Source organism: Crinia signifera, chromosome 4, assembly GCF_055691185.1.
Source record: "Crinia signifera chromosome 4, ASM5569118v1, whole genome shotgun sequence".
In the NCBI taxonomy this organism is placed as follows: domain Eukaryota; kingdom Metazoa; phylum Chordata; class Amphibia; order Anura; family Myobatrachidae; genus Crinia; species Crinia signifera.
Window position 1 is genome coordinate 145,245,552 of NC_139220.1, and position 144,179 is coordinate 145,389,730.

Sequence of the window (144,179 nt, forward strand, 5' to 3'; positions counted from 1 at the left end):
AGCCCCTGACTCGTTGAATACCGGAGCCGGCGAGGCTCCGGAACGCAGCGAGCAGTGGCGAATGTGCAGCGAATTGTTAGGAGCTGCACGGGCAGCGCCTCCGCTCGCCCGGCAGTCTCCTCCCTTGTCGTCCCGGCGGTTGCCGGGTTACTACGACGCCGTCGCGTCACCGGCCGGGAGCTTCCGGCGGACGCTGACAGGCGTCAGGCAGCCTGGGGGCAACCTCTTCCTCCCCTGCCGCAGCGGTTGCCAAGGCGACGGGGGACGCCTGGCGGCCGCAGGGAGGAAGGGGTGTGCATGACGCCGCACGCAGCGTCAGAGTAGCGCTTGGCGCGCTATTTAAACTGCCTGGCCGGGACACTCAGACGCCGGCTATAGTTCTTGCTTTGGTGTCTTGAGTGTTCCCGGTCCCAGGCTCCTACCCAGCGTTGGTTCCTGTACCCAGTGGCCTGTTCCTAGCTGCTTCCTAGGATCCTTGTCTGCTCCTGCTACAGATTCCTTCGTGGTTCAGATAAGTTGGGAGATTCTCTCTCTCCCTGTCCCCTTACTTGTTATTTCTTTATTGTGTCAGCATATTGTGTATTGTTACACCTGTCAGCATTTTGTATTGGGTCCATCTTGTGTATTGTTACACCCGTCAGCATTTTCTCATTGTGTCAACATTCTGTGTATTGTTACACCCGTCAGCATTTTCTCATTGTGTCAACATACTGTGTATTGTTACACCTGTCAGCATTTTGTATTGGGTCCATCTTGTGTATTGTTACACCCGTTTGGTAACAGCATTTGCCTAGGGGGTTCCAATTTAGAGTGCTATCCACTGGCACCCTCCTCCGTAGGGCAGGGAAGTTCTCGCCTCTTGTTTGTAGTCAGCTTTCCCCTTGTTTACCTCTGGCCTTGGCGGCTGCGTTGTCACTAGTAAGACCAGGTGGCATCGGGGTGGGAGCCTGACTAACGGGCTCCCACGAACGCGGCTATTATTGGTGAAGGTTAGCTTAGCACGCAGCCGCCAACTCCAATAGGTGACAACGGAGTTAGGGGTGGCGAGATCTCCCGTGTTCCTAACATTATAGCCGGCCCATACTTCACCTAACTTTCAGTCTGCTGTCATGGATCCGGCCCAGCAGGCAGCTAGTCACGCTTTGGCGGGACAGATGCATACCCTGACACAAGAGCTCCAGAAATTGACCCTCCGGGTGAACTCACAAGAGGAACGGGTACAGGGGGTCTTATCCTCATCCAGAAACCCTGAACCCAAGTTGAGTCTCCCAGACCGGTTTTCCGGGGAGCGTTCCCAGTTTTTTAATTTTAGGGAGTCATGTAAGCTTTACTTCAAACTCCGCCCGGCCTCCTCCGGCTTGGAATCCCAGCGGGTGGGAATGGTTATCTCCCTGTTACAGGGGGACCCACAGACCTGGGCTTTCGGCCTTCCCGCAGGGTCCGAGGCCCTTACCTCTGTGAATGCCTTTTTCTCTGCCATGGGGTTGCTGTACGACGACCCGGACCGTGCTGCCTCAGCCGAAGCCAACCTGAGGGCACTACGGCAGGGTCAGGGTAATGCAGAGGCTTATTGTACCCAATTTAGGAGGTGGGCCATTGATTCAGGTTGGAATGACCCAGCACTCCGCAGCCAGTTTAGGATTGGTCTATCCGAAACCTTAAAGGATGCATTGGTTCACTATCCTACCCCGACCTCCCTTGATGAAATTATGGAATTAGCCATCAAGGTAGATCGGAGGTTCCGGGAACGCCAGAGGGAGAGGGAGTCCGGGATATTCCCCTCATCTTCACTGGGGGAAACCCATGAGGTTGCTTGCGACGAACCCATGCAGATTGGGGCTACGCGTCTGTCAGCCGCAGAAAAGAATCGCAGGAGACTGAAGGGTCTCTGTTTGTATTGTGGAGGTCAGGGTCACCGTGCGGTTGTCTGCCCGTTGAAGGCGGGAAAAGACAGGGCCTAAGTTTGTTTAGGGAGACTCACTTGGGCCTATCTTGTTTTACTCCCCTAGACTCGATAATTATTCAGGTTTCTGTCTCCTGTAATAACTGCACTGTCGATACCACTGCCTTTGTCGATTGCGGCGCGGCCGGCAATTTTATTGACAAGGGTCTGGCTCATTCGTTGGGGCTCGAGCCCATTCCCTTGGTCAATTCCTTGTCGGTTTGTGGCCTTGATGGTCAGTCACTCTCCAACGGCAGTGTTACCGCATGCACTCCTTCTCTTCAGCTTTCGGTGGGGGCTCTTCATTCGGAAGAGATTTCCTTCCTTTTGTTTCACTGTCCTCTCACGCCACTCGTCTTGGGGTTACCATGGCTTAGGAAGCACAATCCCAGTATTGATTGGACCACAGGAGAAATCACACGTTGGGGCTCCTCCTGTTCTGACCGTTGTCTCTCTCTTCCTCTTCGTCTTGTTCTTCCCGTTTTTTCTTCCATACCCGTACCCTACAGAGACTTTGCCGACGTGTTTTCCAAGAAGGAAGCAGATACGTTGCCCCCTCACCGTCCCTTTGATTGTGCCATAGACCTAGTTCCCCATGCCAGATTGCCCAAAGGTCGCCTATATGCCCTCTCAGCACCTGAATCCCAGGCCATGGATTCATACATAAGTGAGAGTCTTGAAAAAGGATTCATTCGTCCCTCTAAGTCTCCTGTAGGCGCAGGTTTTTTTTTTGTAGAAAAAAAAGATGGATCTTTACGTCCCTGTATAGACTATCGGGCCTTGAACAAGATTACCATAAAAAATTCCTACCCGTTACCACTCATCTCTGTTTTATTCGACCAAATCCGGGAGGCGACAGTCTTTTCCAAGATCGACCTCAGAGGAGCTTATAACCTCATCAGGATTAGAAAAGGAGACGAGTGGAAGACTGCCTTTAATACGCACTCAGGCCACTACGAGTATCTTGTAATGCCGTTTGGCTTAGCCAATGCTCCTGCAGTCTTTCAGGACTTTATCAATGAGGTTCTCCGACCTTACCTGGGGGTATTTGCTGTGGTTTACTTAGACGACATTTTGATTTTTTCCAAGTCACTTTCGGAACATCGGCAACACGTCCGCCTGATCCTTCAGAAGTTGCGTGAGAATCAACTATACGCCAAACTCGAAAAGTGCGAATTCGAAATTTCTCAAGTCTCATTTCTGGGCTATGTCATCTCTCCCAAGGGTTTTTCTATGGACCCCAGTAAGGTTCAGGCCATCATGTCTTGGGCTCGCCCTACCAACCTTAAAGCAATTCAAAGATTTTTAGGATTCTCTAATTATTATCGGAGATTCATCCGGTCTTTCTCGGACATTGTTGCCCCCATTGTAGAGTTGACTCGCAAAGGAGCTAATCCGGAAGTTTGGTCCCCACAGGCCATCGAATCCTTTTATAATCTAAAGAAAGCCTTTTGTTCAGCTCCCGTCTTACATCACCCGGACCCCAGAATTCCTTTTCTTGTGGAGGTTGACGCCTCAGATGTAGGGGCTGGAGCTGTCCTTTCCCAGAAGAACACTCAGGATCAGAAGATTCATCCTTGCGCCTTCTTCTCCCGTAAGTTCTCCACAGCCGAAAGGAACTATGATGTCGGGAATCGCGAATTGTTGGCCATTAAATGGGCTTTCGAGGAGTGGCGTCACTGGCTTGAGGGGGCCAAACACGTCATCACCGTGATCACTGACCATAAAAACTTAGCCTACATCGAGTCGGCCAAACGGCTAAACCCACGACAAGCCCGGTGGGCATTGTTCTTTACCAGGTTCCAGTTTATTATTACATTCAGACCCGGCCCTAAAAATGTCAAAGCTGATGCGTTATCTCGCAGTTTTCAGACTTGTCAGAGCGCTGAACTGGAGGATGCACCCATTGTCCCGTCTTCTGTCATTTTTTCGGGTCTGACTCAGGACTTGGCCTCCCGTGTTCTGGCTTCTCAGCCTTCAGCCCCTCAGGGGACTCCACATAATCGCCTGTTTATCCCTAAACATCTTAGAGAATTGGTCCTCAAGGACTTCCATGCCAGTAAGGTCACGGGACATCCTGGCGTTACCAAGACCCTTGAGCACTTGTCTAGAGCGGTTTGGTGGCCCACCATGAAACAAGATGTTACTCATTTTATCTCGTCTTGTCCTGTTTGTGCCCGACATAAGTCTTCCAGATTATCACCAGTGGGAACGCTACTGCCATTGTCCATTCCTGAAAGGCCATGGTCCCATATTTCTATGGACTTTATTGTCGACCTTCCTCCATCTACTCGTTTTACCACCATTTGGGTCACGGTCGACCGCTTTAGCAAGATGGCTCATTTTACACCCTTGCGTAAACTTCCTACTGCCAAAGAATTGGCACAGCTCTTCATCTCTCATATTTTCAGACTCCATGGCCTTCCCTTGGATATAGTTTCAGACAGAGGATCTCAGTTTGTGGCCAGGTTCTGGAGAAGTTTTTGTTCTGGGTTAGGAATACAGGTCAGTCTTTCTTCCGGGTATCACCCACAGTCCAACGGACAGACCGAAAGGGTCAATCAGGCCCTGGAACAATATTTACGCTGCTTTGTCTCCAAATGTCAGAGCAATTGGGCTGAGCTGGTACCTCTGGCCGAGTTTGCTTATAACAACTCCTATCATGTGGCTTCCAAGAGCTCGCCTTTTCTGTGTAATTTCGGGTTCCATCCCAAATGCAACTCCTTTTCTGTTCCCAGGGATTCCTCTCAGCCACCTGTCTCCACGGTCTCCCTCCTTAGGAAGTCATGGCAGAAGGTTCATTTAGCTCTGAGACAGTCTTCTGCACGTTCTAAGATTTTTTTCGACAAGCATAGGAGACCATGTTTATTCCGAGTGGGGCAAAAGGTGTGGTTGTCTACTCGCCACATCAAGCTTCGCCAGAGATGCCAAAAATTAGGACCCAGGTTCATCGGTCCATATCTGATCACGGCTCAGGTCAACCCGGTGGCGTTCAGGTTGCAGCTTCCCAGAGCACTGCGTATTAATAATGTCTTTCATTGTTCTCTTCTCAAGCCAGCCTCGATGGCTCCCCAATCAGGGCGTGCTCCGAACCGTAGACCAGTCCTCGTTCAAGGGCACAAAGAATTCGTAGTAGAGCAGATATTAGATTCCAAGGTCGTTCGGGGGAAACTTAAATTTTTGGTCCATTGGAAGGGGTTCGGAGAGGAGGAGAGGTCTTGGGTACCTGAGCGATTTTTACACGCACCCAGACTCAAAGCAGAGTTCTTTAAGACCTTCCCGTTTAAACCTGGGTCTAAGGGTTCGGTGACCCCTCCTCAAGGGGGGGGTACTGTTAGGAGCTGCACGGGCAGCGCCTCCGCTCGCCCGGCAGTCTCCTCCCTTGTCGTCCCGGCGGTTGCCGGGTTACTACGACGCCGTCGCGTCACCGGCCGGGAGCTTCCGGCGGACGCTGACAGGCGTCAGGCAGCCTGGGGGCAACCTCTTCCTCCCCTGCCGCAGCGGTTGCCAAGGCGACGGGGGACGCCTGGCGGCCGCAGGGAGGAAGGGGTGTGCATGACGCCGCACGCAGCGTCAGAGTAGCGCTTGGCGCGCTATTTAAACTGCCTGGCCGGGACACTCAGACGCCGGCTATAGTTCTTGCTTTGGTGTCTTGAGTGTTCCCGGTCCCAGGCTCCTACCCAGCGTTGGTTCCTGTACCCAGTGGCCTGTTCCTAGCTGCTTCCTAGGATCCTTGTCTGCTCCTGCTACAGATTCCTTCGTGGTTCAGATAAGTTGGGAGATTCTCTCTCTCCCTGTCCCCTTACTTGTTATTTCTTTATTGTGTCAGCATATTGTGTATTGTTACACCTGTCAGCATTTTGTATTGGGTCCATCTTGTGTATTGTTACACCCGTCAGCATTTTCTCATTGTGTCAACATTCTGTGTATTGTTACACCCGTCAGCATTTTCTCATTGTGTCAACATACTGTGTATTGTTACACCTGTCAGCATTTTGTATTGGGTCCATCTTGTGTATTGTTACACCCGTTTGGTAACAGCATTTGCCTAGGGGGTTCCAATTTAGAGTGCTATCCACTGGCACCCTCCTCCGTAGGGCAGGGAAGTTCTCGCCTCTTGTTTGTAGTCAGCTTTCCCCTTGTTTACCTCTGGCCTTGGCGGCTGCGTTGTCACTAGTAAGACCAGGTGGCATCGGGGTGGGAGCCTGACTAACGGGCTCCCACGAACGCGGCTATTATTGGTGAAGGTTAGCTTAGCACGCAGCCGCCAACTCCAATAGGTGACAACGGAGTTAGGGGTGGCGAGATCTCCCGTGTTCCTAACACGAATCCTAAACAGGATTCGCTGCACGTCGCCAGTATTCACATTGAATACTGCCCATTGTCTTTTTACTTTTGTGAGCTTAACTACATTAAAGTAAGGTTAAAATTAGCAGGCTATTTTATATGGGGTAAAATCGGATGTAAAAATAAGGCGAGGTAGGACTTGTGGTAAAATAGGTAGTTCAGTACAATTCCATTTTTTCTGTTCCAGATGATGATACACATAAAGTTATCCTGGCACTGTATCCTGTATAACAATAAAGCAGCACAAGAAGTATCACGCAATACAGATTTGCTACACATTTATTATTGTTAGTTCATGATGTTTACTTGTGTATCCTAGTTGATGTTTTGTACAATAATATCTCCTTCTGTATTAGATGGTTAGAGGCGTAGCTGTACCTTCATCAATCATAGATTTAACTGAATAAAAACCATGAACCATACAACAAAGCATGATCATTAAAAAAGGGCAGGGCCATTAACTCCTGTTGTTACTCACCACAGGATAAACCCTGCCAACATAAGTAAACAGGTGTCTAACATTCAGTGTACTCAGCTGTAGTCCACCGACATGAACATCATGTATAGTTACACACATGGAAAAACTACATTAAAGTATAAAGCCCAGGGAAGTAAACCTGAAATCAATCTTCATTTACCAATCAGCACATTCAATACACATGATTATAAGTGCTAACGGGTGTAACTAAATAATACACCAGGCAAACAATGACAATAGCACTATAAGCTGATTTCCTCTGCGCGACTTAAAAAAGAATGGAAATACAGACGACGGTAAAGTTACAAACTGTACTTTTCAGATTACTTCTTTATTTGCCTAATAGTCCACCAAGTACATTTCAAGGTGGAGCTGCGTTTTCCAATTCTAGCTGCCCCTGGTCTGAGCTTAGGTGTGTGATAGTTGCTATGTCTGAAATTAACCACAGATTATACTGTACATAACCAATCAGCAATTAAAGATTACCCCACTGGATGCAAAGCTCCCTGTTCCCCACAGTGACAACCTACATTTATTCTCTCTTGATAAAGTATGTTATTATTGAACTGGGAAGGTAATTAGGACTCAGAGATCTTGTCATAATTTTGGTTTTGTGAACTATGTTTAGATGCATGTATTTAACACTACTCTTCTTGTGCATAGAAAAACACATTAGAGTTCTTAACATGCCAGTCGCCCACTGAGCTTTGGTGCTTTGCATACAGTATATCAGACAAATAGTTATGTCTGGTTTGCATGTGGTTGTAGGTATATACAAAGTAGGTGCATGTTCTACACTTTCCATTCAATATGTCTGTCCAATTGGTACTTGGAGGTGAAATGTGACTAAAGGTGCCCATACATGGTGCGATTGCACTGTGCGATGCGATGCGATGCGTGCTCCGATGTGCGATCCGGTGCGATGTGATCAAGTACAAAATGCATGGGGAAAATCTCACCTTAAGCATGCTGCACCTTAAAGTATTGGCAGACGGAATTAACTTGCATCCTTTCTGATCTGTGCAGGTGCAAGTTTGTAAATTATTCAGGGTAATCCTTATGACAATCCCATGACAATGGGAGTTCTTACACCTTCAGTGGATGCCAATGAAGGTGGATGGAGAAACTCAGCACAAACAGAATACACAATCTCACTGTTAACAGATATGGAAAACAAAACAAGGCATTCTCATCCCACAAGGTGGGAATGCCAATAGCCCCTGGTAGACTTGCTGTACATAGAAAGCTTGAAGGAGTACAAGAAGGAATAAAAAAAGGTTGACAATGCACGACAACATAAAGGGTCAATTTGTCAGCAAAAGGCAAGTCTCCTGACAGTCATTGAGGACATGTAACAGAAGTTAGCAGGCATCATTAAGGGAAGAGAGCTCACGACAGGGCTTTCAGCAACATGGAGACTCTTGTCAGGTTTGTACACCCCATCCAACTGGTACTGCTGGAACTTTAACATGACATGTTGAGTCCTTGCTGAGGCAGTATGCAAACGTTTACAGAGGATTTCTAGTCTGTTTGAAATAGCACAGGCTAAACACCCTACAAGCAAAGTACAAGCCAGCAGTTCCTTTTCAAGCTGGGAATATCATTATTCTGTCTTAAGGTGGCCATACATCCGAAAGATATTGTACCCAATCATACAATCTCAATTGATTATAAAATGGATTGTATGCAGATTGTGTGCACATTGTGTGTCCAAAAACCACCAAGGACTGCCAGGGAGTTTAAGAGAAAATTGGACACAATCATGAGCGCAATCGATCTTAAGATCGATCTTTCTGATGTATGGCCACCTTTACATTTCAGATAGAGAGAATTAACATTTGTGTGAGTTATTTTGTTTCTGTGCAGGGTAAATATTGGCTGCATTATTTTTACACTGCAATTCAGATTTCAGTTTCAACATACCCCACCCAAATTTAACTCTCTCTGCATATGTTATATCTGCCGCACTTACAGTGCACATGGTTTTGTCCATCTTGAGAACAAATTTGTACTGCGATCAGATCTGAATAAGGGCTCATGTTGGGAGGCATCTGTAGAAATCATAACATGAATGTGAAAGTACCAGTGTATAGGGATACAGGCAAGCATATACTTTAATGACAGACAGCAGCATTGTGGCAATCAACTCAACACCATTCAGTGATATAGTGCAGGAGTGGCAAAAAGTTTAAAGAGGATTCCATTGCACTTTACAATTGAAGACAGTGTTAAAACAGATTGGGTAGCAACAGACAGACTTGGTTATTGATCATAATAGGAAATGCAAAAGTACCAGCTCGTCTCTATGGGTAAGAATATGTTGGATGGCAGAATTTTATCAGAAGCTGGTTTAACACCTTAAGAGGTCAAGCGATTACCAAAATAAAGAACCTGAGTCACACTAAAGTCTGCAAAGTCTTTATATGACATGTACTTCAGCATTTAAGGTGATCTACTCTAATAATTCATTGTGCCAGATGTATCCCAGGTTCAAAAGGTGATAAAGTGGAGAGTGATATACTATCAGCCAATCAGCGCCTAGCTTCCATGTTACAGAGTGGGTTTGAATGACAGTTAGGAGCTGACTGGATGGTTGTTTATCACTCTCCACTTTGTCACTTTTTGAAGTTTGATACATCTGGCCCATTGTCTGTCCGAACCAAAAAGCAGTTCGACATCAGTGCCCATGGTGTGAAACTGCATCAGGAAGTTTGTGGACTGTAGTGTGGCCACACCCATCGCCTTGCTTACATGGCTGCCATTATCTATTAAAATCAAGGTGTGAGAGCAGTGTGTCAGTGTTTTGGATTAGGTGCGACACAGAAGTTCCTGTGATATGTTAGACTTGGCGCTTGTGTACATTTATTTTGATGGCATCATTGATCTCCCTGTCTGTAATGGTGCTAAAGAAGAATAAATTGAATTCCCCTCTATAACATACAGTGTCCCCGGTTCACATTACAGATCTGCCTGGACATACTGTTCCACATTAGAGTGCACTCCAGTTCAAATTATACCACATTATAGTTCCCTTATTTATGCCACATAATAGTGACCCCACTTTATATTGTGGCACATTAAGGAGTCACATTTCATATTATGTAACATTATAGTTACCTTCTCATTACAATGATCAGATCATGACACATGACAGTGGACTACAGTTCAAATTATGATACACTACAGTGCCCTCTTACCATTATAGCATTCACCCCTCACTGAAAGTGTAAGTCAAATATTTCAGGCTGGGCAATGGATCAGACCCAATTTCTTAGCAGGCATAGCTGGGGAATTGGTATGCAAATGTATAACCTGGGTCCAGGTCCCCCTAAGCCTCTGGACCCCATAGCAATGAGCCCTTGTATCTCTCTCATTCACTTACTCACTCTCTCTCTCTCTCTCTCTATAGAGATCTAGAGGAGTAGTAAAGGTCTACAGAAAATGGCTGCCCCCGATAGCAAGCTACTAAAAGATGGTACCATCGACCAATGGGTAGCTAGGTTCCCTTTTGCTGCGAGAGTGAATGTCAGATCCATCTGCCAGAAGTATCTGCTGTCACTAGCTCTAATCTGCAAATGTAACACTGACAGCAAATAAGATTCAGCAATGGGCACATCAGAGTATGGACAACACTGGGCACACCACAATACCATACCCTCAACATGACCCATTCCATTAGGTGCAAAATGCTCTGTTCCTGGACTTCCCTGTCAGTGGCAGTTACAGATGTGAGCCTGCAGCACAGTCCAGTATTCAAAAAGGGGAGCCACACCTACTGCCACCTCAAACATCACTGCCAGCTGTGCTGGAGTCCCACCTCTGTAACTGCCACTGGAAGGGAAGTCCAGGAACAGAGCATTTTTTTCCTAATAAAATGGGTCATGTTGGAGGGTATGCAATACTGTGAAGATACTCTGTAGTAGGGGAGAGTGGGGTAAGATGAGCCAGTCAGTATGTTGACCCACTCCTGTACCTTAGCAACTGTACACATTTGTTGCCATGTGACCATATATTCAGGAAGAACCCACAATTTATACGTTGTTGTGAGCGAAGAACATATACAATTTATAATGTGAAATGCAATCTGCAAATACACTAAAAATAAAATGTGAAGAAAAATTGAATTGGACCCTGTGATAATAATGCTAGCTTCAGCTGCAAAATCACAGGGCTCAGATGCAAATTGACAGCTCTCAAATTGGTAGATCTCTGGGGCTTCCTGTTGCGACCCCGATGCAGTAAAGTTATGCAGGTAACTAACTTTAAAGTCTCTGCCACCAATCACCGCTGCTTCCAGTCCCCAATTGGACTGCCTTAATATGGGTGACTGGCTCACAGACTGCATCTGGCTTCATTAAGGCTGAGCACAGTGGCAGATATCATATATCATATATGTTGGAGATTTGCCTTATAAAGCCTTATAAAGCCATGTGAATTATTTAGCTAAAGCTCAAATTACTAAATAAAAAATATAGGTACTTATGTATTATCTGGGCTCCCATGTTAAATGCACCCCATTTTTTCATACCCCTACTATCCAACTACGCATGGAGTTGATTTTTTATAGTGTGGCGAGCGCAGCGAGCCACCGTGCCCGAAGCGTGGCGAGCGGACGCGGTCTCATAAGAAAAACGGGAGCCCAGATATTACATAAGTACCAAAATATATATTAAACTTAACCAGCACTGTATTTCAAGTTCATATCAATATTTGTTCTTTGCATATCTATTTGGTGAAGGGAGAGGGACCTTCACAGGTTTATATACTGATGTAGCAGCTGTTAGTGAGCAATTATGTTTTCTTTTTCCAATACAAAATACTAAAGTGGGCAGGTTTTTTATCACAGCCTGTAAAATGAAAGCTGGAAGCTGATTGGTTAGTACTTTCTCTTTCTCCACTTTATCTCTTACCAAAGTGATTTGGTGAAGAAGCTGCCTCAACCACTAAAGGCTGGAGGAGTGGCAAGGAGGAAGTAACACTTCATATTCCCCTGTCACACCAATGAGTGGAATGTTGAATAGTCGCCTAAATACCGAATCAATGATGTACTGTATGAAAATAGTTTCATTGTTGAATGAAAATCTTTTTTGGCTGGTTTTATAATGTTAAAGTTACCTTTTAAGAACGGAAAAATCATAAATAAATATTTTTTTGTATTTATGCTCAGACTTGAAAAAGCTATTTGGTCCATTAACCCCCAGATGGCTAAATTTACCCATAGACTTGGATCAACTGTCCCTAATGTGGAAAAGCCATATTTTAATAGCCTATTTTCATAAATGCTTTCTTATCATTTAGATGGACAGGAAGGATACACCCTAAAATAAACTAAATAATACTTTTTTCTCATTTTTCTTTGTCTTGGGCTACAATTATAACTAAAATGATCCCAGTTTCCTCTACTGTGCAGCACTGGGCACACCACCAGGGCAGCTATCAGGGGGGGGGGGGGGTCTGGGGGTACTTGAGTCCCGGCCCAGGCAGAAATGGGGCTAGGATGGCACCACTGGAGTTAGTACTTGGCAGGTGAGTTTTAACCCAAGAAAAAACACATGTTCATTTTAGTTATGATGTGTAAGCAGTTGCCAGGTTACTAAGAAAACCAGTTGTTAGTGTAGGACTTGCAGTGAAATGGGGTCCCTTGGCGATGGGCTGCAAGCTTAAATGCATTGATCAATTGATTAACTAAAACCCCATTATTTCTTCAATTGATTATTTGAATAAGGTGAGTTATTTTGTTGTAGTGAGTGCTGGGCCCCCTGTATTTGTGTAAGATACTGTATATATTGTTTGTTTGATGCACTGTGATTAATCCTGATGATGGAAAAAACTGTCCCTGAAACGTTGATGTGACTGTTTGAAATACACCTACTTTTGTTTGCAAGTCTTCAAGTGCCGCCTGGTCATTTATTTCTATTATTGGGTCCCCTGCCCTGGAGGAGGGCACCGGAGCACTTCACCCCATGCATGGGTAGCGGGGTTGCCAGTTACCGTGTGTTACATATGCGCTGCTCTGCCAGTGTGACAGTCCAGGATTGCTCAAGGCACCCAGCACTTTATACTGTGGAGAGTATCTTTATCCATTCCAACTGTTCTCTTTCATAAGTGGACTGCACAGCACTTAGCACTTGCAATTTGCACTGCACCAATATGTCACTATCCACGGAGGACCAGGATCTCCCGGCATTTTCATTACAATGTGACAACTTGGATACCTTTAGCTATTCGGACCTGGAGGCTGAACATATCTTGCATAAAGACCCAGCGTTTGAATCCCACAACCTGGCTTCTGAGGAGGATATCTTTCGAGACCTTTTGAAGGTAAAAGAAGGGAGATCGATTTCCTTTACCACAGCCGGACCCTGTCGGACTATTACAGGGCAAAACAAATACCAAGAGGATACAGGGTCTCTAATATGCCCACCATAGGGATGACGCATTTTGTAAACGCTGGATCTCGATTTTAAATAAGTGTTCTATGGACCTTATTATGCTTGTGGTGGAAGAATCCACCAGGGAATACAATATGACCCTAGAAAAGATCCGTACATTTGAGGATGAACACAAACAACATGATGTGTGCCGCCTGCTTCAGAAACGTGTAAAAAACTCCAGGAGCAGATTGAGCATTATAGATCAGAGCTGCTTAAATTTAAGAGAAACAAACTACTGAGGGTACAACAAGACTATGCTCAGCATATGGTCTATAATTGGCTGAATGCACCTTCTACGAACTTTAGAAGAGAGAGAGAGACCCTCATTTTCGCAAGAGACGACCAATGGGCCAATTTTCCAGCACATCAGCCAGTGAGTCCGAAGAGTCGACTCAGTCTCGAGCCAAACCTCCCTCACAGGGGGTCAGCACGTGGGCCGTGTTAGCAGGCCGCGGAAAAGGCAAACCAGGAAGGGGGGGACAATCGAGGCGACAAAAAGGGCCCCAAAACCTCCTGCAGCAAGAGGACCTGATCTATAACGTGTCGACTACTCCATTGACGCCCTTGGAACATAAGGTCCTGAGTCATGGTCTTTCGTTTATTGCATCTTATGGAGTCAACAAATTCCAACGTAAGGTTGACATCTACAAGCTCAACAGAAGCCTGAAATTAAAAGAACATTTTGGAAAACTTCCCCAAGCTATGCCCACTTCAGAACTTTCGCTTCCCTCAAAGAAAATGTGCAAAACTATCCGATTTGACCCAGTATCTACGAACTCGTTGATTAAAACTTTTTCCAGGCTTTTGGAAACCCCCTCAACATATGAAAGGGTTCACCCACATCACAATCTGCCCAAGGAGGAATTTGTTGCCCTAAATTTCTGGCAGCAAGAACTGATGTGATGATTCGAGGGGCAGACAAGGGGGGCGCCATTGTGGTGCAGGACACTGTGGATTATATTGCGTGTAACTGTTTATTGATTGACACTCAGACATATCGGTAGCTGGATAAAGATCCCACCACAGTGTTCCAAAAAGAGCTGAGGTCTCTGTTACAGCAGGGTGTTGATCTTGGTGTGATTTCTAAAGAGGTCTTCAGTAAACTTTTAGCAGAATACCCATTTGTACTGTACCTGTATTTTATACGATCCCTAAACTGCATTACCAGCCTTTATACCTGCATCCCCCATTCTGAGTTGGAGGCAGTGAGACACCTGATTGTGGGGAATGCAAAGTATACAGGACCAGATGTGGAATTTTTTCTGACTCTGTTGGAAATCACGTTGAAACACAACTATTTTTTATTTAATGGGTTGTTTTACATTCAATTGAATGGCTGTGCTATGGGTTCCCCAGTAGCTCCATCCCTGGACATGAATACCTTGTTAAAACAGTTTCCACACCCACCCTACCATCTCTGGGTTGCCTTACTCTCGATACCTTAGGGCATGTAGAGCATCCAGTTTAAAAGTGATAGGGATGCGCAGTTGGACATTATGACCAACAAATTCCTGGAAAGGGGATACCTATGCAGACATTTGGTCAAAGCTCAGCAACGGGCCTTATCTAGGTCACGAGAAGAGATTCTCAAAAGTAATCCAACAAAAAAAGATATGTCCAAAAACATCCCCTGGGTTAATGCATTTAACCCTGAGAGTAAACAGATGGCTAAAAAAGTTAAACAATTGTGGCCCATTGTAGCAATGGACCTGGACCTTAAACTGTTTCAGGGGTCCCACATACTGCCTAGCTACACTAGAGGCAAAAATATTTGGGACTTTGTGGTGAGGATGGATATAGTGATAGCCAAGGTGGAGGCAACACATTTTTTTGTCCAGAAAGAACGGGTGCTTTAAATGTTTAGGCTGTACTACATGCCATTATATGGCCATTGGGGATTCGATTGCCCACCCTCATTCCGGTAAAAAAATCACCATTAAATGGCCATTGTCATGCAGCTCGAAATTTGTGATATATGTAATAATCTGCCCATGTGGGCTTTATTACATTGGGAAAACGGAATGCCCATTTAAGATTAGAATGGCACAACACAGACTAGCCATTCGCTCTGCATTGGAGAAGGGCACAGGGGATCAACCTGTTGCCCGACACTTCGCAGAGACAAAGCACGGCATGGCCACTTTAAAACATAAAAATTTGGACCATGTTCCAGCATCTGTTCGTGGGGGCAATAGGCCCAGGAAATTATTACAGCTGGAATCCCGGTGGATACCCTACATCCTAAAGGATTAAATTAATCCTTGGGACTAATTAATTTTGTGTAAAATAACTGTCCTGTGGTCATTAATAGATCTTAGGGGGTAGTTCCGTATATATACCCAGGAGGAGGAGGCGTATGTCCTGTACAATGAGGGAAAACTTAGGGGTCGGATTGGTTTTCTCTTATTATTATGTATGAATGTCCCAGGCTTATCTGTTCACGATGTTAGACATGACTGACTTTTAACCATTGAAGTTACCTATTCCCATAGTTTTATTCTTATATGCTACAATCAAGTAAACATCATGTATTCTTTCAAATCCAATGTGCTCACTCTCATTTTTTCGCTTGCAAATGCAAAGGTTTAGTATATTCACAGTACACATATAGGAGTCGCCCAGCGCAAAGTGACACCACAAGGTGTAAACCCTCCCTCCATTCACTATCACAAAAGGTACTAGTAGTATACCGTACACTTTGCAGCTTAAAGACCCTCCCACTGTCCACAGAGCAACCTTCCCGTAACCCCATCCCTTAAACTACTAGAGGCTACATCCATAGTTACCAATAACGCAGTAGAAGTTAAGTTTGTCAAGGTACGAAGACTGGTCAATAGATCACCAGTATCCCTCAGATAACTTGATGTTTTCAAAACAAACGGTTGCAAATGGTGGTCCACATATTGTGCCAAAGGCTGCAGGACGGATCCCCTGGCCAAAATAATCGGTTGGCCAGGGGGATCCGTCATGCTTTTATGAATCTTGGGCACCGTATAGATGAGAGGGCAAATAGGAAAATCCACTTTAAGCTTGTGCTGCAGGGTGGATCGATGACAACGAACCCACATTAGTTTTCACCCTGCAGCACAAGCCAAATCCAGAGTGTTATCCACTTCTTTTTTAATACTGAGCCCAGGATCACCTGGGAGGCATTGATACACTGAGGTATCACTGGGTTGGCGTAAGATTTCTTTGTCGTAATTCACCCAGTCCTGGATGACCAACGCCCCACCCTTATCGGCCTGGTGAAAGACCAAGGTGTAGTTGGCCATAAAGGACTTTAGTGCCTTACGTTGTGCTGGTTGTTGATTGTGGTAGTGTGGATTAGATGGGGTGGGATCTCTTGAACAGTCCCGGGATTGGCCACCCTATTTGTGAGTGAACCTGAATCACCGGCTTAGTTTCTTTCAAAACTTAGCCATTAACCTTTTACTAGCCAACCAGAGCTGCTTCCTCTCTCGTATATGTGGACAGAACAACAAACCAACTCTTCAAGCTCGCTGGTGCTGCCTAGTTGTCATGTTATAGCTGTCCTTTTATTTCCCACTTCTAAATATGTATTTAAATAATTATTCGATTTGTCTTTATATATTTAAAGAATGGGGTTCATTACTATGAATAAATACTGAAAGAATCAATGAGTTCCCATTATTATCAGTGATACTGAGGGAGGAATTAAATTAGCTCACCCCCCACGCAAGCAGGCCCATCTGGAACAATATCAGTTAAGATGGCAGTAACTACAGGAGTGCATGTATGACAAGTGAGTATTGATGCTGCCTTGTCTTATAGGATAGTAACTACACACCAAAAGATAAGGAGAATAAGAGGAGAATAAGTGAACCTTGTTTTACAGTTCATTAGCAACATATATAGTTTTGCCTATTTTTAATAGGATATCACTGTCATAATAAATGACAAGATCGTCACTCACTAGACACCTCTAATTACAGCTGATACAGTAGAAATATTACAGCTGCACAATAAAAATGTTCAGGGCAATTATTGTAGTGCAGTTATAAAAACTATAGAGGGACATTGTTTTCCCCACACTGTATTATTGTCAAATCATTAGTTGTGAGATAATGCTAATCACAAAACCAGGACAAAGGAAAACACTAATTGCCACACATGAAACAATAATATTCAAGGGAGAATTTTCTACAAAGGACTACTCACAAATGAAGAATGGGAAAGTTTATGAAATCTAATAAATGGCCCCTGGATGAAGGGCATTTGTGACAAATCTGATAATAAATCTAGGGTATCTTACATACAAGCTGGAATCGGTACTGGTGGTAGACTGTGTATACTGTGCTATTCCTGTAATGTGTAATGTGTACCTCCACTGATTGCACATCCTGCCAGCGGTGACTACGCTGTGCACCCCATATGGTTGCCTCGAGTGGTTCCTCTGCAGACAGGATGTGCTGTTGGCATGGATCTTTCCATAAAGTGTATATTATACTAATACACAAGTGTCTGTATTCACATATATGCGTTGGTCCCTTGAATGGATCACCTCCCACAGTGTCACTTTCATAGTGTGCCCAACATGGCTGCCTCATCTGATCCCCTTGTGGATGAGATGAAAACAAAGTTTGACCTGACTGTTTTGTTGGGACCCAACAATCCCCCCTCTGCCCCCATCAGTCACCCCCATAATTCTGTTAGGTGAAAACTGGGCCATCTTTACTGTATAGCACATACTGTTGAAGACCCTATCCATAAAGACTTAAAATATAGAGAAAGGGATATTGGGATAATACAATGTAGTTGCAGTGACTTGGTAGGGATGTTAGGCAGGAAGGATGGGAAAGACGAGGACAGAGTGGTGTAACAAGAAATGGAGAGAAGAGGGTGGAGGACTAATGCTGCCCATACACTTGCAAGATATTGCATGCGATCATTCTATTTCGACCACATCTGGCCGATAAATTGAATGATTGTATGCCCAAAATGTGTACCATTCGACGCAATGCGCGGGTACGCCAGTCGAATGTCGGGGGCTCAAGATCTTATGTGCTGCACATAATATTTATCGAATTGTTTTTAACCACATTCAATGCTCAAATGCAATCCACTGGTGAGGGCGAAGGGAACGCTTTTTCAGTGGCGTTGGTATGGGGAGAGGGGGTCGCTGGCGGCGTGGGAGATGGCGGGTAGAGGGCGGCGTTGTAGCTGTAGCACTAGCGGGCAGCAGGGGTCAGTCAGCGGTGGCGGCAGAAGTGTTTAAAACACTGGGCAGCCCTCTGATTGGCTGAGATAGCTCAGCCAATCAAATGGCTGCACAGTGATAAAACAATTCTTCAGCCACCGCTGACCTCCATCGCCTGCTAGCGCTACTGTGGTGGCAAAATTGTTTAAACACTGGGAAACCCTCTGATTGGCTGAGCTATCAGAGGGCTGGCCAGTGTTTTAAACACTTCTGCCCCCACCGCTGACTGACCCCCGCTGCCCGCTAGCACTACTTCTTGCGCTACTTCTTGCGCTACTTAACCCTGCCCTCTGCCCGCCCTCTTCCAGCACCCGATGTGCCATCTCAAGATGGCATGCGACATTGGGTGCTGTAAAGTGGGCACTTTAGCACCCCAAGATGCAAACGGGTTGGATGGACAACGCACTTCGATGTCGCATCGAATCCGATTACACAAGTGTATGGGCAGCATAAGGTGCAATATCTTTAGCATATATGCAAACATGGAGCAAAACAAAGAAACATACAGATGTGTCCTGTTACAGATTTGCAGCCTATAGCAGCATTCTGTAACGGGATGGCGATGCACAGGCAGAGCGCCACAGCACATGCCACACTTGTTTACATAGCTGCCGGCTCACAGATGAATCAATGGGATGGCAGGAGCATGCACGCACTGGCCCCATTAAAGAGATTGCATATCCAGAGCTGCCCATGTAGCACACTAGGGTTCATTTTTTGGCTGGGAGCCAGTTAACCTACCAATGTATTTTTGTAATGTGGGAGGAAGATCACGAAAGTATGGAAAGAATATACAAGCTCCACACAATTGGAGCTGTGGGTGGGAATCAAACCCATGATCTCAGCGCTGTGAGGCAGTAATACTAACCACTACACCATCCATACGGCCAAAGAGAATGCAAGAGTGGTATGAGTTAGAGTGTAGAAAGGGGGACATGATCTGACCAGAGTAAAGAAACATCGGGGCATTACTTTGCAGCGTCCACCAGCTCTAAGCAACATGAAAGCAGTGCTGGGACAGCATATGTCTCTTCGTAAATTGCCCAGATGAAGCATCTCCAGTAGATGCTATAAGAAATGATTTTTAGCACGCCAAAATATTACTTCATAAAAATGACCTTCAGTTCTACATATATCCTCATTTCTATTAACACTACCTCCTCATCTTACCTGGCTTGTATACTGTGTGGCTCAGCAGTGATCTGATTATTGTTGCTCATGCATAATATTTAATTTAGTAATACACATGCTTTCTTTTATTTATGGCTTTTTTGCTTTTAAAGTTTTTTTAGGTTTGTTGTTCCAAGCAGGGGTCCTGTGTGCAGGCTCCAACTTTGGCTCCCTCCTCTCTCTCTAGCTGTCATCCAGGCAGCTTAATCAGTGTCTGGCTCTGGGAGCTAGCAGACTCTACAGTGGTGCTAGAGTCTACTGTATGTGCGTAGGACTTTGCATAAATGGCGCAGAGTGGACAATACACTCCTGAGAGGGGAGTGCTAAAGGAATGGGTGCAAGGTGTGTACTGATTATTAAAATGCCAATTGGTTGCAAACTGTAATCATAAAAAGATTTAGCTCGCTGTTCCATAGACAGAAGGGTGACCAATCCTGAGATCAGTAGAATCCTGGGATTTGGCCCCAAAATTGCTGGGATTTCAAACACAGGATTGGAGATTCCAAAACTGGGATTTTGGGATTAGACTGCACATATGCAGCCTAGTACTGGGCAGCAGGCAAAAAAAGAGGAAAAAAGCAGCGCTATACTTTTTAAAAAAAATTGAGAATTGGTTGATCTTTACAATGTATTTAATAATTAAATCAAATTAGCATAACACAATATAAAATACTAAATTAAAAACATGGTCTAGTGACAAAGAACCCCACTTCCACACTATAGCAGCAATATTTGGAGAGTCCTTTCCTAGTAAGCTCAACAGTTACATGTAGAAGGAACAATAGTTACCACTCCTGAGTATACGGAAGAGACTGATGTTAATGTCCATAGGTCCAAGTGGTCGGCCCAAAGTTTGGCGCAAATTACCGAAGTCCACTGGATAGATGTTAGGAGGACCGTCGTTGGATGAATCCTGATTGGCCAATTGGATTGGTGACTAATGAGCAGTCATTTTGAAGAGTAAGTGGTACCCCAATGTTGGAATGCGGGGTCACACTGAAAGCTGGATCCTGTTGGGCTGGTCCGGACTGCAATCTCAAAGATGTAGTGGTGGAGAGTGGGCAAGCACTGGCTGACGCGTTTCGCTGCGCTGGGCAGCTTTATCAAAGGTATGAGCACCAGCTCAGATGTTGCCCGGATTCTTCCATCCCCGGCTGTGTAACTCTGTGTAGTGTGACATGGTCAGAGGTCAGGCTGCGTAGGCCACACCACCACAACCCAGCTCCATGCTGCACATAAAGTAGATGGAACTGCAGGCTATGCAGATTGTGCATTCCCCTTTTTCTTGCACATAGGGCTGGTGATAATGATATATTTAAACAAATAACATAGATAAGGGTAGCGTGGTGGCATAGAAATCACATCTGACTTACATGCAATTTAACCCCATGGATACTTGGAGTTTTACCTATTGGGCCTGATTCAGATGTGAGTTGTGTGAGCATCGCTGTTGCTTACATGGAAGCAGCAGTGATGCACTGATACAGTAATACAGAAGGAGGTGTCTGGTATAAGTGACGCGTCCTGCATGCATTTAGGATCCAGTGCTGCATCTGGGGAGCCAACATCAGATTATGACAACATTGGCCCGTTGAAAGACCATAAGGTCATGCAAGCCATCTGCGGCAGCTCCTTCTAGGAGGCCAAGAAATTTACATCAGAAGATGGAGATCCTGATCTCGGCAGTCTCAAAAATCTGAGGCGACACCAAGGGCGTAACTACTGTACCATAGGTGCAAGGTGTGCAGCTGCTATGGGGCCCAGAGCTGTGGGGGGCCCATCTTTGCTGTTTAAGTAATATGTTTTACATATATTTATCACCATCAGTTGCTAAATAGGGGGCCCCTACAAACTTTTGCTATGGGGCCTATGAATATTGTAAAATGTCTGCTACCACCAACACCACCAAATGGCTGCAGACTGTCTTTGTCTTGATGTCTGCGGCCATAGTGTGCCCGACTCCGTCGATGCAGGACCTGTGCTGCACATGTGCATTAGTACTTGCGAGTTGCGACCAATGCGTGTCTAGTGTCAGAACCTGAATGAGGCCCATTGGAACTGTGTTTGTTGAAATCAAATGCATCATTATGTTATGAGAGAATCATATTACCTTGATATAGAAGCATTAACAGCACCATTACCCATGTCCTATTCTGCGTGATTAGTTGAACCTTTCCTGTCAGCCATACCTAGTTTCCCTGCAGACAAGAAATTTGACTCATCTCCCACAGGGCAGACATGGTACCAATAGTACAAAATCAGGACCAAATTTATTTTGTTCAATTTTAAAAGTTTCCACTTGGCAAATAATCATTCCTCTTCTTAGCAGGATGCTGCTTATGACTAAGTTTCTCAAATCGTGATTTTTTTTTCTCTATTCACTGGTAAGTTTAATTCTTGGAATGCACTATGCTCATTAAATAGCCTGTAAACTAAAGCCGTGGCGGGTGACAACCAAGTCTGCACCATCCCCGGCGGCGGCTCTGTCTGTCTGTGTGAATAAGCCCCCTGCCTGCAGGATCATTAGCTGGAGGGGAATCTGCAGAAGAGTGCTGATATCAGCCCGCCCGCCGATTGGCTGTGAGCTGAGAGCAGGAGCCAATGAGCAAGGAGGAAAGCTGGTGTCATGTATGTTAGCTGTCTGGTCTGGAGGCGAGCTTGTACTAGCAGCAGCAGCAGCACATTAGGAGCGCTAGTACTAGGCAGCAGCAGCTAGAGATGGGCAAAACGGATCTTTTCGCGGACCCGGCTCGACCCGGGTCGGTCACTGAAAAGATCTAGATCCTTTGGGCGGCTCTACGGATCAGTTTGTGTAAAAAAGACAGTTATTTATGGTTTGAGTTAGTGTACCATACCTCCCAACATGACCCTTTCCAGGAGGGACACAATGCTCTGTTTCTGGACTTCCCTCTTAATGTTTGATTGTTATTACCTGTGTGGAAACACCTTTCTTACCCATTTACCTGTTTAGAACAGGTAATAGCAATCATTCGTTAAGAGGGAATCCAGAAACAGAGCAAAGTCGTAGGTCCGAGATGGGGAACCTTTGGCCCTCCAGCTGTTGTTGGACTACACATCCCAGCATGCCCTGCTACAATTTGCTATTTGGCCATGATAACACTGTTGCAGGGAATGCTGGGATGTGTAGTCCAACAACAGCTGGGGCCAAAGGTTCTCTAACCCTGACCTAGGTGGTGCACTTAACATAGATAGTCGTTTGGTCGACTGATCTAGGTCGACATTAGGTCAACAACACTAGATCGACATGCTGAAAGGTCGACGTGGAACAAGATCGACATGGTTATAGGTCAACATGAGGAAGGTCGACAGGTCATAAGGTCGACATGGGGATTTTCACTGTTTTTTGAGCCGACATGTGCCGACAGGCGGTATTTCATGCCCTACCTTCCACTAGGGCATGGAGTGAGATTATAATAGTGTGGCGAGCGAAGTGAGACACTGTGCCCAAAGCATTGCGAGCGATGCGAGGGTCCGATTCTCACTTCCAACTGTGTCCATGTCAACTGTGTTGACATTCGGGTCAAAAAACAGCGAAAACCCCATGTCGACCTTATCACCTTCCTCATGTCATCCTAACGTCCATGTCTACCTTTTCCCATGTCAACCTTTTCCCATGTCGACCTTTCTGCATGTCGACCTAGTGACTGTCTGACCAACGCTTGTCTGACGAACAATCCAGTTCCCAGGACCTGGGTAGAAGTCCCGTATAAAGGGACACGGCGTGTCCCATTTACACTGCCGCTGACAGGGGTCTGACCCGCTGAAGACCCGGGGTTTTGCAGCGGTGTAAAAGGGGTATTAATTTGCTCGTTGCCAAGGGAGACTAAATTTGCTCATTGCCGAGCCCCCCCTCCCCCCCCCAAATGAAAGTTAAAAGAAGGCCCCCTCCCCCTCCAAATTAAAGTTAAATGTACTACACAGCCCAGCAAACACAGATCTAGTAAGAAAAAAAAAACACATGTGCACTGCCTAATTTATGTCTGTGTGTCTGTGTGTTCATACTTCTACTACACACCTTTCTGTGATACTACTGGTGAACTCAGGTGAAGCAATCTTGAAATGCCTGCCAGTGCCAATGCCTCTGCTCTGCTTAGTCTGCTGTTGATGTGTAGTCAGTCACCAGACCTCCCTCAGGGCTTCCAGATTCAGAAGAATCTAGATCTGCACGTGACACAGCAGCAGCAGCACAAGCAGCCAATTAGAAGAAAATATCTCAGCTGCCAAAGGGGGCAGTGCTGAGCTCAAGCAATGCAATGTGCATTGTATTGTATGTAATGCTAAGCGAAACCGATCCGGATCACCATTTTGGGATCGGCGGTTCGCTCGTTCTTTTGATGGATCCGTTCAAAAGAACCGGATCGTTCGCGAACGACACATCTCTAGCAGCAGCAGCAGCAGCAGCAGCAGCGGGACAGGCGCACATAGGCAGGCGGCCGGCTCCACTGTGTGAGACATGAGCTGCTTATCATCTCACTGACTGGGGACCCAGAACCGGAGCAGAGGCTGCCACAGTGGAGCATTCATTACTGTCACGTCAATGTGATTGTGCAACATAGCTGTACATAGAGACTGCAGGACTGCTCTGAGCCGGGCATTGAATGGTGAGTGTTTGTGGATACAGTGTGTAACATTGTACAGTGACTTCTTCCCAGTGCACTCTGTTCTGTTCTCATTAGCGCTAATGACCTATTTGCATGTGTTAGTTTCCTTCTGTAATGTCCTCATGTGTGTTCTAGTAAGACAGTGCCTGCGAGCAGAGCCTGCTGCCGCTGCCGCCTTCCCTGAGCTGTCTGGACGGCTGTAAAGGGGGATGTGCTGAGGAATGTCAGCCACCCTGGGCTTTCTGTCACCTAGAAATTCTTCAGAGACTTAATTAGTTTAAAGGGAGCAGCAGGCTGGGTGCGGAGAGGACATACAGCCCGTCTTAGTTTAGTTTGGGCACCAGTTGCTGCATTAACCCTTCACTCCGAGGAGTCCCGCAGCTCGCTGCTCTGAGACGCCCCCTGCCGGCTAATACAGGTTACTCCTCTCCTTGTAGCCTGACTTTCTATGCTCTTGTGGTTCTCCCCATGCATCATTATCAGTTGGGACTTGCAGTAGTGCTCCTGAGAGACGAAGGCATAATGGTATAACTAACAGACACCCCAATCCGTTCCAGAACGGAATGTGGGCGATTACAGTCAGTGGGGAACAATGTGAGCATCGGTGCAGTGAGTGTCTGTCTCAGCTGGCGCCGGGGAGTTCTAACCATATAATGAAGTTGTTGATCTTATTGTAAATGGCATTCCCCTGGGGAATTGGGGGATTGTTGTGTCAACGTCTTTTATATACACATCGCATGTTCAAGGCCATGATTATTATTACTTTTTTTTTTAAATAATTATTGCATATTCTTTTCATTGTGTCTCCGTTATTGTTAAACACCACTGTCTGCCCCTTGTAACAGTGTATGTGGAAACAGTCAGGAAAACTTTAATCCCATGTATTGGAAATGTGTCAAACTGAATGAGCTGGAAAATCCTCTCTAGTTGGTAACTCTTCCCTAAAGGGATGTGTGTCTGTAGAACCCTTTTTTATTTTTTCTCCTTTCCCATTGCCAAAGACTATCCTATCTATCCTAATAGACTGAATGACTAGTGGTGTTTTGCTGAGTGTTGTCGTTTTATCTATGTCCTTTTTAAATATTGCTTGTGAGTTTGTAGTCCAAGGATTTCAGTTCTGCACGGATCTTCAGTCATCCAGCCTTGGCACCAAATAGAGTTAATGCTTTGTGTGTGTGTGTGTGTGTGTGTGTGTGTGTGTGTGTGTGCAATAAAACCACTATTGTGTTATGTTGAGCAATTCCTGTCTCCACCAATTAATGATCACTATCTATCTAAACATTATACACTGTTTATTTAGTCAGATCACAGTACTGGTATGTGGTTTTAGTAAGTGGAGATAATGTATTTTAATTAATTTATTGATCGTCACTTAGTTGCTATTAAGGGTTGGACAACATGATTGATTTAGAAGACAGGAAATTTAGGAAGGGTTATAAAAGGGTGGCTCTGAGTGCCCCCCCCCCCAATATGATCTAATTGACCTTTGATCGTATTTTATATTGTGGCATTGCATGAGCCCCTGTCTGACTCAATTCTATGGATATTTCAAAAGTCGGTACTTGTGTAGTTTCCCGGCGCCAGCATGGCACCATGCGTCTGAGTCCCCTTGCGGGGCTCGCTTCGCTCGCCCACGCTGCGGGCTCGGTTGCTCACCACGCTATCTAAAATCAACTCCATGCCAACATGGATAGTGTGGGTATTAAGTATCCACGTTGGCATCTAGTTAAGTTACTTTATTTTAGATAGTTTGCCGAGCGTACAAACCGGAAGTAGCACGGCGCCAACACAAGTACCCAAAAGTCTATATATGTTGGGGGGGTGACTCAGCTCAAGTTTTTGCTAATTACTTTTTTTTTTTTTGTGTTTAGAAGTGTAAATACTGTGATTATCTACATACTGTGTTTTTTTTGTATTTTAATACATACAGATAGTATGTGACTTTGTGGTTGTAGTGTACTCAGACTGCATAGAGAGCTCCCATCTGTCTTTTTAGCAGGCCAAGATTATAAGAGGGTGTGAGTTTCGGAGTGTTTGCCCAAATGAGACTCCAGATGTGGGATTTCAGCTGTTCTCTGTCACTTTGGTGACAACTGGTGCTTTCCTAGTAAGCTTTTGCTTACACCATTTTACTTAAGTAGGTGTCAATGTTTCAGCCCCTTGCTATAGTAAAGAAAATATACTAGTCCACTGGGAGAAGCCAGCCATGTTTGACTATCTTTATTGGGTATAGTCAGATGCTTCTATGTTATATTACTAGTTTTAGCTTTTTGGTAGAGAAACTTTTTGTCTTGATCTGTTTTTAGCAGGATTTTCCATTGCATTAAGCACTGAGCTGTAGTTAGGCGTAGACGTCTGCCTGTAGTCCCACATTGCCTAGATCAACTCTGAAAGAATGATTCAGGTTTTCAAAGATCCTATCACAACCGTTATTTACTCACTAGAGAACTTAAGCAGTGACCATTTATCATTGTCAAACCAGATCTGGTCTGTCTTGGAGGTAGTTTTTATTTTATGAAGACTATCTTTTTGCCCTTGGCGAAAGATCTATCATTGTGCCTCTGCTGGGGGTCTCTTGGAATGAACAAAAAAGGATGTGGGTGATACTACAGTATTTCTTAATACAATCAGACTGAGAGACAGGAAACGCTACATGGGGCTCCTTAATCGGAGGGGGAAACAAGGTTACTGCTTAGCCTGGGACCTTTAAAATATCACCATATTTATTCTAAAAAATGTAGTTTACATTTTTTGAGACTTAATGTTTATAATGAAATCTTTTTTTAGAAAATATTTTCATTATGTGACATTTACCTTTTTTTTTTTTTTTTTTTTTTTTTGCTTTTATTTGGAAAATAGAATAACTGTCTTGGCCAAACTAGTAACATTTTATTTTAGATATATTCTCTTTACTGGTTCCAAAGCATTGCAAAGTCTTGTCAGTATTTGTGTGTCCAGGCCTATATGCTTATGCCCTGGGTGGTCAGTCAAGCACACTTCATAGGCTTTAAGAATACATATTAAAAGCTTTAAAAGAATGCCATACTGTGGCTGCAGCAAGCGATGACTGTTATGAAGGAAAGCAATATGTCTACAGTGACAGATTCAGTGGGATAAAATTACTAAGATGGGATGTTACCTATAGCAACCAATTATATTCTACTTCTTTATTTAGCACCTTCTAGAAGATAATAAATATAATCTGGTAGGCTGCTATGGGAAACATCCCATCTTTGTAAATTTACCACAGAAAGCCTTGACAAGTAAAACCGTTGACCATGTAACTCTTTTAGTGCCTACTTTGCTGTGAGGGATCCTCCAAAAAATCCACTCAAAATGCCAACGTCGTTCAGAGCGACTATTCTGTTCTTCTTGGGTGCAATATTTAACTAAACTTCAATGACTTGACTTGGCTGTATTTGTATTTATAAAGAGGAATAGAATAGTCGCTGTGAGCAACGTTGGCGGTTTTAGCAGACATTTTGAGGATTTCTCACAGCAACATTGGCACTCAAAGGGTTACTAATCAGATGTGTAGGGAGCTGTTGTTTGTTTGGATTATAATAGGGATCGTAATGATTTAAGATGCAAGCATTCGCAGAAATGCACTATCCACTCAAGGAAAAAAGTTGTACGGGTTAATGGTTGAGCTATTAAGATTAGTGGCAGATGTCTGTGGAAAAAAAAGCAACAAGGGAGTCTGTTCTCAGCAATATCCCATAGGGAACAGGGGCAGAAAGGTAAACCTTCATTAGTTAGTCTGTCACTTCTGTACTCTTTGGGCCTGTTAGTAGCAAAGGTAATTATTTATGCCAAATTTTATAGCCGCCAGCCCAGTCTTTGCTAATGATCTGACACCCCCCCCCCCCCCCCAGTCCTATACAGTACATCTGATTAGTTTGCAGTTCAGTTCTTCTTTTCTTTGCAGCTCCCCTTCACAGTGAACAATTAATGTTTGAAATATAATGAAGCCATCATTTATAAAAGCCAGTATAGCTAATGATTTTTCATATTTGATCATTTCAGAAAGTGACTTGTAACTTTTTTTTTGTTGTTAAACAAAGCACTGTTGTATAACAATAACAATGGTTTATTCGTGCCGTTAGCACTTTGTTTAGATGGTTCTAGCTGCCAGCTGAAGGGCATTGTGTAAATAAATGTCATTGCTGAATGCTTTCCTACACTGTATCAAGCACTGAAATACATGGCATTGTCTGCACACAATAGGGTGCCTGTGAACAGTGATGACAACATGCACACATGTATTTTTTGAATTATATATAATATGAAGAGCAAAATACTTGTATCCCATTATTTATTGTATGTTGGTATTAGAATGCTGTACAATCACTCTACCATGTTGATATTGTGTATTAGTGCTTTTCACATTTTCTGTTTGGTTCTGATGTTACAGAATCCTGGGTACTTCTTGGCATTTACTTAATAGGTGGATTATAGCAGTTTTCTCAGACTTCACCATTAATAAACACTATGGGTGGTATTCGATGTCGGGTGCTATTTCCAACAGGGGAAATAGTGCCTGCCACCTATTCAATGCTGCCGTTTCCGACCGCATTGAAGGCGGATTTCGAGAAACTGCCGAGCTGGGAGGAGACAGGCCAGGATCCTGTTAGTCTGAATTCAAGATTGGATACACGCTACATATCATTTTAAATGCATTTGTCAATATTGACCATTCGTTATGGCAAAGTCCTTCAAATCATTCAGTATATATGCACTAGAAGTCCTGTCTTCTGTACATGCACTCAATCTGAGGATGTCATCAACAATGGCATACTACTGGATTGATTTCTAGCTGGGAAATTGTGAGCAACATTGTATCGTTTCTTTGTTGTCTAGTGTATACTCGGCAAAAGGGAGATATTCAATTACCCAGGGTCATGGTTAATTGGTTCGTCAGGGGCTGTCAAAGTAACCCTGCCTTTAAGCAAGCAAAGCAAAATCCCTGAAAGCAACTGCATTTCACTCTAAAATGGGGCTGCGGTGGCCCAAAAACAAACAAGTTTCACTGTATGGGGTAAATTTACTAAGATGAGAGTTCTATTGAAGAGGGAATGTTGCACATAGCAACCAATCAGAATATACTTATTTATATACGATATTATCATCTTGTAGAAGATAATATATAGAATCTGGTTGCCGTAGCAACATCTCATCTTTAATAGAACTCCCATCTTAGTAAAATCTTAGTAAATGTATCCCAATGTGTATGGTTGCTAGGATAAAATGTGTTTATCAGGTGATCTGATAGGAAAGTCCGATTTAAAAAAAATCCCCCCCCCCCACAGTAGTTTAGGTTTTCATGGTATCTATACTTAAACACAGGTGACTTAATTGGTATCATGCTCAAGCATAGATATCCTGGACTGTTCATTGAGGACAGAGCCTTGAGGCGGTGATTAATTTTATCAATCTCTGCAGCTTCCCCACACTTTATGGTTACCTGAACTTGCACAATACTGCTTGCTACCCCATATGACTAAACAGTTTTGTTTGAATTCTGGCTGATATCAGACCATGAAGGGTGTGAGATCGGGTACCAGTGCTGGTGTTGAAATGCAGAGGCACAACGTGCACTTTGCACCTAATTTGGTTGCCCACCTCCCAAAGTGGACAGAAAAAAAACAACAAACAACCAACTCCTAAATGTCATTCTTTTAAACACAGTCTATTACATGGCAGCTGGGAGCAGTTTGGCTGGTACTCTGTTTCCATCCACTTATCTCTCTACGACTCTTAGTACATAGACACCAGCATTTGAGAAGCATGGATTACAGCATTGCGGGAGTGCTGAGGTCACTTCTTGTTCACCCATGGTGAACTTTCGGTTCGCCGGGTGCACGCACCCTACAGCCGAGCAGGGGGTGGGGGGCGCCAGGCAGCCACATTAGCATACGGGAACGCCCAGCGTTCCATGGGCGTTCCCATGAGAACACTGGTCGTTCTCAGGCTAATGAGGCTGTGATGGACATGCAGGGGGTGGGCAGCTGACATCACCGGATGTGAGCTGCCCGCCTTGTCCTTGCACAGAGAAACCCGCAGTTTAGAGTGACTATATAGGTTTCTCTGAACTGCGTGCGTGGGAGAAATCATTCGCTGACTGGGTGGCCAATCAGCGACTGCCCAGTCTTTTCAATAGGATTTTCAATTCTGCTGCACCTTCCTGAACTTACATGTGATTTATTACATTGTAAAAAAAACTGGCACATCAAGTGCCAAATCTATTGAGCTCTCATGGGGAGCTCAGGGGAAACCGGGGCTGACTTGTTCTTAGGACAAGTCGGCCTAATTTATGGAGGCCTTTAGTTTAAGTCGTCCTAACAAGAGATGTCTTGTTTGTTTTCCCTGTTTAAGAACTGGTGAGATAATTACTAGTGTTCCCTCTAGGATTTTGTGCGGACCGGGCCCGCAGATGTCACAGCTGTGGGCGGTCCCGTGCCGCCGACGTCACAAAAGGGGCATGCCTGGGCCGAGACGTCACCAAAGGGGACGGGCCCGACCACCGCCGTCACCAAAGGGGGCAGGCCAGGCCCCGCCGGAGTCGCTGTGCTGCCGGGAAAGCGTCGGGCATAGCCGTCCACGGCAGTGCTGGGCTTTCCCGTGCAGTGTGTCGGGCAGACACCAGGCTGTTTTAGCAGGGCGCTGCTAGAGGGGCAGGGCGCATTTTACCCCTTAAAAATCGGGCAGGGCGCAGCGGCCCGCTAAATCAGCCCAGTGGGAACACTAATTACTGTAATGCTGCTTTAATAATTCACCTGAATGAAGGAGTTCAGAGTGATCTCATATCCCACCCCCCCACCCCAAGTCACAGTTCTAGATTTAGATTACCTGCAAAGCGAGCGAACAGTGCAGTATAAAGGCATTTGTTATCTTAATATACACATTAGCATTAATAAAATCTCAAAATACATGTTTAACTTACTCAAACTTTTTTGTCCCAAGCTGTAAAAGCAACAAAAAAAAGCAGGATGTGTAAATACTGCTAAAATTGTACAGTATTTCTTTTTTATTAAAGGCACATGAAAAGTACTTTGTTTATCATGTTGTTGTAATCATAGAGCCAGTTCCTTTGATTATAATCCCTGATGTGTCTGTGACATAATTAATGTTTGTATAAATCTAATGCAAATCATTGTTTTGGTTACAATTGTTTAAAATGTATTATCTGATTAAAATCAACAATTAGCCTGTTGGCACGATAATTATGGTTAACAGGATATGGCTTGAGGTACAAGGCCAGAGCTCCAGTCCCATATTATCTTCTATGTCCATTGTAGATAAATGTCAGATAAACACAAAAACACACAAATCTTAATTGCAGTGTAAAAGTAAAGCTGCACACTATTTGTAATCTATCATTGTAACAGTCAGTATTTTCCCTGTATACAAATGTGTACTTTAATGTAAACTTTAACATACGCTGTGGTCCTTTTCAAAAATTCACTAAGGTTATGTGTATGTATGTGTTCCCGCTAGGCTGTTTTTGCGGGGTGCTGCGCCCGGCCTGATTTTTAAAGGACAAAATGTGCCCTGCCTCATTGGCAGCACCCCGCTAAAACCGTCTGCCTTCCTCCCTGCAGGTGAGACCGGGGATGCCCTGCGCTTCCCCAGCAGTGCAACGCCTTCGGGGCGGCCAGGCCCGGTCCGCCCCTTTCACACTGCCCTCTTTGAAGCGGCGCCCTGCCCGCCGAAGTTCCTAGAAGGAATATATATATATATATATATATTATATTTCTTCTTCATAAGTCATGGCAGCTGTTTACAATCGGTTCATCCCTTCTTCCCCTTTAATTAGACAGGTAGTTTTTTTCCTCCTAGGATCCAGCTCTTCCTCTATATAGCTCCACTCCTCCCCATGATCTCTAGTCTTTTTCCTGTCTCCTTTGAGTTTGGTAACAGGTAGTAGTAGTAGTAGTTTTTCATGCATTGACAGTAGGCTGGTATTCTACTGGTTTGGGCAGCATCAGGGGATGGTGGCGCTTTACCCCTTATCATGGTCAGGGCCAGCAGCACAGGACACTAACCTGCAGCGGCAGACCAAGGAGCTTCTTTCCTGGTGGGTTGAAGCATGTGGTCCCTCTGGCAGGGTTGGAAGCAGCATCCTCGGGATTTCTTAGCGCAGTGTCACGTCTCAGTTTCCGGCGACGGTAAGCACACGGCCTGCGTTTCATAGGCAGGCCGTGTGCGTATCTCTGAGTGCCGGGGGGGCAGTCTGAGAGCGCTGTCTGTGTTCCACAGCAGGCCGCGTGCATCCCATTGGGCGGTAGTACCTGTGTGTGTGTGTGTGTGTGTGTGTGTGTGTGTGTATATATGAAGCGCCTCTCTGAAAACTAATGTTGCGCTGCCCAGGTAAGTCCTCTTCTGAGGACTTTTTTTTATTTATTTTTACATTAGTTAGTTAGTAAAGGGTTCTATTCTTCTATTGTAGTTTGCCCTCTACATCTAAGAAGAAAACTTGTAAGAAAAAGAATGTTGCCAAAAGCTGCCCAGCTTGTGATAGGTCTTTTGTGGGAGATAAGGCACTGTGTCAGGATTGTGCAAAGAAATCTACTGTTCCTAGTGCGTCATCCCAGCAGTTGTCCTAGGGACAAGTCGGACCTGATTCCCCCCTGCAGCTCCCCGGGAGGTGGACACGCGATAAGGCACTTGATGATGTGCCAAGTTTTGCATATGCTAAATCACATGCGATTTGATCATATGCAACTCCCGGGGAGCTGCAGGGAAGAACCGGGCAGGGTGAGCTGACAACGATTTAGGTATCTAAATGACCGAATAAGAAATACATTTCCAGATGGAGACTACCAAGTCGATCCTAGCGCTAAGGAAAGGGGACTACTTAGTATAAATAGACCTCAGATATGCCTACTTTCACGTTCCCATTGTTGGACAGGGCAGAAAGTTTCTGAGGTTCTGCTTCGGAAAAGATCACTTCCAGTTTACCGGTCTGCCATTCAGCCTTACATCTTCACCGAGGGCTTTCACAAAGGTCCTCGTGGTTCTGATCAAATGTCTGAGAAAAAGAAAGATCATGGTCTGGGCTTACCTGGACAATTATACTAATCTCGGCTTGATCATAGGAATAAGCCTCGGAAGCAGCAGACTGTGTCCTTCAATTCCTCGAATACCATGGATGGCTAGTCAATTGAGAAAAGTCATCAAGTTCCTGCTAAAGAAATCCAATTCTTGGGAGTGCTCATAAACACATTTGGCAGGAAAGAGATGCGAGCGAATACAGCCGTTGATACTGTGATTCAAGAAAGTACCAGGGTATTGTTAAGGATGGCAATGAGCTTGCTAGGGATGATATCTTCACTGTAGATATTGTCCCTTGGGCAAGGTGGAGGATGAGACCGCTGCAGTGGGAGCTTCTGAAATATTCCGTGAGTCAAGTTTCTTTGAGCGTCAAACAAGGATCCCAGCTCCAGTCATACAATCTCTACATTGGTGGGAAGAAGATCGGTTGGCATAAAGAGCCTTGTCCCTAAGGAGTCCCCAGTACAAAGTAATAACCGCTGATGCCAGCGCAACAGGCTGAGGAAGATGTGTCAAGGTGTCTTGTCCCCTCAAGAGACAAAATGGTCCTCCAATCACAGAGAATTAAGAGCAGTATGGCTAGCGATTAATATTCTTTCAAGAAGACATTGGGGGGGTCACACCTCTGCATATTCTCAGACAAAATCACTACAGTAACAACAAAATGGAATAAACGTATCCAGCACTTGGAGAGATGAGTGACAGGATTCCTCCGATGTCATATACCATATAATAAAATGGAAAGAGTGTATAATGGTGAAGTACGTTTTAAAACATCACACATTTATTCACACTTCAATAAAATTTCAAATAAAATGTACATAAAACACACAACAATTAAGTGCATGAATAGCAATCCTTGAGTTAGGGAGGTTGGTAAATTACCGGATGTTTAAGGAACCAGCAATCAAGCAGTTCCGAAAGGGTATAAGTCTCAATCACCAATATGGATGCTGCTGGGCACTCTGTATGGCGATCTTCCTCCGGCCTGTCCTCCTTCCAAGGTCCTTATGTGCAGTTCACCCGTCTGTCTAGCAGCTGGATGCGCAGTTGACTTGTCCACTTATCTGTGTTTGTGAAAATCACTACAGTGTCTTACATAAACAGACAAGGAGGCACTAATCAAAGTCCGGCACTATTGGAAGTGGTGCAGAACATTATGGACTGGGCCGAAGATCATCTGCAGTCCATATCAGTTCTCCACGTGCCAGGAGAAGACAACCAGGTGGCGAATTCCCTGGACCGGCAGTGCGTTATGCCAGGGGTATGGGAATTGGAGGAGGCAATATTCAGTCAAGTAGTTCGGCTAGCCGGAAATAGATATAATGGCATCAGCAATCAACAAAAAGCTTCCTCGCTTCTTCTCCAGATACCTGACCCGGGGGTCATGCGGAGTAGACTCCTTGTCCCAGAAGTGGCATTTTTCCCTGGCGTATGTTTCCTCTGTTCTCTCTGATACATCATGTACTATGGAAGATCAGGATGGAGCAAGGGCAGGTGATCGTCATTTTGACTTACTGGCCCAGGAGGGAGTGGTTCCCAATGGTAGAAAGCATGGCAGTCGAGGATCCATGGTTTCTACCAGTCACCCAGTCTATTGAGTCAGGGTCCCATTCAATGTGAAGATCCACAGAAGTTACGATTAGCAGCCTGGAAATTGAGAGGCGGCAGCTAAGAGACAAAGGGCTTTCCCCTATGGTAATTGAGGTTCTTCTTCAAGCTCGAAAGAAGGTCTCATCTATCATTTACTATAGAATTTGGAAAATATTTGCTGAATGGTCCAAGGGCAAGTTTATTTTTCCTGATGCGCATATGTCACACATTCTGCAGTTTCTTTGTGAAGGTTTTAACAAAGGTCTGGCAGTGTCTACGCTGAAAGTGCGTTACTGGACAGAAGGCTGGCGGAGCATGGTCTGATTAAAAGATTTTGCCAAGCAATAAAAGGATTCGACCAAGAGTAAGGTCTATGGTTCCTCAATGGGACCTTAATTTAGTTTTGAACGGTCTGATGTCTTCTTCCTTCGAGCCCTTGGAGTTAGTCTGAAGTTGTTATTTGGAAAATGTTTTTTCTTGTGGCAATTACCTCAGCAAGAAGAGTGGGAGAGTTGCATGCATTATGGAGAGAGGACCCATATTTGAAGATATTTCCTGACAGGGTGGTTCTCAGAACCAAACAATCTTTTCTGCCTAAGGTAGTTTCATCCTTTCATCTTATTCAGGAAATTGTCTTACCTTGTTTCTATCCTAATCCTTCCAACCGGAAAGAAGATTTTACACACTCTGGATATTCTAAGCCTGCAATATTTATTTAAATAGGACAGTAAGTTTTAGAAAGACAAAGTCGTTATTTGTTATCCCTCAAGGAGCAAAGATAGGATTTGCTTCATCAAAGCAGACAATTGCAAGATGGCTGAAAGAGGTGATTTGTTCTACCTACAAGAAAATTGGACGTCAGGCTCCTGAAAGCATAAGGGTGCACTCAAGGGCTATGGCAACATCCTGGGCGTGAGGCGAGTGTTTTACCTAAAGAGATATGTCAAGCTGCCACATGGTCATCGTTGCATACCTTCTCCAAGCACTATAATCTGGATGAGTCAGAGAGGAGGTTTGGTAGTGAAGTCCTACTGCAAGCTATGGCCTGAGGTATTGTATTACCCACCCTATTGCTTTGGTACATCCCATTGTAAACAGCTGCCATGAAGTTTGAAGAAGAAAGCATCGGATTATACTCGGGATAATTGCTTTTCTTCTGAATACTTCATGGCAGCCCATAATTTGCCCTCCCTGTGTGTGTTTTTTCCTAGGATATATGACTGAGACACTCAAAGACTAGAGATCATGGGGAGGAGTTGAGCTATATAGAGGAAGAGGAGGGGCTGGATCCTAGGAGGGAGAAAACTACCTGTCTAATTAAAGTGGAAGAAGGGATGAACCCATTGTAAACGGCTGCCATGAAGTATTCCGAAAAATAAAAAGAAATTATCGTGAGTATAATCCGATGCTGTAGAGGCAGATTTTTTTTTTTTTTATTGAAACAGTTATATTATTGTTGATTACTATGTCCTATGCTGTTTTTAGGGGGGGAAAATGCGTAAAGGTTTAATGTAACTGTGTATCTAACTTTTCTTCCTATATCTGCTATACATATAACTGACCATTTGCTTGCAGTCTTGGCAATAAACCTAAAAGGCTCTTAGGAATAATGATCACTTCCAACAGATTGCAGATCAAAACCCGTGGCATGTTATTTCAGTTGTTTAAGTTTTTAAGTGTTGCCCTTTTCAAGATCTTGTCTGACTTCTGTCACTAAAGTCTGAGTTTCTTTCTTCCAGGATTTGCCTCTTCTGGTGAAGCTGGTAGTGATTTGTTGATATTTTTAGAAAGTTTGAGCTTGTTGGATCTAGGAATAAGGTTACAAGATGGTTTATTTTCCAAGTGTCTTTCTTCTGTGCCATAAGAATGTGTATGTTCTTCAGTATTTTAATTAAAGTAATACTATTAAGATGCAGTTGTTCTGTAAAAGTAGCTATAATTGAACTGTGCTATAAAATTGTTTGCTCAAAGTAGCTAACCTGTAGGTGGCACTGTTGTACCTGCGGTCTATGTAGGAGTGTAACCTTTTTACGGGTTGGGATCATTCGTCAGAATGATTCTAGGTCTACAGTCATTAGGTCGACCCCACTAGGTCGACTGGCAGGAAGGTCGACCTGACTTAAGGTCGACATGGGCCAAGGTCGACATGACTTAAGGTCGAATTTGCATAAAGGTCGACATGAGGAAGGTCGACTGGTCATAAGGTCGACATGGGTTTTTCACTGTTTTTTTGATCCGAATGTCGACACAGTCGACATGGACACAGTTGGCAATGAGAATCGGACCCTCGCATCGCTCGCTTCGCTCGCTATGCTTCGGGCACGGTGCCTCGCTGCGCTCGGCACACTATTTTATTCTCCCACCACGCCCTAGTGGATGGTAGGGCATGAAATACCGCCTGTCGGCACATGTCGGCTCAAAAAACAGTGAAAAACCCATGTCGACCTTATGACCAGTCGACCTTCCTCATGTCGACCTTTATGCAAATTCGACCTTAAGTCATGTCGACCTTGACCCATGTCGACCTTAAGTCAGGTCGACCTTCCTGCCAGTCGACCTAGTGGGGTCGACCTAATGACTGTAGACCTAAATGCATTCTGACGAATGACCGCATCCCCCTTTTTACTAAATGTTCTTCACAGAGAAGAATATAGACCGTGGTGTGCCATTATCAATATTCCAGCCTTCTCTTCATATACAAATGTAAATATTTTTCTGATTTTCAAAATTTTTCATACACTATAGTATATTTCTACATTCTTCAAACAAATTGTAAAATTTGTTTCAAGGGAAAAAAAAAGTACAATCTTAACTGGGCGTCTATATGGTTTGTCTTATAGCTCTAGCCAAAAACTGTTTAACAATGAGTCCAACCAGAGGACCAACCACCATTTTTAATGCTGGTTCTGGTTTAGTCCCTTGTATAATACCCTTTCTGCAGACCTTTAAAAAGTTTTTTTTTTTTTTTTTATTGGTTTTAAAGACCTACGAGCCACAGGAAAAATTGCTACATGGAGCATCCCCACTGCTCTGCAGCATTAAAGTAAAACTAGATTAGAAAGTGATCAAACTTTTTAGCTTTTAACCTCTCTATTAAGAGGCATTTTAGCATCCATAAGGAAGATGGAATACAGAACTACATAGTCTTTCATTGTAAGTTGTTTACTTGTTTTTCTCATTGTTTTATGTATTTTGGTAGGCGCTGCAAAACCCCTGTGGTGCCATGTAAATAAAGTTTAGATTGCGATAAAGTGTATATTACTTTTAACTACTGTATAAATACAAATTTGAAATACTTTTTTATTATATTCCATTTGTGGCAATATTTTTTTTTTCCAGATGCTTTCTTTTTCGCTATCTCTCTTTATGAAATATAGATTCTGTACATCATAATTATGTTAATTTAACTTTAGCAGAAATTCTGTTTGATGTGTTTCCAGTTGCATAACTTATTGGCAGTATTACACTGCTGCAAGCCAAAATGATCTCCAAGTGTTCCCTTTTAGACAGATTTGCTTATGAGATTTTAATAAAGGTGGCTGTACATTTCCCTCTGTATCTGTACACCCCCTCTTTTTTTTTAAGCAGGGGGCCTCTATTAAATGTTTTTGTTGCATATCGCAAGTTATTGCTAAATTGTGGGGGGTTCTTAAAGCTGGTCAATATTTCCGATTTGTCGGCAATTTCGTCCGTTTTCATCAAGAATAGGTTGACCTATATTCGACCTTTTCAATGACCTGGCCAGTAATTTAAAAATATTTAGCAGCCGAATCCCACCACCCGGCAAAATGCCGCTACAAGCTCCAGCTGCCACTATTCGGACGGACCCTGCTGCCCGTCACTACAAGCTGCCCGCCCCCCACCACCAGCTGGCAGGACCCCGCTGCCCACCCCCTGCCACTGCAGCAGCTCTCTGGGAGAACTACATGCAATAGATCGCATGGCACATTAATTGCCAGATCGCATGTGAGCCTCCCGGGGAGCTGCCAGGGGGCTCTGGGCAAATTGGTCTGACTTGTCCTTAGGACAAATCGGGGCCAATGTTTGGGGGCCCTTAGTCTTTCACTTGGGACAAAAAGCCTGCCATGCTACTTTTTTTTTATACACTTACGGGCAACCTAGAAGGAGAGATTTGTGCCCCTGATGAGATTTTTTAATTCCAATAGGATTGATTTTCAGTTGGATTCCAGTAACATCCCAATTGTACATATACCACTAAGAATGCTGGATCTGGATGGAATTAAACTCACTGAATGTCAACATTTACTGTGAATAATGAAACACTTTAGTTCCAAAAGACCCCAGGTGAATTGACTATATTGTAAAAATATTTGTGTTATTAAAATGGGGAAAAAGAGACCTTTCCAATTAAGTTGTCAACCATCAAATAATTCATGAATATTAAAGTTGTTTCTTCCTATGGAAATTATTGGAATCCTTTTAAACCCTTTGAGTGCCAAGTGACTTTGTCCAAATAGTTGTCAAAGTTGCTAAGCAAATGTACCTTTTTATATAAAAAAAATTGTTTTACACAATATATTTTAATTTTATATAACAAATGTGGGCAATGCTGGCATTTTTAGCATTTAGACAGTTTGAACATCTCACAGATGTTAGCACTCAAATGTTTAATATTAAAGAAAAAAATGACCCTTTTAAAATGTACAGTGGTTTGAGATTACAGTAGAAAGGGGGGGGGGGGGGGAGATTGTGCTCCGTCCACTAAATTTGTATTGTACAAATAAAATTAGATTATTATTTATTAATCATTCTGCATTACTTTATTTCCCCTAGTGGTTGGAAAAACAATGTATAATAGCACCTACATTGATTTACCACTGAAGCAAGACTTTTTCATAGCTGGATATTTCTTCTGCACAAGACAGGAAGATGACTCTGGCTTCAGTTTACTTTTATCATATGTTAAAATCTGACCTAATAAGTAGAGGTGAAGTGCTAGCCGTGTACACAAAGGTGATTCTTCTAAGCAATTTTGACTACATTGTGAAAATCTCTTAGAAGGTTTGTCTGAATTGCCCCCTGTGTACACAGCGGCAATAGTGCTGCTGCAGGGTCACGCATTGCTATCAACCAGCCAAATAGACATTGCAGGCAAGAATATTTTGACTGGACACTTCAGTGTCTATTCGGCTGTACACACGGGCTGCTGCGGGGATGGGTGGATTTGCTTAGTCAAAATCGCTCAGCTGCAGCCCATGTGTACACCCATTAAGCCTAGGCATATGCAAGGGTTTAGTTATAACTCAAGGCGGATGGTAGTTATGTTCTTGGGGTGGGGAGGGGGGAGCAAGGAGAACACTCTTTCCAGAGCAGATACCGGCAAATGATCTATAAAACACAAATATACTCCTCATTGGCAGCCTATGAAAAGAGCAACTGGAAACTAGTAATCTTTACTTACTTTACTTACAAAGATTGCATATTCAATGTATAATTATACAGACCCTGATCATTACATTACTGCCTGCCATAGACTTTCCATTTGTTGCAGGTTTATTACAATTTATATCATTTTGTTGAAAATTAGGTGTATAGTAATTTTCCTTATTTATTTTGTGAAAGTGGTACTGGCTATTCAATTGCAGCAGCAGCAAACCATCAATTGTTTGGAATGAATGTCCCAAGAGTTAAGGGCAATGATCTGCATATTTCAACCTGGTTTTTTTTTTTATTTACCAGGATGGATTCTTTGCATAGCACAGTGGTTCTCAACCTCGGTCTTCAGGACCCCCCAACAGTTAATGTTTTCTAGGTCACCCTACAGGTGCACTCATTATTCACTGACACGTTTTAAAAGATGCACAGGTGGGGCTAATTGCTAAAGAGTGGAGACCTGGAAACCGTGAATGTTGGGGGGGGGGGGGGGCTGAGGACCGAGGTGGAGAACCACTGGCCTAGCAAGTCATGTCCTCAGGCAAAGTGTTCTTATGTGATTTGCTGAGTGAAAGTTGGAAAGCCACTTGCAGATCCTGACCAATATAATGCAGTGTTTAGTCTTCCCACTCACATTGCTTCTGTTGCTAATTTGAAGTGAGATTAACTATAAAGCATTGAAAAAGATGGATGTATATTTTAGTGTCTGACCTCAAAATAGGTGGTTAAGGGGACCTACACTACATAAATTATACTAGCATAACTTTAATATATGCCTGCATGTCAGCCGAAGACTGTAACAGATTAGCAAATCGTAGTATCCATGTGTCCATTTAATGTTACCTTTCCTTAATACGTTGGCTTAAATGCCCATGGAAATTGTCCCATATGGGGTGGTACAAGAGAAATGGAAGCCAGATGGCTTATAAATTGAGCTATTCCATATTGCCCTTTGTTTTAGTTAAGTACGTGGAATAGCTGAATGAAATAAGGAGTTTCACACCAACGTTCCAGGTCTGACCCAGGTTTTGGAACACTTATAATATGCGTCAGACCACTTCTGGTCATATTGCTGCTCCTACCTAGTTTTTCCCAGGCCTTCAATGTGTTCACCACATACAGCTACAATGCTGACACTTGTAGATGACCTCTCCAAGAGCCTGGAATACTGTTCTAACCATTCTGTGAATGGGACCTGGGTTACCTGTTCACACTACACTGTAACCCTGATCCTTCCTGGGACCGAACTACCAAGTTTGAATCTAAACTGGGCTTGAAAGTTGAGGATTACTATCTTTTTATGAGTACCAGTGGTCTATGGGGGAGAGGAAAATGTTAATTTTTGGACATCCTCCCAAACATTCCACAAAAACAGGAGGTGAGAGTCTAAAAGAAAAGGATAGGTTAATGAAGTCCCATATCCCCACCAATTTTGTGGGCAAGACTAAATTCAGCCAAACACTGACCCTTGTTAAGTATACGGTTGGGCAAGACATTTTGCAGCGAATATATAACATGGGCATCTACTGTTCCATTTTATGTGGTTTCTTCATTAGCTGGCCAGACATATTTCGGTTACACTGATTGTGTGATTCAGTGTAACAGCTGCACAGCCTTTAGCCATTCTATAAAGGCCTAAAATTACCATCCCTCTACAGGAATGCTGTCTTCATAGTTACAATAACATGTAAAAAAGCAGTATAGAATGAGGGTATGCTCGGCTTTGGAACACTAATGCTGGGTACACACCAGGACGACTAGGGCACGATTCTGTCAATTTAGATCCAATTCCGACCGGTTGTATGCAGATTGTATGTACTATCGTGTGTTTTTGACATTTATTTGATCCGATTCCGATCAAATGCGCGTTCACGCCGCTCGTTTGGTCGCATCTTTGGTCCTACGTGCTGCAGGTAGGATCTGTCAATCCCAGGCCGACCGACCGTCAATCGTATGCAGATCGTGAGTGTTTTTTGCCGCCTCCGTCGTCCGTCCGTCGGTGCGTCCGTCGTTTGATCCAGCCTATTTGAGTGGCATTTCCTAAACACTCCCCCGGCGCCATGTTTTTCCACATAGCAAACAGCGCTGGCGCAGCAGTTGGACTCTCCTTCTTGTCTCATCTCCCAGAACAACAACCTGGTATGTTTGCACTCCCAATGCTCTTCTATGCATGCCCACTGTTGCCACCAATGTATATAGTGTGTATAAAGCACTGGTTTGGCAACCGTGCACCCGACCATGTCACTGTTTTTTTTGGGTGGGCCCCATGTCTGTGTGTATACATATAACCAATGTCCACCATTGCAGTATTCAAAGCACTCCTCTCTGCTAGGCCCCATTCACCTGTGTGTGTGTGTTTGTGTATATATAGATATATATACATAAACCATTGTCCACCATTGCAGTATTCCAAGCACTCCTCTCTGCTAGGCCCCATTCACCTGTGTGTGTGTGTTTGTGTATATATAGATATATATACATAAACCATTGTCCACCATTGCAGTATTCCAAGCACTCCTCTCTGCTAGGCCCCATTCACCTGTGTGTGTGTGTTTGTGTATATATAGATATATATACATAAACCATTGTCCACCATTGCAGTATTCCAAGCACTCCTCTCTGCTAGGCCCCATTCACCTGTGTGTGTGTGTTTGTGTATATATAGATATATATACATAAACCATTGTCCACCATTGCAGTATTCCAAGCACTCCTCTCTGCTAGGCCCCATTCACCTGTGTGTGTGTGTTTGTGTATATATAGATATATATACATAAACCATTGTCCACCATTGCAGTATTCCAAGCACTCCTCTCTGCTAGGCCCCATTCACCTGTGTGTGTGAATAGCAATCTGCACAATAAAATGTATAGTGGTTTTCATAAAAGTTTATTAACATTTTAAATACTTAAAACATAAGAACTAGGTAAACTGGTAACTATAACTATAAAAATTTAAATATGAAACAAAACATGGGTATAACTATAACAACTAAAATGGTTTTATCTTTTTACAGTCCCAATGTCCAACGCAAAGGAACAAGAGTTTTTGGAAGGGTTTATTGAAAAATATCGTACACACGAATGCCTGTGGAGAACCAAATCCAAGGAGTATTCAAACAAAATGAAAAGAAACCAAGCCTTGGAGGAGTTGGCACGCTACAGTCTTCCATTTCACCCAGAGGCCAATGTTGAATGGGTGAGGAAACGCATCCAGAATATGCGCACGGTGTTCTTAAAGGAACACAAGAAGATGGAGGCTGCAAAGAAGTCTGGTGCTGGAGTCGACGAGATGTATCAAACATCGCTCTGGTACTATGACCGGTTGACATTCACCCTCAGCCAGGAGTCGATGAGGACAGGAGTAGTCCTTATGGTCGAACAGGAAAACCAAGAAGTCGCGGCGCAGGAGGAGGAGGAGAATTCGCAGTCTGCATCGGTGAGTCTATTTTTTTGGCTATCTAATTGATTCCTCCTGCCAATCCACAGCGCCCTCCCCATTAAAGTAGGCCATGTACTCTTCCCTCACCTGTTTGGCTCGTGCACTCCCTGTGTAGCGTTGTGTTGGGGTTTGCAAGGAGGATATCTGCACTACCTCCTCTGGCAGTTCTTGGTCTTCTTGGAGTGCTGTGCCTGTAGCCCTTTGCTGTGTGGCTTTTCTGCGGAGCAAATTGTGCAGGACACAGCACGCCGTGACAACCCAGTCAATTTTGTCCACCCTCAGGTTAATGGCAGTGTGAAAAATGCGAAACCGGCTTGCCAGGATGCCAAAAGCATTTTCCACAACACGCCGTGCCCTGGATAGCCTGTAGTTAAAGATCCTTTTGTCATGGTTCAGGCCCCTTTGCGCATATGGCTTCATGACATGCTCGTGCAGGCCAAAAGCCTCGTCAGCCACAAAAACAAAGTTAAGCCCCTGTTTAGTTTCCTGGACAGACGGCAAGTGAAGGGTGTTCGCTATGAGCCTTTCGTAGAACTTTGTGTCCTTGAAAGTGCCACCATCCGATGCACGGCCATTCCTTCCTACATCCAGGAAGATAAACTCATAGTTGGCATTCACCACAGCCATTAGTACAATGCTAAAATAGCCCTTGTAATTAAAATAGTAGGAACCACTATTGATAGGCTGGGCTATGCGGACATGTTTGCCATCAATGGCTCCACCGCAATTTGGGAAGTTCCATCGCTGTTCAAACTCCTCTGCGATGACTTTCCATTCATTCACGCTGGTAGGGAACTGAAATTAGAAGTAAATAGAATTGATTAGTAAACATGTTCAATTTTTTTACAGCTTGGTGACTACCCACCTGCAACCCCAGACCTATCTGTCCTATCTGATAATGCATGCACATCTAACGAAGTTCCTACTCCGGCACGCACTCCGCCACCCACCCTGGAACCCACTCCACCACTCCCCCGTGCCAAAAAAATGCGTGGCAAAGGAAAAAAAGGAGAAGCAGCGGCACATGAAGAATTTATGATGCGGGCACATCAAGTCCTGCAAAGAAACCCGGACAAACATGACAACTACTTCACTTATGTGGCAGAGTGTGTTCGCAACATGGCTCCTGACCAGCAACTTACTTTTGAAAAGTTATGCATGGAGTTGGTGTATAATGGCAGTTTAGGGTATCTCAACAGTGGCACTAAAATAGTTGGCATTGGTAGTGCACCAGACACACCACTGTCATTAGAATCACCAGTGCCTACTCCGCCTGCCACCGTAGCAGGCCAGTCGAGCACAATTCCAACACATACCCAGTCAACACCTACACAGCCTTCTCAACCCCCCCAGTACCGTCAATTCTACAGTTCTTTACTGATAGAAGATCCAGAGTGTCCTGTTTTTGAGGATCTGTCTTAAAAAATAGGCTACTTTATCATTTACCATCGACATGGTCTCAGCTGCAGGTATGTGATGGCCACTGCTCACATGGCGTATGGCGCACATCAATGGGGCCGGGACCATTGCATCTGCGCCATGCGCCATGTGGGCCGCAGCCTTTACATATCTGCAGCAGACATCCTCTGCCACACAAGGGCCACAGTGTGTATTTTTGTTTATTTATATGCTGCTACCTGTACCTGCATTACCAGAGGGAGAACAGGATTCTCCTCAATCTGGATAGCAAACTCCATTTATTGCCCTTTTGTCTTTACCAATAGTATGGGGTACTGTGCGGCAGACATGGTCTCGGCTGCAGGTATGTGATGGCCACTGCTCACATGGCGTATGGCGCACATCAATGGGGCCGGGACCATTGCATCTGCGCCATGCGCCATGTGGGCCGCAGCCTTTACATATCTGCAGCAGACATCCTCTGCCACACAAGGGCCACAGTGTGTATTTTTGTTTATTTATATGCTGCTACCTGTACCTGCATTACCAGAGGGAGAACAGGATTCTCCTCAATCTGGATAGCAAACTCCATTTATTGCCCTTTTGTCTTTACCAATAGTATGGGGTACTGTGCGGCAGACATGGTCTCGGCTGCAGGTATGTGATGGCCACTGCTCACATGGCGTATGGCGCACATCAATGGGGCGGGGGCCATTGCATCTGCGCCATGCGCCATGTGGGCCGCAGCCTTTACATATCTGCAGCAGACATCCTCTGCCGCACAGTACCTTATCCCTACTGTTGTAAGGGCATGTTCCAGAAGTTACCAGAGTGTCTTTTGTCTTGGTTTTCTACATATATGCTGCTACCTGTACCTGCATTACCAGAGGGAGAACAGGATTCTCCTCAATCTGGATAGCAAACTCCATTTATTGCCCTTTTTTCTTTGCCAATAGTATGGGGTACTGTGCCGAAGACATGGTCTCAGCTGCAGGTATGTGATGGCCACTGCTCACATGGTGTATGGCGCACATCAATGGGGCGGGGGCCATTGCATCTGCGCCATGCGCCATGTGGGCCGCAGCCTTTACATATCTGCAGCAGACATCCTCTGCCACACAGTACCTTATCCCTACTGTTGTAAGTGCCTGTTCCAGAAGTTACCAGAGTGTGTTTTTTGTTTTTTTATATGCTGCTACCTGTACCTGCATTACCAGAGGGAGAACAGGATTCTCCTCAATCTGGATAGCAAACTCCATTTATTGCCCTTTTGTCTTTACCAATAGTATGGGGTACTGTGCGGCAGACATGGTCTCAGCTGCAGGTATGTGATGGCCACTGCTCACATGGCGTATGGCGCACATCAATGTGGCCGGGACCATTGCATCTGCGCCATGCGCCATGTGGGCCGCAGCCTTTACTTATCTGCGGCAGACATCCTCTGCCACACAGTAGCCCGTACTTATTGGGAAAGTTTAAACTGGGTCATACATACTTAAATCTTTATATATAGTGTGTGTTTTTGTACAATATCTTTTATATATGGTATTATAATATATTTTTGTTGACACAATCTATTTACTATTTTACATGTTTTAACCATGAAAGGCCTAAAAAACCTGTTTCTGTCCTAGGCCTAAATTATAAATAAAAATATTTTGTTTGCACAATAAAGTGTACAGTGTATATTTCATCCTTACCTTGCAATACTGGTACTGCAGCACCTTCACAATGGCTTTGCAGGTCTCCGGGATGATGAGGCCCAAAGCTTGCGGGGAGATGAGGGATCCAAACTTTAGGTCAGCAAGAGACCGTCCTGTCGCCAGAAACCTCAGGGTGACCACCAGCCGTTCCTCAGCAGGGATAGCCATGCGATACTTGGTATCCTGCTTCTCGATGTGGGGAGTCACCAGACGCAGCAATTCCTGGAATGTGGCATCATCCATCCTCAAGAAGTTACGGAAATCGTCTGGGTTATTCTCCCTGATGTCCCTGAGCAGTGGCATGTGCGAACGAGTCTGACGCTGAAGTAGCCACTGCTTTGTCCAGCATGATCTTTCTCTCCTGCGCTGGGCTCTCTGACGCCTGAGCTTCAAAACTGCATAATAGAGCAGGTACTGTTGCTGGTGACTACCCATCACTGCATTCTCCATAGTGCAGGGTTAAAAGACACTTTGTAATGGCAGGCAAAACAAAGTAATGTGTAAATAGCTATGTCCAGCGTTCAGCAGGTATAAACCAAGCCTCACTAGTAACAAAGCAGAAATACACTGGTTTAAAATGGCTGCTGCTATTCCTATCCCCCTCTGCTAGTCCTCCCCCTCTGCTAGTCCAGCCCCTTCATTCAAATTTCAAAGGCCCATCTGACGACGGTCGCATGTGTTCTTGCAAAAAAAACAAAAACCAGCGATCCGACCGTCTTAACGACCATCGCGGGCGCATCGGGATCGGATCTAGATCGTTCCGCAAAAAAACACAATTTTTGCTAATCGTTTGCTGGGGACTGCCTGGGAGCTCCCGGGAAGTCCAAGGGAAATCGTTCCATGGTCGTCTATCGGTCGTGAACGACGGTGGTCGTCCTGGTGTGTACCCCACATAACTGTTTAATGTGTTTTCTGTTTTTGTTGTTCTGTTTTAGATAACCATTTTTTTACAGCGGTGTTTCAACTACATCCAGCATTAGAAAAACTGTTTATAACAAAGAAAAATGTTGGCTTTTTGGTGCTTTTCCTAGAATATCCATAGCAACTTGTAATTTTTCCATTTATAATCTTGGTTGAATAAAGGAGGTACCGTTAATTTGCAACAGGCTTTACATATTTACATCAGATTTCAAAGGCTTTATTACTATGAATGGTAGCCTTGTTAGATCATATTTTCTTAAAGAAATGTACTTTTTTATTATATTTGGTCTTCACTTTTGGCGGACAGAAAATACCTTTTCTGCCTCTGAACACTTTTTTTGCGGATACCTTGGATGCTCATGTATGTATATTATTACATTGGGAAAGCCTTGACTCAAAATAAATCTTTTGCTGATTGACATCTAGAAAAGAGAAATGTCTGCATGTGGAAGTTTGTTTCATAAAGGGGTTGTGCTTTTAATAAAGTACGTTATTGACTTGGCAAATATCCTCCCACAGTATATGTTCTTTCTGGTCTGCTAATGAACGCTTCCGCTCTGATTTATTTCCACAAACTATGGTATTTGCCACAAGACTTTTTCCACATTCTGGATCCTATCTTTCAAGTATCCTTGCTAGTTGGTAGGCATCTGACATAAAGGGTTCTTATGACCGATCAGCTCATGGAAATTATTAACCACTCCTGATTTCTTCACAAGCATAACAACTGGCATGGTATGTTTATCACATAATGTTATATTTCACTATAACTTTGCTCTCGTCACCCCTTACTTAGCTTGTTTTGGATGTACTCTGTGCTGATACATGCAGAGAAAGGTTTCTTTCCTCTGGGTGACTTTTATAAAGCTTGCTTGTACTTTGGAGGGTTTTGTGCAAAAGAATAACCCTAAACCAATGGCACATGAACATGTACATTGGCCCTGCTTGGTATATGCTGCAGCTCACAATTCGTTCTGTTTCTCTGTTCACATGGAGTGTACCCTGGAGCTTATAAGGGCAAAATAGAGATCACAGGTGTCATGAGTTCTGCCAATACATTTTTTTGACCTATCTGATCTGATAAAAGAGCATAGTTTTTCGGCTGTAACAGGGGGAGCTTCCTGTCTGCTGTACCATTCTGTTTGGGCTTGTGTGGTAATGTTGTCTGGAACTACATTCTGTTCTTCTTCAAAATGACTTGTGCCTTTCCATCTGTATATTCAGTCCCGTTCTCTGCATGTAGTATGTTTTGGCCTTCTGCCAAGATTCTTGCTTACTTTAGAAAGAAATGTTGAAGTTACTGTGATATTTGTTATGCTGTGAAGTAAAGTCGCTGCTTTTTTTTTTTTTTTTCTTTTTTTTTTTTTGCATATCTTAACGGATATTTCTCAATGAAGATTCAATATTGATCCATTCATCACATATACATGTGTAAACTAATGAGCATTAAGTCCAGAGACACTTCTGCTCTGCTACTGATGGATATTGGAAAATATTTGTAATTTTCCCTTCAAGCAGATAAGCGGCAGATCCATTTAGCCGCATAACTTACTGCATGCATGCAACTTTGGGTATACAGCTGGAGCTATTCGGCTACTTTCCAATTTGCATGTGTTAACCTCTAGTTTCTGTGTTAGTGCTCAAAGCTGCGCATTTACGCTGCACAATAAACCCCACAGGTCATGGGCTACTATATGGTGAGGGTGCCCTTAGTCACAAAAGTAACAGTAACCCCCCTCTCCTTGCCTAATTTTGTATTTATTGGTTATAAGCACTTGTTTGCATTTGGCAATTTTTTATAGAATAATAAAAAAGCCACATGTATGTTTTGGTTGACATGGTCAAAAGTTTGACATTGAAAAGGTTGAGATTGGAAAAGGTCAACATGGGCATGGACACCATAATAGTGTGCTGTTTCCCCTCGCATCTTTGGGTGTAGGGAGTTATTGGATGCGAATTTGCACCCTTGGGAGTTAGCCAGAACCCGCTAAATGGTGGTATGCCCGCCCCCCCTTTGCACAGTGGGTTTGTTCACCCGGCATGCGAATGGATGTTTTATATAAACATCCATTCACAGGCCAGGAAGAATCTTCCTACATCTTTCGATGGTCACCTCTGCGAATGGACCTGAATAATGTCCATAGTTCCTTGCTGCACTTGCCACTTTTATATTCTCCATCTATGCCCATCAAAGACATTTGATGGTAAGTGACTTCTGGGCGGTATTTCATTGTTTGTGGCCATCTCTGCAATGTGCCTGCTGACTGAATTGAATTGTTTTAGCTGGCATCCTAATATTTCAGGGCATTTTGAGCTTAAGGGGGTATTCAATGTAGGATTGTCGGAGCGTCCTGACAGTCGGAATCCTAGGCTGTTTTCAGTCAGCTCGCCTGCAACTTGACAGGTGGAATTCCATGTTCTGACTGTCCAGTGGCGAAAAGTGGGCATGTTTGCGAAAATGGCAGTTTGACAAAACAGGTACAACTTAAATTCAGATCTGCTTTGTCAAAATCTTCCTTCAATGTTGTTCGAAATAGTAGCATTGAATAGGCGGCAGTTGCGATTTCCCCTGTCAGGATAGCACCCAGCATTGAACACTGCACTTAATGTGCAAAAAGTCTCTCATTTGCGCTGTGGAACTGGACTGTTTGTGTTGTGTCCATTAGTTTGTTCGAGTTTTAAGACTTTGACATCTGCTTTGGTCCAGCTAATTGTAGCATGAGCCCTGACTGCAGCAACACATTCTCTCAAGTGTAAGTTTCTAGTTTTTTTGTTTTTATTCTAAAATGTATTGGTTAATGCTAAAATGAATGCTGGTAGATGCATTGTTATGGCTTTACATTTTCTACAAAACCCAGCTATTCCATATATACTACATATCACCAGAAATTCAAAGGCATAACATATCAATTTGTGGAAAGAAGAGATCTGCTATAAACAGGTAATAGCAGAGCTACTATTTAAAGTATCTACTTATACATTTAAAAGCAGTCATTAGAGTTTTAAGGTTGAGGTGTGAAGCCTCCTTTTTCGGGGGAATTAAATTTGAGTTACTTTTTTTTTCCGCATAGCTAAATGAACAGAACTAATTTGATCCCCGACTAGTCAATTGCTTCCGTTTTTGCTATTGAAGGCATTTTTCAGCAATGCCTTCACATTTTTTTTTTTTCAGTGCAAAGGCATTGGTGAAAAATACCATAGTGTCAAACTGCTGCAACTACACTGGCACAGTGGCGAAAAAACACATGGATTTGCTGCTAATTTGCCGATCCTGGTGGTTTCGCTACTTCAGAATTTTTTGCCTAAGGTAGAAATTGGCCCTCCAATTGAATAGGATGACTCCCCATCTACCCTAAAAACTGAGAAAAGTGCACATTTTTTACCTAGGTGAATACCGCCTTAAAGAGTGTTCGATCCATTATTTTACGATTCTATAGTTTGGGGTGACACTGTACATGCAATTGATGGGGAAATTATATTTGCTGGATAATCATTGTAAATGCTAGATTTACTTTTTATCTGGGATCGCTAATCTCGTCAATAGGTTTGCTTGTGGCTATCTAAAAACTGGCCCCATACCGTGGCTTATCAGAGAGATCCTTTTTTTGCCTGCCTGAGGTGAAAGCAGGCTCATTGTCCTGATTAAAAAGTGAAGAACTGAGTTTTTTTTGTACTAGTTTATCAGGCATAAAACGATAGTCCTGATGGAGCTTTGTTAACTCCCCATAAATTTACTTTTGCTTTCTGGTTCATTGCCATTTTACTTGAGTAGCTGCCTTGTAGCAACTCTATATTCCTCCTTCCTTGCAGTAAAACATACTCCCATGTAAGGGTTAAAAACTAATTCTAGGAAAAAAAAAATACAATCAAGAAAACTTCAATCTGTTTGTCTTAATACATTAGACAATATTTTTATGTCACTATGTTCTGATATTATCGGTTTTATTAGCTCTTCTAAAACGTTACATTCCTTAGCTGTTGGCTTTGATGTGGAACAATTCATATGAGTTGTAACATTGAGAGAAATTTAAGCAAATGTGTACTTTGTTTCTCCTTTATTTATCTATTCATCTAGAGACACCAGTGAGGTCACAGCAAAGTAGTCAGCATGTGGTAGCCTTTGGGGACCACATTTAATTAAATCGTTCAACAGAAGATAATAAATTACAGCTTTTCTGCATTATTGACCTTAAGCATATTGTTAGTCTTTGCTGGTGACTCCTCCACATTATAATCCATTTCCCTAAACTGTCATGGCTGATGACACAAACATGATGTATGTCTAAATAAGGTCACTGGTTCTCTCACCCCTTCAGTAATTGTATTTTTGTTTTTTGCATAGGGTCTTTTTTTTCGAAGGTTTATCTCATTGTCACTATGCGGCGTATTACATCCTTTACATCTGGCATGTCCAAACTATGGCCCTCCCTGCTTTGCCAAAGTTTTGCTATTGGAGAATGCTAAAACTCTGGCAAGGCATGCTGGGATGTGTAGTTTCACAACAGCTGGATGGCCACAGTTTTTTGACTACTTTACATATTGCATAAATGGGAACAATTGGGTGAAAAAGATGGTATAGCCTTTACTTACAAATTACTAGTTATTTGTATAGCGCACACATTTCGCAGCGCTTTACAAAAAATATTTGACATTCACATTAGTCCCTGCCCCAGTGGAGCTTACAATCACACAGACATTTTACGGTTCATTCTTGTTGGGTGCCAATGAACCTATATGTATATGTGTGTGTGTGTGTGTGTGTGTGTGTGTGTGTGTGTGTGTGTATGTATATCTCTCTCAGAAAAGTGGAGGGGGGGGGGGTGGTTTGTGGCCTTTTTGCACACTGTTATTGTAGCAGCACTTCTATAGAGCCTTGCTGCACAGGCGATAGAAATGGCGCTCTTAGGGGGGTATTCAATCACCGGCAAGCATCTCCCAACAGAGGAGATGGCCGCTGGGCACTATTCAATGCTGTCTTGCTCGATCGCATTGAAAAGGAGAGCCCGTCTAAACAAGCTGTCGGGCTCGTTCTGCTGAGAATGGACGGGAAGTGACAAGCTTCCGGCTGCAGCTCGTGGCCACGCCCCCGTCTCGTTCCGCTGCAGGAGGGACATTAAATCCCACCTGCAAATTCTCGTTCGAGCTGACCGAGAACGGGACAGGGTCACGGCTGTCGAGCAAGCTTGACAGCCATGACCCCAGATTGAATAACCCCCCTAAAACTTTCACCAGAAAAAGTACAAAGTAATAAAAATCAAATGTGTTTATTCTGAACATCAGTACAAATTTTTATTCCTTCAGATTGGTAATTCTTATAACATTTTGATCCAACCCCTTACTTAAATCAGCAGAAAGGACCCCACACTTTCGTCCGATGAGGACTTCTTCAGGGGTGATCAGGATCAAATTTGGATAATGTAAAAGCACTAGTTCTCCTCAATGGTTAAAAACGAGGTATGGGATATACTGACATCAAACTATGGAGTATAGTATTTGATCATACAGAATGATGCAGCTCCATTAACAACCAGATATGAAGACAGGCATGAGACCCTGATTAAACCACTGACCGACTGAGGTTTCTTCACAGCACTAGTACTTAATGGTACATTCAGCTACTTAGAAGCAAATCATGTCATCAGTCAGAGAGCCGGGGTCGCCGGCCATCGAATGATGTGGTGAGTGCACCCAAATCTAAAGTGACTTTCAGGTCCCTTAGATATGCGTGTACACTCGAGAGGAAATGGGCAGGCAGCTGACATCCGGTGATGTCCGCTGCCAGCACCCACGCCACCAGGCTATTTCCATGGGAATGCCCATTAAACACTGGACATTTCCATGGGCGCAATTATCCACCCCTGCCTGCTGTTTTGGGTGCGTGCACCCAGTGAACATCGGTGCTCATGCGAACAGACCAGAATAAGGGCCTTTTGTTTAGTAGATGTGAACACCATTATTTGTAGCACAATATGCCACAGTCATTACGAATAGCTGTGCTTTATATTTGACCACAAATACATGTAAGTGGTAACATACCAAAAATTTATTTGTAAACCAAACTTAAATCCTTGCCTGTATCCATCCTAGCACTTCCCAGACAGTGACCATTTTAAATGAGTTATTCTTGAAATGTTACCCACTGTGGAGGAAACTCATTTATTTATTTTTTTATAGAAAAAGCCAATCAGGTGTGCAATTAATGCATTTACTGACACTATTGTGCTTGGAACAATAATCCTCTCAATTGCTTAAGCTATCAGAGTCTGAACTGGTTCTCATCTTGCTGGCCAAAATCAAAAATCTCTTTTCTGTAAACTAGTCTGTCAATATAACAGACCAGTCTCCTTTTACTGATAGGCATTCAAAGCATGTTGTTCTGATAATCTGAGACACGTAACTCACTTCCCATACATAATCTTTGCAGTGCCTTGAAACCTTTCTTATCTTGCCTTGCTGTATAACGCGCATGAGAGTGTTGGCATTTTAGAGTGTTGGCATTTTGTATATTTCCAAGTGAAAACCTGGTACTACTATGCATTTCAAGTGTTGTTCACCATTTTAGCATTAAACCAGTTTGCTCATGTGAATATTTTGTGCTGTAATAAAATGATATGCATACTGTTTTTTGTATTTTTTTTTTGCTGCAAAAACTCTGGCCTCTTAACTATTTTTATATCAGACTTCTGTTTTGTAGGCTGCACATGTAGTAATAGTGTTCATTCTAGCACCCGCCATCTTTGAAAACCCATGCAGTTCCTGTTCCCTCCCTGGGGTGTCGCTGTCTGCTGTGGTGTTTCTAGCATAGGTCTGGTTTGCATATCAGTGCTGATAAACAGACAGGGAAGATGAACTGCATCGGTTTTCAAAGAAGCCGGGTGCTAGAATGAACACTACATTAATAATGCAGGGGCTAGCCAAAAAAATCAACAAAATGGGAAAAGGTTAAAATGGACTTCTCCATTATTGTGTACTGAACAATCTGGCTTCTAGAGATTTTTACTTTGTAACGTTCAATAAAATGTTGTTTTGTGCTAAATGAAATAAAACCATACAAAGATGAATTGCCCATAACAACCTATTATATTATAACTTATGTGCAATTAGAAGCTGTAACCAAATAATTTGGCTGTAGGAAATGCCACAATTTCACGAACGTGAATTTTACAAGTACAGTAAGCTGACTGTTTTAATACCAAAGACAGGATTTCATTCTCCTGATCATTGCTGAACCAAGGTTTTCTCAGTTCTGAATCATTGAAATCGTGTTTTTCTTATTTTCTTGCAAAGCAATTGCTGTAGTCCTTGAAAGAGGCAAGGGGTCTTTCTAATTTGCCACTTCACTGCAGCTAACAGAGCAGCACAATACCTTGAACATAGGTTCTACATGACCAAATATTGCAGTATACCTTTAAGATTTCCTTTCAAGGCAGAGGAGGTATCGCACATGGCATACACTTCTCCCAATAGAGCTAAGCATCTGTCATGCAGATTTTCTTTTTACCCTGCAGCTGTAGATGATCTGTAACTGGGCACCCTTTTTCCTGTTAAACCTATGATACCATTATCCTTTTAATCTATCTCCTTATGAGAAGATCCAGGCCTCTGGGAGAGATGGAAACCGGCAGCTTTCCAGAAAGAGGACTTGGCATCCACAGCATGCACTTGTTTGACAAGGGGGCTACATGTACATAAAATGTGACCTTACACGTCCAAGTGCTTTTTCGTCTGGTCAGACACAAATTGTTCTGCAGTGATATCATACTTTTTTTTTTTTTTTTTTTTTTTTGCTTGCACATGCAGATTTGTGTAACACACAATCTTCTGATCTATCCCTTCCCCAGTACAAAAAAAAAAAGTTTGTGCACTTAATCAAAAAAGGTTTTGCAGGAATTACGGTACTGCTTTCCTAGCACGGCGCCCACGATCTAGATTGTATGTGTGGGGCTGATATCTCAAGCATCTCATGCATCTTATGTGTTTGTGCGGCATAAGATGCATGAGATGATGCAATCAACGAGATTTTTACATTGGAATCAATGTAAAAAGGCCCCAAAACCCCAATTTTAATTGCTAACCCCCCCTCATGGGTGAAATGGCCACCCCACTATTGACGCCAACCCGAAGTGTGGCGAGCGCAGCGAGCCCGCGAGGGGCGGCAGTACGCGTCCTCCGTACCTTTCATACCCCCACTATCCACGTCGGCGTGGAGTTGATTTTATATAGTGTGGCAAGCACAGCGAGGGGACGCGGAATACATGTAAAGTAGTCTGCGTCCCCACGCGGGGCTCTCCACACTTCGGGCTCGCTGCGCTCGCCACACTATATAAAATCAACTCCACGCCGACGTGGATAGTGGGGGTATGAAAAGGTCGGAGGACGCGTACCGCCGCCCCTCGCGGGCTCGCCACGCTTCGGGTTGGCGTTGATAGTGCTGGTGGCGTTAACAATGGTTATTGGGGGCTCACAATTTTTTATCTTATGGATGCATAAGATCCATGAGATTAAAAAATTGGGTCCATCGCGTTGATTGTATGCCTTAAGTACCTTAAACATAAGGCATACAATCAATGAGATGGGCGTCGTGCTAGGAAAGCAGTACCGGAATTATTCTCCTGGGAACAGATCTGCTTGGAAATGTATTGGGTTCAGTGGCTTTATATAGAGTGATCAATGGTCTGGGGTATAGCTAGAACCCCACAAACATTAGATATTTTGATCATGTAAAATCTTTACTTCCGTCTTCCCTTACCTCCTGCACCACTTATGCCCTCTATCACTACTTAACATTTCTCTCCCTCAGTCTGTCCCCCTCTCGCCCCAGCCCCTGTGCCCCCTCTTACACCAGCATGCCAGTCCCAGTGTCAACGTCTCACAGCAGCACATATGTTCCTGCTTTCATTACTCACCCCACCTCACTCTTTCCAACCACTCATTCCTGGACATCCGTCTCCACTTACTACTTGCACCTCAGCCAAACCCTCCTTTTCTTACCTGTAGTTCCACAGCCAGTAGCATGTATTTGCTACAGCTGCTGGCTTCTACTGTAGTTGCAGCATGTCTGAGCAGCGGGCAGGGATGGAATTTGAAGGCATGTTTATGGCAATGTAGCCCCATCTTGTCTGTCCACTTTTCCCTGCTGCACAATGCAGTAAGTCTGAAAGACCTGGGGGCTCTTGGAGTGGAGTATGGACACAGGTTTATGGCAAATGAGTCCCACCCTCTCCCCTTGCTGCCCTCCTGTGTTCCAGCCAAACGCAGAAGTGGCCAAGGGGGTTTGATTCTCGTCACTGCCTTTACCGCATTACAGCAAATCGGGGCTGTAGGGGGTGGGCAGAGGGGCAGGTTAGGCGTTCAGGGGAATTCTCACTACCCTTACCACATCGCAGTGCTCCCTGCGGAATCCCTCCCTCTGTCCACCAATGACAGTGGAAGGGAGATTTTGGCTCTAGCAGATGTTCAGTGTAACCAATGTACTGAGCAGAGCGGAGCTGTGAAGTATGGCAATGGTTTGCTTGAGAGAGCTTACTGTACATTCTATTATGTTTTAACTTTTATTTATATGGCACCATAAATAAACCTACAAATTTGTACGTACGTACATGGTAAGCATGCCAAAATTTTTACTTCAGAAGGGGGTTCTTTAGTCTTAAGTACAAGCTACAATGGCATGCCATAGCATAAACACTAAGCATGAATCGCATACTGGGTAGGGCAGATGTCTGGGGCATGAGTTGGACAATTCACTGAAGCTAGCCGAAGCCACAGACGGTGTTTAATTTTTTTGGGTAGTCTAAAACCTCTCTCTTAAAGTAATTTTTAATTGATCATTTAATTTATTGAATAATTGAAGTTATCCAACATACATAACGGGTTGTGCCACTTTTTTAGCAATAAAAACTCCATCCAAACAACTCTGATAACTAGAGATACATCTTTCACATCAATGAAAGATTTATGGCTTACTCTTTTTGTAGAACAGCTTTAATACAGTCTCATTGGGCAGTTTTTCAAGCACAGACTGCCTGTTTTGAGATCCTGCCACAGCATCCAATTTGGATTCAAGTTGGGACTTTGACTAGGCCACTCCAAAAACATAAATTTTGATCTTTTTAAGCAGATCTGTTGTGGTCTATTTTAGTGTATTTACATTGAAGAGGGCTGGCAGTAACCAAGACTGATTGTGTCTACTGTAATTGAACCCAATTCAATTTGGTTTATTGGTTAAATGAGTAACTATGGAGGTAATTACTACTTCACACAGGCCCAGTTGGTACGTATTGGATTACTTTTTCCTTCAATAAATGAAATTTTCCCATATAAACTGCATTGTTTACTTTTGGCTTTGTTTTATATTCAATTTTGTTTGAAGATCTGAAATAATTAACTGTAACTAATTAGCAATAATATCAAATCCCGAAGAGGGCAAGAAAAAAATGAATGCCACTGTGTGGGTGAGCAGACAGACATAATTGGAGTCGCTGAAGTAGAGCAAGCAATATGTGATCAGAGCACTGGTAACATGGCGTGTGCTGGGGAAGAACAAGAGGGAGGAGAGGCCTGCCTGTAATAGCTTATGTACTAAGGAGAACTAAAGAGCCATTGGAGGGTGGACTGAGAGACAGATAATGAAGGGTTCGAGAAGAACCAATTAAAGATTGACTGTAATGATTTAATGGCTATTCCTCTGTAGCAGTGAACTTGAGTATACATATTTTGTTAAGGCAGTTTTTTCAGATTTAAAAGCATGATTGTATTGATAATATTGCTTGTCAAAATGTGTAGATGTAAAAAAGGTACATAGTTCTAAAGGTACAAGTGTACTTTATTTATGGAGTGTGTGTTTTTTTTTTTTTTTCTTTTTTTTTTTTTTTTTTCATCTATTGGTATGTATCTCCAGCCACATTACCAAAATACATTTGCATTACCCCTTCTCTATATTTGTTATAGTATTTAAGCAGACATGTTTTTTTTGTTTTTGTTGTTTTCTCTTTTTACAGAGCACAAACCTGCTTCTCAGATATAATCATACTCCTTGCACAGAGCTAACCCTAGCAATAGGGTGTACACACGGTTCAATGTAATCCAGGGGTTCCCAAACTTTTTAGAATCACGGCACCCGATAGTATCAGAATTTTATCCATGGCACCCCTAGACAAAAAGTTTGTTATAGAAAAATTGTATATTAAATTAAATAAATTGTGTTCATATAACCTCTTTAGTTTTATTTATGTAGCGAGGGACAAGATTTGCTTCTGTTTGAACAAATTTATGATTGCCAACCACAAGCACTGGTTTAGTCCATCACATTAACAATTGTTAATTTGAATTGCTCTTGGACCACCAACCTGAGGTACCGCAGGGTGCAACTGCACACTGTTTGGGAACCACTAAATGTAATCTATTTCTATTCTATTTTGCTTTATATAAGCAATATCTAATTGATATCAAATGCATTCTGTTTCATTTCCATCCCAATCTGCGGCATCGAAATCGAATGGAAAAATAGACTGTGCAGGCAAGAGTGTATATAGTACAGTTCTGTACTACTGTATGTAGACTAAATCGAAATGTGTACACTGCGCCATGTGATTTGATCGAGATTGAATAGAAAGTACATTGTAATGTGTGTACACTACTTAACCCCTTGAGTGGTGGGTTTTGCTGGGGCAGGACAAACCTACCAGGGCAGGTTTGTCCTGCAACAGCAAAACCCACCACAGGATGTAGAAAGGTCCCCCCCTCACCTCCGCTAGCTTCCCTGCTCCCGCTGCCCCAGTCACAGTCAGTAGTGACTTAGGCGGTAGGCTCGGGAGGGGATCAGCCATCCCCGAGCCTGCCACCTACGTCACTGATGCAAATAGTGAATGGTGTCAGGGGAGCTCCGGCGTATGATCGCTGGGGCGGAGGAGGAGGGGGGTTGGTGACTGGGGGGATCCCTAAAGGTGGTGCTCCACTGGCGCACACCTACTGCAAAGTGGTATGCCCTGCAATTTCCGGGCATACCACTCAAGTGGTTGAGACTGAATTTGACACAAGGAATGAAACCTAATTGAAGCAAGATAGGAGTAAATTTACTAAAGGCTTACATTCATTTATTTAGATCTACATTCAATCAAAATAAAAATAGATCTTTAGTAAATTTACCCCCTGGACTAGGCAGAATCTTTTATGGTGTCCTTTGACTATACAAGATAGTCTCCCTTCATTCTGTGCATATGCCAGTTTTGTGCCTAGATAGAAGGCACAATAGCATGTCAGACATTGTAGTTCTTCTTTTTTACCTACTAGTAGCCCTTTTAGACATACTCCAGAATTCCAGGTTTTTGCATATGAACGTGCATCAACCCTGGATTTTGTTATGTCTGCAAGGCACCAACCCGGGACTGTTTCCCCAGCCCTGCAGTTGACCTGAGTTTTTCTCCAGTCTTTCGTCCTGGGTTAAGCGTGAATGATGCAAAATGAGAATTTGCTCTCTGCCTGCTTGAAAACTTTTTAATTGGCCAGGAAGGGTCACGTGATGCCTGCTGATATCATCAGTGGCAGTTAGAGAGGGACAGACACCGCACATAAGAGGAACACCGTGCACAAATGTGTGCCAGTATACGAGGGTGTCAGTGGGAGAGCCTTGTTTGCACAATATATGTTAAGGAAAGGCTTTCAAACATGTTTTACTACTTGAACAAAACTTTTATTCTTTTGAATAAAATGTTTTTGATAAGCAAAATTGGGATGGTATTTGTATATAATATAGATAATACATGGAATGTAAATTATTTACAATTGTAGACCACACCCAGTCCATTTAGAGCTGTGTACCTGCAAACAGTCCCCTTTTTATAATGACACTGCCTTTTAAAAACTGTAAAAAACAAACAAATCTGAAGTCTGAATGGGGCCGACCCAGGAATTTCCCGGGTCTGAAGTAGTGTTAAAGGGGGTCTCTAACAAAACCCCAGGATTTTGCAGAAGAGAAAATGAGCAGGGAAATTCCCAGGTCATACGGATGGAGCTGCTGTTATTCAGACATTGTGCCTGAGCGATCTGTCTCTGCGCAGTGGCGGCCAAGAGAGGGATGCGCATCTCGCACGCATTTGCGTCCCATTCTCTGTGACCGGCACACTAAGACCGGACGCTTTCTGGATGGATAAAAGCGGCTTCATCTGTAGGTCTGAAATGGTATAGGTCAAAAGCAGACTTGGTGTTTCATGCTAATGTAAATTGCTTTGAAAATTTTTGATAAATCATTCATGCAACAAATTGTTAAAATCCCCTGTAAAACTGAACTGGTCAACATATGCAGCTTGTAGATATAGGTATAACCACATGGGAAAAATAGAAATGGTCTATCAATGTATAATGACTTAACGGAAAACCAAATCAGAATATGTCCTTGAACACATTATATAGCATGCCACAAGTACCCTAAATTGGTCAGTATTTACAGTTTTTTAAGGTAATTGTTGACTTTGTTTACTTCCTCACAAAAAAATGAAAAATGCCTGAAAAGAAGCAAAAGTTGTTAATTTACCTGTGACCTCTGACATCTTTGAATAGTCCTGATTGCTGGTATCACTGAAAGTTGTTTCTATATGGTCAATTCAAAGCAAGTAGTCCATATATTCCCAAAACTTTTCTCTGGAAGGGAGGCAGAAGTCAAAGCTAGAAATGTCAGATTGAAAACATGCATGCAATGCTGGACTTGTTTAGAGTGTCTTTAAATTGTGCTTTGATTTACGATAAAACCTACCATTATTTCTTGTAGACTCAAAATTGAGCACTGCAAATATTATTTTTAGCAAGTAGCATAGTTTTAGTACTTCGACCTTGAATCATGTATTTTATTATAAAGTACTGAACAGTTTGTAAACTTTTTTTTTTTTTTTTTTGTCTAACATGTTTCCTTCCTGTCTTATGCTGACTGTACCACATTTTCCTCACAAATAATTACAGTGTGGCTTTATCATTAAGCAGATGTTTTCTATTTTGAATGAAAGTAAATGATTGCAATTAACCAGATGCTGAACTGTGGGTTAGGACAATCTTCCTCCACTCTGCAAGATTGTGTGTGTGTGTGTGTGTGTGTGTGTGTGTGTGTGTGTAACATAGAGAGATTCACTAAAGTTGTATTCCTTTTATTTCTGGAATCTGTGTGGAGCAGAAGAAATGTGTTGAAACAATCCTTGGCTCTTACATTTGTTTGCTGTTCTATTCCTCACCAAAGTGTTTCAGTTTCCCAATAAATGGGAAATGTTAACTCTAAAGGCCCCCATACATTAGTCCGACTTGTCCTAAGGACAAGTCGGACCTGATTTCCCCCTGCAGCTCCCCGGGAGGGGGACACACGATTTGGCACTTGATGTGCCAAGTTTTGCAAATGATACATCGCATGCGATGTATCATTTGCAACGGGATGCGGTTAATTTCCCGGCGGTCGGGATCCCGGCGGTCGGAATCCCGACACTGGAATCCCGACCGCCGAAATCCCGAAACTTTCTCCCTCCGTGGGTGTCCACGACACCCATAGAGGGAGAATAAAATAGCGTGCCGAGCGTAGCGAGGCACCGGGCCCGCTGCGTGGCGAGCGCAGCGAGCCCGCAAGGGGGGGCGATCCATGTCCCCCCCTTGTCGGGATTTCGGCGGTCGGGATTCCAGTGTCGGGATTCCGACCGCCGGGATCCCGACCGCCGGGAAATCATATCGGATCCTTTGCAACTCCCGGGGAGCTGCAATGTGGAGCGAGCAGGGGGGCCGGGGACATTGAGGTGGCGGGCAGGGGATGCTGCAAGGCGGCTGGGGGGACGGACGCACGCTGCTAGTAGTGCGGACGCTGCGGGGGACACAGGCGGCAGTAACATAGAGCCGGGCGGGGGGAGCCGGGAGCTGTCAATACTGAAAAAAAAAAGCCCATACAATGAATGGGCAGCCTGTGATTGGCTGAGCGCTCTCTCAGCCAATTGCTGACAGGCTGAGAGCGCTCAGCCAATCACAGGCTGCCCATTCATTGTATGGGCTTTTTTTTTTTCAGTGCTGACCGCTCCCGGCTCCCCCCCCCCCCCCCCCGGCTCTATGTCACTGCCACCTGTGTCCCCCGCAGCGTCTGCACTACTAGCGGCGTGTCCCCCACCCCTACCCGGACGGAGCATGACAGCTCCCTGCTCCGGCTCCCCCTGCCGCCCCCCTCCCTCGCCGGCTTCTCCCGCCCCCCTCCCTCGCCGGCGTCCTCAGAGTCCCCACGGCTGCACATAAGATTTATCTTATGTGCAGCCGGTCCGACGTCCCGACTCTGACCCGATGCGCACGGGACCGCGCATCGGGTCGGACCGGGTGTCAAAACCTGCGATTTGGTCCGATTTCACTGCACGATCCATCTGGATCGGGTGAAATCGGGGCCAAATCGCATAGTGTATGGCGGCCTTTACATCAGAAGTACTAAAGCGCTTTACACACTAAACAGTTAATCTGTTTAGTGTGCATACGCACTGGGTGTTTCTGCCCATCTTGTATGCAGCATTAGGCCGACAGTCAAAATGTTGACATGGGGTTTTTCTCAGTTTTTTTTGAGCCGACATGTGCTGACAGGCAGTATATCATGCCCTACCATCCACTAGGGCATGGTTGGAGAATAAAATAGTGTGCCAAGCGCAGTGAGGCACCGTGCCCAAAGCATAGCGAGCAACGCGAGGGGATACGGTGCACTGAAAACTGTGTCCATGTTGACTGTATCGACATTCGGATAAAAAAACTGAAAAACCATGGGGGAGGGGGGGTGTTCATTGGTTTTGAACCAAATGTCGACATTTCTAACTTAAAAATATGGATTTTCAACAAGTTTTTCTCAGAGCAAATGGATTTTCTGTAATTTTATTGCAGATTTCAGTTTGCGCTGACATTTCAAAGGACACTTTTCACAAGTTGCTGTAAATTTGTGGCTTTTAGCGTGAAAAATACTTTTTCGCATCTAATTAAATCCGGCTTTTGTTGTGTTTTTTTTTTTATTTCATATTTTTAATCTGTGAATTTGGGGCTAGAATTGGTAAAGCAAAAAAAAGTTAATTTGTGTTTGGAACACACCAAGTTGCAATGCAAGGGGAGCAAATGCATTTATATTGATTCAGTGCAGGGTAAATCTAGTCTGCTTCTGTATGTAGCTATACAGTGATTTAAGTTTGCTTTATTGTGCAGACTGTTTTTTATTTTTACACTGCAATTTAGAGTTTACTTTAAACAAGCATTTAACCTTCCTGGCAACAGGCATGTTATCCCCCTGGAAACAAGCATTTAACACCCGTGGCAAGAAGCAGGTTACTTCCCCCAGTGGCAAGGAGCATGTTGCTCCCCCCCCCCCAGTGGCAAGGAGCATGTTACTCCCCCTTGTGTCAAGGAGCAGAATAAAACCCCAGGCAAGGAGCATGTAGGTAAGTGGCACTAATGTATAATGGGCATTATGGCGTGTGGCATAATATGTAGTAGCGGTCAGTTCAGAGTTGAGACTTGTCTGCACAATCCCTGCTCCACACAACTATTAGTGCTTGAGGGGGCACCCAGAAATATCAGTGTATGGGGCCCCAAGATTTCTGTTGCTGGCCCCGCTTGCTGGGGTCACATACTATACATTGTATGCAAAAGGACCACATATGGTGTATCGTAACCGATCCTGATGCCTAGGAAGCTGCCAGGCAGTTCAAGGGGGAATGGTTGCAACTTCTACCCTTGGAGAAGTCGCAATAGTGTTTGGGGGCCTAAACTCTCTCTGCACAATTACATCTTCCCCACCTGCAGTTTGTACACCGTTGTGTGCTTTTTTTTTATTTTTTTGCATTGTTTGCAAACAGAGTAAAGGCTCCCATACACTAACTCGATTTTGGCCGATTTCACCTGTCCCTAACGGAATGGGCCGATTAATCTGTCCAATTCAGGTCAGTGTAATGTCCCGTGCACATCGGACCTGAGTCGGAGGTCGGACCAGCATGCCGATCAGACCTCCTCCTGGCAGAGGGCTGGGTGGGGAACAGTGGTCACATACGATCAGTCACAAGTAAAGGAGCACGTGATGGTTCACATGCGACCCTGCAGCCCAGGAAGGTCCCAGTGGACTCACAGGTGGTTGGCTGCCAGAAATTGCAGTAGTGTACACCCAGCTTAAGGCACGGTATACACTAACTAATGTCTGGATTCCATCATTGGGCTTCCAGTGGTGCTGTAGTTGGGATACTGGCATCGGTATAGTGAATGCCAGCTTCTACCCAGGGTTGCATTTGCCCATCCTTTTTTCTTCCCACTGCACTGCAGGAAGCTCAGTACATAATATAGATTGCATACCTGGCTGCTGATGCTGCTTCTGGGAGAGGCACTTTGTTGGCAACCTTCATTTTGTTTATGGCAGCTGCTGCTTATACCCAGGGGCATGTGATAATCACTCAGTGTTGTCTTGTGTAATGACGTTGCTGATGTTTGCACGGTCTCTCCACCTGTTTCTGTGTGCTTCAGATAAAGTGGCAGAATCTGTTATCATAACATGAGTTGGTGTCATTGATACTACATATATGTACTACTTATATATATTACAGTCCAGTAAGAATAGGGCACTCACCAATCAGCAGTAAATATTTTTTTCTTTTTATTGCTTCATATCACAAAGCACAGGTAAGCTGACATTTCGGACCCCACTGTGCCCTTAATCAGGGCATCTAGATCCCGCAAAAATATATATACATATATAATTTATTCATTCTTGGCTTTTGATTGTTGGAACGTTCCAACAGTTGGAATCCTAGCCTGTTTTTCGCCCAGCTCGACAGTTTCTCGATAGGCGGAGTTCAGTATTCCCACCTGTCTAGTGTCAAAAAGGGGCATGTTGGTGAAAACTGATGTGGATTATCAAGAAATGGCTATGACTGCAGTTTCCGGCAAAACATTTGGGACGCTTTCAAAAGTCTGATCTGTTTTGTCGAAATGCGCCTTCAGTGCTGTAGGAAATGGCAGCATTGAATAGATGGCGTGCGCTATTTCTTCTATCCTAAATGGTGCCCAACATTGAATACCCCCCATTACTACTGTGTGGTGTAATATGAAAAATGGACACTACTGTGTGGCTGTATGTTAATTGGTATTGCTTTGGCCAGTCCCCTTTATATTTTAGTGGGCATCATCCCTTTTTCCAAATATGGGGGGGACCAATTCTTTATGGTGCTGCAGGCACCAAAATGCATAGGTACAGCACTGTGTGCTTTTTTTTTTTTTTTTTTAAGAAGCTTGTATTAAACTATGACATTTTTTCTATGTACTAAAAGCTAAACCTGAAATGCTTATTTTTACTTTCTTAAATGTTGTCAAGAAAGAAATATATAGGATTACTCTTTTAAGCATGTTCTGGGATGCTTAAAACCATTTGCAAATTATGTGCTGAAATAATTTTTTTTTCTGCTTTTATTACATTTTTGTATTTTGGCAGCATGTGTAATGCTTTTGTCTGCATCATGTAAAAACAGCAGTTAAAAAATGTTGGTTGTCAGGGAATTAAATATACAAATACAGCTTGCTTTGTTGTGAAATAATAAGGTTGATTATACTTCGGAGACTTTAATTTTTATTTGTGGCTACCATACATAAGGCACTCTGAAACCCCTAACAAACCTCGTATTGATTTGGTCATGCTGGTGTGATATTACATAGTGAACCACCTTTTAGCATAGGATTGAAAAACAATAGCTCCATAGACTCTTGAGTAAACCAGAGCCAGCCTCTCATTTAATAAAAAGATTAATAGGTCTATTTCCATCTCTCGAAGTTCCACCTTTTGGCCTCTACCATAATCTAACATTTATAAATGTTGGTATTTGATTTATGGATTCCACTGTGCAGTGTGTGAATTTCATGACCTAATATTTGTTTAATAAACTGTAACCAGTTATTTACTGAGCTCACCATGTATTATATCAATTTCATCAAGAAGTGTATGCCTTTTTATTAGATGATGTATGCATTTCAATTTGCTAAAACTTGTATTCACAGCTTGGATGAATTATATCGCCAGTCTCTCCTAGCTCAGAGGTTCATTGGGTTTTGAAGCTGCAGTCTTCCAATCTAAACAGTAGAGGGTACTGTGCTGCACACATTCATTGTGGGCAGACCAAATATTTTTCTTTTATCCTAAATTTCTTGTTCTCCTAAAACTTTAACTATGCAAGAGAACATGCAAATGAATTCAGAAAGCAACGTTCAACAAAGCTAATGCTGTGTGCTAAACACCATGTTGCAATAGAACACTTTACATACCCAACATAACTACTAGACCTGATTGTCTAGAGCAGACCTAGACAATGTGAGGATCTCCTGGGGTTTGTAGCTTCACAACACCTCTGGAGACGCATTTTGTCCAGAATTCTATTGGAAACTTCACAGCTTGATCTCACGACTCTATTGCCCAAGAGCAATCTTTTCGGAATGAATCATCAATATATGGGGGATTCTACCTGAAAACCATTGTTAGTGTGTGTAAATGCATATTGTATGTAATATACACAATAAAATAAACTTGATAGAGGTGTTAGAGCAGCAGTGTAAATACATACTAAAAGACTTGCTTTAGAAGCATGGAGCACATTTATTCATTTATTTATTCATTCATTCATATATTTATTTAGTTTCTTATATAGCGCAGAAAATTCAGTTGCCAGAAATACTCATTAGGAAACCGTGCTAAAACAAACTAGGTAGTAAGAACCCGACAGAGGTAGGAGGGCACTGCTTAAAAGCCTACAATCTATAGGGAAAATAGGAGGGATCCCTAAAGGTAGGATTCCATAGCATGGCAGTCCCACCAGATTGAAAGACCGTCCTGATGGGATGCAATTAGATATGACTGCTAATGGAGGTTATGTGGGGGTTCTGGAATATGATAAGCTTGCCTGAAGAGGTGAGTTTTCAGGGAACACTTGAAAGTTTGGATGCTAGAGGATAGTCTAATGTGCTTGGAAGGGAATTTCATAATGTGGGTGCTGCCCGAAGATATATGTTGGTGTAGTCAGGTTAAAGGCCTTGAATGTGAGTAGAAGTATTTCATCTTAAATACAGTAGAATATAGGTAACCAATGGAGAGACTGACAGAGTGGATCAGCAGACATTGAACGTCTAACTAGGAAGATCAGTTTTGCAGCTGCATTTAAAATGAATTGTAGTGGTAAGAGTCTTTTTCTTAGGAAGACCGGTAAGGAGGCTATTGCAATAATCAATGCGTGAGATGATGAGTGCATGGATTAAAGTTTTTGGAGTGTCTTGTGTAAGATATGGACGAATTTTGGTTATGTTTTTAGATGCATGTAACATAATTTAGAGACAGATTGAATGTGAGGAATAAAGGAATGTTCAAGAGTCAAGGATGACACCTAGGCAGCAAGCTTGTGGAGTAGGATTGATTTTGTTTTATTCTCAACAATGGTAGAGAGCGTACATCAGTGCACAGATGATGATGAAAACCGAACGAACTGATTAGTTTGCCAAGAGAGGAGGTATAGGTAAGACTGAGCCCTGGGGTACTCCAACTGACAGGTAGGGAAGAGGAGGTAGAATCAGAGAAGTGAACCCTGAAAGAGCAGTTAGATAGGATGAGAACCAAGAAAGGGCTGTATTCTGAAGACCCAGGGAGTGTAGTGTTTTTATGAGAAGAAAGTGGTCAACCATGTCGAAGGCAGCCGAGAGATCTAGAAGAATAAGAAGTGAGAAATGGCCTTTAGATTTAGCAGTGGCCAGATCATTTACTACTTTGAAAATGTGGGCAGAATGGGAAGACCTAAAGGTGGATTTGTTTATTTCAAAATCTCATGTTATTTAACCAAATGAATTGTGGCATGTGTGTGGTTTGATGGACAGCAGCGGATGCAGTTCCTAGCTTATGCTGTACAGTTCCAACCGGCCTCCAGTGCTGGAGCCAGTGTGTGGTCCACCATACGGCGGTGTTCCCGAAAGGGCTCCCTCCAAACGGGCGACATAGTCAGGAACTCATTGTGCTGTTTGGATAAGAACTAACACTTGGCCAGGACTGTCTGTTATAATGGAGTCTGCCTGTTCCTAAATAAAGCAGGATCATCAATGGTAATTATCCCTATTGAGCTCTCCACTATATGCACATATATCACATTTTTAAATCTAATATATAAAGGGTGTGGAAGAATTCGAATAAGGAACTCTATTCCTAAGATTACCACAACATTTCTTCTTAGTAAAAAGCATGGCACTCCTATTAATTTAGGTAATAAACAGAATGTAACTGTGATGCGCGATATCCCATATTGAAATGAATACATTTTTGGATGTGTATTTTGAATACAAATATATTAAAATTTTCATTGGGTTAATACATTTTTTATATATATTTTTTTAGTCTAATTGGTTTTGCGCTCTCTTTGTAAATTCTAACTTGTTACATTTAAGGCTTCCTCCCCACTCCCCCCTTTTTTTTCCGCAGCTGATTTGGAGTTGCATTGTAGTTTTTTCTGCCTCATTTGGCAGCTTTGTGCATCCTGAAGAAAGCATGTGTTTTTAATAGAGCTAATGTAAACAGATCAAGTATGAGTACATGAGTGCACTGTTTAATGTTGCCATAAAACTAGTAATACACAACTCTGGATTACCAGATTTCCAAAGTTTTAGTGCTAACACCGCTAAATTGCTGTTCCAGTGAAGTCTGGGGCACTGTATTATCACTGCAATGCAATTCAGGCTTTGTTATGCGATTTCAGCGATAAATTGCATGTGCTTGACAAGAGGTGCGAAGAAATGTGCGTTCCTGTGTGCATATCATCGCACCTACTAGGTCACCCCTGCAGCAGGAGAAATCAGACACCAGATACTCATGAACACATTGCACTGTGTCCTTCACCCTGCAATACATCACAGGGCTGGCTTCCTCTCCCTACTTTCTCTTTCCACCCGTGGCAGCAGCTACAGCCTTAGATGGGAGAAGATGTGTAATAGGCATTACCATGTGTGGTATAATGGGCATTCGTGTGCGTAATCCTGGTGCAGTGAGCCTAAGGGACTCTTCCTGGCGCAGTGTGTCTCAAACTCTAGCTGGTGCAATGTGTGGAAGCGGCACTATTGTGTGGTGTGATGTGAATATAGGACAGTACTGTGTGGTGTAATGTGAATTGGCACGCCCCTTTCCCACAAATCCATGCCCTAAATTTATGCTGCATGCCTCTTGTGCGCACTGTCCCTTTCTTTACTCTGTGGGTGGGGGAGTGGGCACCAAAATGTCTAGTTACAGCACTGCTGCTACTGGACACACATGTATAAGAGCTACTACTGCTACTACTATAGGCGTTATACACCCCTTTTTTTTCAGCATGTGTCTAGTGTCATGAGTGCATCCATCACAGCCCACCTTCCCAGCTGCCTGCCATTGATGGACACTATCACCAGCCATTCGCGGATGCCTCTTGTGTGCAATATTTTTCTTTACAAATTATGAAATTTTAGAGTTTTTTTGAATGGTTCCCGCACAGGATTTTGGCGGATATAATTTCAAAGATATCCAAATCCTAAATAAATAACCTGAATTATTTATCAGTGTTAAATTAGAGAGGGTTGGAGGTGCTGCCCTGAGTCAGAAATAGCATATATCACACATGTAGATATAAATTATGAACTTTGGAACTGGGACCACAAATTACCAACTTTCTTGTTTCGCCTATGAGGGTAGCTACTAGCTTCTTCTACATAGCTGTAAATAGCCCTATTTAGGCCAGCCCCCCTTGCCCCCTGTACTACAGCCTTTCAGAGATATTGTATGGTACAAGTTTATGCAGTAAGATAAGTTGCATGCCGTTTGTCATGGGTTAATAAATGTCATGCAATATATTTTATGTGACTTAAGTACAAAATCTGACATGCAGGACTCCCGGGAAGCTGCCGGGAAAATCTGATGCAATTTGAAGCCTCAATTGCCCTAATGTATGGCCACCTTGTTTTTCATGTTGGTGATCTCCTCCAGTTTTGTCAAAGTATTTTTTTTACATTTAAGCAGTCCCTATATGTAGTATTGGTGTTAACTACTTTAATATAATTTGGTTTAATCCAATTAAACAGAATACCACATTTTCAAAGAATTCCCATTTTAATGAGCATATTGTTACAATTTTAGTTTACATGCTTTTATAAATTTTATTTTTACAAAGCACTGTAAAACTTCCAAATGGGTAGCTTTTTATTAGGTAATTAAGCCTGTAAATATTTCCTGTGGTACATTACATTACGAATAAAAGCAGAGGCAAGTACCTTCCTTTTGAAGAGTTAGATCTGTTAAGTTTTACTAGACTATTCTTTTGGTACCATTTTGGTAAATGTTTCCATGTGCATTTCACCTTTTTGGATGTCTTGTAGCTCCAAAAAGCTTATCTATATCTGATAAATTAGTCCATTAAATTTGTATTTCTTCATGACCTAATCATGTGGGCAGAACAATGAAGATTTTTAGCATATTTATTACCAGTGGTTTTGTATTTTGTTGTTTTAAAAGCAGATTTTGTATAAATAAACCTGCATTTTAGTGTCACAGTAATAAAGTGAGTTAAGCATGAATTGCACATTAAAGAACTGGAAAAACGGAGGATGCGCCTTGCACAATTCCATATTTTGTTTTATGCATTTATTGGCCAGTTTCCCAGATACACCTGCTCCTCACAAAGCATTCACTGTTGTACAGAAAATGTTATTTAAAGCAGGCAGGTGGGTGCCAACAGACTCTGGCCTAAGCTTGAAAAGAGGCTGGAGGGTTATCACTCTCCAATTCATCAAGTGGCCCTTAACTGTCATGTCACAGGCTGTGTTTGAAAAAAGACAGGTAAAGCTGCACATCGTGGCTGCTTTTTAGCACCCACAATGTGTCGGTCCGATTCATAGGTGTGCCAGTGGTGAAGCACGGCTGGCACACACCTATGTGAAGGGACAGGCAGCACGAACGGGAAGCGCTGAGTGAGCGTACACTGGACAGTGGTGGAAGAATTTGAAAATTCAAAAGATAGGCCGGCCGCTGATTACCTGAGAGAGAGAGTGAGCACTCTCACCCAGCGGCCGGCCAATCTTTTGAACTTTCAAATTCTGCCGCCGCTGTCTGCAGTGTCCACTCTCAGCGCTTCCCGGACACTGTGGACTGCCTGCTCCACTGCTACGGATTCGGTATGAAATGGGACAAAATCCCGACATTTAAAATCCCGACAACGTCAAAATACCAACATATAGAATGTACAGGTGAAACAGTCAACATGACTTTGTGTCGACATGTCGCAAGGTCAACATGTGTTTTTTCACTGTTTTTTGACCCGAATGTCAACACGGTGGACATGGACATGGAAGTGAATTGCAGCCCCTCTCTTCGCTGGGGATTATGACCCTGTCGGAATTATGACCCTTTCGGGATTTTGACTGCATCCCACTGCTACACCCACAGGCCCCAGGCTCTTCACACAGCCCGAACTCCATGCTGCCCAGGTATTTTTATTTTTTTTAATGGCAAAGCAAGTGCCAAATCGTAGTGAGCTCTCCCGGGCAGCTGACGGGGGAGTTCAGGGGAATTTAGATCCGACTTGTCCTTTGGACAAGTCGGACCTAATGTATAAGAGCTGATGAATGACTTATCACTCTCTCCATTTTATCACTTTTCAAGGCTTAGTACATCTTGCCCAATATGTATAAAACTTTGGATTGGGAAATTCTAAATATTCATGTTATATAATGACAAAATATTAGAATGCTTTTTAATATTGGGTTTAATGAAGCAGGTGGGCAGGCAGGAGTGTGAGCAGTGCTTCAAGAGATTTCCATGCTCCATGCATGACCATATTACATTGGGTTTAGAATTTTATCCAAACTCCATAATAACCGGTTAACAGTAGTTCATCTGTAAATAGCAGACCTATTGGGCTACCAGCAGCTGACTTAATGTGGACAGAGACTGACAAGTCTGTCATACTACTGTACTCAGCTGTTAGATGACCTACAACGCCACCTTGTCACTGAATAACAAGGTGAAGTTTCACTGACCTACTGTAATCGACCTAGACCCTGGAACACTGGAAAAGCAGCCTTCTGTGATAAATCCTTGTACTTTCATACTGAACAAAAATGTCTAGTTCATGGTTTCCATCTGGCCTCTGCAGGACGTTAGAATTTGCTGTGTGGTTTTCTTTTTTGTTGTTGCCAATCGGGTGAATCCCTTTTATTCAGCAGAGAACACTCCCAGTAAAGTGACACTGGGAATGGTTCCAGAATTGAACATTGGATTTAGCTGATTGTGTTAACGAAGATCCTTCAGCATGAAATACATTATTATGAGCAGACTTCTACCCCCAAATATTCACAACGATGTGTAACACACTAGCCTAGTCCAATATCTAGACGACCTGCTGGACCTCTGATATAATTATCAATGTTGGAGGTTCCGTGGGTGGATGATATTGTGTATACACACTGAACGGTATAATTAATGATGTTGTTCAGTGACGTCACCGGGACCCTGCATATTCAGCAGACAACGATGCTGAATATACTATTGTGAAAGGGCCTTTCTGGGCGATTCTCATAAAAATGAAAAAAAAAAAAACACGCCTAGTGTGTAAAGGCCCCCATACACTATGCGATTTGGACACGATTTCACCCGATTCGGATGAATCGGGCCGTGAAATCGTCCCAAATCACACTTGCAGACACCCCCTCCGATCTGATGCGCGGTCCTGTGCGCATAGGATAGGGGTTGGGAGGTCGGACGGGCTGCACATAAGATTTGCTAAATCTTATGTGCAACCCAGACCCGGAGCCGTGCGGTCGATTACAGCGGGCGGGGGATGCCGGCTAATAGAGAGCCGAGCAGGGGGAGGCTGCATAGCGAGCTGGGCAGGAGGAGGCTGTTGTGGTGGGGTGACAGCGGGAGCAGGGCGCCGGGCAGGGAGGATGAAGCTGGCTGCTGGGCAGCGGCGCGAGCCGGGAGGATTCGGAACAGATAACTTGGAAAAAAAAAAAGCCCATACAGATGACTAGCAAGGCATTGATTGCCTGAGACCTCTCTCAGCCAATCAATGGCTTGCTAGTCATCTGTATGGGCTTTTTTTATTCTCTTTTCCTCCCCGGGCAGGCTCCCAGCAGCCAGCTTCATCCTGCCCGGCGCCCTGCTCCCGCTGTCACCCCACCACAACAGCCTCCTCCTGCCCGGCTCGCTATGCAGCCTCTCTCTGCTCGGCTCTCTATTAGCCGGCATCCCCCGCCCGCTGATGTCCCCCGCATGGCTCCCTCCTCCTGCAGCTCCCCGGGGACTGCATATGATAAATCCATGCGATTTATCATATGCAAACCTTGGCACATCAAGTGCCTAATTTCATTCTGCAGCTCCCGGGGAGCTGCAGAATGAAATCAGGTCCGACTTGTCCCTAGGACAAGTCAGACTAATGTATGGAGGCCTTTAGGCTTTATTTGTGTGCAAGATACTCCCAATAGCTCCCTCTCACATTGCAAAGCCAAGTCTGCCCCGGGTTTGCAATCTCTGGTCCGGCACTTTCACACTAAACCCAGGTTGGTTGACCTGGGTTTATGCGGTGCTTTCACACCGCACTTCGACCGGGGTCTATACGTCGCCATCCTGGCAATTACCTGGGTCCGAGTTGCAATGTCAAATAGCTACAAGTGAGCATATTTTACTGCTAGAGTAATGTATACTACCAGTGAGTAGACAAGTTAAAACATGTCTGTCAGTAAAAGGGAAGTGATCTAAGTGAGGGATCTTGTCATGTCTTCATTGTGTGAGGTGTCTAAAGACTGGGCTATTGTTATGCTACTTGTAGGTGACAGTTTATTTTACAAATGTAAAGATCAGTAACATGAGCTGATAAACCGTGTAATCCCAGGCACACATCCACCTGCTTTAAATCTAAATCACCCACTCTGCAAATAGGAGAGAAATTCCAGAGCGGACCAATGTGTCATTTTATGTACCGATTTCACATCTTACTGCAATACCATACAATGCATCCTCCTCTGTGGGTCTTTTGTACAAAGGTGCTACTTCCAAGGAAGGAAGGAAACCTGGAAGGCAGAAAAGATGCTAATAAGTAGCACTGTCTGCTTCCATGTCATTGCCCAAATAATAGTATATTATGAATTTACCACTTCTTAATAAAAAAATTATTGCTCCGACTAATATTGTGGTCACCTGCTTATTGGATCTTATGGTTTTCAATGTGTGATGAATATAAAATACTGGAACTTACAACCAGATCTATTAGATTTTCACATGTATGTTTTTTTTTCAGATCTGACATACTGATCAATCAGATCACATTAGTTGGACCATTCAGCCGATATCTGGTGTATGTATACATACTACCTACATACACCCAATATCTGCTGATTGGTGCAACAATTGTCTAGGTGTGTATGCAGGAGTGATAAACCGTTTTAAAACACCTCTGCAACCATCTGATACCCCTTTCAGATCGCAAATGCCAGGTCGCACCCAGGATTTGAACACAGGGGGATGGGGCAGCAATGAAGTGACGCTTCTGCCTCCTCCATAGCAGTGAACATGACCTGCGTTACCTGTTTAGACTGCCCAGGCACCCGGCTCTGACCTAGGTAAAGCCCCCCCTTTTAACTCTGGTCGGAATGCCATGTTGTTGAAAGCGGGTTTTTGAAAATGGTGCTTTCACACTGCACAGAGACCCAGGTCGACCCGGCACACCTTTTGGTTGGACCCAGGTTATTTGTTCGGTGTGAAAGGGGGGTAGCCGGACAATGGGTAGACAGCAAAATGGTCTACATCCATTTTGGGGCGACATGGGGATGGTCGACAGTCAAAAGGTCGATTTGTGGGGGTTTTCACGTTTTTCAGAGCCGACATGTGCCGACAGGCGGTATTTAATGCCCTACCATTCCCTAGGGCAGTGGTTCCCAACCCTGGTCCTCAAGTATAAAATAATATTCCCGAAGTGTAGTGAGCCATGCGAGGGGATGCAGTTTTGTCCGTAATTAAGGCAAATACTTTTCTAAAAAAGTAACATTGCTATTTTTGTTTCATTCTAAAATGATTACAGTGCTCTAGTAGAGAAAGGAGAAATATTTCTAGTAGCAACTCCACCTTGAAGTCCCATGGGTTGTTTATAAACAGTCTAGAAAGTGTGCCTGCTGTGCTTTTTTTTGTATTGCAATAGAATTTTAGATTTTTTTTTTGTTTTGTTTTTTTTTTGTTTTGTGCTGTGTTTTTTTTTTTTTTTGGGTACTTGTTTAGTTTCATGGCGGCAGAAATATTGCATGGGATTTGCATACGATTCGATGTGCGATGCGATTTAGTACCTGGTAATAACCCCACTATCCACTATGGCATGGAGTTGATTTTATATAGTATGGAGAGCCCAAAGCGTGGCGAGTGGACGCAGATTACTTTACATGTATTCCGTGGCGAGAGCAGCAAGCCCCGCGAGGGGACACGGAATACATGTAAAGTAATGCTCACTGCACTCGTCACACTATGTAAAATCAACTCCATGCCGTAGTGGATAGTGGAGTTATTAACAGGTACTAAATCGCATCGCACATCGAATCGTATGCAAATCGCATGCAATATTTCTGCCGCCATGAAACTAAACAAGTACCAAAAAAAAAAAAAAACACAGCACAAAACTAAAAAAAAAAAAAAAAATCTAAAATTCTAGTTTTGTGCTGTGTTTTTTTTTTTTTTTTTTTTTTTTTTTTTTGGTACTTGTTTAGTTTCATGGCGGCAGAAATATTGCATGCGATTTGCATACGATTCGATGTGCGATGCGATTTAGTACCTGTTAATAACTCCACTATCCACTACGGCATGGAGTTGATTTTACATAGTGTGACGAGTGCAGCGAGCATTACTTTACATGTATTCCGTGTCCCCTCGCGGGGCTTGCTGCTCTCGCCACGGAATACATGTAAAGTAATCTGCATCCACTCGCCACGCTTTGGGCTCTCCATACTATATAAAATCAACTCCATGCCATAGTGGATAGTGGGGTTATGAACAGGTACTAAATCATATCGCATTGTATGCAATATCTGCCGCCGTGAAACTAAAAAAGTACCTTTTTTTTTTTTTTTTTTTTTTATTAATTTGTAAACGTATAACTTTATCCTGACAAGACCTGGATTAAAGGTTTTAGTCAGATTTGCATAATACAAAGCTAAAAACACCTGTCTATATAGTTCATTTCATGATCTTGTCACCACCTTCTGTGAACAATGCATAAGGTTGGAAATAGCCCTTTGTTTTTCTTTTTGAATGTTTGGGCATAAAACATCCCCTGAGGTACTCTGTGTTTAGATCTTAATGTATAATGTGTTTAGTAAATACTTATCTTCACTTTTAAGCCCTTCTGATTGTTAGGTTGGAGTTATTGTTTTGTGTTGCTTCTTTAGTATATGGTTTGAAAACCATCTTTATTTTGTTATTTTACATTTGAGAAACTGGCTTTGTTTGGGCACAATACTGTACCAGACAAATTATTAGTCAACAGTCACAATGTCTCTATTTTATGTTACCTTGATTCTGAACAGCAATTCTGAGAGGTGTTCTTGGTGTTCATTACAATGACTTGGACGATTGTCTGGTTTGTGGTTGTCTCTGTCTGTCCACATCAAGAACAGTCCTCTATGGTATAGTTTATTCCGGCAACAGTAAAATGAAAGAGTAGAACTGCAAAGCAATTTCCATGTATAACCTATACCTAGTTTTTAAAGGTCTTCATTAAGTAGATGCTTTGTAGTCTCCTTGTGGGGGCATGTTTTATGCGCAACATGACATAAGACATATTTTTGAATGTGACCTCATCAAGAAGAGATATTGTAAACATCAGTTGAAATTTAATGATGCCAAAATCAGAGCTTTGTTTTGAAAATCTACTTTCTTATGAGATTATTGGATTCTCCTTTTTGTGTGTGTGTGTGACCTGAAGAGACCCTGTAGAGATTATGGGGAATGTATATGTCCCTCATAAAGTTATGCAGTATCTTTTCAACCCTGCCTCTGATGCATTCACAATAAACCTGGGTCGTACATTTATACAGAGAGCGACGCGGGTTTAACCCCTGTTTATAACCCAGATCGAAAGGTCAGGTTGCTCTACTCGGGTTATACGGTTTGGTGCTTTCACACCGCACCTCATCCCATGTTGTTACATCAGCAACTTGGGTTATTTTGGCGATGTGGGGTATAAATAATCAATATATTTCCTACAACAGCATCAATGTTAACATGCAAAACCTGTTGTGCTTTATGGTGCAAAAAAATCTGAATTGTGTACTGTGAAACATGAATTCTGGCAAAATTCTAAAAGTTGATCATGAGAGTTGGAGGGTCACTCAAGTGTTCCAGATAAGCCCCAGGTGTGAAGCATTGTTATATGACCTCCTTTTATTTGTGTGGACAGAAAGCCCTGTGTATATTTACCACACAAACTATAAATAATAGCACAAACAAAGAACTCACATTTGTTTATCCTATTATCCTACCCACTTTTTTTTTTTTTTTTTTACAAAATCTATGGACTGCGTAAAACTCTATAGCTGGAAACTATTGTGTAGTTAGAATAAATATTGTAAAAGAAGGGTGAAGTATAGGCCTTTGAGGTCATCCTCTGCTCCCCACCCCCAAGCCCATATTCAGTCCATACTCATGGGTGCGTATCCCAATTTTTGTCATGGGACAATAATAGTTTTATTCCAAGAAAACATGGTTGAAAAATGCATATGCACTCCTATGATATTGAAAGACTGTTGGGACTTTTGTATAGATGTGTACCCAGCTTAAGGGCCAGATTCTCTAAGCTTCAAAAGTGATAAAATGTAGAGTGATAAACAACCAGCCAATCAGCTCCTACCTGCCATGCCACAGACTGTGTTTGAAAAATGTCAGACAGGAGCTGATTGGCTGGCTGTTTATCACTCTCCATTTTATCACTTTTGAAGCTTAAAAAATCTGGCCCGAAAAATTTAATGAATGAGAGACAGAGGATACCGCACACAACTTGTGGTTTTACAATGTTAGAGATTGTTTTATAGTTTGCAGTGATGGGTTCTCTTCAGAGGGAACAAATTTCACTGTCTATATGTATATCAGAATATAGAATTGTTAGAAATGATTGTTAATAGGTAAACTTTAAAAGAAATTATTATAGCAACACAAACACCCAAATGTGAAGAATTAAAGCTGTCCATGCTCAGGCCTGGCATTTGCTTGGGTGACTGAGCATTGAGCAACAGGACTTTGGTAAGCTACATGTGCACTTATATTAAATATTCTCTCTTTGGTGAAGATGTGCGCTTGCCTGAAATCATTTGTCCAGATCGGACAAAAGATTTGAAGGCTAATTTATGCGCACATCTTATGATCGCAGATCTTTCTAGTGTGTGGGCACCTTAACTATGCAGCCCTCTTGAGTGGAGTATCAGGGCTTGTTGATTGTGATTATCTCCTGATCATGTTTTCTAACACAGATTTTAAAATCTATTTACACCAAAAAGATAAAGGACCTTTTCCAATCTTATCAAATTCTGATTGATCTAGACTAAACATTCTATGTACTAAGCCTTAGGGAGAGATAAAGTGGATGGAGATAAAGTGCTAACCAATCTGCTTCCAACTGCTATGGTACAGGCTGTGTTTGAATAAACAACAGTAGCTGGTTGGTTGGCATTTTTTCATTGTCGACATTATCTTGACTTTCCCCAAGGCAAGTACATAGACCTCTGTCTATATTCCTTGCTCAAAATCTTGCAAAGCCATGCTCATTTCCTATAGGCTATGCTTGTCTTGGAAATGAAGAATCAAGTAGTTGACATTGATTGGATTACTTTTTTTGTTTACTTGAAACCGCGCTAATCCTTTATATGCAGTATTTGTAGGAATTACTAGTTGTTGCCCAGTATTACTTCTTCTTTCTTCTGGATTTTACCATGTGTAAACTGGAACGCTTGTCATCTTATACTAAATGGTTCGTATTCTGTTTGAGTATTCGTGGTCTAGTGTAAGATACATAGACCCCTCTAATAAAGCTAAAGTAGGAAATCGTAAAAAAAAAGTGTGTCTTACAAACGTTACATACATGCATTTTTTTTCTAGTGTTTTGTGATAGGGTTTTTTTTTTCGGGCTGAGTTACAGTTTATAAGGCTGAGCACTGTGAATTGCTGGATGCTAGAAACCTCCAGCAGTGTGTTATGGTTTTGTTGACTTATGTCCAGAACAGGCAGTGCGGGGAGTCTGCAGAAGGCATAGCTCTCAATCATTTTCCTTCAAGGCTGGCTATGAAAGTAAACATTCTCTAGATCGCAAATATGGCCGATTTTTGGACATAATGGACCCATTCATTGTAAATGAGAAAAGTCTTATGATAACTGCAGGTGTAAAAAAACTTACGTTCTATGAACCATGATCTATTTAAGATAGGAACATTATTGCATTCCTAATAAATACTTAACTTTATGAATCAGACTGATGGAGATGCACTATCTTGATTGAAACTGAACCAGTTTATATACTACTTGTTACTAGCCCATCAAAATGACGGAACGTCACGACCATAACATTGGTGCTGGTGGCTGTGCGCACCTGAACGGAGCAACATTTTGAATTGCTCTGCCGGGTGCCATCTACTGGCTATTGGCGCACACACAACACTTGAATTCTGCCCATAGAGGAGCAGCGTTAGCCTTTTATTACATGGTATGGTTAAAAGAGAAAAAAACATTCAAACTCATTAGTAATCTTTATTTTCACTGATTCACTATGGGCCTTATTCTGATCGGTGCGGATTTCTCCGCATGCGGTCGTCCCGCTGATGGTGATCGTCTGCGCATGTGCAGAGGTCACTCTGCACATGTGCAGGCGATTTCGCCGCACGTATTCTTGAGACGCCGCACAGGGGGCGTAGAGGGGCGTAAGGGGCTACTTAGCCTCATTACCCTATGCATACGCCCCGCGTTTCATGGGCGTTCCCATGCAAACGCGGGGCGTATGCATGGTAATGAGGCCGTGACGCGTGTGTAGGGGGCGGGCATCTGACATCGCCGGATGTCAGCTGCCCGCCCCCATACATGATTTCACACGGACAAGTGTCCGTGTGGTCTTGTGTGGCGGGACCTGGTGGAGCGTGCGGCCCTGCATTCGATGTTCGGCGACCATCGAATGCAGGGGCTGCTTCCAAGACGGAGGAGGCGTATCCCCGTCCAATTTCATGCGGATCGCCACATATCCGCGTACGGACGGAGGTGGCGATCCATATGGAAGGCGGGGATTCACCTGCACGGTCGTGGCCGCATATTCTGATCGGGCCGCACCGATCAGAATAAGGCCCTATGTGCAGAGCCACTATTTTGTTTATGCCATGTAATGATCTTTTGGAGTGTTGCTACATTGTAATACCAAACTTGCATCAAAATCCAGAATCTGACCTGGTATTTGGAACACTGTTCCAATCCAGATCAGACCCGAGATCTTACCACCTGTACATTTCATGCTGACCCAGGATATTCTCGGGTTGGCACTTTTTAAAAATTCACATGGGAGCAGGGTCTTTCAGACTGGCACTGAAAGACCCAAACTCTGGAAAATCTGCCAATCGGGGTGCCCAGCACTTTGAAAAGCTCTTTCTGGGATGCCCCTATCCTCCGTCTCTGTGCGGTGAATAGATATCGCACTCTGCTTGACATCCAGTCAACTTTACACTGGCAACACTGCTGTCTGCATTGATTACAGACCGCAGCAGAGAATGCATGGTCCCTGTCCCCAAACATCCATGCAGACTGCAGGTTGCAGTATAAAAGGGTTTTTAAGAAAGATCTGTATTCCATTATCAGATGAGAAATGCGATTCTAGCCACCCACTAAGTATACATGCTCAATGGCTGCACTGCAATTGGTTCCCATACATGCCAGCAGTATTTACTATACGGCAAGTGCCAAGTATGAGAAGTAAATCCATGCGATATAAAGCAGGATTCATACACATAGGGGTTGAATAACAATACTTGTTAAAAGTATAAACAAAACCTTGTACTTTGTCCTCACTTTAAGCAGAGCATTTGAAGCTTGTTCTCACCCCCCCCCCCCCCCCCCCGTGCAGGTTTTGTACAATATGCAGCGAACCAGCACCCATTATAATTTGTTACCTGTGTGTGTGTGTGTGTGTGTGTGTGTGTGTGTGTATAAAGGGGCCTACACATGGGGCAATTTCAGGGCTCTATGTGTACGGGCCATAGCTATGCCTGGCACCGCACATCGCTATCGCCCAGCGATTGTAAGATCCAGCATGCTGGATAAATGTAATAATATGACCAGGCAGAGGCAGTGTTCTCACTGGAGAACACAGGCCCTGACAGATCTCTCCGCACACAGCGTTGACGCATTGCTGTGTGCTGAGCCATCTGCAGTACATTGCTCAGATCGCTCAGCAACATCTCCCCGTGTGTAGGCCCCTGAAGTCCAGGTTATAAAAGTGTGTGTGTGTGTGTGCGCGTGTGTATGAATAATTGGTAACCACATGTACACATTAATGTGGTAGGAGATTGTATTTGTGTACAGCTGCTAGCATTATTGTTTCTGCCATCATTGGTGATATGCTAAGTGCACATTGTGACTGGTTACAGAGACGTCGCAGCCAGCTAGATGAGTAGTGCTAGCAGTACAGAGAATGCGCTTATCTTTCCCCACGGACAATAACCTTACGTTTGATATACTTCACCATGTTATCTCATGTAATGCAACAATAGACTAAAACCAGAACATCTGATTTGATCATAAATGTCTCTGCCTGGCAAGCAGATTATGGAGGAAGAAAGAAGATCTTTGTCAACCCAAGAGGAGATTTGTGGGCACTCCTGTATTGCATGTGCTGCCGGGCCTGTACTAGCTCTGCTGTACGAATGGCTGATAGACAGTGGCTAAGTCAACCTATGGTCAAAAGATGGAAACAACCAGTAGGTCAACATGGCTGTGGTCGACACATGAAACTGTCAACATGAGTTTTGGGGGATTTTTCTCAATTAGTTTTTCCATGTGGGGTCTGATTGGAAATGGTACAGTGTGCAGAACGGTAGCGGTAGCAGAGCCCCTAAAATTGACAAGCGAAGCGAACAATTTGAGCAGAAGTGATACACTAATTGGGGGTCTTCTTGCTCGGGTGTCGACATTGACACAAAAAAGGGTGAAAACTCATGTCGACATTGTCTGTTGGCCTTTTGCTTGTGTCTGCTTAGATGATGCTGACCTGCTTTTCCACACTCTGGCTACTAGATTGTAGAAAGATTTGTCAGACTCTGATGCATGAGGCGAATAGGATACAGGATACCCCTTTAATAATCCCCAAAACTTTTTTTTTTTTCTTCCCAGTAAACCTTGTGCTTAGATCACATAGGTCTAATAGTGAATAAGAAACAGTTTTTGCCTCATAAGGAGCACTAAACACCATATATGCCAAGCTTGGATTGGTTCATATGTGTGTTCTCTTGGGGGGCATGGCCAATGCAAATTTGTTGTGTAGATTAAACAGCATTACTGACCTGTAACTGTCATACAGTAGCAGCCTACTAATCACTGTTTACTTTTAACCTGGACTAATACCGCCTTGACCGACTCAACTTCACACTTTATGATTTTAGTATGTGGCTTTTGCTTCTTGAAAATTAGGTTTAATCGTTTTTCTCTTTTATTCCTATCCATCTAAAACGTTTTTAAGTAGAATTCACTGTCTTGTCAATGAAGATAATGAACAGATAAATGGATTTATATGCTAAAGAATTTGTTCACATAATAGTAACTTGTGTGACATGCTATATTACAATCTTGCTAGCCATTTTAAAAAAAATTAAAAAAAATTAAAAAAAATTAAAAATTCATCGACTTTTTAAAATTAACAGTGTTTGAAGGACTTCAGAGGGAAATATCAGTAAACTGTTTATAACTTTGGGTTCTACACATGGCGTGATTTGAGGGCATTTTTCTAGCGATCTTACTAAAATGTTTATAAATTGCCCCTACATCGCTCCTTGTGTAGGGGTGGTAGCGATGCACGGCCCCAAACATCGATATCGTCCGGCAATAAATATCCAGCATGCTGGATAAATCTATAATAGCTGGTCATGGCCAGTGTTCTTGCCGGAGAACACTGGCCCTGACAGATTGTTCAGCACACAGCGCTGACCCATCACTGCATGCTGTGCGATCTTGCTGAAGGTCCTGAGCATTGCTCCGTATGCTTTGCTCCGTATGCTTCAGCATCTCCCCATGTGTAGGCCCCTTCACACACAAAAGCTAATTAATGTTGAGGAAAGAGTACAAAATGATTAGATTTTATTTTTCTGTACTTTATTTTGTCCATAGATTTACATTTATTTAATCCTATTTGTAGCCACACGTGTACAGATAGTTTTGATTTTTGAAGAAAATACCATCGGTAGAAAGATCAGTGCCTCTTATTAGTTGTACATACTGTGCAAGGGGGATTTGTTTCCACATTGTCAGGCAGGAATGTTTTGCTCACATCTATGTCTGTTTATATAAAGAACCTCCTGGTGTGTTTTCAAGAGCAGTCACTGGTAGGTTTTTCTTTTTGCTTTTGATGCACAGAGGAGTGGGCACATTTTATATGTATAGGCTTTAGGTAAAGGAAGTTGGGATTGCTGGTGGCCATCTGACTTCACTGTTGTTGGAATTCTATGTAAGCAAAGGGATGAATGGGGGGCTGGGCTAGTGACAGTATGAGTAAGTAGAGGGGTTGGCTCTTTATAAGTACAGGTAGGGGTCTGGTTTGCAGTGCTTTAGAGAGGATGGAAACAAACTGAGCAGAGTCATACCCTGGAATGTTTATAGCTGCTCAGTGGAACTTCAACAGCAGACTTTGCCTTATTGGATACAGAAAACATCTTTCCAGTGATTGTGTGTTGCCACTAAAGGTGAGAACAAGCTCTAGTTCAAACATGATTTAGATTATTAATCCTTTCTTGTCTGGTTTTTTTTAGATTTTGTACTTTTTTTTTTTTTTTTTTAATACTTCTAAAGCTTTGTTTTACAAAGTTTCTATTATGTAGTTTGATTTTGAAACCGTTAATGAGACATTTAATGTAAGAAATTGTGATAGAAACCACAAATATATGTGGCATTTCCACAGTGTATAGAGCATAGATTTAAACATTCTCATTTGTACTTTGCTATATATAATTATATTACCCGGAGTTCAGTGCAGGTACTTAATCTCCTCAAGGTTTTAAATAAGTGAGGTTAATTGGATGTTGATGCCTTGTCTATGGATCTGTAAGGTAAGAGGGGCCAGGTCTGGCTGAGCTGCTCAGGGTGCCTCTGTTCTAGATGACATACAAGATAGCCCCAAATTTGATCCCCTTTATAGAACAGACGTTGCATTTGTATGTTGCATGTGTACGTTTTGTCATTTAGCCTGTCTGATCTGCAGGTGGTCTGGGTAAGCTTTAAGTTTCAACTTTGAATGACCATGGTTTCCCTTTTCAGCAATGTATTCAGGGAAATGCTTTATTTTGTTGTACATGCCACTGCTTCTGTTTAACCTGGTTGCACAAAAGAAACAGGAACGTTCAGGTCCTTTAGAAAGGTTCTTTTATGCTATCCAATGCAGAATTTAAATATTTAATTTTAAGATGTATGGATTTTAAACTGCTTGCTTTTGTTTTTATAGGCATTACTAGAAAGTAAGAATTTTGTCATCCCTACTATTCCATATCCCTTTAAGCTGTTGAAGGCCCCTCACCCTTCGAAATCAGTTTCAATGTAATATAAAAGACAAAAGTGTTGTTCAGTCCAGCAGGTGACAGTGTGAGATGTAAATATCTGTGTACATTGGAATAGTCATCTAGCTGTTTCCTAAAGGTCAGGAGAGGACAAATCCCAGAAACCAGGGAATGTTGGCTACTGAAGCTTTATTGTTCACTAAACTAACTACTTGTGATGCTTTCAATCAATAAACTGTAGCTCCACCTCCTCCCTACCATAAGAACTCAACATTTATTAGTCTTTTGTGGAAATATAGAGAAGTTTCTCGGTTATTAAAGAACTATCCTTTAGCTGCAAGAGGTCTAAATGTAAATGTACACTAGTTTGCTAGACTTGCCGGTAGCAGAATACCCTGGTGTCTTATTGCTTGTTTGTATGTTTTGTTGTTCTGTTTCATCCTTTTGTTTTGGACATCTGTCTTTTCGCTAATGCTCTGGATAACCACACTAATTTTAATAGGCTAAAATTCCATATACTACCATGGCTGTGGTGTAATCCTAAACATTGTTACTCCCATTCTTGCAGATTTTAATTGAAACACAATGCAATTTCTTGCATCTGGCTAATGGTATGTTGTGGTAATAATTCTAAGCCACACCGGTTGTCTATAGTGGACACATCAATAAATATACACTAGTGTCTCTAAAAACTCTGTGCAATTTGAAATGTCATAAACTCACCTTGCCACCTCTTTGCATGGATAGAAATAAAGTGGGAAGAGAGAAGGTAGCAAAACCAATTGGCTCCTAACTGTCAGTTGCAGACTGTTTGAAATTGATAGTTATGGGCTGATTGGCTGGTAATTTCTCTGTCCACTTTATCTTTCTTTTTATTAACTTTTCTATTACCACCAATCACAAATGCCAGGTCGCACCTGGGATTTGACCACTGGTCCATACCAGGAGTGACCCGGGTTGCTGATGTAAGATGGGGGCGGGGCTGAGTGATAGTGCATCATCATGGGCGAGGGAGTAGACAGTTCTTGGAGCTGATGCTGTCTCCCAAGCGATGCCTCCTCCATAGTGTGGAGTCACCCGGGATTAACCCTTCTTTTAACCCAGGTCAAAATGCTGGGTTGTTGGAATAGTGTCTCAGGTAGTTAAATGGACTGTATATCTGTATTGGGGCAGCACAGATGGTGTAATGGTTAGCATTACTGCCTCACAGCAATGAGGTCATGGGTTCAATTCCCACCATGGCCCTAACTGTATGGAGTTTGCATATTCTCCCTGTGCTTGCGTGGGTTTCCTCCAGGTACTCTGGTTCCCAAACAAAATTAACCCTAGAATAAATTAACCCTAGAATAAGTGTGCATGTACATGTGGTAGGGAATATAGATTGTAAATTCCACTGGGGCAGGGACTGATGTGAATGTTCAAATATTCTCTGTGAAGCGCTGCGGAATATGTGTGCGCTATATAAATAACTTGTAATATATATGTCAAATCTCAAACTTTTTTTTACCGTACAAAGCCATGTGACTTTTGAGCCTGGCTAATACTTTTGCTCATCTCTGATATTTAATAATATATTGGTTAAATGTATAAAAAGTGATCAAAAAATGTATTAAGGGGTGCACACACATGGAGAACTTTTAACAGAAGATTTTGACTAGATAGTCAAAATCTCCTAGAAGGTTAGCCAAAATCTCCCTATTTTTCTCCTGCTTAGTCAATATTGCTTAGCAGAGATTGCTTAGCATAGATTGACTGTGCAGGCAAGGCAATTTTGAGTAGATCATAGACTATCATTCCTAATGCAGCCCACACACGCACCGATCCCGGCGTGCGTTGTGGGCTTAACTAGCACACATAGCATCGCATCGTATGCCTTGTGCATGCGATGCTGTGCTAGAAAAAGCTAGTACAAAAAGTATATGCAGCACATACTTTTTGTACTGTACGATGAGGTGCCGCGGGAGCGCGCACCCCATCGTACAGCATCACACCGCCCGCATCGGTGCGTGTGTGGCCTCCTTTAGACAAAATTACTTTGTCAAAATCTCCAGTGCATCTAGCCAAAATCTCTCCCAAAATTGCTTAGTCAAATTGTCCATTAGCCAAAATCTCTCCGTGTGTACACCCCTTTAGTTCCTATATATGTTTGAGTAAAATAGTACCCATTCCCAGCATTTAATGAGATCCTCCTAATGATTTTTCCTTTTAATTACAAATTGGTAGATAAACCAGTAATGTTGCAAGATATCTGGCATTCATAATATGCAAATCTATATTTCCAAAGCAGCATTTTATATATACATTAAAGTCCCTGCATCAAAATAGTTCTGAGGATTAGTTTTTACAGCTGCTGAGCTGGTTTGTACATGCTCACTGCCACTGACATGGCCAGCAATTTACCACTTCCTTTGAAGAACATATACAACTGTAAAAGCATTCCCTTGTATGACTGCTTCAGCTCTCCGTTCTATTCACCAGATTTGCTGCATGTATCACTTTAAAGGGAAATATTATATATGTAAAAATGTTTCTTGTGCTTTTAGTAGACTGAGCATCAATATGTCAATTCTGTATTAACCCTTGATGAATCTTGACCGTTTCTAAAGTGATATATTTCTGAAGTTTAAATGAACATATAGAAGATCTAAATCCTAAAAAAAAAGAAATCCAAATTTAGCTAGTACCAAGTAACACTGCTTCAGTGGGTGATTAATGTATTCTTAGGTCATTGTTTCTAAAATAGTTTTAAGAAAGTAACACACTGCAACTTCATATTTTTTAATCTCATGAGAGTAAACTACTCATGTTCTCAATTCCAGGGATTTTATTGATTTAGTTAAAACCTATGGAGGTTATTACCTGATGTTCATTTAAGGCAATAGGATTGCACAACTAATGGATATAATCAAATTACAAAAACAACCAGTAATTGTATATATGAGCACAGAGGAAACAATAACTTACAAAGTGTGCAGTCTCTGCTCTGAGAGTTAAGCTTTTGAGGTCATGCCTCTGATAATCTGTTAAAGGCCAACTCTTATTGAATAGGTGGGATAACGAGTTGCCATTTGCCCTATGCTCTGTGATCACCGCTGGCAATGTGGCATGGGCAAAACTGTGGGACAGCCTTGTCGGAATGCTAAATTAACTGTACAGTATCTTTGTTATACCTTATTTGAAATTATTAAAATGACTATTCTATGAAATGTTACAAGAAGTAGGATTGTGTACATTTCTGCATGCCCAGGGTGCCGTAGATGGTGCCACTGACACTGCAGTGGCATTCCTTGCTTCCATGCATCCACACACTGAAGCGGAGCCCCATCTCTTGCTGGTGGACTGAATGGCATCCTCCGTTGCTTACACTAGGGGTGCAGCATTTGGCAGTGACATAACAGCCAGGTGCCATGCTCTCCTTGTTACATAGTAGGAGGTTCTGTAGCCAGCAACCTCTTATGTAGGATGCTGCATCAAAACCTTGGTGGAAGTGATTGACGTGATGTCACTCAGAGTTTAGCACAACTCCAACCATGTCCAGGGCTTCTGTGTAGTTTTGCATAATCCTAGTGCTCTGCTTCTGAAAACACCTTTTGAGAATGCATTGTACAATACATCTGTATGATGTCATAAGGGCCATGTTTACCTGACTATTCGTACAAATTTTTTACTTTTTGACATCTGCTATGGAGAAGCCTTTTCACTTCCAGCATAAAATAATTAAACATTATACACTCTGAATTCAGTTACTACTTATAAATTTTACATCCCACGGCTATAATAACATTCAATCAAATAAATCTGCTGTAGAATTACCAAAGTACTGAATGTTTCTGTAAAGTACCCCTTTTCACTGGCCTGTATAATAATTTGAATACGCTTATTGCATCATGAATGTGTGGTGAAGTCTTTAAGATGTAAGTGCAAGTAAGCAGCTGTGGAGACAACTCTGCCATTATACATGGATCACAGTGTCTGTACTGTATGCAGATGCTAATATTTCAGTCTGGTTAAACCATCATGTTTCAAATGGATAAGACCTTCTTTGTAACTGCTTCTAAGCCTGAGAACGTTAAACAGTTGAGCCTTACTGCCTTTGCCAAGGTGATGTCTCTACTGTTGGATTTCCCCAGAAAAAAATAAAAAGGAAATAGAACATATTTTCTTTTAAGAAAAATGTTCTATGCTTTATTTTATATCCATAAGGTAGTTTACAAACTCTTCAAGAAATCTCAAATTTTGAGGAAAAGTTGTGCGACTAGAAGGTGTCCTTTCTTTTTGCAGCATAATTAAGCTGCAATTCCATATACTAAAGCATTCTACTTTATGTATTGCGTCCCTTTCAAAGAAAATATTGGCCTATATATATGTAATGGACAATTTTATATTATGCTCTCGCTATAGTGGACAATGCATATACAAAACAGTGATTGAGTGGCTAGCCATGCCTGTCCTGTGATGCACAGTTGGGCAGTGTGTTGAGTTTGACAATGGTGCAAAGAACTGTGAGAAGTGGCAATCTTACTAGTCTCTGGTTTGCGAAAGCAGTTGCCTTTATCGCGGATAATAAAGGTGGCATCCTGTTGGGTAAGTACAGCTGATGGGGCTAATTATCAGGGATTTGGTTTTACCTGCCTTAGGAAGGTGAAACCAAACCCCCCAATAAGTGCTTTTTTTCCCCTTCAAAAATATATAGGACTATATATTTTCACAGATTATATGTATTTTCATGCTATAAGGCCAAGTTTAACTGCAAAAGCATTGTATAAATTAGATGCCTTGAAAAAAAACAGGGTGTTCGATGGGCACATGCACCCAAGTGGAGGGGTTTGGTTGTGCACCTTTGCCATAACTCGTATGTCGCCGACCATCGAATGATGACAATGGATCGAACTAGGCTGCATATGGATGTTACTGTGCAAGATCCATTTGCAGGCCCTGTGAGGGAATCGCCTTTGCAAATGGGTGGCAGCCAGGCCACCATTCGCAAGGCGGGGTTTGGTGTACTTGTAAGGCTGCAAATTCACTGCCTTGCGAATCAACCTGAATTACCCCCAATATGTAATGCTTTTAGTACTTGTCAATTCTGTAATTTATACCTCCAGTAACGATACAAACAATGATTTACAGAGAAATGATGTCTGGCCTGTAACATTATTATATTGCAACCTCTACATTCATGTAACTATAAAACATTGTCTATAGATCCTATGACCGCTTTAGCATCTTTTGCCATAGCCCTTTCTGCATACTAATATCAGACCTTCCCCTGGTGTAAAACCTTGTGTCTTAATGGGATAGGACTGAGATGCAGAACTTTATCATCTTTAGACAATGTAGTACACTGCTTGGTGTGTCCTTTGCTCCATGAAATCTGACACCAGCCCTATGGTTATTGTAGATTCTTCATCAGAGTATGGTCTTTTATATGAGCAATCTTGTGTACACAACCACAAGGACACTCGCAAGAGAAACCTTCTCCGTTCATCCATTTAGCCACCTACCTGTTAGCGGCCAGGAACGCTCACTACAAAATAATGTTGCCCATAGCAACCAATCTGATTCTATCATTTCTCTATTGCATCCTAGAAAATGATAATACAGAATATGGTTGCTATGGACCACATCACCGCTTTTCATTTTCAGAAGTTTTAGTAATTGTACCTAATAGTGTTCAATACATTGGAATAATAACATACATATCTACATCACTGGTATTACCATGTGAATGTAATTAAAGGCTTCTAAAATAGGTTTGGATTGAAAACTTGTGAACAGTTGGCTGGTGTGAGATTTTGAGCTGCACCTGTTGAAGATAAGTTTGTTTAAGCCTTAGTGGTGGAAGGGATAATACTGTATCTCAGTATTACCCAAGGCCAAAAGGTCATCCTCCCTATAGGGAGAAACTGTAGCCTCCTTTGTTGCTGTGCGGTCTCTCTCTCACTCCATTTTATTATCATTTTTGGAATGTGAAATGGTTCTTCCCAGCTCTTAGAAGGTACTTGTGAAATCATTTTGTCTTTTTAGGGTTTGGGACTTTGGTACAATATAAACTAAGTGAAGAACTAGGTAATGCTTTAGCGTTACGGTGTATTAATGAATCAATAAATGTGCTTACCCGATTGCTTCTCTCATCACTGGCAATAGTTACTCTCATTACTGAGAATAATTATTAAAAAGTTTTAATTTTTTTGGGGGGGGGGGGGGGGGGGGGGTTTGACCTGCGATACCCATCAACCTTTGTAAAAATGTTTCATTGATGTTGTAAATGAACAATTTCCCACCCATGAACCTATGTGAAAATTATTCATTGATGTTGTAAATGAGCTTTCCAGACCACTTAAATCCCTTCTTCAGAGAGGACATCTGAGGAGCAGGCTTCTGGTATATACAATGGCATCTATTCATTTCACATTATCATTTGGCAGCCCATGAAACTTGCATTTTTTTTCCTTTTAAAGTGTGTATGTTTTGTAGATGTATGTCTGTGTGTGTTCATATAGATAATGTTTTATTTGTGTATATATTGCAAATGCCTTATAAATATTCTTCAGATTTAAATTTACCATAATGTTGTCCTTTTTTTCAGAGCAATTAATGAGCTAGCAGAGCCTGAAGAGAGCATTCCATTATTTGCCTATGGCGATGGAGCATAAAGTTAGCAAGCTCACGTATGGTTGCCAGCGAAGCTCCACTTCTGATGATGACTCCGGTTGTGCTATGGAGGAGTACACTTGGGTTCCACCTGGTCTTCGTCCTGAACAGGTAAGGGTAACTTGGCAGTTTTTTTAGTTTTATACGTGATTTACAGGTTCTGTAGCATAAATGGATAAAAGTATGTAAATGAAGGTTTTGCGTAAGATGTAAGTTGCGCTGCAAGTTTTAAGGTTTGCTTACACAACTATAGCTCTGTTATTAGAACAATTCTTGTTTTGTTCCCAATTTAAAGAGCAGTGTAATATATGTAATATAACTTCATACAGACTCGCTACTTGATACATAAATGATTACTGCACTGACATAAATGATTACTGCACTGTCATTTTATAGCCTATAAAAAAACACTTTTGCCAAACAAGGTTTTTTTATTTTATTTTTTTCAAATTACTTCTCGTAGTGTTGTGTTTTTTTTTTTTTTTTAGTCTTTAATTTGCACCTAATTCTTTGGTAGGCAGCACAGTGTCTCCATGTTTAGTATTGCTGCCAAAACTGCACTGGGGTCATGAGTTCAGTTACAACCAGGGACCTCTCTGTGTGGAGCTTTTATGTCCTATCCTTGTAGGTTTCTCACTGATTTCGTAGTACCTTACCTTAATTCAAAGACCTATGGGTAGGTTACTTGGATTCTGAAAATAATGTCCTCCTAATATTTACTGTCTAGGTCTTGCATAGTATGTAGATATAATATGTGAAACTTGTAATTTGGCATATCAAAATCAAAGAATTGCTTGAAAACCAAAAGTGTAACTATTGCACCTTTTTTGTTTATTGTTTTGACATGGTTTAATGGTAAGGGACATAAACTTTTTAGTTTTGGACAAGTCTGATCAGTTAACCTGTGGCACTTTTTAAAGTAGAAGCTGACATCTGGCTAAAACATGTTTTGAATTTGACCCCTCCCATGAAGTTGACTTAAGGTCCTCTGAAAAAAGCTCAGATGGAAGCAATGAAATCGGTGGCTGGGGATGAACCCTAGCAGCAGGAGCTGACAAAGCAGCTTTTGTCTCACCGATGTGTAAAATTCAAGAAGCAAATTAAACCTGTTTATAGGGGCTGTTTTCTAGATGGCTTCTCACGTTATGCAAAGTAATTGTGGATAGTAATGTAGGAATTTCCATGGACTTGTTGACTAGTTTTGGAGGAGGTGGGTATAATGACCACATTAAATGTGCATAATTTATGATACCCCTAATAGTAACTGCATTCCAGAGTAGCAATTCAGCAGCTGGGTGCAAACTGACTGTCACCTACTTGTGCTCGGCTGACACACATGATGCTGATTATCACATAAGCCCAAAGCTACCTAATGTAAAATGCAGATAAAAGGTGTGAACAGTTAACATTTCATTTTAGATTAATCAATATTTTCATTGGCTATGACAGTAGTTTATTTATTCTTATGGTATTTCTTTCCCCCCCCCCCAGGTTCAGCTATATTTTGCATGTCTGCCAGAGGAAAAGGTTCCTTATGTCAACAGTGTGGGTGAAAAGTTTAGAATCAAACAGCTCCTGTACCAATTACCACCTCATGATAATGAAGTAAGACTTGATTTAATCTAACCTTTGCATTCTATATCCTAAAATTGAGGAGAACATCCCAACAAGCTTTATACACATGGCAACCAGTTTTCGGACGTTTTATTCAATGTTTGCGCCACTCCTTGCAGCATCTCAGAACTTTGTAGTGAAGTTTTAGTGCTTCTTTATGCTGCCAGAGTGGATCTGGTCTATTGTTTTCATCCAACAAACATTTTAAGAATCTGTGTATTTGCACTGTTTTATAGATTGCAGGTTTTTCTAATTTACAGGGTTGTATAAAATTCTGGAATGGATACGGTTTTGTTTTGCTTTTCATTGCAAGAATGTTAAACTGTTAGTTTACAGTATTTACTTATTTTACTCTAAGTCTTTTGTGCCATTAAACAAAAACAAACCATTGACCAATTCAGTGTTACTTTAATGTTCCAACCTAAAATAGCAAAAGTGTATTTACTGACATGTAGAATGTGTCAGTCAAGTGACAAAATAAGCCTGTGTTCTGCAAATGCCAGGTATTGACCTAAATGTCTTGTATCTATAGGTGCGATATTGCCAGTCCTTAAGTGAGGAAGAGAAGAAGGAATTGATGATGTTCAGTACCCAACGCAAAAAAGAGGCCCTTGGGCGAGGCAACATTAAATTGTTGTCAAGAGCAGTGATGCATGCAGTCTGTGAAGAGGTATTGCCAATCTCCGCAGTTTATCCTGTCAACTATTCTTTGTCTACTCTACCCTTGGTGCAATACTGTCAATTTTGTTTTACTTGCTGAATTTTTATTTTTTATAGCTCTGAAAGGTTATTTCACTGTAATGTAGTGTGGCCCTCGATATGGCTTACTGTATGTGTGCATATGTATAGCTACCATGCATGTGCCGACTATTAAGAATAAAGCATTTTGTCCTTGGGAGAAGTGTCAAATTGTAGCCAGATGGCGAAATTTATTAAAACCACATTTAAAATATGAAAACCCAGCTTAAGTGGTTCTCTAAATATCTACTTAACATATATATTGACAATATTTTTCTTGGTTTCGAATCAGTGTATGGTCGGATATTTAAACTTTCCTACTCTTAAATGGATATTTTAATTCCTTCGGTAGTTTTATGTTACAAGTAATATGTTTCCTTTTAATGTGCACAGCAACAAATGCGCCAACATCCAATCAACATGTATAGTGTTTTGATAAAAAAATATATATATTTAATTTTCTTGCTTTCAGTGCGGTGAGAAGGTAAACGGAGGTGAAATTGCAATTTTTGTGTCGAGAGCTAATCCTGGGATTTGCTGGCACCCATCATGTTTCACATGTTCTACATGCCATGAACTACTTGTGGATCTGATCTACTTCTACCAGGATGGGAAAATACATTGTGGCAGACACCATGCAGAACTACTTAAACCAAGATGTTCAGCCTGTGATGAGGTATTGTACTAAATCTATTTGCATCACTTTGCTCTTGTGAATTAGTCTTTAATTGTAATTTTTTTTTTATATATATAGATCTATAGATAGTGTGGACTCCCCGCCATCTTTGAAATAACACTTAAATACATTGATTATAAAATGTTAATTTTGTTATGTTTCAGTATTTAAATAATTCCGTATTAGATCTACGCATAATGTCTCTTATCTGACTGTCCCTTTTTTTTTTTTTTTTAATAGATTATATTTGCTGATGAATGCACAGAGGCTGAGGGGCGTCACTGGCATATGAAACACTTCTGTTGCTATGAGTGTGAGACTGTGCTTGGGGGACAGAGATACATCATGAAAGATGGCCGCCCCTTCTGCTGTGGCTGCTTTGAATCTCATTATGCAGAGTACTGTGAATCCTGTGGAGAGCATATAGGTACTGAGAACCTTTTACTTGTATTCTGTCCACAGTACATTGTAATGTGTGAAGTTTTAAATGAATTGGTGAGTGTAACGTGTATCTAAGCAAAGTTCCTTTTAAGCAAAACAAAGGTATATTGTTGAAAAGTATTCAATGTAAATAGAGTCTTGCTGATTATTTTTGGTATTCATTTTTCAAGATGACTGATTTTTAGTAGAAGAATTAGGGGCCAAATGTGTATAAATATATTTTGGACCCCTCACTCCAGTCTCAAAAGAGCTGCAGCACCATCCGCCTATATGTTAATCCAGTCAAAGGGAAACTGATTATAATTCTGTATTTACTTTTTGCAGGTGTTGATCATGCTCAGATGACCTATGATGGACAACATTGGCATGCTACAGAAAACTGTTTTTCTTGTGCACAGTGTAAAGTTTCTCTACTGGGATGTCCCTTTTTACCGAAGAAAGGACGCATTTATTGTTCCAAGATTTGCAGCTTGGGAGAGGATGTACATGCATCAGATTCTTCTGACTCTGCATTTCAGTCTGCTAGGTCTAGAGAGTCCAGAAGAAGTGTACGAATGGGAAAGAGCAGCAGATCTGCAGATCAGTGTAGGCAATCACTCTTGCTTTCTCCTGCGCTGAATTATAAGTTCCCGGGACTGTCTGGTAATGCCGATGATACACTTTCTCGTAAAATGGATGATCTCAGCTTATCAAGGCAAGGTGCCAATTTCGATAATGACTTTTGGAAAGGAAGAGATGAGCAGGAGAATCCAGAGGATCATGAAGAATGGGCTGAGCATGATGACTACATGACTCAATTACTTTTAAAGTTTGGAGAAAAAGGACTGTTTCAGCAGCCTGCTGAAGATAATCGGTCTAGTGAGCATTGGGTGTCGGAGAAGATCAGTAGGGACTTAAAAAGAAATGGGCACAATCAAAGTTTGGCAAGCAAAAAATATGAGAACGATATGTACTGGGCACAGTCACAGGATGGACTTGGAGATTCGGCTTATGGCAGCCATCCAGGTCCTGCAAGTAGCAGGAAAATACAGGAGTTGGACTTGGATCATGGAGCATCTGGTTACAAGCGAGACAAGAAGCCATGGTATAAGAACTCATTGGAATGTTTGTCTGATGATCTTAAACCACAACTTAAAAACATTTGTGACTCTATGGATTCGCTAGCATTGTCCAATATAACAGGTATGGTCTGATTTAAATTTTTTTACTTTGTTAGACAAACATTTTAACGTGGACATTTTTTTGTTTTTTTGGCTAAAATGACACATAAATATCTGTTTGTCAAATGCTAATTTAATGTGGCTGAATGTCTAATGTTTTTAAAGCAAATCAATACATAAATTGTGTATGCTTTCATTCATAAGATTTAGTGTAGAAAACTGCTCATTTTATCCCACCTAACCAATGCTCCCACTGAGGAGTTCAGGTATCATGCAGCCAATGGCTGCACACATGATGTGATATATGACCTTTAGTAGATTCTCGCCAGCTTTACAGGTCCTTAATTGATTGGTATTGGATAACGCCATATTAATACATTCGCAAGTGGCGGAAAGCATTTTATTCAACTGTTGGATAAAAAAAGCAGGTACCGCAGTCCCTATAGCATCTGGTAATTAAAAAAGAGGCCACATGAGAAGCTAATGATTTTATCTGCAGTATCTCACTCCTTAAATAGGAGGAGGCAGACCCCTTAGTCATGAGTTTTGCAACATCTGGCACATTTAGACATGTTGATACCTTTATTAGCCATGCAGGTCGAACGTAAATTCAATTTTATGAAAGATGGTCACTTCTGAAAACTAATGTGATTTTTTTTTTCTCCCTCACTAGCATCTGTTGATGGGGAAAGTAAGCAAAGATCTTCACACTTTTCTTATCCAAATTTCCAAGACCTGGAGACACGGGATTGTGAGAAAATGAGCAACATGGGAACCCTTAACTCCTCCATGCTCAACAGGAGTACAGAGTCTCTGAAAAGCCTAAGCTCAGAAATCTGCCAGGAAAAGCCACCCCCAGAACTAAAACCTATTCACACATCTGCCTTGAGGAGGTCAAAGTCACAAACAAGACCACAAGTCAAATTTTCTGATGATGTCATTGACAATGGTGATTATGGCACAATTGAAATCAGACAGCCACCGATGAGTGAAAGAAGTCGTAGAAGGGTTTACAAATTGGAAGACCGTAGTCAAAGACCCCATCGTCATCGGCGCAGAAAATCACGCTCTGAGAATGCACTTAATCTTGCTGCAGATAATAAAGCATCTGGAAGGGAAAAACCTAGGTGTTATACTTCTGAGGATTATGATAGACTTTTTCATAACAAATCTCCACAAGAGGTCCAGGCGTACATTCAGAATGGTGAACTCTTTGGACAATATGCAAATGCTGCTTCAGATTTTGGACTGCAAAGCCAGATTATGGAAAAGTATTTTGGTATGTGTGGTGAAGATGATGACTCTTGGTGCTCTACATGTTCATCTTCCTCTTCTGATTCAGAAGAAGAGGGATATTTCCTTGGACAGCCTATTCCTCAACCACGACCACAGCGATATCAATATTTTACAGATGACATGCCTACTCCTACATCTGTACTATCCAGTAGTCATTTTGGCCAAAGGACCACTAAATCCAAAAAGAAGAAGGGACACAAAGGCAAAAACTGTATTATTTCTTAAGACTCCTAGGCATCTTTATCTTCCTTCCTGTAAAGAGTCTATTTACATTCTAAATCCAGAGACACTTATTTCCTTTTATAGATCTGCAATTTGTTAAATATGTTTTTTTGTTTTGTTTTTTAATGCTTTGCCAATTGTACCAAAACAGGCCGGCTGGTGTTTACAATGTGTAATTACTATTGAAAGAGTTTGTGTTTAGCAAAATATTTACTTAGACTATCACAGGTTTACAGTTCAGGTTTGCTTTGGTTTTATTGCTTTGCACATAATACTGAAGTTAGAAATTAGACAATGCACCAAATGCTTACCATTTACTGGCATAAATACTTCAGACTTGCTTACTCTGCATACCTCAAGCTTTGTAACCCTCTCTAAAGATGGGAATGGTGTAATGGAATAAATAACTTTTATTGCAGTCTGCAGGAATCCTTTACGAATGATTTTGGTGCATTTTCATCTGAATAAGTTTGTTTGCTTGGAACAGTGTGTATTTTACGGTCTTACATTTAAGATGTGTATTGGGAACAATGCATAGAGCTCTTTTGTTCCAGATCATTCACTCTGTTTTAACATACATGAAGAACCATTTTGCAAGTATTGTCTGTTGGTATTTACTCCTGAAAACCTTTTTAAATGTAGAATATTTAGCTGCAAGTTATTTATATTGTTGCATATCTAGTCCTAATTTAACTGTGCAAATAATGTATATATTGTATATGTAAAAGCAGAACTTCGTTATTTTTTATATTTCTTTTCTGCAATGTTGCATTTTGGTTTTATGTGCAACATTGTATAGGGGCCCAACAGAAGCGTTACGTTTTGCTTTCTCATTTTTTATTGCCGTATTAGAAAGCAAAACCCAACAGAATTTAGTGGCTGATAATGGTTCTTCATATTTCCACCATCGCTCATGTATTATTTTGCTCTACATAAGGCACTGTAGTGGTGTGAGTTATTTTACACCTATGTAACCTATGTTTTATTTATGGATCAGAGACTAGCATCTTTTGTACAACAACTGCAGCAATAGTTTTTTTTGTCTGGAAACCATATGTTTTAGATACCGTAATTCACTTGTTTGATATTTCTAAAAGATTGACACATTTTTGTGAATAAAAATATAGTGAAACTTGCATTTTCTTCAACTTGAGTCTTTATTTTATGTATTTTTTTGTGCAGTAAGTACTCCACATGCCTCAAGCTTCACTAGTGGTACTGTATGTGCTTCCTTAATCCTCTCCCCTGTACATTCTGCAAGAGATTATCCAAGTCGAAATGTTCATCTATGCTCCTGCAAGGACATCCATAAGTAAAAACTGCTGACTAGATCAAAATGGCCGAAAGCTAGTTCGATCATAATCCAGCTATGTAACAAAACAAACAAAAAAAATAGAATACATGCACCACAGATCAGTAGCAATAGGTGACCATATCCCAGAAGAAATGTAGAAAATATGTATTGCATAAATAATTCTAGTTAAATTATTCAGATACATTTTTATGTAAAAATCACTTAAAAATCTATGTGGTGCAGTACTGTAAAAGATTAAATGTAATGAATTTCTAGGCTTCCTTGGATTTGTTGTATTACTACTGCATGGCAGAATTATTACTCTCACGAGATGACACTCATCCTATTAAATATGTAATGCAGGTGTTCAGTATCCACAAAACCTTGATTATGTTTTCTTGCTGCCTTTTTAAAGGAACAAATTACGATACTAATGTTTTCCATATTGTGCTAGTTTAGCCTGTGGGAATGTAAGTGTATGTTTTACTTTGCCTAGATGCTGACAGACTGACTACTAATAAATATAAATGTTTTGGAAAGTTCTGGAAGCTTCTAGTACTACCATAGTTATTTTGGTCTAGCTATCTGAATAGCTGGCCATAACATACAACATGTGCAGTGAGGTCGGAATAGTAGGAAATACGGTATTGTAATATAAAGTAAACAAGATATAGTAATAAAATCTCTAACAAAATCTTCTTAATCCATTGGTAAATCATGAGCTTCCTTCCTGCAAGGCAAGTCCCCAGATGGCTCCCTGCATAGCCGCCCACTTTTTAACCACTTGTGTCTACATGACCATTTGCACCAGGTGTTATCAACCCCGGCGCCCCTGCTGCCTATTTGGAAAGAGCCAAGGCAGGCAAGCCATTTGCAAAGTCAACCAGTACCATATACTAGGAACCCAGTCAGAGGGTTATGACCCTCTTATAATTTAAAGCAAAGCCCAAACCACATGTCAGGATCCCTAATAATAAAGGCTGCAGATACGTAGACTCCACCTCTGGGTCCATGCCAATCTTAGTATAGTCACTATCCATATTATCTTGACCATATAAAACGCTGAAAAACTTTTCTAAGTTTGGTACATTCTGTAGGGATTAAACTAAATAAGCGTTACAGTACATCCATTTCATAAATCTTTGTATTGTCTCCATTGTATTGTACCTTTTTGTTTATGCGCACCTAAAAAATAAAACCCCCATTAAAAATTATTTCTTGCAGCTGAGCATGAAATTTAGCGGCAGTATGGCCCCTTATATTGTGGCACCCAACCCCGGTACAGCTGGCACCGTTGCCCTACCCCATGTGCTCTCCATGGGACTGACATTCTGGGAGTATCCTGGTCATCCAGGTAGAGTGGTCTACCATGATTGGCAGGATGAGGGCACCAGTAGCTGTGGTGCAGGAATAACCTACAATCACGTTGCCGCCCCCCCCCCTGATATCCCACCACCCGATAGCTATTCCACCCACCACCCTTTTACTTCTCATTGGGTGGCTGTCCAAAGCCCACCTCCCCTCCCCCCCCTCTATTTAACTCAGCAGCAGTGTTTCTCTCTGCTCCTCCAGGGACTGTGGGTCAGCGAATGCATGTCCACATGGCAGCATCTATCACTGCGTCAGTGGCCGTCTGTCATCATAAGTCTGTGTGTCAGAATCTGTTAGTGGCGGTCTGCATCTGTGTATCAGCATATGTCTACATGCCGGTCAGTGTCCATTTGTATGTCAGCAACTTGTCTTTAAGTGTGTTGGTGCCTTTCTGTGTGTTTGTCAGCATCTGACTGTGTCAGCATCACTACCCTAGTCTGCTTTACCGTTCATCATGCTAAGGACATGCCATCTTTAACTGACCACGCCCACAAGAATTTAATAGCACAAACATACTATACAACACTATACAATCTCAGAGCGTGATAGTAGGGGCAATAAAAACCTGAAACAGCAAGACTCTTATAATACAACTATTTAATTTAGAAACCTTTTATTAAATAGATTGCATTAGAAAATGGCAAATAAATCAGTTACCAATAATCAGTGGCGGGTCTTACCTCTGTGGAGAAGGGGGATGACCAGAGCATGCGCAGTAGCTTTGTCAGTACTGTGCATGCGCTGGCCCCAGCCTCTATGGGCTTCTTCGGCAGCAGTCCATAGAAGCATATTCACGGTCCCGGGTCTGGTGCATGCGCAGCACCGCCCTTGGTACTGCCCATGCGAAGAACCTGTATTTATGGGCTGCCGCCACAGCAGCCCATAAAAGCATCCCAGAGGGAGAGAACACCTCACAATGTGGCTGGCAGGTCAGACTTCCAATAAGAAGTCACAGTGAAGCAGTGCAGTCTCACAGACTGCATCTGGCTTCACACAGTGGCAGATTTTACCTGGGGGGGCTGCAGCCCATAGGTAAAAACCACCACTGCCAATAATAGAAAGGACATGCATTTGGTTATAAATCTGACTTAAATGAAATCCAAAGAGTAATCCCAAGTTTTAAGGTATGTACAGTAAGATCAAGAAAGTGTTCTTGCAGGCAATTGAAAGAGGAGAAAGTAAAAAAAATTAAGGAAGGGAGTATGTGGGGACCTCCAATAACCATGATAAAGCCCTCTAAAAGTACAGCATCATGTGACTATTACTAAATGTGGATGTAACATTTTGGGAAGACAGCCAGGGTCCCCAAGATTTGCCAAACAATCTAGATGGTTGGTTTAGTATGCTCATTTTATTGGTTTAGTATGATCATTTTATATTCCACTTTATAAATGTACCAAATATGAGACCATAGTGACTGCATAGGAGACAGTATAGGGTTCTTTCCAGTCTGCCTCTGCCATGATTGCGAAATAGCCTTTTGCAGTTGTTTTGATGCCTAGAGAGGCGGGGACGGTTCAAGGAAGGGAGTCCAAAGGAATTGTGACCTCAAATACATGCAAGAGGACAGTAGTGACTTCTTGACAGATAGCCTATATCTTAGTCGAGCTAACCATACATATAAAAAGGAACCCTCATCAGAGCATACACACCCATACACACACCCACACTCACACACCCTTATCCAAGGTATATAAAGAAACCTAGTCAATAGCTGAGAAGAATACACAGAATATTCAGCAAGATGTGAGGGGCCTACTAACCAGGGTTAGATTTAATTGAGGGGTGAAAGTGCAAAGTCCATTGTATATTAATTAAAATATACAGGTTTAGGTTTAATTTCCAGGAAGAAATGACTTTGGGAAACCAGAAATTATATTCTGTACATGGTAAGGCTTTGGCAAAGGAAAACCTTACTAAATAGGTTTGCACCATATCCCATGTTTTGTAATTCCTACAAGAAAAGGGTTTAACAATAAAATGGGTTTACTCTAAACCACAAAACCTAAATCAAATGGAACAAAATTGATGAAGTACAATAGAACATTTTTGTAACATTTGCAAATAAGTACATATGTTTCAACAACAGAACTCATTGCACAGATAAAATTGTGGTTTATTTTCCTATACAATCATATTTTTCAGCCAATTAATTATTGATACCTTGATACTCAAAATGTATTAATAGAAAAGAGGGTTCATAAATATGTCTGAAAATTCCGATCATTTCCTGAAAATAAATGTAAAGCTATGCATTTTGGAATACAGGATAGTTGAAACAAGATCTCTGTTGTTCAAAATAACACGTTTATTAACTATAGGTAGATCTGCAGGTGTTCATCTTTTTTCAGTTAAAAATGTACAAAGAATATAACTCCTAAAATAGTTGTATGTTGTGGGCACAGGTGTTCCCTGCAAGGCTCCTTGAAGTATAATTTGAAATGGAGATCTCTCAGCATCAGTCTCCTCACGGACAACATACACAGCATCCAGCTGTAGGAAAACACTGTTTTCTGTGCACAGTGCGACCAGAGGAGTCTCTACACATGTCCAGCCACAGCAGTTCCTCCCATGGACTATTGCGGTGCTCAAAAGGGAAAAGATAATAAACCACAATAGAAATCGGTTCTATTGGTATATATAGATTGCCAAACATAATGCCGAAAATGTATATATAAAATCTATTTAAGATTAAAGTAAAGACAAAAGATAGAATAAACATACATACACATATATCGTTAATAGGCAGCTTGTCATGGGTTAGTAGATTATATACAGTCTCTGGTTTTCCCCACAAAAGGTTAATAAGATATTCCATCCGATTGATAAAGTCAAGTAGCCATTTCCAAAGCATCAAGACGGCTTAATCAAAGGTTTAGATGTGTGATACCGCTCTGTGATCTCAAATGTATTACCACTATTAGTCATAAAGTCGCCATAGCACTTTTAACAGGTCAATGTCCTGAAAAACATCTGAGATAATATACTTGCGGTCTCCGCTGTGATTAGTCTGCCAATGCCGGTGCCGGCATGCAACAAAGGTATTATGACCTGACTCGTTTCCCCCCCCTTACTACATTGGCGGCCTCTAAAAACCGGCTGGAGTTCCGACTACATTCGTATGAGGCAGTTTCTGAACTTGACTTATCTTTTGTAGTCTACTAGTTTTGCAATTACTTGGAAAATCCTAATTTAGGTCCTGTTTATATCATATATTGCAGTGTTATGACCTTTGGTCTAGTTAACCCAACCTCTCCTCCTACAAATATACATTTATGCATATAAATGCAATAGAATTGCTGATCCTGATATTATTCTGGCAATATAGCCTATAACAGCCCACAACAAAAAGGAATGCTTTAATTCTAGCAGCCATACATCCAGAACCCATAATTCGGCGCATAATTACATTTGTGCCGTAATGCCAGGAGATTTTGCTTTATTCATCTCCAAAGATTAGAGGCTATATAAATCTAAAGTGTTGAAAGCATCCCTGATGACAATACAGTATATTATTGAAATGCTGGGTTTATACATTTATGAATCAGTGTGGTGCACCATGCTGTGTATATTGTAAAGCTCTTTGTGGGCATGCATATCTACTGTTACTCTATGTATCTCTCTGTTTATATATGTCTGGTTTTTATAGTACAACTAATGGGTAAATGAAGTGAGTAACAGACATTTCTTTACAATGGCACCTGTCAAAGGATGGAATAGATTAGGCAAGGCAGTTTTTGAAGTTGATAGAAATGGAAGTGTAAGGGACTGAGCAACTTTGACAAGGTCCAAATTGTGAAATCTAGATGACAGCATGTCCAAAACAGCAGGTCTTGTGTGCCTCATTTAGCTGGGGAAGATATGACATCAGGATGCACTATGGGAAGAAGGGAGGCCAGCAGAGGGCTCTGAGCAATGTTCTCTTGGTCCTGGCATGTTAGACATAGACATATACCACCTGCTTAAATATTGTTGCAGACCAAATACATTCCTTCATGGTGTTACCTGATGGCAGTGGCCTCATTCAGCAGAATAGTGAGCGATGCCACAGCAAAAAATGTTCAAGAATGGATTGAGAACAATGAGTTCAAGGTGTTAGCGTCCAAATTCCCCAGATCTCAATCGAGCCTCTGTGGGATTTGGTGAAAAAATAAAGTTCGAAACATGGCCGCCCCATCTTGCAGCTTCCAGGACTTAAATTACTTACTGCTAACATCTTCGTGCCAAATACTACAGGTCTTTATGGGCCTGAGCTACTTTTATGTGGCACAAGGGGGGCCTACACAATATTATGTGTATTGGTAGGTGTGTGTGTGGATATATATATATATATATATATTAAATAGAAAAATACCCTTAATCACGCTCAATTAATAAGTTATATATACAATTTTAAAATAAGATGAAACGCCAGTTGATTCACTCTGATTTCATGGAAGTGGGTATGGAAGTCGAGTTACACACACGCCATTTTAGGATAGTATGGCCGCCATTTTGGTTCGCAGAGTTGCGCAAATAAAGTTTCCATACCCGAGTATGCGTGACAAAGTGGACCAGAAGAGTAGCCATACTATCACACATAAATTCATAAATACATACTGACACTAAGTAAAATGTAGTTAAAGGTTTAGAACGCCACACATAGCTTAGATAGCCCTGCATACATCTGTCTGTATCATGTTTAGTACCGTTCCGTTCCGTTTCTTATGCGTAGTATTCCGGTCATTGCGAATATTTCGCAAGATACACAGCTCGATAGTTATGGACATAATCTATATTCCAGAGACAGTTTCTGTTGAAATTAGGTAACAAAAGAAACTAGATGAAACCAGTTCTTATCCCTGCTGACGCCGAAACCACCGAACAAAGGACTCTTAAAGTTCACTCCCCTGCACCTATTCAGACCAGGTGCAGCGTCTAACCCCCAATCACAGTGGACCGGACATATGATCTCTGACCAATGAGAATGGCCTTTGACCTCCCCTTTCTGACCCTATAAGATAGGCGACCCGGAGCAGGCTCGGTCACTTCGGCACATCTACCTTTCCTTGACCTTCCTACCGGACTATAGTTCAGCCCTGAACGATAGTGAGCTCTGACCGGACTGCGCTTCGCATAATTGATGAGACGGGTAACGGTTGCATTTTTCACGGTATTTATTCTTATAGTTATTGTTGGCTGATTGTGTCTTGTATCTGTATTCTTTCCCCTTAGCAGAGTTTGTTTAGTTATTCATTGTTAGTATATTGTATGACTTGTTATACCTGTTTGTTCTTATTTCTGTAACCCCCTTTTGTCCATTAGGGACTTAAATACAACCTTTTTACGGAGTTCTTATCTCCTTATTTCTATACAGTGGTCGTGTCTGTTTATTCGCATAATAGCGACAAGGTATATTGCGGACACTGTCCGATAAGGTATATTCGCAGATTAGAGACAAAGTACTGCGAAGGAATCTCTGATTAAGGTATTGGTTCTTGGTGTACATAATACAATAAAAGGTACGCTACGCTGCGCTACGCTTTGTTCGCACGTAGTTAGGTATAAAGGGTACGTTGGTTGCGGACTTATTACGTAACCAGCGCTTTTCACTTATTGTCTCTCTGGTCATATTTAATCGTCATTAACATGGGGAACCATAGCAAAACCAATAGACATACTGTACACCAATAGTGGAATGGTGCCAAATAACCCCTCATTAGAAGAATAACCTGTCTGGTTCTTAATAGTCCATTAGTCCATAATTAACGAAGCATAAATTGAATGATCCAGAAGACTTAAGGGCCCCATACATCAGCAATTAATTGTGACAATTTTCAGATATGGAGATGATTGCCACAATTAATTTTAGATGTGTGGGCTCCCCCTTTTGGCAATCCCAATCAAAATCGCCAATCGATTGCTTAATCAGGTTTTTAAACATGTTTAATAATCTGGTATTATCTGCAGATCTTTTTTATATGTGTGGGCATTCCCAATTCGTCTTCTTCATCTATTTACATTATGAACAGCTGAAATGACAATCGATTGGGGCAATTTCCAGATATGAAGATGCAATCTTTAGATGGAAAAATCTGCCGATCACTGAAATAAATCTGTAATGTGTGGGCAAAGTCAGATAGATTGTAAAATCCATTTATCTGCCCAAATATCCCTGTATCTGGAAATCCATAAATTGTGATTGCTGATGTATGGGGCCCATTATTGGAACTAATCAGAGTGAATTAAAAATCGTACATGCGAATGGAAGTACATTACATATATTAGTAAATGTTTAACCAAACAGAACAACATTAACAATATACACTGCAAATGATTGTCTAACATCTCAGAGATGTGCTCTTTTATCCAGTAATTCTATTGATGGAGTTTCCTCTTTATCTGGGCCATATGAATTCTTGTGAGCAACTTGGTCTTGAACTCTGCAGCACAATTTCTCTAGTTATTTTCACGGTATCCATATCCCACCTTGGTATTCCTTTGGCACTTGCATGGCACACTTCTAATAATTGGTGTTTTATGTAAAAGTGTCAGCTATACAGCTAATACTGGTGGGGTGCTCACACACTGCAGGTTTACCACCATGGGCCCTATTTATGCAAATGTCTGCCATTTTTCAGGCTATGGACTTGCTAATCATTGCCGGTGAAGTAGCTGGCCAGAAAAGAATACAGATGACCACTGGGGCCCTCCCGAAATCCCCAGCAACTGCATACATGAGTGAGTTTATGGTAAAGCCGACTAGCAGCAGTAGCCATGCTGGTGACATGTTTACTGTATGTACATGTTTGCAGCTGAAAGCAAAACACTATCCATTACATCCCCCAAACAGTCCCTACCTATCAATCACTCGCTTCAAGGGCATTGCCCCTGATGTGCACCAGGATAAGTCATTTAGAATTTGCATAGTAAACATTCTACAATTTTGGTAGAAGAACAAAAAAAAGGATTTTATATGGAGAGGGTCATGTTGGGAGGTATGTTTTTAAAGGAATTCATAGCACCTGACATCATATAATACCAGACTATATAGGTGTCAAAATGCAAGTTATAGCATGAAAGTTTATTTTCTGAGCAAATACTTATTGAGCAACCGTTGCAGAAATATATATATACAAATAAATAAGCACAGCACAGATCATGGCCAAACTGATTTAGAGATACAGTGGAAATATCAAAAATGAAGCCACCATATATATATATATACCACCATATATATATATATATATATATATATATATATATATATATATATAGATGTACTTTTCGATATATTACAGATAAAAATAATAAAGTATTAATTTGTTAAATAACCAACTGGGTCTTTTTCTGGTAAACTTTGAATACATACATAAATACAATATCATTTTGTTCTTATTACACACATCATATCATAATGAAGCCTGTGATAATCCGTTTACGATGCTGTTGACAATTATGGCCCAACTTCTCTCTGACATGTCTACACTCTCTAGTCTAGTGACTTTTTCAAGGAGACCCTTTATCTTCTCTTCCTCCTCCTTATCTTCCTCTCTGTTTCCTCTTTATGTAGAAGGCCATTTTATCTGTTTGGTTGTCCTATTGTCAGTATGCAAGGTAAAGAAATGAGGAAGGACTTGCCCAGACAAGCACTTTCTACATTACTTATTAAATAAAACCAGCTGATCTTTACCAGAATTATATCACTGGATGTTTTCCTTCATTACATACTATATGGAGAACAATGGCAGCTACAGTTTCAGAAGCCTGTCTGACAGATGTTTTTTTAATAAACAACTGGATCTGACCTGTGTTTGTGTCTGTTGGATGATGATACCAAATATGCCAATTTGTGTCATGTTAACCCAGTTCTATATATATCCATCATATATGATTGGATGTAATTTTAATTAGTGTAAAAGGTAGGAGTCAAAGTGGTGTGGAACGAAGTTCTGTCCATTCAAATTGGAGGCAGAACCACCTTACCCGGGCACAGCATACCGCATGTTGAACACCTGTGCAGCAGTGATTGAGGAGAAAGTAGCCTGACCGGAAGACTGGCTTCGCTCAACTCCACGCTATCCTCTACCCCAGGCATGTCCAAAGTCAGGCCCGGGGGCCAAATGCGGCCCGTGCTGTCATTTCAAGCGGCCCGCAGCCTCCAACTGGAAGCATCAGATGTGGGAAGCACAGCACAGGACACTAAAGGTGAAGCCCCAGCGAGAGCACCTTTACCTTGGTGTCTGCTGCAGTGAGGAGGTGCCGGCCGCCCCATGCAGATGTGTTTGGCGTGCTACCCCTGCTGCTGCAATCGTATATATCACCCTACTCCCTACAAATGGGAGAAAACTTCTAATTGAAACATTTACCTGCAGAATTTTCATGTAGTTCATTATCTTTGCAGATGTTCACCAGTTAAACATTTTCCTTTTTATAGTTCCTTCTATATTATAGTAATTACAACACTTGAAGGCGTTCTCAGGATTTAGCTCCTGCAAGTCCCTTAATTAAGTATGTTGTGCCATACTTTAATAATATAACTCATAATGACATACTGTTGCATACCATCTGTCACTTGTGCAGGGAAAATGCAACCCAGTAACCTCTTCATAAACTAGTATACAGCCAGAGCTTACAAAGTAATACAGGAGTCAAGTCCAGTGCGGGTTGGTGGTAAGTACTGTTGCTATTGTCTCCTACTAATGTAAAATAGTTTAAAAACATGGGAAGTCACATACAAAATTTAAATGTGGAAACTATAGAGATACCCTTAAATATTAGAGATTTTTCAGTCTTGGATCTGTATCTCCCTCCATTTTTGGATCTGTATTTGGTCTTGCCAAAACCACCATTTTTGTTTTTGGATCTGTATTTTTTTTTTTTAAATCATAAAAAAAAACAGCTAAAATCCCTGAAGTTTGTTCGTCTGGTATTATTAACCTCATTTAAATTTATTATCACTAATTTCCAGTCAATTTGGACCACCCTAAAATTATTTGTTATTTTTTGCATTTTTGCTTACAACCGGTGGGGTACAGCAGTCTATGGGGCAGATGTATCATAGCAGCGCTTATCGCGCCGCTATGATACTTCCTGCTTCGCCTCAATAGCGAGGCGAAGCAGGAAGGGACATCGACAAGATGTATTAACATCTTGTCTGCCGAAGCGGGGGAGCGTTAACTCCCCCCTTCGGCGATGTCCCTTTCTGGAGATAGCGCATCAGTTAATACTGATGCGCTATCTCCTGTCCCCCGGCCGGCCGCACTGGGCATGCGTGGGATTTCGCTGTTCACGCGAGATCCCCAGCGCAGCCCAGACCTAACAGCAGGGACAGCGCTGTCCCTGCTGTTTAGATAGGGCTTCGCCAGCCTGATGCTGGCGAAGCCAAAGCAGGCTTCGTGCGGAACGGTCAGCGATGCTGACCGTTCATACATTCGGCCTGCTATCATTCGGCCTTCATACATGGGGGAGAAGCGGTATCAGTGCACATAATGTGCGCTGATACCCCTTCTCCCCCATAACGACCCTTCATACATCTGCCCCAATGGCCCTTATTTTAGTTCACTCTTTCTGACAAAATCTTTCTTAGATGGACAAAACCATGTGCACTGCAGGTGAGGCAGGTGTTACTTGTGCAGAGATAATTAGATTTGGGTGGGGTTTTACTTCAAAGTGAGATCTATATTGCAGTGTAAAAATAAAGCAGCCAGTATTTACCCTGCACAGAAACAAAATGACTCACCCAAATCTAATTCTCTCTGCACATTTTAAATCTGCCCCCCTGCAATGCACATGGTTTTGTCCATCTAAGAAAGATTTTGTCAGAAAGAGTGAACTAGAATAAGGGCCAATGTAACAAACAGTTGGGGTAGGGCCAGCATTCACAGTACCATATACACAGTTGGGGTATAGTCATTAGTCACAGTGGGGTGGAGTAGTAAAGTTTTTTAAATATTTTTTTTTTACTTTTATAATTTTTTTTAACTTGCGCTATCAAACAGTATGGTATAGACCAGGGCTGGGCAACACGGCCCTCCAGATGTTGATGAACTACACATCCCAGCATGCCTTGCATCAGTTTCTGCATGGCCACAAAGCATCCTGGGATGTGTAGTTCATTAACATCTGGAGGGCCGGTGTTGCCCAGCCCTGGTATAGACAGTAGTCACAGTACTGCATACACAGTTGGAGTACGAACAGCAGTCACAGTAACATATTCACAGTGCAGTACTGCCTACAGTCACAGTAATGTATTCAAAGTGGGGGTACAGACAGCAGTAACAGTACCATATACACAGTGGGGGTACAGATAGAAAAAATAAACAATTCGGAAAAATAAATTAACTTTCAATTTTTAATATAATTTTTGATAATAAACGGTGAGGTACGGATAGTAGTCACAATTCCATATACACAATGGGGGTTAAGCCTGCAGTGACAGTACAGTATGCACACTGTGGCTATAGCCAGCCAGTAGAGACAGTACAGTACACACAGTGAGGTTATTGCCAGCAATCACAGTACAGTGTGCTGTGCACACTACAGTGGGGATATGGCAGGTCACTATGCACAGTTGGGTTATGGGGATGGCCGGCAGACACAGTAACTAGGACAGTGCATCTGACTATATTTTAAATAATAATACACTGGGAAGATGGCATTCTGCTTACATGGGGGGTCAGAGTTTGGCAGGGATCCGAGCTGCGGCTCGGGCATTCTCGGATTCCTGCTGTTGGAGGTGTTCGGATCCCTGTGAATCATCACTTGGAGGGGTGCGGCTTGCACCTGGTTGTCAGCCTTCGGTAGGGTGACACTAAACAGAACTGCACTCATATCCACACTGCAGTCTGCACATCTCTGCCAGCAAATCGAAACATACGAGGCGACGATCCACATCCCCCTTTTCGGGATTTTGGCGGTCGGAATTCCGATAGCCGGGATTTCGTATCAAACCCATCCAATGTTAGCTTTCAGAGTTGTAGGACGTGCACTTGCATGTAGATTTTAGTTTCAATATAACCTGTGAATTATGGGGATCCCTCAAGCTATTTATAACAGTATATAATGGACAGTCTAGTGAAGATTTTCAAGGAGGACCTTACTTCACTCCAGAAGTGAAGTAATCCCCTACAAATCAATGCAGCATTGTACTGGCGAAATGGAATTGGGACTGAAATCGTGAATTGTAATCTAATGTGGTTGGAGAATAACTTGAGGAAGCTACATCCCTGGCCCTGGAACTAAATGAGAAACACTGGGCATTGAAGTGAAGATATAGCAACCTAACCCTAAACACCAGCCCTGGAACCTGCGCCTTATTCAGCCAGCCCAAGACAATAGCACACAGTACAGAGAAACAAATATAGAGTCAGCAAAGGCAGTGCCATAAACCTGAATAAACCCACACTGTACACTCGCAAGCTTAATCCTATACAGTGACATGGTACAGACATAGGGACAGAGGCGTAACTAGAACTTTGTGGGCCCCATAGCAAAATCTCCGGCCGGAGGAATGGTCGAAGAGATAGACGGACGAATTGTAGGCGGCATTACCGGACGCATTGACAGGAGGGAGCATAGCCAGAGAGGCAGGTTGGACCCTCTATCTACAGAGAGTGCAGGAGATGCAATTCATATGGGGCCCAATGATTTGTGGTCCCAAGGCAATCCCACTGCACCCAGTGTTCTATTTTTTATCTTTAACCACTGCTGCTGTAGGCCAGGTTGGGCCATCACCTCCTCCTATTAGAAACATAGAATTTGACGGCAGATAAGAACCAATTGGCCCATCTAGTCTGCCCCTTTTTTTAAACAAGTTACCGCAAACCATATTTGATTCTTTTTTTTTTGTAAGGATATCAATATGCTTATCCCAAGCATGTTTAAATTGTACTACTGTATTTGAGTCTACCACCTCTGATGGTAGGCTATTCCACTTATCTACTACTCTTTCTGTGAAAAAAATCTTCCTCACATTTCCCCTGAATCTTCCTCCCTCTAGTTTCAGTGCATGTCCTCGTGTTCTGTTGCTCCTCTTCCTGTGAAGAATGTCTCCCATCTGTACCTTGTTAAAACCCTTGATATATTTGAAAGTTTCTATCATGTCCCCCCTTTCCCTTCTCTGCTCTAAAGTATACATATTAAGATCTTTTAGTCTTTCCTGGTACGTTTTGTGATGTAGGCCATGCACCATTTTAGTTGCTCTTCTTTGTACAGTCTCTAATGTATTTATATCCTTCTGGAGATATGGCCTCCAGAACTGAACACAATACTCTAGGTGAGGTCGTACCAATGACCTATACAGTGGCATTATTACTTCTTTTTTTCTACTGCTGATACCTCTCCCTATGCAACCAAGCATCTGACTTGCCTTCTTCATTGCTTTGTTACATTGCCTACCTGCTTTTAAGTCCCCTGAAATAGTGACACCTAGATCCCTCTCTTCCTCAGTAGTTTCCATTATAGTGCCATTTAGACTATATTGAGTCTTTGGATTTCTGAGACCCAAGTGCATGATTTTGCATTTTTTGGCATTAAACTGTAGTTGCCATTCTCTTGACCATTTCTCTAATCTACCTATATCCTCAATCATTTGTTTTACCCCTCCTGGTGTGTCTCCCCTGTTGCATACCTTTGTGTCATCTGCAAAAAGGCACATTTTACCCTCAATTCCATTTGCAATATCACCAATAAAGATATTAAAAAGCACCGGTCCAAGTACAGATTCCTGGGGTACTCCACTTGTAACCTTGCCCTCCTTTGACTGTACTCCGTTTACTACAACTCTCTGTTTTCTGTCCTGCAACCACTCTCTTATCCATTCAACTATCTTAGAATACAATCCCAAGCTTTCGAGTTTATTTAACAGTCTGCGATGTGGGACAGTGTCAAAAGCTTTACTAAAGTCTAGATAAGCTACATCTACAGCCCCACCTTGATCTATTACTTTAGTCACCCAGTCAAAAAAGTCAATAAGATTTGTTTGACATGATCTTCCCCCAGTAAACCCATGCTGTTTTGGATCCTGTAAATTGCTGGTTTTGAGATATTCTACAACTCTTTGTTTTAAGAGTGTTTCCATCAATTTCCCTACTACTGATGTAAGGCTCACTGGTCGATAGTTGCTTACCTCTTCCTTGCTTCCACTTTTGTGCAGTGGGACTACATTCGCTGTTTTCCAGTCCTCTGGGATTACTCCAGTAGCTAGTGACTGGTTGAATAATTCTGTTATTGGTTTTACCAGCTCCCCTTTAAGCTCTTTTAGTATCCTTGGATGTATCCCATCTGGCCCCATTGATTTATCCACTTTCAGTTTTGAGAGTTCTGTGAGGACTTTCTCCTCTGTAAATGTACTTGTCTCTCCCTCAGTTTTCTGACTATACTTGCAACTTAACTGTGGCCCCTTCCCCTCTCTTTCAGCAGTGAATACTGAGCAGAAATAATTATTAATATTATCATTGTCCCCCTCAAGAAAACTTCCACTCTGTCTTCAGTCTAATTATTCCACTTTTTGTTTTTCTCCTTTCACTTATATACCTAAAAAAAGTTTTCCCCCCTTCACCCACTGACTGGGCCATTTTCTCTTCAGCCTGTGCTTTTGCACATCGGATTACCTTCTTAGCCTCCTTCTGTCTATCAAGATACACCTCTTTGTCCTCATTCTTCTGCGTCTGCTTAAATTTCTTAAAGGCCAACTTTTTTGCTTTCACAATACTTGCTACTTCTTTTGCAAACCACAATGGCTTTCTTTTTCTTGTGTTTTTCCTAACTCTTTTGACACAAAGTTCTGTTGCTTTTAGAATTGCACTTTTAAATTTTTCCCACTTATCCTGCACTCCTTCCAAGTTCTTCCACTCTGCCAAAGAATCCCTTACAGAGTTTCCCATCTCTACAAAATCAGCCTTCCTAAAATCTAACACCTTTGTTTTTGTGTGTGATGAGTCAGTCTCTGTCTTTATTTTGAACCATACTGCTTGATGGTCACTGGATCCCAGATTTTCACCCACATTTATGTCAGATATTCTGTCACCATTTGTAAGTATTGTGCCACCCTCTCCCCGCATAGACCTAATTGTTCCCCAGACATGTCCTGAAGTGCATAGCCATTGTTGTGTCACCCTCTCCCCCTCCCCCGTATATCCTTTATTATTCCACCTCTGCGGTTTTGCCAATATTTGCCCCATAGATTTTAATCCATTCAGGTTGTGAGCCCTGGCTGTCAGTATGATTGAGCATGTAACATACTTTGTGAGAGTAAAGAGATAAAGCTGCTTTATGTTAAGAATCCGGAACTACAGTAGCTGCCCCATCCTGTCAGCATGAGCATGTCACTTATTGGGTGAGAGCATGGGATGGAGGACAAAGGTGAAGCCGCTTCCTGTGCAGTCTCTGAATCTACAGTTGCTACGGCGCCGGCTGTGCATGGCTGATGGACTGTTCAAGCACTTCAATGCGCGTCCGTCAGCCGCGCACAGCCAGCGCCGCAGCTACTGTAGATTCAGAGACTGCACACGGAGCGGCTTCACCTCCGTCCTCCATCCTCTCACCCAGTAAGTGACATGCTGTTCTCACTATACTATAAAGCATGGGTCTTCAACCTGTGGTCCTCCAGATGTTGTGAAACTACATGTTCCAACATGCATTGCCCCATTTTTTTCTATGAGAGCATGCCAAAACAGTCAGGGCATGCTGGGACATGTAGTTCTACAACATCTGGAGGGCCACAGGTTGAAGACATGTGCTCTATAGTTACGCCACTGCATAGAGCCCAATCCAGACCATGTCTCTGCTCATTTGCAGAGCCCTGCGATCAGAGTGAAATCCCACCCTGTGCAAGGCTGATAAAGGCTTGCGAAATCAGCTATTAGCTGCGAATCTATTCACAACTCACCATCGAATATTTTTTTTCCAGTATGAGCAGTCTGTGCCTAACACAGGACTTACTCGGCCAGTGTGATAGAAACAGGGTGATCAAAGCCGGAGCTGACATCACACACACACTCCGTAAGAATACCTGGGCATGCCTGCATTTTTCCCGACACTCACAGAAAACGTCCGGGCGACGCCCACAAATGCCAGCTTCCTATCAATCAACTTGTGAATGGCCTCAGGCATGCATGCTACGATCAGTACGCATACGCAGTCGATCGTTAATCAACCGGACTATGAATTTGCAGCCCAGTGATGGGGTCTGAATAACCCTCTAAGTCACCTGATCTACACCAATCCCAGATCCTAAACTCTACTATTCATTATGGTGACTATATTTGTGCTGCAACATTTTATTTATATTGTTATACTTATAAGATGGTCTTAAATGTTTAAATGTGATCTTTTTTAAGTGACATTCTTATGCTGGGCATACTCGTATCACCCCAGATAATTACAGTGTGTATGCTGGCAACCGATCTGGTAATATCGCTCAGTCAGATATGCTGGATTGTCCAGCATGTCTGTCCAAATCAATATTTTGAGTGTCATGTCGACCACATGGAATAGGGTTTGCAAAGCAGTGGCCGACCAACGGTGTCCTGGTTCCTTCACATGGTAAGGAAGGTGGAATGTCTGGTCACCGGGGATGGAGTCCCTCTATCATGGGCAATACATTGTGAGAGATCTTATAGTGTACAGTATTTATCTCAGATACCTGCAGTGCCAGATAAAATGCGCCTCGGACTGAAAGGCATTTTATCTGCCTGTGTATGCCCAGCATTAAAAGCATATAAAACAACCCTAATCAGAAGTATGGTGTCTAACAGTGCCTGTGGTCATAAGCTGGATTCCAACCAGGCCTCTAACAACTGTAAATGAGTTTGTGTATTCTCGCTGTGTTCTAGATTTGCAGGATGGGGAAGGAAATACTGTAATACGAATGACAAAAATGTAAAGCACGGTCAGTGCAGCATAAATCAGCGATTATTTTACCTAAATTAAAAGCTATTTTTATAACTAATCAACAAAATATCAATAAAAATGTAGCAGGATGGTAAACTGTGTTGTTTAATCTTCCTCTGGATTTACATTGTAGCTAGGTTAGTTGTAATGTGGGATTGAGATCATCTCTGCACTAATCAAAACCAGCCACAACCCACATCCTTTGGATGGCTTCAGAAGAACATTATTTATCATTTCTGACTGCTCTAAACTGTTCCTCTAAAACCCCCCTATCCCTTACCACGTCTTCGGAGACTTCCCAACATTGTTTGAGTGGGCTTTGGAAGGTGTGATATTTGTTAAACACACATAATAAAACATCTTCTCAATTTCAGCCCCTTCCCATTCGACTCTACAAACAGTTAGAATACCTCATCTAGGTGCATAAACATTTCAGCTCCATACATTCCCAAAGGCAACACCCAAACAAACAGAACAGTGGTGTTGGCATCCAAAACAATGGGGGAGAAATATCAAATGAGTGCAATATAACAAGCATTGGAGAGAGATAAAGTACCAACCAATTGGCTCCTTTCCCCAAATGAAAAATATCAGAGGCTGATTGGTACTTTAGCTCTCTCCAATGTCAGATTAGCCCTAACACATGTCATACGTTGTTCAGATATATGTATAAATTCACAACTCATGTAATCTTTCTCTAAAGCAGGGAACACAGCAAATAAATAAATCTGATCTATAACAGTATCAAATTGAGACAAAAAATAGAACCAGCATGTTACAAGGGAAATCAAAGGTGCACATCTTAAGTTGTGGACCATATTAAAGGTCAAATTGATTTTCGACCATGTATACCAAAGAGGTTCTAGAAAATATCAGCCTCCGTGATTTATTACATTAATTCCACTTAAGGCCCATACACACTGGGCTACTTTGAGCTGCTGGTATTACCAGCAGATGAGTGGCGGAGTGTACAGCTTTCCATAGTGTCCTGCTATGGAAAGTCGTCCACCCCAGGGAAAATCACTAAGGGGTTTATTCTAGTTCATTCTTTCTGACAAAATCCTTCTTAGATGGACAAAACCATGTGCACTGCAGGGGGGCAGATGTAACATGTTCAGAGAGAATTAGATTTGGGTGAGTTATTTTGTTTCTGTGCAGGGAAAATACTGACTGCATGATTTTACACTTCAATATAGATCTCACTTTGAAGAAAAACCCCACCCAAATCTAATTCTCTCTGCACAAGTTACATCTGCCCCACCCACAGTGCACATGGTTTTGTCCATCTAAGAAGGATTTTGTCAAAAAAGAATGGACTAGAATAACCCCCTAAAACGGGCGTATGCACAGATAATTTTTTCCCATCATCGCTATCCATACACGTTGGGCAAAAAACGCCCAGTGTGTATGAACCTTTAGCCTTGTTGGACTTTGCATTGTGTACTATGCTCTAATCGGTTTTTACTGTGTTGCCAAATATGCTGCTTAACATTGTTTTTAGCTATATATGTTACAATGTTTACATAGAAAACAAAATAATTAGTTGCGTATGTAAATGTTTGTTTTCTTCTTTTGTTATGCATGTGATCTTATGGGTGGTTAAAGCTTCAGTCTACCTCCCCATATTAGGCTCCCTGGTGAATTTCCGGTGTACCCCTTGTTTTTTTCTCATTTCAGTATGCTATATATATTTCAGTTATTTCAGAATTTCCGGTGTACCCCTTGTTTTTTTCTCATTTCAGTATGATATATATATATATATATATATATATATATTTCAGTTATCCCTCTCCTAGCTCTCGATGTTCACAAGAGGTTGACTCTATACACTTTCCACCAGCATATACAATTTTGTCCAACTGTAGATCCTTATTTTGGGATCAGAAGTATATGGTTATACAGCTAAATATAAAGTGGAAGATATGAATGACAGGTTGCTTATTCTGACTGGCATTATTGCGCTGAATTCTACATGTTCCCCCAAAATCACATTTGAAGAAATTCAGACGTGACACCAATTTGGCCAATGATCCAAAACTTGAAAAAATCCCTTTGAGATCTGAATGACCTTAATATTGAAGGTACCACCCTGCATAGCTTTTGGGACTACCCTGTGCCAATTTCTTTCTGGGTGAGATGTATATTTTAACTCTCACTTTTTTGCCTGACCAAGTGCTGGCCTTCCTTTATGGGAATCCTCTTGCAGTTTCTAAAGCAAACTGATATGTCCTTGTGGATTGTTTGATACAAGCATGACCAAACACAAACTTCCTCCCTCCTCCTTTTAATCTGAATGATTCCCCAGCTATGGGATCTGCTCATAACATATTGTGTTTTTCTGTGCGCATTTTTCTGGTTATGGTATCTGTGACTAACCTTTTTCAAAATGTTGAAACTTTGGAATGTCCCCACCCACCCTGTTTACCCCCTCCCCCTTCTTTGCCTAACATTTTGCATTTTCAATAAAACAAATATAGAATTTCAAAAAAGTAAATACTACATGATTAAGTGACATCATTCCACATTATAATGTTTTCTTTTTCTAATTTTTCTTACAGTAATTAAAACCTCATATGTGTATTGCTTTGCAATGTACATTTTTACTGCATTGTTATTATATATATTTTTAGAATTTAAGGGAAATAAGACATTTCAGTTTCCAATATTGCAGAATGCAGGAAATGTAGAAAGTGCATTGTGCTAAAACTAAATATGTGATATCATGAAGGGTTTGAACAACCCATCAAGAAACAACAAACATAACATTTTATAATAGATAGTGGATAGGACTAATGTTCGTATGAAAAAGAAGTTGAAACACACAGACAGAGGTCAGAGGGCAATGTGACATTTACTGTGACTACAGCAGCTGGGAAACCTCTTCATCCAAGAGAGTAACCTGATATAGCTTAAAGCATCAAGCTGCCATTTATCCTAAGATCCTGTTGATTAAAACAACTTCTTCAACTTATAAACAATTGTCACATGTTGTAAGGGTGAAACAATTAAAGTCAAGTAGTGACAGTCCAACACCTAATGATTTACAGATTCTAGGGGGAAAAAAGATTGGGGAGAATTCAATTGCTGGTGAGTAATATCGTCCGCCAAATCAAAGCAGCAGCCAGTGCACTTTAAAGTGGCAGGATCTCACACACACAACTGTCCTCTACCCCAAAATAGTGCATAATAAGTTGCCATTGCTGCCATTTAAATGTTGCCACAACAGCAATTTGCACCCATTGCCTGTGATTGGAATACCCCCTTATAGGCCCTACACACATAGCAATGTGATACTCAACCTGTATCCATGAACATTTATATTCAATTGTTATTCTGCTACCTTGTGTAAATTTACCCCAAACCTATTAGATTGTAACTTCATTTATGCAGGGCCATCTTCATATTTTTTCAGGTCATTGTATGTCATATGTGTGTATCATGATCTCCTCCTAAGTTGGTGCTTCATATATAAAACACAAAAGAGGAATAATACTTTGCAGTCATTTAAATCTAGTAGAACTATCATAATTGCAGTATGCAAGGCAGTGATTCCCAAACAGTGTCCACTCCGCATGGCCTACTTTCCATCCTGGAAATAAGGATATTCATGCATGAGAGCAGGCGGCCTAATTATTACCAAAGTCACTTGGATTTAGCTACCTGTGCTTGAATGTACTGTGAAAGGGAACCTTTAGACTACTGGACATAAATATTTGAATAACTATCGCTGCGTAAATAATGGGCCCCATACATCAGCAATCACAATTTATGGATTTTCAGATATAGGGATATTTTGGCCAGATAAATGGATTTTACAATCTATCTGACTTTGCCCACACATTACAGATTTATTTCAGTGATCGGCAGATTTTTCCATCTAAAGATTGCATCTTCATATCTGGAAATTGCCCCAAACGATTGTCATTTCAGCTGTTCATAATGTAAATAGATGAAGAAGACGAATTGGGAATGCCCACACATATAAAAAAAGATCTGCAGATAATACCAGATTATTAAGCATGTTTAAAAACCTGATTAAGCAATCGATTGGCAATTTTGATTGGGATTGCCAAAAGGGGGAGCCCACACATCTAAAATTAATTGTGGCAATCATCTCCATATCTGAAAATTGTCACAATTAATTGCTGATGTATGGGGCCCTTTACAAGGTTTTATACTGGTCATCACCAAGACCCTCAGCCAATTACTGATCATATCTAGAGTACTGCAACATCCTATATGGCCTTCCATACTCCTACCTCTCTACTATTGCCCACCCTTAACATTGCTGCTGCTCTGCTTATTTTTCTCTCCGCCCACACTGCTTCCCCTCCTTCCCTAGACTGGCTACCAAACAGAGAAAACATCCAACTTATCTATAAAGGTCATTGCCTAATCATCTCACTCCTACATCTCTAATCTCATCCCCCTCCACCTTCCTGCCTGCCAGCTCTCTTGTCAATGGATTACATCTTTACTTTCCTGCCACCAGGACTTTGCTTCTGTTGTGCAAACCACGCTCATCCTCCATATAAGAATCTCCAACTTCCCCTGAAGCTTCAACTGTGTTCTTAAAACCAACCTTCCTCAAAAAATGCACATTTCCCTCCTAAGCCAAACCTTTCTGTCTCCACACCCTGATTCACCACTCTGTCTGGTTTTATTCCTCCACTATAGTTTGTAATCACTCACTTGTCTGTGGGTTACAGTTTCAATCAGTGCTGGTATTTTGTATTTATTTGTGTTTTGACTCTAAAATATCAGCTATGTAATGTACCTTTGTATGCACTTTCTAGGGCACTGCATCCTCTTGTGATGTAGTAAAAATGAATGATCTGAAAAGTGCTACAGTATTGTCATCCTATGACTTCCAGCAGATCATTGTTGCAAATGCTGTTCTACATCAGCTGGACAGCCACAGCTTGCCATTTAATACTTTAATCTAAAATGTATTTAGTAGATCATCCAATAAATGCATGCAAAGTTTAAAAAGAACACAATAAAATTGCAATAACCTGGTACTCCAGATATATACTAAATGTTAAACTTTGTTATACCATAAAATACTTGAGTAGCTCAATTAACAATAAACACTACAAAAACAGTTGTACAGATGCCAGAGCAGCACCGGTAGTAGTAGGGTCTGAGCGCTCTAGTGCTCCGACCCTACTGCGTGTGCGCTAACCTCCTCTGTGGAGTCTAAACACTAGAGCACTCAGACTCTACCGCGCACACTGCACCCATTATAGATATGCCACTGGTTACAATAATGGCCCAAATAAAAAATTATGGTACTTATGTAGTATCTGGGCTGCCGATTTCTAAATCGGGTCGGATCGGGAGATCGCATCGCATCGCATGCGACCATGCGATTCGATGCGATGCGATGCGATGCGATGACCCGATTTTTCCATAGGAATCAATGTTAAAATGGACTGAGTCCATTTTAACATGGAATTCAATGGGAAAAATGGGTCCTTTTCATACCCCTACTATCCAAGTGGGCATGGAGTTGGATATAAACCTGTGGCGAGCGTAGCGAGCCACCGAGCCCGAAGCGTGGCGAGCGAAGCGAGCCCCGCGAGGGGACGAATACCGTCCCCTCGCGGGGCTCGCTTCGCTCGCCACGCTTCGGGCTCGGTGGCTCGCTACGCTCGCCACAGGTTTATATCCAACTCCATGCCCACTTGGATAGTAGGGGTATGAAAAGGACCCATTTTTCCATAGGAATCATTTTAACATTGATTCCTATGGAAAAATCGGGTCATCGCATCCGATATCGGATGCGATGCGATGCGATATCGCATCGCATCGCATCTGATTGTATGCCTTAACTTAAGGCATACAATCAAAAAATCGGCAGCCCAGATACTACATAAGTACCAAAATTATTCTTGTAAAATACAGTAAGCTGCAGATCATTTTTACCCTACATAAATAGTTTTTCATTTATTCTTAAATCAAACAGTTTTTTTTGGTGCGGGCAAGAATGTAACAAAACACCATTCTTTACACACGTTGAACATTTAAATTTCTTTTCGCAAAAGAGTTTAAACACAATGGGCATTGATAATACAGACTGGTCCAAACGACATTTATTGTATTTCTTTCTACCCATTTATTAGGATCAATGTCATTCTCTTTGTTTATGGGCAATTACTTTATCGGGTACATGTATATACAACACATGGTATTAAAGAACTGTTCATGTAAAATAACAATGATGCTGTACAGAAGGAAACGAATTCCCGAGAGATTCATGAAAAAACGAATTAAACCAATCTACATTTACTGAAAAAAATGGATATGACAGATACGGGAATGTAACTTACTACAAACAGTAAATGTTATATATTATACAAATACTGCAGTAAAAACAAGTAAAAGAAAACAGTATGAATAAAATACGCCACCTGCAGCTCAGTCTAGTTATCATCTATATTTAACAGTTTCTACTATGTAAATTACTTAAATAAAATAGCATAATAATGTGCAATTCCTATGAAAAACACCAGTGACGCTAACTGTATCTTAGCATTGGACATACCTATATGTTATACAGTAGGTTATAAAGAAAGAGTCCAAGAGAAAAATAAAATTAAACAAATTATTTGTACACGCTATGCCAGGTCTTGGTGTTCGGCATCATATTCTGCAATGTATAATTTCAGCTCTTCAATACATCTCTCGCCGATCTCACTTAAATTCTGCCGTAGAGCAAACTGGACCTGCTTTTCCAGCGAAGGGTCCTTGTCGATCAGCATCTTCACGACCATACCAAAAGTCTCGCAATCCTGCCTGTACACCTGTGTGAACACAAACATAAAAGTTGTTGTAGCATTCAGAGACCAAGTCTTGTGATTCACCACATTGTGGGAGTTTCAAATATTGTAGATAACCCATATATAAACTTTGCCAGTATAGGGAGGTAACAATGGTATGAATAAAGTAGTAATAGTTTTCTATCCTAGTACCATAACCCATCCTCCCAGTCTGTTGCCATTTAGTGTTCATTCTAGAACCAGCCATCTTTGAAAACCCGTGCAGTTCCTGTTCCCTGCCTGGGGTGTCGCTGTCTGCTGTGGTGTTTCTAGCACAGGTCTGGTTTGCATATCAGTGCTGATATACAGACCACACTGTGCTAGAAGCACTACAGCAGAGAGTGACACCCAAGGCAGGGAACAGGAACTGCACGGGTTTTCAAAGATGGCTGGTTCTAGAATGAACACTAAATGGCAACAGACTGGGAGGATGGGTTATGAAAGATGACGAGTGCTAGAATGAACACTAGTAACTTATCCTCCTAGTCTCAGTATCCCATCTCTTCCCGTTTCCCAGCACCCTTTGCAGTCTGCAGTTGCTTTCCCTTCCACACTCAGCACCCCTGCACCCAGTCTCTTGTTCCTCTCCTTAATGAGATAAAGATGGTGCTATTTTTTGATAGAGGGATTTTATGTATATACTAAAGTATGGTGCTCCGTTAATATCTGGCCACTCCTCTTTATCGGATGGCCAAGCATCATTAAGCACCTGGCCGCACCCCTTTGTAGGAATCTATGAATTCATATCCCTTGACGTGATGACTTTCTGCAGTAAGCTGCTGAGGTACCCTCAGACAATAAAAATAATGACAGGACCTCAGCAGCTTACTGCAGAAAGTCATCATGACATTATTTTTATTGTCTGATGGGAACCTCAGCAGCTTACTGCAGAAAGTCATCACGTCACATATGTAGTCAGCAGACAGCACATACATGGCAGCATTGTAGAGGCACAAAGTGATGGGAGGAGTCTGAAAAATCTGCTTTAATTGTCTGTTATTTTAGACTCCTTGAATCACTGACTGAGATTAGAAAAGTTATCAGCCTGATGGTCAGCAACATGGAGTCGCAACCCCATGCTGAGAAGGCCAGGACCCATTTTGGGGTCAGAATCCACAGCTTAAGAAACCCCTGTTTTAAGCAAGCTCATTAGATTGCTTAGAAAATGCCCCTACATCGCTCTGTGTGCAGGGCCATAGCCATAGCGATGCGCGGCCCCGTGTGTCACTATTGCCAGGGAAGTAATATCCAGCATGCTGGATAAATCTAGTACTATCGTCACTCAGGGCCAGTGTACCCAACGGATATACCCTGCCCCTGACAGATCGCTGTGTGCTGAGTGATCTTGCAGAGTGTTCAAAACGATCTAGCATCGCTCACAAGTGTTGCAACCTGTGTAGGCCCCATAAGGACAAGAACTATTGCATGGGCGCTTGTATTACACTTCATAGTTTTGTCTTATCTGCACATATGCATGTGTGGTTAAGGAAGAGTTACACCTTTATGAGGGACTGATTAATATAAAAGAATATATATTTATATATATATCTATATATATATATATAGATATACATATATATATCTCTATCTATCTATCTATCTATATATATAATCATTGCTTACATATAATGAGTGCAGGACAAGCATTCCACTGCACTGTCTGCCACATTTAAGGGGTGTACACACGGAGAAATACTTCTAAACAAATTTGGCTACATAATCAAAATTGCTTAGAAGGTTAGTAAAGATCTCTGTCAAGGTTAAACAAATCTCCCTATAAGATCACTTAGTAAAAAAGAGTTGCCAGGCAAGAATATTTTGACTAGATCGCTGGCTGTGTAGTCAAAATCGCTGCTATTCACTCCTGAGGGAGATATTCACTAGGCGACCTGCAATGAATACCAACCAAGTATGTTAATTCTAGTATAGTCAAAATCACCCATAGACAAAATTTCTTAGTCAAAATCGCTGGTGCATTTAGTCAAAATCGCTTATTTAAAGTCGCTCACTAGCAAAAATCGTTCCGTGTGTACACCCCTTTACACGGTATTCATTGCAATGTAGACAGAGCTGACTGTTTAATAGAACACCGAGTCAACAAAACTCTGTGGGGCATTGAGAATCTCAAGTTTGTTTTTAAACAATGGAACCAAATTTCCCTAGGGTGATAGTATTCTTACGGTAATAGAGTTCAACCTTAGTAACAGAGAAGGAAAAAAAAAAAAACACATTTACTGTAAACCAATAGCCTATCTAGCCCAGGCCTGGTACTAAAACTGATCATTTTAATATATGTTTAGTATATTCTTATCTGTACACATTAAGCACAGTAAAAACCTCAAAGAATATTTCGGAACAGAAACATAAGTGGTCACACAGTTGGGAAGCAGCCTACACATTCTCCTTTATAGAACACAGCTGTAGGCAGAGGAAATGAGCTAGTGAGAAAGTATCACTTTTATTAGTCCAAAGGCATTTTACGCTTATCAGCCCATCTCTAACCACTCAGCAACATGCTTTAGGCAAGGTGTCTAGTGCAGGTGAAACTGCCTGCTAATTAACATTTCAACACTCCATTACATTTCGGTGGCATGAAAAAGCACTTGTCACCCTTGCGAAACACAAAAGTCCAAGTAACATTTATGTGCATAAAGTAAATGGTCTCCAATTCACTTCATTTTATCTTTCGGATAATGATCTTCGACCAAAATGTTTCAGCCTGTCTTTACACAGGGGCACCTGGGGATGTGGTATATGGTCCTGACAGTTGGGATCCCGACAGTCATTATCCCAACTGGCCAGATTCAGGCAGCGGGGCAAGCGCAACAAAGCCCCTTGCGGGCTCGCTATGCTCGCCGCGCTGCGGGCACGGTTGCGAGCATAGCGAGACACCTATTCTATCCTCCCTCTATGGGTGGTCGTGGACCTCCATGAGGGTGAATAGCCGGTGGCCGTCGGGACCGCGAGTATCAGGGTTTTGACAGTCGGGATCCCGACTGTCGGGAAACTTTCCGGCACCCAACCTGGGCTCCATGTCATGAAGGCATGGATCTCTGCAATTAAAGGTACTATATTTGCAAATTAATATGAGTCATGTTATTTTCATGCTTGTTTGAGTCAGGGTATACTAATTTTTCATTTCAGTAAAATCTGCTCTTTACTAGAAAATAACAGATTGCGGCCTTCGCCCACAAACTCCTTTTATATTTTAAACCTCTCAAACAGAAACTTTGTTTCTCAAAAGGAGCCCGCAAAGATCAACATCAACGCCAAAGGAATGCTTAATAATTATTAACAGATGGCTCGAAGGAAAGTACACAGCATATAAATAATGGTTTAAATGGTGTAATGCATCTTTATTTTCTCTATTTTGATTAATTCTAGTAATGGCAAGTGGAGTAAGAAAAAAAAGAATGAACTAAAGGAACTAAAAGCTATACATTATTTTTACCCACTTGTTATTCCCAGCCACTAGAACCAGTGTTTGCAATGAGCAACTAAAGCTAACGTGTACATGAGAAGTACACACTCTGAAAGCTGTGCAATGTTCATGAGAATGCAGTGTATGTATTATTTAGAGACCAGTGGCATCACTAAAGGCACAAAGCACTTGTAATTGAAACATATTTAGATCTTTGCCCGATATCCTATTACCCATGAACGCGGATTAGCCCCGAGAAGCCGGCGTGTGCCACAGCTTATCAGGGATTTTGTTAGCTTGCCTCAGGCAAAATTCAGCAAATATTACACCCATCTGCATTTAGGAGACCGCTCGGTACTTGTTTCCTAGCACGGCACCAGCTATTTTTATCTCAAGCATTGGGACCTAAAAAATCGCGTCGATCGCATCACATGCAACCAAATTGCATGCGATGGACGCGATTTTTACATTGGAATCAATGTAAAATGGTCCATGAGACCCAATTTTACATTGGGCCCAATGTAAAAAGCCCCCGAAACCCCAATTTTAATTGCATACCCCCCCTCATGGGTGAAATGGCCCCCCATTGTTAACGCCACCCCACGATGAACGCCATCCCGAAGAGTGGCGAGCGCAGCGAGCCCGCGAGGGGCGGCGGTACGCGTCCTCCGACCTTTTCATACCCCCACTATCCACGTCGGCGTGGAGTTGATTTTATAAAGTGTGGCGAGCGTATCGAGCCACCGACCCCGAAGCGTGGCGAGCCCCACGAGGGGACGCGCATAACTTCACAAGTATACGCGTCCGCTCGCCACGCTTCGGGCTCGGTGGCTCACTGCGCTCGCCACACTTTATAAAATCAACTCCACACGACGTGGATAGTGGGGGTATGAAAAGGTCGGAGGACGCGTACCGCCTCCCCTCGCAAGCTCGCTGCGCACGCCACGCTTCGGGTTGGCGTCAATAGTGGGGTGGCGTTAACAATGGGGGGACACTTCACATACTTAAAACCCATGACGGGCCATATACAATCAAAAATTGGGCCCATTGGCCCATTTCCCATTGTTACCTATGTAAAATCGCGTTGATTGCATCGCATGCCATTATAATGGCATGCGATGGACGCGATCAACGCGATTTTATCATTTAAAGCTAATTTAACATTGAGCCCTATGTAAAATCGCGTCGGTCGCATGCCATTATAATGGCATGCGATCAACGCGATTTTCTCCTTGTCGGCAATAAAAACACTTAATTGACAGAAAATCGCGTTGATCGCATACCTTAAGTTACCTTAACTTAAGGTATGCGATCTACCACGACGGGCGCCATGCTAGGAAACAAGTACCAACCGCTCTAGTCATGAGAAATCTTGGTCATATGATAGATGTACAGTACATGTGGGCTGTGTTCCCATATGGTATATGGATTTATTGAAGGTCCCATTGTAATTGTCTAGATCCTAAAATGAACACAGGAATAAAATGGTTAGAAAGGATTGTTCTGGAGATGAGGAAGAATAACACTCCAAAGGCTAATTACTGCATCAGCGGCAATTTATGGGGTTCACCCCAGGTGTTTCCATAGGCGTTATTCACTGCATGTGGCTCTATTTATTTGGCATATATCATACTATAACCCATCAGTTTTCCCATATGTGCCTTGAGTGCATATATGGCTTCTCTTCCACTGCATAATCTTGTAGTGCACCAAACATGGCTGCCTCACCTAGTACACCTGTGTATAGAATGAAAAATGACATGGCTCTGACAGTTATGCCGGGACACTACCCATAGCATTAGGATGCTGCAACCATTAATTTTGTTTTATGACTATTATAATGGACATAAATAATTTGAATTGGTCCTGGACCATCAACCCAGGGCACCCCTGCAAGTCCCACAAGGCACCCCAGGGTGCCACGGCACACAGTTTGGGAACCACTGCTCTAGGGAGTTCTTATAATATTTTAGTTACATTTCCAATCACATTCAAAAATACAGATACAATAATGGTGTGTGCTTCCTACCTAAATGGTTCAGCTGAAAGTTTCTCTAGCAACATGGCAAGGAAAAGGGTAGCACAAATGTTGGGATTAGAGTCTATTGATAGGTCAGTGGATGGTGTAACACTACCCTCATCCATTACATCTGTTGAGAAGAGGCTGGGGAGATTTAGGCCACACACAAACGTGCATCCAAGGCTCTATGTACTGCAGCATAATGCTTTTATTTGTTAGGGATTTGGATTAAAAAGGTTACTCTCACATGCAACTTGTTGTAGCCATATATTGCTGACCATCTATTGAGGCAAATTTAGTTTAAAAATTCAATACATTTATTCATATATAAATGTATATATAAATATAATCTTATCGCATATGCACGGTTATGTTTTGTTTTATTTAACCATATCCACTCTTTTTTTTCCGCCTGTTCTATTCCAATGGTGGAATTCAGTGACCAGTGAGGGGTGAGAATTGCGGTTTTGTTTAAATGCCACAACAGTACCCCATTTTGCATCCTTCCACTGGCCAGTTGAATGCTAGATTCGCACAAAAATATTCACTACCATATAGGGCAGGGAACAATTGTGTTAGATTTGGCTGCCCTACAGTATGACTATTAACGTGCCGATTTGGCTCTGTGAAATGATCCGCAGGCAAATTAATCTGCCCCACTTAGAGCTTTCACAAGAATATTTACCCTTTGAGTGTCAACATCTCTATGAGAGATGTTGAAAATATCTGCTAAAAGTGCCAGCATCGCTTACATTTATTATTTAAATCCAAATAAATAATGTTGTGTAACAAAAGAAAAAAAATTCTATATAAAAAGGTAAACATTTCAGGTCATTATGATGAATAAAAATGTTTGCTTGCCAATTTTCATGCCTCTTGACAAATTCACTTGCCACTCAAAAGGGGTAAAATGTTTTTTTTTCCTTAAAAATATGAGAAAGTACAATGGAGATATGCAATCCAGGGCGTCTTTATTGCATGCAGGGAAGTCAGTAGTTGCCTTGGCTTTCCTCTTAGATCACGGGGCTTTGTCTATAAACAATAGGCAGAGCCCCGCTCAGCACGATCACTCAGCACACAGCATAGCCAGGTACATTGCGGGTGTACCTCGATGTGTGCTGAGCGACATGCTTAAGCATGTCGCTCAGCAAGAGAGCCAGGTTGCCCCTTGTGTACAGGGCTTAAGGATAATTTTCTTTACATTTGTCACACCCATATACACATTCATGAGCACTGAAAAGCCATTTTAACTTTTTCTTCACAGTCTTTGAGGTCAAGATAGAATTCTAGCTTTGAACAATGGAACAAATAAATAAAAATGCTTTAAAAAGTAGAGGAGAAGCAAAGAGCTATTTTTTGCCTTGGAAGTATATTTTTCATACTTCAAATGAGGAAAACAAAATTACATAGTAAAATACAAATGATTCATTATGTGTTTGAAAAGTACACACAAGTTTCTCAGTTTCTTCTTCAGTTCTATAAAGAATTATGTTTAGACATCCTGTGTAAACATTTCAAAGTGGCTTTATTTACAAAATTATTAAATAAAAGCAAGTTCTCCAAAAGCTGCCACAATGCAGTGGAGGCAAACACCAGGCCTCTTTTACTACTGTATACTTCAGGGCTTGACAATTTTTTTAAAATCTAGGAGCCAGGCTATATGTGTAGGAGTCCGAAAAAACTAAAAATAGGGACAGTGAGTGCCAAAAAGATACACCATAATGCCTATTACACATGTCACACACCCTTTACATATCATGCCACAATGCCCATTACGCCATTCACCGTAATACCTATTGCATATTATACCACACGCCATAATTCCCATTACATATATCATCACACACTGTATTGCTAATTACATACTATGCAACATAAGTGCTGTTTACCTACATGCTCATTGCTATGGGTTATCCATAAAAAAATGACAGGGGGGGGTCACCATTACAGGATAGAGGAGGATGAGGGAAGTAGAGATAGATGGGGAGTGGCAGGGGGTGTTGCGGAGAAAAAGGATGACAAACAGGGGGTGACTGACAGGAACAAGCAGTGGGGAGAGGGGAGGATGATAAGCAGTGAGTGACAGGGAGACATGGAAAATGGGTGAAAGGGAGAGGCAGTTAGTGTCAGTGTGTGTGAGAGGGAGAGGAGGAGGAGACAGGCATCACTGATTACTGTTTAGACCCCCCCCCTCCCTTTCCCCATCCCCTCTCCCAATATAAGCAGTGCTGTGTACTGTTCCTAAATGCTGCCAGGGCAGTATAAACGTCCTGGCAGCGTTTATACTGTCAGGAGCACTGGCAACAGCGTCAGGTGTCCCTGCCATCAGACATCTAAGCAGCGGGTCCACCGTGGCTGGTTATCCTATCAGGAGCACTTGCAGTAGCCTCTGGTGCCCCTGCCATCAGACATGTAAGCAGCGAGCCCGCTGTTGTCATTAATTCTAGCCACCACTCTGCCCAGGGGTTCTGCTCACTGCCAAACCTGGTAGCCAGGAAGCAGAATCTGGTCGTCATGGCGACCTGGCTCCTGTCGAGCCTGGGTATACTCACACATAACTAGAATGAGTGTAGTTGCTACATGTTGCAAATGTTCATGTGCTGAATGTGTAAGATGGCTGTGATACTTTGTTTACTCAGAACCGGAACGGGTGGGGGTGCAATCTGCCAGCGTATGAAACAAACTTTAAAGCTTTATTAACCCATGAAATACCAAGTGAATTTGGTCTACAAATTATCCAGCAAACATTGTATTCCTCATAATGACCTGTAATGTTTACCTTGTATATAATTTTTTTTATCTTAACATTTATATAACAAATGTGAGCGACGCTGGCACTTTTAGTGGATATTTTGCAAATCTCTCAAAGAGATGTTGGCATTCAAAGGGTTAAAACACTGGTGCTGTGTCAGATCCCTGTTTTCTTTTGTCATTGGATGCGGAAATGGTATTTGATATGGTGACATGGGATCACCTGTTTGAGACCTTAGATTTGTCTTTCTTCCCCAATTTGCCTTGATTTTAAAATCTCTTTATACATCCCACCCACCACTCAAATTTGAACCAATCTTTCACCTTCTTTCTGCATCCAGAAGGGAACCAGAGTTGCCCCCTGTCTCCCATGCTATTTGCTGCAGGCTTGGAACCGTTAGCAATAGCTCTGAGACGGAGCCCACTGTTTAGCGGCATCCGCATCGGGAAACGAGAATGTAAATTATCCTTATTTGCGGATGATTTGCTATTATTTACCTCTGATCCCATCCACTCTAGAACTGAAATTTTAAGAATTACTAAAATGTTTGGCTCCTTTGCGGGATATAAGATCATTCTAGACAAATCCATATTACTCCCTCTGAATGCACCCTCTTTCACTTCTTCACACCCAAATATTGCTTCCCTATTTACTTTAGTACCACATAAATGCAAATACTTAGGTGTTATTTTCCTTTCAGCACTATCGTCCTTATACACCTTTAATTAAACCGGTGATTACTAAAATATGTGCTCAACTACTTCACTGGAAGGATCTTAAATTATCCTTATTGGGGCATACTGTAGTGATTAAAAGTATATTTTTTACTAAAAAGTCTCCTACTTACTACAGGTACAATTTGGGTATCCATTATCCGGATTTCTCATATCTGAAATATTCGTATGGGGACCATCTGGCACCACCAGGGGACGAGGTAATTATGAAAAAAAAAAAAAAAATCCGATATCCGCAGAAATCCCTTACCAAAAATGCTTGTGGTCCCGAACATTTTGGATAAGGGATACCAGAGGCAAACGCAGGATTTCCAAAAGGGGATATATATATATATATATATATATATATATATATATATATATATATAGCTGGCAGGGGGTTCCTAGCAGGAACACAGGCTGGCACTCCAAGGACTTTTCAAAAGATGCAAAACATTTATTGTGCAGACATAGTGCTATCACTATGATAATATGATAGCACTATGTCTGCACAATAAATGTTTTGCATCTTTTGAAAAGTCCTTGGAGTGCCAGCCTGTGTTCCTGCTAGGAACCCCCTGCCAGCTATTTATCTACTTGGGTAGGCACCCAGGCCGTCGACATTTCCCTCTAAGGGAACTGCAGAATGGAGTGCCGGTCTACACGCCATATATATATATATATATATATATATATATATATATATATATATATATATATATATATATATATATATATATATATATATAGGTATTTGCATAGGTGCGGCACTCCAAATAAACGCAGCTGCTGGTGCAGTATAGGTCGGGTGCCCGCTCAGATGCACCACGCTGAAACAGCAGGTGAAATGTAGAATTTCGTGGACGGCGGCACTCACAGACAAGTAAATGATGAAACAGGAAAACCTGGCTTGTGACCAACGTTTCAAGCCTCCGTGGGCTTATTTATTGTCTAATGCACCTTGATAAAAAGCCCACGGAGGCTTGAAACGTTGGTCACAAGCCAGGTTTTCCTGTTTCATCATTTACTTGTCTGTGAGTGCCGCCGTCCACGAAATTATATATATATATATATATATATATATATATATATATATATATATATATATATATACACACACACACACACACACACACACACACACACACACACACACACACACACACATATAATTTTGGTTACGAATTTTGGTTTGGTTTTATCCGTATTGGGTTTTCATATCGTTTGAAAAAACTAGTGATATACTGGTATGTATATTTTTTCCACTGGATAATAAACACAGGCAAATAGGAGACGGGGGTGTTCCTATCCTCCTCCTCCACCCCCCTCCCCTCACTACTCTCCTCTGAATCTCCTCCTTAATAACACAGTAGAATCTACAGTATGTGTAAATATATAATATTGACCATTAAGATTGTCCGTACGGCATTGTTTCACCATTTTAGATACCCGCTACCCCTGAAGAAGTCCCTCATGGGACGAAATGCGTAGGGTGATTTCAGGATAACAGTGACTTGAAGTGGTATCAAGTTTTTGACAAGCTGAAGCGAAAACCTTGTATAAAATACAATTGTGTTTTTTATTGTATGGAATAAATTTTACATATTTTATATTGATGTGTATTTGTCCTTGGTGAAACAACTATCAGCGCACTCCTATACCCTTTCTTTGCATCTTTATTCTGTACCTTTTCTAACAGCAAGGTACATAGGAGTGCAGCTACTGAAATCGCGCAGGGTAGGTCACAACCCCCCTTTCTCTCAGAGATATATATATATATATATATTTATATAGTGGGAGAAGGGGGCATTGGGCTGAAAGAAGGGGCCCTGATACATAACTTCCAGGGTGGTAGAGGATGTTTAATATGCAGAGGAGGGGTGTATAGTGGAGTGGGCTTATTATTCATAATTTTCTGGTGGGAGGACAGCTTGCTTGACTGCAGATATCTCCAGTTCCCGGAAATAGATTTCTTAGCTTTTAATGGAATTAAAAACTAGATAATCCCACCTACCAAATGGTACTAGGAGATCAGAGTTCAGGAGGCAGAGCAATCTGCCCACAAGAATATAAACCTACATACCAGGTGTGTGGAGCTGGAGTAGTAACCAGCTGCTGGAAGGCTGATATCTCTGGTTCTGGGAACAGTAGAGACAAGCTACTAGTGTCCATCAAAGAGGGAGAGTCCCAGCTTTTGGGAGATACCCTCAGACAGAACCTGAAATATCTGACTGGGAATAGCAATTAACAGGCTTGGATGGGGACCACTGCTTTGAAATCAGATATCTCCGGTTCCTGAGGGCCGATTTTTAAAATTCTTGTACCCATGGAAAGAGGGGACCCTCAGCTTTCAGCCTAGGGTCCTTAGACTCCGATGGGGGGGGGGGGGGATTCTGGGTACTCAGAAACCCCCCTTGCATGCACCACTGGATACTCAACATGTACTGCCTATCGCTCTGCTGATGTATTACATTGCACTCAGGAATTTTATACAGTTATCTGGAAAAAGCCTAGAATGACCCCGACTTGTACTTTTTTTTTTGTATGCAGCGTCTCCTTTGCTCAGCTCCTGTCTCAACCCCGTTCCCTCCGCCTGCAGCACTCCGGGATTTTACATGTGATAAATCGCATACGATTTATCACATGCAAAAAATGGCACATCAAGTGCCTAATCGTACCTAACCTGTCCCAGGGAGCTGCCTTAAGAGAGGCAATGAATTCAGAGTTTTCGTCTGAAAAATAACTTATCAAGAAGTCACAGATTTTACCTTTGCACAGGAAAGAAATATCTGCATATATTTTTCCACCAAGGGCTTGATTTAGACATGTACATAAACCTGTTTATATACATAGCCGATGGTGGGGCATGACCTGCTCTTTGCATGTGCAGAATGGGCCCTGAATGACTGCATGCAGAGCCCCTTGAGCCGCAGCCCATCATTCAGGGACCAGATGTTTTGGCAGAGCTGGGCAGCAGTGTTTGTGATTGTGAAAAGGTGTCACTTTCTGGCAGTGGCGAGAGCACAGATTTCCTGGCGCCATGCAGAGTAAAAAGACCATTCACTCTTCGTAACCTGAAGGCTGATGTTCACACAAGCAATTTGACGCTGCATCTTCAGGTGCAGAATCAGATCAAACATACAGATAGTGGTAGATGCTCAATCAGTTCAGTAATATTTCTAGGTGCATGAGGGAGGGGTTAATACTGAGTAAGTAAAAAATACATTTTTTCCCCCAGAATCAGATCAAACAAGTATTGATTTACTCTATGTGCCTTCTGCTGCTTTTGCATAGTGTTTTGCTTTTTATTTAGCCACAACAATAGATAAGAAACGATTTATTGGCTGATATGAGATACTGTTACAATCCCCATTGTATTCACATATTTTAAAAGATATGCCAACCCCACAGTCTACTTAACAAGGAGAGAGTTGGATAAAGGGGATTGTAGGATCAACAGAAAAAGAACTCATTTAATTTACTGCACACATTTCTGCACCCACACCTCAATTTCTCACATTTGTGTGTTGCATTGTTTTTCTTTGAGGCTTATTATATTTTTGGTGGCAGGGGGTGCTGGGAGAGCCTTTTGGGTTTCCATTGTTCAAGTTGTTGGAGTGTCTCCAATACCATAATAAGCCTTATGGTACAAATGGGCCCCGTCCCTTACTATGGCTCAGGGGTATGGGAAGTACAGGGCTTCCCAATTTGGAGATGTTCCAAAGACCCAAGCTTCGAGATTAGTCTGATCACTGCCCTGTATGACTGTGGAACACAAATTAAGAGTTAAAAACAAACCACTGGTTTTGTTCCGGAAAGTTGAAAGCTTTCCAACTCCAGATCAGCACAGAACAATATTATCCAAAGATTCAATATCCCATACTGTACTGTAGAAAATTCAATGTAAATGGAATTACTCATTTACTGGAAAGAAAAAAACTAAAATACGTGTCAGTTTCTCTTTGCGCTCCGTGTAAAGGATTATTCCATGAAAGAGAAGCCCTTTCATCAGACATTTTAAGAGTTCTTTCTGTGCTTTGGCAGGATACTTGTGATTTCTATTTATCATTGGTCTCTTCATATCAGGCCAAATCCACGAGTCAAGAATGGAAAAACTATACTGACCTCTAGGAAGGAAAAATGAACCCATACAGGCATGCAGTTATGTGTTTGAAGTGTCATGTAGAATGTGGCCAAATGGTGAAAAGTTTAAGTAGTTCTCATCCTTAATTTATATACCACCAACTTATTACACAGCTCATTGCAATCAGAGAAAATTTAGGTATTTACATCAGTCCATTCCCCAGTGAAGATTATGTCAAATTCCCTAAAACGGACACAAACAGCAGTTTAGTCAGAAGTCAATTCAGATACCTGTAAGATTTCTGGCCTCTGGGAGGAAATGCACACAAGGGGACAGCCTATAAAACTCCCTGCACAAGGGCCCAAGTGTTATACATGACTGCAAATGATTTAGTGCATTTGGCTAACAAAACACAGACAACAATCTAACATGTTTAAAATAAAATTGCTCCTACAGTCATCCAAATGTATTTGTTTCTGGAAAGGTTCTTTCAACATGTCTAACATAAACTGGTTCATTTTAGAACCAGATCTCTGCCACTACAGAGGCCAGGAAAGAAACTGCTTTAGTCTATTCCAGGAAAGAAAAAAAAAAGAAACATGTTTAAAAAATGAATGTATCAATGTTAATGATAAAATAGTAAATCTTGAAAATGTAGACATAACTGAGTTACATCTTAGCTGATCCACACTTCTCCTGTCATGTCCTGTATTGCCTTGTCATCAATACTACTGCCTCAGGTAAGAGACAATAGGAAGCACAGTCACACTGAGGAGGTGGTCAGTCTGTGGTGAGAAGCCCGAGAGGCAGCAGTGAAATGTCCAACGCATGAGAGCAGAGACACATTACATCAGCCATAAATAGATGGCTATAAAGCACATTTGCATAGACAGAATAGAAGCCGACTAGGTTTTACTAGTTATGCCCTGGAGGAGAAAATGATTCAGCCATTACCAAGCAGCAGCAGGACAGGACATTATTATAGAGCCCTGTGATGTTTGAGTCGCATACTTTACAACGGTCAACAGTGGTCTAAAATAAAATAGCTTCAGGCAGAAGTAGACTGTCCTCCAATACTAAGCTCACATTGACTCCATATACACAGCAATTTACTGTACATGCAATGCACAGATCAAAAGGCATTGGGTCTTTAGAAACCACTTGGCAAACAGGTCTGAGTTTAATAATTCCTAGGCCTATCAACAGGGCCAAATGTGAGACACTGCTATTCTCTTCAGTGTGTACAACTTCAGATGACACTACAGGCCTTTTGGAATATTTAAAGCAGAGTTTTGCACAGGGAGAGGATTGGGTTGGGGGTGGAGGGGGGGCATGTGTGCCGCGGGTGTTGGACACACACTCAGAGCTGGCCAAATATATAGGAGATCTGGGTGTATTAGGATCTGTTGATAAATGTATGTAATATACATATATATACTACCTGGTGCTCTGATTGTCCTAAATTCCTGGACTTTAACCCCTTCCTGACAGAGCCAGTTTTTGCGTTCCTGACAGAGCCCTTTTTTTCAAATCTGACATGTCTCACTTAAGTGGGGATAACTTTTTTTTGCTTTTACTTATCCCAGTGATTTTGAGATTGTTTTTTCGTGACACATTGTACTTCAAATTAGTGGTAAATTTGGGTCGATACAGTCTGTGTTTTTTTGTGAAAAATACCAAAATATCGTGAAAAAATTGAAAATTTAGCGATTTGCAAAATGTTAAATTTTCTGCTTGTGAGACAAATAATCTTACCACTCAAAATAGTGAATAACTAACATAGACCATATGTCTACTTTATGTTGACATCATTATTTCAACTTCCTTTTAATTTTTTGGGACACTAGGAGGCTTACAATATGAATAGCAAATTCTCAAATTTTCAAGAAAATTTCAAACACTGATTTTTTTAGGGACCAGTTCAGTTCTGATGTGACTTTGAGGGACTTGTATGTGAGACACCCCCATAAATGATGCCATTTCAAAAACTGCACCCCTCACAGTATTCAAAACAGCATTTTGGAAGTTTGTTAACCCTTTAGGTGTTTCACAGGAATTAAAACAAAGTGTAGGTGAAATTTCAAAATTTCTTTTTTTTTTGCAGATTTGCAATTTTAATACATTTTTCTAAGGAACACAGTACATTTTACTAGAGAAATGTGACTGAAAATTGATTCCCCCAATTCTTTTGTTTTCATAAATATCCTATATGTGGCCCTAGTGTGCACGGTGACCAAACCACAGGCTTCATAATAGAAGGAGCACCTACTTGATTTTGGAGCCTCCTTTTTATGAGATTATTTTTTAGGCACCATGTAGGTTTCTAGGCACCATAAGATGCTAAAAGTTAGGAACCCCCCCACAAGTGACCCCATTTTGCAAACTACACCCCTCAGGGAATTCATCTAGGGGTATAGTGTACATTTCAAACCCCCAGGGGTTTCACCAATTGTGGTACAACTGGGCAGTGAAAATGAAAAATTATTTTTTTTACACAAAAATACAGTTCTGGCTCCAAATTTGTCATTTTCAGAAGGTATGAAAGAGACAAAGCACCCCAAAATCTGTGCCCCAATTTCTCCCGAGTACGACAATGCCTCACATGTGACCAAAAAATACCAGTTGGGTGCATGGAAGGACTCAGAAGGGAAGGAGTGATTTTTGGATTTTGCAGCTCAGATTCTGGTGGAATTTTGGTGGGTGCTATGTCGCATTAGCAAGACCCCCAAAGCACCAATACAGTGGAACCCCCCCACAAGTGACCCCATTTTGCAAAGTACACCCCTCAGGGAATTCATCTAGGGGTATAGTGTACATTTCAAACCCCCAGGGGTTTCACCAATTTTGATACAAGTGGGCAGTGAAAATGAAAAATTACATTTTTTTACACAAAAATGCAGTTCTGGCTCAAAATTTTTCATTTTCAGAAGGTATGAAGGAGAAAAAGCACCCCAAAATCTGTGCCCCAATTTCTCCCGAGTACGGCAATGCCTCACATGTGACCAAAAAATACCAGTTGGGTGCATGGCAGGACTCAGAAGGGAAGGAGTGATTTTTGGATTTTGCAGCACAGATTCTGGTGGAATGAATGGTGGGTGCTATGTTGCACCAATACAGTGGAACCCCCCCACAAGTCACCCCATTTTGCAAAGTACACCCCTCAGGGAATTCATCTAGGGGTATAGTGTACATTTCAAACCCCCAGGGGTTTCACCAATTTTGATACAAGTGGGCAGTGAAAATGAAAAATTACATTTTTTTACACAAAAATGCAGTTCTGGCTCAAAATTTTTCATTTTCAGAAGGTATGAAGGAGAAAAAGCACCCCAAAATATGTGCCCCAATTTCTCCCGAGTACGGAAATGCCTCACATGTGACCAAAAAATACCAGTTGGGTGCATGGCAGGACTCAGAACGGAAGGAGTGATTTTTGGATTTTGCGGCTCAGATTCTGGTGGAATTTTGGTGGGTGCTATGTCGCATTAGCAAGACCCCCCAAGCACCAATACAGTGGAACCCCCCCACAAGTCACCCCATTTTGAAAACTACACCCCTCAGGGAATTCATCTAGGGCAGGGGTGGCCGGACTTTTGTATCCTGGGATCTACTTTTTGAACTCTTACTTACCGGAGATCTACCGGCGTCAATATGTTGGGAAATCTTGCAAATTTAGGTATTATCGTTTGGTTCACAGGATGGCACTCTGTATTAAGATGGTGTATCCGGTGCCAGGAACATACAAAGTAGAATAAAGAAAGCCCTTACCCCCCTTGTTTGCAGAAGGATAGGAACGGACACTCGAATGGTAGATGAAGAAAATAAGAGTTTATTGTACAAACATAATTGCATAAACAGACAGCTGTAGTTTTCATCAGAGGTGAAATCAAATTTAGGTATGAGATGACTTGCACTGCATGGCATCAGCAAGCTTTGAATACTCAGGGCAGTAGGTACTCGTTCCTAATCGTAAGCAGGCGTCAAGGTGGTCATCAGTTAGACTTGATCTGTATTTGGATTTTATTATTTTCATATGCGAGAATGCAGACTCACAAAGATACGTGGAGCCAAAAAGTGCTGTTATGTACATGGCACTTTTTCTTAGGTTAGGATATTTTTCTTCAGCAAGAAGCTTCCAAAAATTTCCTTCAGAAGACCGGGCTTTGATAAAAATATCATTTTGCAAAGTCATTATTTCATCTGCAACTGAAGAGGTGTCCATATGAAAAAGAGAGGACATTTGGGATGCAATATCATCAATATCCTTGTCTGTACCAAAGGGAAAAGACAAAAATGTTGCTAGCGGTTCAAGAAATCTGAAGTCCTTGAAACGTCTTTCAAAGTCTGATTGGAGGTTTTCAATCTGTTCCATATATCTGGAAATGGCAAGTTGCGAATGTTCTTTTTTTTGAGCATCTAGCTCAGAGAGAAGATTTTTAAAGTCACGCAGGTTGTACTGCTGGAGACGCACACACAGCATTTTCAGTTTCTGCTTAAAGAAGTTAATAGACCCAATCATTTCAACAACATTTTTGTCTTTACCTTGAAGCTGTATATTCAGTTCATTTAACAGGGCTGTGATGTCTGTTAAAAAAGCTAAATCTAGCAGCCACTGTTCGTCATCCAACTGCCTGTATTCCACATCTCTGGACTCTAAAAAATCTTTGATTTCGGGTAGTAGTTCTCTAAATCTTTGCAGAAATGCACCTCTACTTAGCCATCGGACATCAGTGTGCAATAAAAGATCATTATGTGGTGCTTCATTATTTTCAAGTTGTGATCGGAAGAGACGCCTCTGAAGACTTCGTGCTCTAATTGAATTTACAATTTTGAGTGCTATATCCATGACATCAGCCATATTTAGCATTTTACCACACAAAGCTTGCTGATGAATTATGCAATGATAATTCAGGAAGTCAGGAAATGTTTCATCATGTTTGCACAGGGCAATGAACCCATTGGTCCTTCCGGTCATAGACGGTGCTCCATCAGTGGTTATGGAAACAAGTTTGTATATTGGTAGTTGTGTGTCCTTTATGTATTCCTTGAAGGCCTGAAAAATGTCTTCCCCTCTAGTTTTTCCCTTTAGTGGCAGGATTTTTAGCATCTCCTCTTTAGCAGACATATCTTCAAAAACCATTCTAGAGAATATGCAAAGTTGTGATGTGTCTGTCAGGTCTGTTGACTCGTCAAATTGCAGAGAAAAGAAGACACACTCTTTTTGGTCTTTTTGCAGCTGCTCCACTAAATTGTCAGCCATAACTTCACAGCGTCGCATCACAGAATTTCTGGAAAGCTGGATATCCTGAATAGAAGACATAATCTCCGATTTGTTTTTAAAATCTTGGAATAATACATCTGCTGCCTCTAAAAAAGCCTCTTTCACTATTTCTCCATCTTGAAAATTTTTTTTTTTCTTTGCAAGTATGTGGCTGACACGCAATGATGCAATAGTAGCTGCCTTTGATTTAGCACTAGGTCTTGTAAAAACTGACTGCTGAGTGCCAAGGTGCAGTTTTAGCTGGTGAACTTTCTTCTTCCGCAATTCACTTTTAGGAGGATAATCGGTGTCAAACTTATTGTGCATGGTTTTAAAATGCCGTTCCAGATTCCCTCTTTTTGCAATTGCAACTTTAGAATGGCAGATCAGACATACACATTTTGAGTTTGACATTGTGAAAAAAAAGTCATTCTCCCATTCAGAGTGGAAATAGTATGTTTTTGGCTTCTTGGCATTTTGTGCAGTACTCATGGTGATAGCAGGCTCCTAGGAAACAAAAACATCATGATGAATATCAGTCCCCATGTCATATTAGCCACCATAGCAGCACACTCAGTGGATATACTTACCAATAGTTTGCCTGTTCTTCCTTGAAGACTCTCGTGGAGGTGATAAAATGCTCCTGCACTGTGACCGCTCAGACTTGTATTGTAGACAATGGCTTGCCTTGCTCAACCCTGCACCTCAAAGACTCTGTGACCTAAGTGACAACACATTTAGGCACCCCTGAAATTATACTGCACACATTTGGGGTACCAATGGAATTATACCGCATACATTTGGGCACCCTTGGAATTATACAGCACACATTTGGGCAACCCTGGACTGATAGGGGACACATGGGGGTACCAATGGAATTATACCGCACACATTTGGGCACCCTTGGTACAGCACACATTTGGGCACCCTTGGAATTATACCGCACACATTTGGGCACCCTTGGAATTATACCGCACACATTTGAGCACCCTTGGTACAGCACACATTTGGGCACCCTTGGTACAGCACACATTTGGGCATCCTTGGAATTATACCGCACACATTTGGGCACCCTTGGAATTATACCGCACACATTTGGGCACCCTTGGAATTATACCGCACACATTTGGGCAACCCTTGGAATTATACCGCACACATTTGGGCAACCCTTGGAATTATACCGCACACATTTGAGCACCCTTGGTACAGCACACATTTGAGCACCCTTGGTACAGCACACATTTGGGCACCCTTGGTACAGCACACATTTGGGCACCCTTGGAATTATACCGCACACATTTGGGCACCCTTGGTACAGCACACATTTGGGCACCCCTGGCTGATATGTGACACAAAGGGGGTACAAATGGAATTATACCGCACACATTGGGCACCCCTGGCTGATATGTGACACAAGGGGGTACCAAAGGAATTGTACAGCACACATTGGGCACCCCTGGCTGATAGGGGACACAAATGGAATTATACAGCACACATTGGGCACCCCCGGCTGATATGTGACACAAAGGGGGTACAAATGGAATTATACCGCACACATTGGGCACCCCCGGCTGATGTGACACAAAGGGGGTACAAATGGAATTATACCGCACACATTGGGCACCCCTGGCTGATAGGGGACACAAATGGAATTATACAGCACACATTGGGCACCCCCGGCTGATATGTGACACAAAGGGGGTACAAATGGAATTATACCGCACACATTGGGCACCCCCGGCTGATGTGACACAAAGGGGGTACAAATGGAATTATACCGCACACATTGGGCACCCCTGGCTTATATGTGACACAAGGGGGCACCAAAGGAATTATACAGCACACATTGGGCAACCCTGGCTGATAGGGGACACAAAGGGGGTACAAATGGAATTATACCGCACACATTGGGCACCCCCGGCTGATGTGACACAAAGGGGGTACAAATGGAATTATACCGCACACATTGGGCACCCCTGGCTTATATGTGACACAAGGGGGCACCAAAGGAATTATACAGCACACATTGGGCAACCCTGGCTGATAGGGGACACAAAGGGGGTACAAATGGAATTATACCGCACACATTGGGCACCCCCGGCTGATGTGACACAAAGGGGGTACAAATGGAATTATACCGCACACATTGGGCACCCCTGGCTTATATGTGACACAAGGGGGCACCAAAGGAATTATACAGCACACATTGGGCAACCCTGGCTGATAGGGGACACAAAGGGGGTACAAATGGAATTATACCGCACACATTGGGCACCCCCGGCTGATGTGACACAAAGGG

The 144,179-nt window shown here is 42.0% G+C and overlaps 3 protein-coding genes across 9 annotated transcripts in view; 1 reads left to right on the forward strand and 2 right to left on the reverse strand.

Annotated features, from left to right (window-relative positions):
- The first annotated feature begins 23,972 nt into the window (after positions 1–23,972).
- On the forward strand, positions 23,973–99,410 carry PRICKLE1 (prickle planar cell polarity protein 1). 3 transcript variants are annotated; one of them, XM_083182674.1, is made up of 9 exons: positions 23,973–24,211; positions 36,070–36,249; positions 92,063–92,238; positions 93,619–93,732; positions 94,274–94,411; positions 94,952–95,155; positions 95,396–95,582; positions 95,921–96,778; positions 97,430–99,410. In XM_083182674.1, exons 3-9 carry the CDS (start codon positions 92,113–92,115, stop codon positions 98,275–98,277), a joined length of 2,475 nt encoding a protein of 824 aa, XP_083038800.1. In that variant the 5' UTR covers positions 23,973–24,211; positions 36,070–36,249; positions 92,063–92,112; the 3' UTR covers positions 98,278–99,410. The 3 variants fall into 3 exon arrangements, with proteins under 3 accessions (XP_083038800.1, XP_083038799.1, XP_083038801.1); XM_083182673.1 differs by lacking the exon at positions 36,070–36,249; XM_083182675.1 differs by lacking the exons at positions 23,973–24,211; positions 36,070–36,249 and adding an exon at positions 84,536–84,669.
- Positions 99,411–122,889: 23,479 nt separating this feature from the next.
- PPHLN1 (periphilin 1) overlaps positions 122,890–144,179 on the reverse strand; it is a 109,618-nt gene continuing 88,328 nt past the window's right edge. For all 5 annotated transcript variants that reach the window (XM_083182681.1, XM_083182680.1, XM_083182677.1 and 2 more), the window contains one exon: positions 122,890–123,618. In XM_083182681.1, the coding sequence (XP_083038807.1) occupies positions 123,433–123,618 (186 nt within the window). In that variant the 3' untranslated portion in view covers positions 122,890–123,432. The remainder of the gene's footprint in view (positions 123,619–144,179) is intronic.
- Positions 140,427–144,179, reverse strand: part of LOC146074514 (general transcription factor II-I repeat domain-containing protein 2A-like) — a 4,116-nt gene continuing 363 nt past the window's right edge. The window contains exons 1-2 of the mRNA XM_083182676.1: positions 142,471–144,179; positions 140,427–142,387 (exon numbers count right to left, since the gene is read on the reverse strand). The exon at positions 142,471–144,179 is cut by the window's right edge and continues 363 nt beyond it. Of these exons, the coding sequence (XP_083038802.1) occupies positions 140,513–142,372 (1,860 nt within the window). The 5' untranslated portion in view covers positions 142,373–142,387; positions 142,471–144,179 and the 3' untranslated portion in view covers positions 140,427–140,512. The remainder of the gene's footprint in view (positions 142,388–142,470) is intronic.

Excerpts from the sequence above, each read along its gene's own strand:
- PRICKLE1 (XM_083182674.1), top strand. The coding sequence starts at position 92,113 with ATGGCGATGGAGCATAAAGTTAGCAAGCTCACGTATGGTTGCCAGCGA. Across the intron at positions 92,239-93,618 it reads CTGGTCTTCGTCCTGAACAG|GTTCAGCTATATTTTGCATG; the intron begins GTAAGGGTAACT and ends CCCCCCCCCCAG. Across the intron at positions 95,583-95,920 it reads ATCCTGTGGAGAGCATATAG|GTGTTGATCATGCTCAGATG; the intron begins GTACTGAGAACC and ends TACTTTTTGCAG.